Below are 107,210 nucleotides of genomic sequence, written 5' to 3' on the forward strand. Positions count from 1 at the left end.
CGCATTTGCCCTCCCCACCCTCCATCCTTATCTCCAAACACTAAGTTACTGCTGCATTTACCAAGATACCGCTTCATCCCAGGTTCCCAACTTTCATATCAATACCCCACCACCCTCCCAAGCTCAAAGTTACCAAACTGTCCTCAAAAACCACCGCCTTTAGCTTCATTACCTTCCTCGCCTCCATGAATCCCACAACTGAAACAGAGCACCTCCCACCCCTCCCCCACCACCACCACCACCAGGAGCTTGAAGAGAGCCCACCCCATGGCTTCAGCCCGAGGCTCCAAGACCTCCCCCTCTTCTCCCTCCTCCTCTTCTTCTCCCCCTTCCTACTACTCTCCCAGTATCACCCACCTGGACTATGACCGCCTCTTCTCCATCCTCCACCTCCTCCCCCCTGAGTCCATCCTCTCATTCTCCATGACCTGCAGGAGGCTCAGATCTTTAGCCTCCTCAGACTCTCTCTGGGAGTCCATATGCAGGAGGGATTGGGGCAGCAGCGTCGTGGACGCCCTCCTCGCCTCCTTCTCTGCCCGCGAGAGGAGGGAGTTGTCTTGGAAGAGGCTCTACCGGCAAGTTTCCCAGCTGGGCTCGCTCTCTTGCCGCAGGTTATCGTGCAACGATGGGATCTTTCCCAAGCCCCGGGCCTCCCACTCCCTCAATTTCGTCTCCGATTGGCTCGTTCTCTTCGGTGGGGGCTGCGAAGGAGGTCGGTCTTTTTATCCTTTCACTATCCCAACTTTTTTGCTCGATAAATCCAAGCTTTTTCGGTTGATTTTAAACTCGGTATCGGATTCACTGCTTGATGGATTCTTTTCAGCTCGGATTTAGGATCACCAATCTGCAATTAATACGAAAAAGAATTGATTTTGCTAGAATTGCTATTTATGCATGAGCAGTAGTTAGATGCTTGTGGTTCTTCTTGAACTGCTGGTTATTTGAGTGTAGGTTCAAAACCGTAGCATAGCTTGACGAGTCCTTTCTGGTGTCCAAGGTCAAAGCTTGGGATATAATTTACTTAGGAAAAAACTTGGAGCATAAACTATTTAGGGAGGTTTTAGGAAGTTAGCTGGTCATCATTAACCTTCTAACAGAGATATTTTCTTGCTTGTCTTGCTTGTTCCCTTCCTTCTAATCCCCATGGCAGATCTTAATGGCAATAAGCAAACCTGCAAGTGAGGAATGAGTGAACCCGAGAGCATTCAGGGTTGAAATTTACATCACATAAAGTGATGAAGCTTTTAACTTCTTTTTCTTCCCCCACTTTGCCTAATTTCTTCTTCTTCTCTTTTCCTTTTTTGCCCCCCCCCCCCCCCCCCCTCGACCACATAGTTTACTCTCATCATCCAAATATTGCTTCCACATATAACAAACAACCAAGGATCTTGGGCTATTGCACGTATGGGGCAGTGCATGGATTTAGCGCTTGGTACCTTGAATATTCTGCATAGGATGCTGTAAATGCACCTGGTTTTTTTTTTAAGACTCCAAGCCCATATTTCTTGATGCTTCCAACTCTGTTTCCATAGTTTGTCAGAACCAACTGACCAAAAAATTGCAAACCACAAAGATCGTGGAGAACTTCAAAGATGGTAATGATTTGCTCGTAGGGTTGCACTTTTGATAGCCGAGAGAACCAAAAGTCAGGGTTGGTTCCCAAGGAGGTTTTGGTAGTGGCAACACCATGCACCACTCTCCAACCTGACAACCGATGGCTTCACAAATACCATTTGAAGAAGATCATGGCCTTGGTACGGTGGTTGATATTCCTATGTTAATAGTGAACATGAACATGGTTGATTATTTTGACCAAGTAGGAAAGCGCAAGTAACTGTTTTCATTGCAGTAAATAAAGCACCATTGGCACTTTTTCTGCTCTACCAGGCGTGCCAGAAAAGACTTGTGGCACTTTTCCATCCTATCCGGACGAGCACAAGACAGCTTGGGCTCCTAGGGAACTCAATTGGTTGGTGGAAAAAGGCGCCCTTCACGGCAACAAGGTTGGTTTACACGGGCGTACTTTCAGGATCTGATCAATCAGAAAGATGATGATGGGGATCGAATGAAGGATAGAGAGTAGCTATCTTGATCTTCAAGGACTTTCGTCACCACCATGCCAACATTCGAAGGTGGATAAGAGAGTGCAGCACTGGGCTACAGTAAGGGCGTAGCGCTGGGCTATGGTAGGAAGGTGTAGCACTGGGCTATGGTAGGAAGGTGTAGCACTAGATTACAGTAGAAAACTAAGTTACGTCTACTCCTAGGTTAGAAGGTAGAGTAAAACTAAGATAAAGGATAATGATGCATTTGATTAATTGTTGAAGGATCCCTATATAAAGTATAATTTCAATACTTATACTAAAATAAAATAACTACCCACTATGACTGTTATCCATGTTTGCTTCCACTTCTGGCGGTTATGGTAACTAAAGCCAGTTGTCTCCCATTACTCCACGTCCTGACTTGGTATCACTGGTCAAGCCGATAGACCGTGTACCACTTGTTAGGCTGATGGTCATGCTCAATCAGCTGAACCCCCTGTCGTGTCTCTATTCAGCCTGCTTTAATCAGCATATTGTCATTCCATGTATTCCGCCTCCAGTGGGATGATCTCGATTTGATCTTTATTGGAATATCTTTAGTTAGCTCCTATACAGTTCCCATTTGGTCTTTAGCTCTTGGGATGCCCATTATATCTGTTCTCACTTTACCGTGTAGCCAATTTAAGCACGTCTCCTACGTGTCAACCCGATTAAGGATGTGGTGTAAACAATCACGCATGCATGCATGCGCACATGCACCTTATATAGAAGCAATGCTCTCATCCTGCCCCTTTGTTTTATTTCATTCTGCAGAAGCTAGTGAGTGTAAGTACGGAGAATTTTATTTTTTGTTGTGCAGAAATTCTTGAAAAGAACCAAAAAGATTAAACTAATAGATTTAAAAAATATGGGCATTTTTAGATGTTTACAAGATGTGCAGCACCTATACTTTAGCTCTCAAAACCAAAGAAATTTTGCAGGGTTTCCAATAGCCCATGCTATATCTTGAAATACCGAGGGCATCACATATTCCATCAAGGCCTAATCTTGAGTGGCAGTGATATTGACTATGGGTTTTTGGTCTAAAGACATGTTCTTCACAGTTTCAATCCCTTTAAGAAGGGTTTAGTTTTGCCTTGAAAGTGCATGACTAACCTGTCAAAAGAAAAAAATTGATGATAATTCAAAAGAGGTCTTCAAAAGGAATATCAGCATGAAAGAGAGAAGAAAGGTAATTGAGGATGAATTTTCCAATTGATTTGAGAAACCTTGATGTTGCTAGATGTGATAACAACAACTGTATGTGCATTCTGGTCACCATGAAGAATAATGACTGGTGGTGATAGCAGCAGAATTTCTTTCTTACTTGATCGTTAGTATTAATAATATAAGCCTCAAAAATCATATTGCATTCAAATGGTGGAAAAGAAGTAATGGCTTTTATTAACATTCTCTTCCATAACATGATGTAATGAAAATTCTGAAATGACAATTAAGGCTTATGCTTCCATTGGTGAAAAACCAAACAACATCCTATTATATTTTAGTGAAATAAAGGGGGAGGTTATCAAATTCATGTTCCTGCATTCTCTTGGTCATTCCAGATGGACAGTTCCTAATCAGTGCTATATATGTTATCAATAAGCATGCTAGTAGTGTCTAAAGTGGGAATCTACAACAGTAAAATTATAGGCTCGATATGAACAAGGTGGCAAGTAGTCTCTTTAATATCTTGAGTACCACATCTGAGTTAGCATTTAACTTTATTTTGGAAATATATAGCTAAATCACCTTTTTTTGAGACCCTTCTTGCGAAAAGAAAGTTTGTTAAGTAAAGTGCCAGGAATCTTACTTGGTTGAGATGCTATAGAGCACTTGCTCATATTGGTTACTTACAAGATAGCCAACACCAGCTTTTCCATTGATCAGCTAGACCTAAGGACTCATGATTATATTATCTGACTGATGTATCCGTGTATGAAGTGCTTCAGCTATTGGCATTTGCAAAACTTAGGTCTTTACTTCCATCCCCATCTGCCAGTTACTTCTGATTTGAAAACAGCTTGTCCACTTGTGTTTGGTGCTGTGCTTGTTCCATAAACTCAATTGCCTTTAATACTTTACAACTGCAGAGTTTTTTTTTGACCTGACCTTTGAAATCCTGGCATTCGGTTAAACAATATCTCCCATTAAGACAAGCCTGTAGCTACATTGTTCTAGTAGCTCAATGACATCTTGTCTTTGCCCTTTGAAGTAAACTAAAGCCATCTGGAGAGTATATGAAGGATACTCATCGCAAAAGTTGCTTTGATTAAGTATTGGACCTCTTTAGCACACTCAAAATTTACATTTATCAACAGTGATTTTCTGGTCATATCAAGGATTTAGTTATTGGCTAGTTCTGGTTTATGCCAACTCAGCACCAGTAGCATGTACAATACCAGACCAATACCAGTATCCAGCATTGCATCCGTACTGAGAACTGGGTGTACCAGCCTATATAAACCTGTTCTGTTTTGCATTGTCCCATATCAGTTTGACCACTGCTGATATGACGATACCGAGTAAAAGTTCTTTATTTAGCTTAAGCATGGCAAGACGTGTTGGCACAGGATGCTTCTGCTAGCCAGTGCCAGCATTCCTTGTACTAGCAGCACTTAAATCCTTAGTCACAAAACTAGGCCGTGAAACAAAGAGCTTGTAACGAGCTACCCAAGAGAAACCTTCTAAACAAATATATGAATTTTTTACTGGAAAATACTCCATTAACTGCTCCAGAAGAAGATCATCATTGTTAAGGTTCTGCTCAAACTGCATATACATCAGTTCTGAACAGTTTTTTGAGTACAACAACTCATGTCACTCATGTCAGATTGTTTTCACTCTCCATGTATGATTAAAAATCTATTTCTACGTCTTTGTGTATCAACTATGGAATATTTTCGCTCACTTGATCCAGCAGGCCTCATATGGAGTGATAAAACTTGAAAGTGCTAGTAAGCCAGGTATCTGTATAAACAATCAGAGAGTTCCAACTGCTCATGTATTTCCTATGTGATTCTGATGATTCGATCCCCCACGATGTCGCACCAGACTTGACTATATAATCTTGGTGAGCATTTACCATATATGTGTTTGATGAAATTTTAACCCGTGTCTGTTATATCAGGTCTTGTTTGATTGAAACTTCTTTCCCCAAGTCCTTCAATCATTCTGCAAATCAATGACTGATTCACAAAGTGAGGCCAATTGTCGTATGCTCCAACTCATGGGAAGTTTCCGTACTCTAATTTTAATAGTTTGCTGGCCTTTTTAATTTGACAGATAAGCCATTTATGATAGTCGCAAGAACCACATTGTGGATATGTCATTAATACAAGTGGAAGGACAAATTTCATCTTTCGATATGTGTTTGAAAGAAGATACTCTTGCATGATATGGCAGTTTCTCCTTTAGTTTTAAGAAACTGATCCTATCCTACCTTCATGACTTGTTTATAAATCCATCTATCTTTTTCAGAAATCATTTCTTGGGTATTGATGTTCCCAGGCTGGGTGATATTTACAGTAATTATTAAAGGTTTAATGCTCTAACTGCTAATGTCACAAAAACTCACCCTAAACACGTGGGATGAGAAAATTCTAATGCCATCCAAAAAAGCTAAGAAATCAGAGGCTGGTAAACGTTAATGCGAGTCACTGTGACCTGCTGTTCTTGCTTATTTATATGTTAGTAATGTGAACCTGAACTCTCTGACTTGACATTTCTGTGACTTTATTTGCTCATCTAAAGGTTAGGATCCGTGTTTTCACTTTTCTGTTCCTTATTCCTTTGACAAAAGCTGGTATATCTTGATATGATCAGTTTCCCATATTTCCTTTGGATAGCTTGCGTTTTGGATGACTCCTTGGTGCCTAATATCCTTGTCATTTCTTGTGTTTAAGAGTTATTGTCTCTTGACACTGGTGCAGTGGATATATACGAAGGATAAGGAAAGCATAAGGTTATCGAAAATGCATATAAAGTGGATGACTAATTGGAAATAACATAGACTTTCCGTGTTGCAAAGTAGTCTCTATCTATTTCTGATGATATCTCCTTATATACAAGAGTTAGCTTTGACCATTTCAATACGTGCTGTTGAAATTTAAAAGCATGCTGGTAGAATTATAGGGAAATGTACCTAATTGGAAAGATTATTCTTTTCATGTAGATGTTCACCGGATCAAAGAGTTTTTGCTATTTAATCAGCAAAATTTTGAAAATTAACGTTCCTGTATAATCCAATGTTTCAGCAGAATACTGTTGATAGATTCATTCATATTTTTATGTAACGTGATGGTTATGTTTTTGAAGAGCATGGCGGTTTTGGAGCATTAGTGTTTATATTATCAATTTTGCTATAAATTTTTACATACTTATGCAGATTATGATTCAGACAAAATCTGCATTGTTAATGAACTAAAGCCTTTTAACTTCTACTTTATATAGATTTATAGATAAGATTGACGTTACTAGCATGGCCATATGTTTCTTTTACTTTGTTCTAATCTGAAAGTCTTCTCCTCTTTAGGGCGCCATTTGGATGACACATGGGTGGCATACATTGGAAATGGATTCAACAGGGTACTAAGTTGGCAGCATGTCAATTCAGGCATCCCAAGCGGACGTTTTGGACAGACCTGCACCCTAGTCGGCGACTCCCTCGTTCTCTTTGGTGGCATCAATGACAATGGAGTCCGCCTAAATGATACGTGGGTTGGGCGAGTCAAGTGCGAAGGACCACTTGAGCTCAAGATCTCATGGAGACTACTTGATGTGGGCCCCCTTGCACCTCCTCCTCGTGGAGCCCATGCCGCATGCTGCACTGGAGACAGGAGAGTGGTGATCCATGGAGGGATTGGACTGTCCGGCCTACGACTGAGTGATACTTGGCTTCTGGATCTATCGGATGACCTTAGATCTGCTAGATGGCATCAGATCCCAAATGTCCAGCCATCACCTCTGCCTCGTTCAGGCCATTCACTGACATGGATTGGTGGGACCTGCATGGTTCTTTTTGGCGGAAGGGGCTCACGTTATGAGGTGCTCAATGATGTATGGCTCTTTGACATCGGTAGAGACCATCCTGAATGGAAGGAGCTCAAATATGATCTATCCAATGTACTGGGTGAGATGCCCCTTCCACGGGTCGGTCACTCGGCTACACTCATATTGGGAGGCAGGGTTCTGATATATGGTGGAGAAGATTCACAGAGGCACCGGAAAGATGACTTCTGGCTTTTAGATATCAGTTCTCTAATGAGGTTTCGGTCAGTTGGTCCTAAGAAAACATCAAGAATAATGTGGAAGAAGTTACAGGTTGAAGGGCAGTGCCCTGATTACAGGTCATTTCATGGGGCATGCACCGACCGGTCAGGGCGGTACGTTTACATGTTTGGTGGGATGGTCAATAGCGTTGTTCATCCTGCTGAAGCCTATGGGTTGAAGTTTGATGGGGAGCTGTATCAAGTGGAGCTTGTGCTGCAGTTGTGAAGCATAGAAACATAAGTCCAGTTACTGTAGTCATGTGCTGCAGTTTATTGTACTAAAGAGACTGTCATCAGAGTATCAGAGTGCTGAATCTAATGTATAGATACCAGTAATCTGATGAGATGCAGCTCGCTGTCAGCACCTATCAGCTAAAATCCTTATTCTTTTATGCAGGCTAAATTTTCCAACCGTATTTCTTCAAAAGGTGCAGGAAAGTTTGTTCTGCTTTAATCTGGGTATGGTATGGTTGCATGTCTCTGAAAGCTTTGAAGTTGTACCGTTCTGTTCCGAGTCTTATATTTGAATTCATGTGCCTACAGTCTAAGAGTTTGTGCGTGCGTGTGTGTGTGTGTGTGTGTGTGTGAGAGAGAGAGAGAGAGGGAAACCTTGTCGATATAAGTATCCTTGTCCAAGGACTTGGGGATGCACCACCGAAAACTTGAATGTGAAATCTCGGCTTCTCAGGTGGAGCATAACCAATAGGGCAATGCTGTAGAACTGCATTTAGAGCAATCATATTGGAGCCAGTCCTTTTTAGGAAGCTTTTCTGAAGGGGGAGCGAGTCCATAAATTACAGTACCAGTAAGATCTTGGCCTGTTCTTTTTAAGAAGGTTTTTTTTTTTTTTGAAGGGTGAACAAGTCCTACAAGTTCTACAAGATGGTGGCGGCAAGAGGCAGGAGAAGACAGTCTCCATTGCTATGAAGCTCTCTCCACTGAGAACCAGAAGTCTTCTACTAACACAATCACATCGATACTAACATGCTTCCACTGGTGAGGACCATCCTCCCTGGTCCCTTCAATGCTGACAACTAGTGAGAATTCAAAGATTTGGGGACCAATGATGATCAAATATCGTGGTCCCTATGAGCATGAACGTAATTATTTGTCCAATCCACCTCATCTATTGCTCGAGAATATTTAACAATTAAAAGCCTTCTCAGGTATGTACATTTGTATGCTCTGAAGAGGATGCTTAAAATTCTCCAGCGGAGATTTCGTTCTTATCTGAAAGCAAGATATAGACGCCAGAGATTACATTACATGATTGAAGAGCTAAATTACACACATTGAGCAGGGACTAAGGTAGAGTTGATGGATTTAGTGAGGAGCATTGATTGAATCGGTCCCATCCAGGTCCACACTTTGGACTGAACCCATGCCTGACAGAGCACGGGAAAATAATATGAACTCACCAATGAGCCTGTCTGCATGCATGTCCTCACGTGCATGCGAGCGCACAGAAAGCTACTGCCAGATCAACATTCTCAATGAGGTCGGAGACAAATCGCTGTCAGATCAATACACGATGGCATCACTCGGGAATCACTGTCAGAGAATAAATCACTGTCGCGATCAGCTTGGGTCCATGGAGACAACTCATGGTCCCAACAAATGATACTTTAGGAGGAGATATTGCCTATATCAAGTGAAGTGAGCAGACTTCCTCTAAAAAAGAAGGTGGACAAACACCAATCTTATGGTTTCGATCTGCAAAAACAAGCATCTTGGAGTTCGTCTCGTTGGCTGTCACTTCTTCATCTCTTTAAAAGTGAAAAATCAAAGTGTCCTGAAACAGAATGTTCAAATCATTCTTACTGGCCTCATCCAACTCTGCTTTCATCTTTTATCTCTTTATAACCGTTCAAACCTGTACAGGCGCTTTCCATATCAAACAATTTTCCTTTCATTTCATCTTATGTTCTCTAGTGTTTGTAGTTGCTAAGATCTTTGTATGCTCATGAGCATTCCCATCATCAAACCAATCAAATGTTCTAATCCCTGCAGTAAGCCACTAAGTTCTTAAAGAGATTAAGCGGACCAAGTCTTCAGGGCATTTGATGGCATGATACTTCGATACCATATATTAACCTTTCCAACTTTGTTTAATATTATGCGATCCTGATTCAGGAATGGTATGGTATACTCTCATTACCAGTTCAAATGGTAAAAGTTCATAGTTCCGGCAAGTAAAATGCCTAAGTCAATTCCATGAGATAAATGATAGACATTGGCATATAAGAATAAAAATAAACATATTCCAACAGAAGAATATCAAGACATTTATAATCATCCTTCTGAAAGGGATGTGAAGATGATAGCAGAACGGCTCCTTTGGCATACTTGAGCACCGTGTGAGAGCAGCTCTTGGAAGGAGCTCAATGTGTTCTTTGTACATGGAAAAATGGAAGCCAACACAGGAAGCCTTGGTGAAGGGAGTAGGAGAGAGCAACCGGTATCAATTAAATATCAACTTGAGGAGTTGCAGTTCAAATGGCAAGGATCAACAACCATTCACATGTATCCAATACAGCCAAGTGAAATTCAAGGACATACAATACTGCAGCAGAAGACCTAAAGCAGCAAGAATATAGTGAAATGCCACTGATCCCATTGCAAGAAACATTAATTTTTCAATACGCACTGTTGGGTTTTCCATTCATTCTGTCGTCCAGTCAACAAAAGCAGATTGATCAAGAAGAGCTGAAGGATGATACAATAATATAAGGCAAACTATACCGTGCTACTGGACTCACTTTACAAATGTTCCACCACGAAGAAAGAGGTTATCGATTGAATAATTCAGGAAGATGCCATTGTGACAGAACACCTGGCCATTTATTGGGGGCTGACACCTAGTTCAGTTGACATGCTATACACATGCAAGAAAGAGCAGAGAAGATTTCAAGATCCCCGTGTTGTATCAGAAAGTATATCACCAAAAGATAGCATAAAACTAAATGATCCACAGCCATCTAAGCATGAAAACTAATGAGCCAAAGCAATTTAAGCATCATTAGTAGGTTCATCTATGACGATTTAAGTTGAAGATGGTCCTCACAGAGTACTATGTTTTCTCCATTGATCATAAATGGATTGAGGACTAAATTCTAATTATCAACTTCTACAATTCAAGACTCGTAATCCATCTAATTACCTTCAAACTTTGTTTTTGTATTTCAGTTCTTCCGGTCACAAGACCTCGCAGTTAAACACTACCATGTTATGGAAATGAATAAAAGCACATGCAGACTAAGAGTAATGGTACATCCAAATTGTTTTGAGAAAAAGTAATGGTACATCCAAATAAATATTTAGATTCCTTAAAGAATGTTTTGCTGGGTGTTTGAAAAGATTGTGTCATTCAAAAGCTTTTGCTTTTGACAACACTCTTACTTTAATTTTCTTATGTACAACTCATTTCAGTGATGCAACTAGTAGTTAATCTGTGGACGCACCTAGTTTTCTACCATTCTTCAGTTTGAAAACGTTATATATACCATATCCTACTAACCGGACTACATATGCCCGAACATATATGACTGCTAGCTCCCTGTGCACAGATCAGGTTGTAACCAGGATAATTCTTGAACAATATATTGAAGCATTTATCTCCTTGTCATCTGTTATACTCCTATTCGTTGATATTCTTCTATTTGCATCCTTTAAAACAAACATCCAAGGTTAAAAACATTCTTGGTTCGCAAGCGTTTAATGTTTTGCTGCTGGATGTGTAATGTTGTGGCACAGTGATGTGTCAGGGTTGACAGGCCAATTCCAATTTCTCAAACTTGTGCACATTTATATATTTTTTCTTCTCTAAAATTTCTGTCATATCTGTAGCTTCTTATTTGTTTGACTCTTTCAATTGTCGATAAGTATAAGACTTGTCAGAATCTCATCTCAATATGCAATTTAATTTTACTTTCTAATCGTGCATTTCACTAACCTGTGCACTCATGCTAATTCAACTACCTATATGACCCACCGAGACAAAACTTTACATAGGAACCAGAACCCCTACATTAGTAATGTAACAAGTAGTTAAAGGTAGTTACAGAGAATAGAACACAAAAGTTGCCATGGAAAAGTCTGTTAGGAGCTCATAGCTAATTAGAGAACAAGTGCAGAAAGTGACCGTAATGCCAGGTGATATTCAGCAACAAAAAGAGGAAAATTCACTAAAGCCAAAATGGAGCCGAAACCTTGAACTCACCTGAAATTCAAGGATCCTATTGTAAAAGCAATTTAAGTTAGTACAAGAGTATTGGATGGTTTACACTCCCTCACTTCTTGAATTTTAAGAAGGGGGAAAAAAAGGAGAAGTTTAACTAGAAGGGTAACAATTTTAACATCTTGTCATTCTCGGCAAACCAGCTCACTACCAAAACAAATAAAAAGATAAAGATCGTAAAAGGAAGAACTTTTTGACAGCCACAATCATGCATGAACATAAGTTAAGAAATCCAGAATGGGGTTTAATATTGATAATGAACATTGAATTTCATAATGCTGCAACTGGAGTACTGAGCAAGGAGTAGACAATTTTATTAAATAAACCAAATTCAGTCGACAGAAATCATCATGAGATCATCATGCACTAGTACTGGGTGATGGCAGTAGCTACAAATAAACATTGACCCAACTTCTTATTCTCAGAAACTCACTCTAGAGCCAACAGAAAAGGTGTGGGAATTCAATAGGAGTGGATAGCCAACCCAATGCTCCCCAACTCTAGCAACCACCCCATATTTACCAAACCATCCACTCAAAAGAAAAAGAAATTATATAAAAAGATAGAAAAAAGTACCTCATCATGATTCACTCATCACAAACAGTAATAAGATGAACGAATAAGAGAAAGATGAGTCTAAAGTGCGAAATCGCCCAAACGTCCTATTTACATCACAACCATCCCAAGTTTATAAAAATCCTGAAATGATTGGCATATAAATCTTCCATTCATAAGTTTATAGCACAAGACAAAGCAAAGAGTGCAATCAAAAACAAATGGCACCACACAGACATTAGACTAGGAATAAAGACAAATAAGAAGCAAGCACCTTTGCCAGAGTAAATTCTTCAGACACATGACAAAATATATCCTCTTGATGGTTAGAACCAAACAGGGTTTGGAGACAATGGGAATAAAAATTCAGGCTTGCAATGATTTTGGCAGCATCCTTGAGATGTTCCCAGAAACCATCGCTTTTACTATTATGTTGGTGCTCAGGTCCAAAGCAGGCATCTTTTAGAGGGAAAGCTCGAGAAATAGCTTTGCCAAAGTAAATGTAGTAAATAGCGATATAAGCCCATGAGGTTGCATCCTCTGATATACTTGAGTATATATTAGCCACCAAGAAGACATCCTGACATGACACAAGGATTTATTGATCACCAGCTTTTCCATTTATAACAGATATTAAGATGCATTTGTGAACATGTGCAGAGAGGGCTGATCAAAAAATTATGCAAGTTCAACTCTCTTCCCACTTAGAATTGGAGATGTTTTGGGAGCATATGATCAGAATACTTGATTCAGAAAACTCGCCTCCCACTTAGAATTGGAGATGTTTGTTCCAAATCAAGGCAATGCTGAGATGATACCTCAATAACTACTGATGCAGTAAGGCTTTTGTCATCTAAGTTCTAATAAATCCACTTTATTCTTGTACAGTCAGATGTTTGCAAACAAAAAATCCACATGCCAGTGAGATATTATCACCCATAATTATATGCACAGAACAATCTATGGAGCAATTCCTGAACTCTTCTCAAAAAAACAAAATCAAGAAAAATCACCACCCCATGAAACGAGCATCTGTTGCTAAACTATTAAAACATTCAGAGCAGGTGAGGAAGGAAAAGGGTTAGAGAACCCACAAGACAACAAAGTTCTCTTCAAACATGATTTTACTCAGTAACTCCAAAACTAATAAACCAAATGCCACTTTATCCTTCCCTTTGAACACAAGGAAGACCCCTCTACTGCACTAAGCATACATCCTTGTTACAAAAGTACTCAAATCTTAATAAACAAAAAGGTGGATAACAACATAAAAGCTATACAATCAAAACCAAGTCAAGGAAAACAGCACCTCCATTTTAATCCATCATTGTCACCATCATCATTTCAGACATTGCCAATGCCAACAGCCAACAAACAAATTCTGGGGTTGACATAAATGATTACCCCACAAATGTGAACTCAACTGCTGTCCGCTATACCGGTATGACATCAATCTTTGAAGTGTCCTCACATCTCAACACTATTCCTTCAAGGCTTGCTGGGAGTATGCACCTTGCCCACTGGCATCCCATGGAAAAAGGTTCTGAGGGAGGAACTATCATCAGCACATTGTCATTCCTTTGGACAACCCCCATTACACTAACAGTGCTGCCCTCTTTGATGTACCTACAGGTGACAAGATAAAGAAATTATCTACAAAGTGCTAACAGAACATTTATGAACATGTTAATGCAGTGTTTTTTTCCAATTTTTTTGCTTTATGCCATATCACTCCTGATGCCAGCCCATGCAGTATGCAGCAAGAAATACATCAAAAATTCTCACCGAAAAAAGAGGCCTTGCACTATCATGCTTACTATATTTAGATATTTCTTGGCAAAAAGCTTGCACAAGTCCAACAAAGAAAGAAAAGCAACAGACATGCTTCTTCTAAACTTGATAGATGCTTATGACCAAACATAAGTTTCAGATTACCCTTCTTTCAGGCGCATTACACGATCATCACTTGAAAGGTTCCTCTGCCGCAACCACCTGAGGAATTCAGGAGACAAATCTTTGTTTTCTGGGTTGATATCAACAACAATGGACTCGTCCACATACGGGGTGACCCTGGCACCATAGCCTGTTTTGACTAAGGCTCTTAACCCAGATTGAAAATCAGAGATGTAAAAGTCGACCACATGCCTCTGCCAAAGTTCCAATTTTTGATGAAGTGAGTTCAATGTCACAAAATCATGATACAATAAAAGAGCATTTAGGATGGCTGCAGAAAAGGCAAATCCGATATATAACTTGAGTCATGACAGCAGGGTTCAAGTGGCTTAGGTGCTCTTTGAATCACAATTTATCAGTTTATCTTAAACAAAGTTCAATAAAATAAGAGAGTTGCTTACCTCCGACGACCTTAGTCCCCAGGTAAAACATCGGTGCTTGGAATTGGCAGCCTTTGAGTCCCAACCCCTGTACTCATATAAACTTGTAGATGTATACACACATCTAGGAACCTTCTGAAATGACGACTCCAGAGGGACATTTCCACATGTGACAACCTGCAAGAAGCACAAGTCTATATGAAAAATCAAAGAATACATGGCACTGACCATAAAAGTGAACAAGAGGAGGTGAGTACTTTAGGACTAAAAGAAATGTCTCTAACAAGACAAAGAGCTATTTGATCTATTAAACTGAAAAGTAAACACCATAAATAAATAGAGGAGTGGACTTGAGCTGAAAAATAGTAATCTGGAATAACTAGTGGAAGATTTCTATGCTCCAATGTCAAACAACAACAGTTCAACTCAATGGCAAATGAGGAAAGTAGACAGTAGAACTATACCAAAATTTCCATAGTAATATACAATGAAAATCCATAATTAAAAATGATGTAAGTCGCATATACTTTCCAAAATTATGAGTACATCAAATTTGATTTTCTGTCACTGGAGGAAATCAATTTATTTTTTCTGCAGTTCATTAAATTTGGATACCATGTAAACAAAGATACGCATAGAATTTCAAAAACAGTCTGAAGCAGAAGGTGTGAGATTAATTGGAATCCCCTGCATATCCGTTTCTGTTAAGTGCATAGCTCTCATAAAACAACTAAAAATAGAATGTCTCCATAATCTTAATTTCAAGTTTGCTTCCCTCTTTAAATACTGAAAAAATCCAGTAATGTTTTGCAAGAAGAAACATACCCCAGATACTTTGACATATTGACCATTTTTTGCAGTTCTAAGCTCAGCATCAGGATAGCGGGTAATGAACCCAACAATCGCTCTCCTTCCCCAATAAGTATTCCAAATGAAAAGAGCAGCAACCGCTCCAAATATAACCACAACAACAATGAGAAGAATGGCATTGTGAACAGCAGCAAGAATGAAACCACCTGCAATAAACCCCATCACAAACAGCAGGACAACAGACCACAATATCGGCTTGGGCAAACTCCCCTTGAATGAATTCTCATCCTCCTGGATGAGATTAGTGACAGCTTGGTTATGAGCAATGGAGATGCTATGCAACTTCATCGACCCAGTAGAATCCAGAGGACCAGAGACTTTGCGAGGAGCGCCAGATGAGTTAAGTGACCCTGAAGAAATTGGTCCAGATGTGATTAACCCTGTTGCAGGAAGCACTGGTGGAAGGGGGCCCGAATTTTGGCGAGCCATCGGGGTGACCCCTCCAGGCTGAGGACCAGATGACTTCTTAACTGGATCAACATGTCTGTTAAGTGGTCCAGAATTGGTTTTCTGTCTGTTTGAGCCTCCAGTGACCGGAACTGCAGATGAAAGAGAACCAGAGGAGTAGCCAGAGCGACCAGTTGCATTAGGCATGATAGGTCCTGAGTGTGAAGCTGCACCACCAAATGATGTGCTCCTTGAAGGAGCATTATTAAGTGGTCCAGATTTTCTTGATTTCTCCACATGAAGATCAAACATCTTTCCAAGTTCTCCGGATTTTTTGATATCTCCACCTGTGTATGGCATGGCTACAGAGCTCATTGTTGGAGGCTTCTCCTTTGGTTGCTCTGGCCGGCCTGAAACATACAGGCCATTGCTGAGCTGATGTGATGGAAATCTGGAACCCATCAAGCTTTCTCAAACTCACTCCACTAGATCTCAGCAAACCAAATGCCAAATATCTGCTATAGTTCCAAGGGATCAAAGTTAAGCTCTATTGTCCAATGGCATTATCATCATGAAGCCAAATTTGCAACCAAAGTTCTGGTTCACAGAATACTTCCTGAAAGCACTTTGTAGGCTGAACCTGTGAGCCATGTCAGAGATCAATGAATTCGTGTCCATACTGGCAGAAACCTATATGAAATAAAAGGGTTTCCAAAAAATTACTGTAAATGAATGAATCACGGTTGAATTAGTTTCGATTTATAATATATGCAATATATGCATGGAAGCAAATTGCATCCTAATTATGGTAATGCTAATATCAAACCTCATCCCAACAGATTAGAGTTAATCTTATTAATCATTCTTCACCAAAATTCTTAAGTGCTCCAACCATTTTACAGGCAACATTTCCAGGTCCTTTCTTAAAATTTCATCCATATCTTATCCACGCCTATCTTGATCTTCCAGCAGAAATCTCAGCCACTCTCCATACTGAGCCTCCTTAGATCTTTGCTCCCATGCTAAAATTAGCCCTGCACTACTTTATCCTCAATTGGTGCACATCCTACCTTCCATAGTGTATTCATTTCTAACCCTACCTTTGTTTCATGAGGCATCTATTTGGCACTCTTAAACATCGCAAAAGATGAAGAAGCGCAAGAAGGAGAGGTGCAAACTATGACATGGATCATGGCTCTAACTTTTGGTGTGAAAGGAAAATTAGAGGGCATTGAGAGGGGATATCAAGTCATAATCATGAAAGGAAATAGTCAGTATTTTTGAAACATGGTCTGACAGTAATCCCACTAAATTTAAAATTTAAACCACTTAAAACCTCGTTCCTCAAAAATGTCATGGCACCAAAAACAGAACTAAAACTAATTAAGAGAAATCATAATAATAGCTGCAGCAGAGTTAAAAAGAAAATATCATGTTAAAAATTGTTTGTCTAGCGCTGAAAATATGAAAACTTGGAACCAAAATTCAGCAAGAACCTTGGTGTTAGAAACTAACAACTGAAAAAAATAACATACTTAGCAACAAATTACGTATACATGCAAAATCTTCCATTGTTAGTGTCAGTTGTAGAAGCTAAACAGATTTATCACAATAACCAATGTAGGCACCAGATATATTCAGAAAGGAGAAATTAGAAAGGCATGCACCTCCAAGATGACACAAGTACCAGATTTTCGTTGTACCAATCTTCTTGCTAATTCCACTACATTGTTTACTGGAGCAGAATCTTTGCTGCCATTCAACCTATTGCCAGGTTTATATAAAAGAACTAATTGCCCTATTAAGTTCCGTATGAAACTAAAAGAAGGAACAAAAAGAAAGAATCCATGTTCTTACATCAAGAAGACAAGGTGGTGCTTAATCATATTCTGGTAAGATTTTATCTCTCTGGTTCAACAATACAGACTTACCCACCCGAGTCAGGTCATTGAAACAAAGGCATCTTGTTGATTAATTTTGGAAGAAGATTGAACTTAGGATTCTAAGTTGCACATTTGGTGAATTTTCTTCCCATTATCACGCATTTCTAAGGAAGGTGACTGATCTCACAATCAGGACTCATGAATTCTTATGTATGAGTGTAGTGATTCAAGCACAATAAATGCTCAAAATATTAAATGGAAAATATGATCTAGCGCCACTCAGTCACACCATAGCAGGATTGTAGCCAATCTCATACCCATAAGCAAAAACTGCAGATTACAGTAAAACACTTCAATGATATTCTTTTAGATGGCAAGCTGCACCTATGTCAACCTACTGCATAGAAAACCAAGCCCTGATCCCTGTCTCAACATCAAATTCACATCAGGAGACATTTCAATTCCACTGAAATCAGGTCAAACATGTAAGACCAATAAACCTAAAAACCATGTAAAATTTCAGAAATTATACTATCTTTAACACCCGGAGTCTACACCTAATCTCAAGAAAAGCACATTCTTGATAACCCTTTGAAGAATTGGGCATATCCAGATAAGTCTATATAATAGAAAAAAACAAATGACATAACTGAAACCCCACGTTCCAGATATATCAGACCAACATTTTCAACATCAAGAAGTCAAAAGGAAGAAACAGATTCCACACAGTAAGGCATGACATGCCCACATGTCTGTTTACACAAACTGTTTTCAACATCCAAACACTACAGAAACCTGAGAGTAGATCGATTAAAATCAATGAGAAAGTACCCAAAACCTCATCGCAAAAGGGAATATTAAAAAAAATACGTGCAAGGAATGAAGATCCTGACCAAAACTACCATTTTCCAGCACCTAGAAACAAGAAACTAGATCCCGTATCACATCCTGGGGGACCACAAAGACCCCAATCTCAAATCCATCAAGAGAGGCCAAGAATTGAACCCAAGTTTACGGAAAATCCTTACATATTACCAAGAACCATTGCTCCAAACTCAGAACCCAGATCTCTAATGGCGAGGCCAAAACTAATAAGCTGCCATCACTATAGAAATCAAGCATTCCTTCGGGCACTACAAAAAAAACCACTCAAACAAAGTGATTACTGCACCATTTGCAAACATAGTTCTAAATCAGATTACGGATCTCACTTAATAAGTCAAAATACACACAAATTCCTCCCTCTTATTCATCATATTTTGCAGTGCAAGAAACTGAAATAATAGAAAGAGCAAGAACTAAATTGGAAAAAAAAAAAAAACGAACTTTTCCCCGCAAATCGATCACCAAAACTAGAACCGTCGATCGCATACCCCAAGGAAGTAAATCGAGGGACAAAGTAACCCATCCCATCACGTTTCGACTGCCCTCTGAGAAAAGGAATAATTTTTAGCCATCTATTTGAATCCCCCATCCCTGTACCCCAGATCCCAAATCCGGAAAGAAAGCAACCCACATTCCCACTCGCATCGAAGGAACACCAAACGACAGAGACCAAAACCACCTAGAGCGACCCAAATCCCCCTAAAGGCCGGAGCGTTTCCCCCTCTCGGACCTCAAACCAGAAGGAGGAGACCAGCCCACATTCCATTCCCGCAAGAAACGGGCATAGTGGGATGGATCAGAGACCCAGATTCGAGATCCCAAAGCCGCATCACGAAGAGAAACACACACGCACAGAGAGAGAAAGACTGAGGAATGGGGAAGATCTCTCCATACCTGGGGAAGCCGAGGCAGGGAATGGGCTTAAGCTGCTAACAATCACCTCAACCCCAACACTCACGCAGAGAGAGAGAGAGAGAGAGAAAGAAATCAGCCGTTTCTACCAGTACTATGAGTTCTGCCTCCCACAAAACCTCCAAAGAAACAGAGGGAGAAAAAATAATAAGACGGGGAAAGAAAAGCGGAAACACACCATGCCCCGCTCTCACCTTCGTGTAAAAAGTTAACCATATGCCTTCCCAGATTTAATTTTATATCTAAATTTATCCGAATATAAATAAAAACCTCATGATTAATATTTATATCTATATTTGTAAAAAATATATAAATATAAATATATAATTATTCAATTCATATCTAAATCTCTTTTTCTATTTACAATCCTATTTAATTTTATATCACATTTATGAACCTCTACAAAAATATATATGGTTATAGTAATATTTTAACTTAATTTATTATTTATTTTTTAATATGTTTAATTCTGTGGTCATAAAGTTTAATTATCCAACTTATATTTGTATTTATATTCGTGCTTCTAATATTCAATTTGTATTTGTATCTATTTAAAATAAATATGAATATAAATTTTTGCATTCGATTAATATTCATATTTATATAAAAAATAAATTAAAAAAATTGTAAAGTGTGTGGATATCATTTGAAAATGAGCAGTTCAGATAGAATTGAACTTCCGATTGATCCGTGGACTTGCGATGAAAATATGGTCTCTATGACCTCATTGAATTTCATTCAGATGGAGAATCCTATAGAGATCGTATTGATTTTATCAAAGAAAGACAAATTTAACTGAAGCTGTTCAGACAAGCATAGGTTAACTAAATGGTATTCTCATAGCAATTGAAGTTAGGATTTTAAGTTTTTGGAAGGTAGTATGAGATCCATAGTAGGCATGAAAATCACCGATATTTATAGAATAAAATAAATATAACTATAGATATATTGGTATTCGATTCGTATTCTATCCGATTTCAGACCAACTCTTAACGATTGCCCTTTTCCAACTTCTCTCTACGATAACTAAAATATCCCTAAGGTTTTGCTGATATAGCTGCAACCTGCAATGACATGTGGATATATAGTGGACTTTAGGTATTTACTTTTATATTAGATTTTTATTATTGATTTGACCAATAAAATTCCTAAAACTGTTGATAATAATATCATTTTACATTATGATATGGGCAATGTCATATGAGCATATAGTTAGAAATGCCCTTGTTAGTATACACTCCTTTAAAAAAGAAATTGATTGTATGTTAATAAATATTCAGACATTTGACCTTCAATGTAATTTCATATTAGGGCTTTGCATACTATGACATTTCATAATATTATCCTTATACATATAATTCATGATAATTACCAAATTACCGTTTGAAAAATTTAAATGCGCATGCGTCCCAAGATTCGGCCGTGTGCATGTTTAAATTTCGCAAAATGGGTTCGCAAAATTACCGCCGGCGCGTCCGCGGAAGGTGCGGACACGTCCAAAAAAAAACCAAAAAATCCCTCTAAAACACCCATACATATACCCCTTGATTTCATCTCTTTTGGGACACGAAAAATTAGAGAAAAAGATCAAAAAAATCCTCAAGAAAAGTTTTTCCTCTTAGCCACTTCTGATTTTTATTTTTGCAATTATATTCAGTTTATTTTTATTCTTTTTATTTTATTCTTCGCTGGATCTGCAAGTCCGATCGGATTCGATTTGGCTTCTTCCGAGACGTACCGAAGAAAAAGTCTAGGATCATCGTATCTCTGAGAAGGATTGCCGGGTGATCCGTACATGGAGGCAAATACTTTTTTAGGACAGCGTCTACGCACTTCGACATGCCTTCAACTAGGCTATTTCCTCTAACTTTTCTTTTTAATTTAATATTAGTAGATATGTAGGATTTGCTATTTTATGATTTGAATTTATTAAATGAATAGATTTATTTTGTGCTAGAATAGATTTCTTTTGTGATAAAATAGATTTATTTTAATACCGAATAATATATATATATTGTTCCGTTTAAGAATTTTTATTAATTATAATTATAGATTTATTTGCTTAGTTAGGTGATATATTGCTAACAATCCAAAAAAGTGATTGGTTTATTTTTTTTGTTAGTAATATATAATTCAGTAAATCATTCTAAAAAGGTAATAATTTGTTTAACCTTGAAGAGATTTATCATACCCCCATTTGGACTCCTCAAGGAGTAATTTTGAAATCCCATTCAAACGAAAAATTCGAAAATTGACTAATACATAATAATTAATTCATTGAATTGACTTATTAGATCTCAATCAATTATTCTAATAAGATAGTAAATCATTATAATATATAATTTATTGAATTAATAAATTAGATCTCAATTACAATAATTGATTTGCTAGCACAAAATTAGTAATCGATTATTCTAATAAGATAATAAATTTTATAATTTATTGAATTGACATTTTAGATCTCAATTACAATAATTGATTTGCTACCATAAAATTAGTAATCAATTATTATAATAAGGTAATAAATCTTATAATTCATTAAATTGACATTTTAGATCTCAACTACAATAATTGATTTGTTGGCACAAAATTAATAATCTATTATTCTAATAAGACAATAAATCAATTTTAATATATAATTCATTGAATTCACATATTAGGTTTTAATTACAATAATTGTCTAGCTAGCACTAAATTAATAATTAATTATTACTAATTCAAAAAATTCAAACAGAAAATTTGAAAATTGATTAATCCAAAATAACAAATTTAAGTTTGCACTTAGACTTTTGTAAAAATTGAATTTGTATGATTTTTAGTGATTATATCCACTAACTAATAGTATCAAAAAAAAAGCTTGTCAAAAAGGCATACGTGCCTAAGAAAGATTGGTACTTAAGTGAGCCTAGTACTCCACCACCGATTTGGAGCTAATCCGGCTATTATTTTTTGGATATATCAAATAGACATTTAAAATTCAATACAAATTTTAGTGCAATCTTTTGATATTTGCCTTCATTCAGGTTTCTGTCTCTTTTCTATAACCTTGAACCTATGGTCTCTAAAACTAGTGACCACCTTAGTGCCAAACCTGAAAAATTTGATGGTCATAATTTTAGAAGGTGGCAGAACCAAATGCGGTTCCTTAGATGTTAAATCTACCACAGAATATGTCTTTCTCCTATGAGATGCTGTTGTGTCTTGGAAATCCACCAAACAAACCTTGATATCTAGGAGTATTATGGAGTCTAAACTGATAGCTTTAGACACCATAGCACAGAGGCTGAGTGGCTCAAAGATCTACTAATAGATCTTCCTGTAGATGAGTCATCTTTACCACTTGTCTCCTTACATTGTAATTGTAAATCTGCAATAGATAAGTGTAACCAAGAAAATGCCAATGTAAAAATGAACAGGCACTTAAAAGTGCATCAAAAATCATTAAGATATAAATAAAAAAATAACGTTATTGCTTTGAATTTTGTAAGATTAGAAAATAATTTGGCTGATCAGCTTACAAAAGGTTTATCTAGAACAGTAGTTCTAGAGTCGTCGAGGAAGATGGGGCTTAACCCATAAAGATAGATTACCACGGTGGGAACCCAACCTTAAAAGGTTCAATGGATAGAAACAAATCGGAGTGTGACTACGAGAAGCACTATTTTATGTTTTTCTCATCCCTATGGTGCTAGTGCTCATAAAAGCAAGCGGTAGGATGAGTTTGTTTGTATAACTCTTAATGAGTTCGAGACCCAAGAGGCATGAGCTTCCTTACTAACTTTCTTATTAGGACTCACCTATATGTGCAGTCGTGAGGCCGCGATTTGGAAAATGGGCGATTCTCTAAAAAGCACATGAAAGATACTTGCGCATGGCCACATTAGCGCAACCTGCTTAGAACTCAGATCGGGCTATATTATATGTGCTGTTGATTTAATCTGAGCCATAGACCGAGGTTTAAGGTTAAGACCACCTTAGTTCCACAGATGTAATCAATTGTCACTAAGTGGAGGTTCAAACTGAAAGTTACCCACACCTTTACATAATATAAGATATCCAGCATTTTATTTTGATTTTAAAATTATTTAAATTTTTGTGGAGGATTATTGAAAAAATTTAAATGCGCACGTGGCTCGAGACTCGGCCACGTGCGCGTTTGAATTTCGCGAAATGCATTCATAAAATGACTGCGAGCGTGTCCGCGAAAAGACCAAAGAGCCCCTCTAAAATACCTTTATAAATGCCCCTTGATTTCATCTCTTTCGGGACACGAAAAATTAAAGAAAAATATCAAAAAAATCATGGAGAAAAGTTTTTCCTCTTAGCCACTTCTGATTTTTATTTTTGCAATTATTTTCAGTTTATTTTATCTTTTTATTTTATTCTTCGCCGGATTTGCAAGTCTGGTCGAGTTCGATTTGGCTTCTTCCGAGACGTAGCAAAGAAGAACTCTAGGGTCGTCATATCTCTGAGGAGGATTGCCAAAAAATCCGTAAGTGGGGGCAAACGCTTCTTTGGAACAACGTTTACGCGCTTCGACTTGCCTTCATTCAAGTTATTTCCTCAAACTTTTATTTTTAATTTAACATTAGTAGGTCCGTAGGATTTGCTATTTTATGATTTGAATTTATTAAATGAATAGATTTATTTTGTGCTAGAATAGATTTCTTTTGTGATAAAATAGATTTATTTTGATACCGAATAATATATATATATATATATATATATATATATATTGTTTCGTTTAAGAATTTTTATTAATTATAATTATAGATTTATTTGCTTAGTTAGGTGATATATTGCTAACAATTCCTCCCTAAGGTTTGGGCTCAAAATTATTTGAATCCCCAACCTTTCAAAAGTTGCAATATCATCCCTGATATTACAAAAAAAGGTTCATTTAAACCATTACCACCACTTCAACGTTGCTAATTAAACAGAACTGCACGAGTGGCATGTTTTTTATAAGGGGGAAAGGAGATGCCACTTGTAGGGCCAAGACATGGTTGGGTGAGTAACTAGGATAAAAAATTACGATGTCAGCAGGTTGTTAGGAGGAAAATATCCTCCAAAATAAGAGGAAAAAGAGCTATGGTTTGCACACAAAAAAGAGAAAAAAAAAAAAGGAGATTGAGAGAGATAATTAATTAACCTAGTTTACAAAGATGGAAGCCCCTAATGGAGTCATCCCCATCTGTTTTTGCAGAGAAAGTGTATCATTGAAGACTTCATGGATGGAGGCCAATCCAAGGAGAAGATTTCTTGGGTGTAAGAGCTATGGAGTGGGTTGGCTGCCGTTCATTTTTTTTCTTTCTTCTTTCCAGCGAGGAGGCCTATCTATTTTTTTTCTTCTTTCTTTGTTTGATGCACCCTCTTTATTTTCTTCTTTATTTTTTTGGTTAAGAGAATGGAGATGGAGAGTGCATTCGAAAGAAGAAAGGATAGATGCTTCAACCTCAAGGACTATTTAGTAATGAAGCCCATTATTTTTTCTCCATAACTTTTAATATTGGTGGTTATATCATACCTTGATTTTAATATTGGTGACTTGAATATAACTTTCATACCATGAATTTGGTGTTGCGATTTATCTGCATTGAATGTTACAAAAATATCATTAGATAGCGATTTAGGTGAAGAAGAAAGGCATGTGTCTATCTTTTTTTTTTTTTTGTGGTGGTGAAAACGACATTCATAGAGCTCTTATATGGGTATAGCCTGCCAAGTTAGAAACAATAAAATGATACGAGGCACTAGTTCAAAAAAACTCTCTGCAACGTAAGAGGCGATCCAGTTTGCAACTCTATTCGCCTTCCAATACACGTGTGCAGTCTTAAAAAAAGCTAACCTCCTAACCAGTCTGCGAGTCTCAAGAATCAGTGGATGACCATTTCCATATCGATTAACCCTCCATATCCAATCGATCGCCATAAAGAAATCCCCCTCCAAGTATATTCTGTCTGCATCAAGTACCTTCTTCGCACAGGAGATGCCCTCTTTTTAAACTCTTATTTGTCTTTCCTTGGAGTCCAGCTATATGTCATGCATGATATTTTTCTTCTAATATTTACTTCATTTTTTGTTTCCTGCCATGGAGGCTCTTCTTCCAAACTTGACCGCCGGCTGCGAGCTTGGTGGAAGAAATCGCGGGAATCTCGCGTTGTTTGTTTGTTTGTTTTTCTTTCATGTGACCGAAATGCTCACCTGGTTGCGGCAATGATGGTGTGAGTACCGCACACTGCTTTCGGGTGTGATGTCTCTGTCACTTCGGCTCGACACCTGGGCACGAGATCCACCCACGGGCAGGGAGGTGGTTCCAAAATGTCCTTAGATCAGCGTCATGATCACATGGTTGGAAGCGGTGGGACAGCGGGCCGAATGGCTTTGTTGTTGGCACGTAAATTAGCCATCAGCAATGGCCCGCACTTGAGAAAGTCTAACTAATCTTCGTATTAAAGTAAAAACAAAACTTTATCCTGTCTTGATTTGGGCAACTTTGATCAAAAACCTAAATTGGACACAACTACTTGGGTAGATTGGTATTGTGCAAAGTCTGACTAGAAATTAAATTATTATTGTTTTTGAACGAGTTATATGATATTTCAACAAATTATACATTCCAATATTTTTTGAACTAAAAAATTTGCATAAATACCCTATAAATATTGGTCTTTATGCTTTAAAAATAGAGAATATGGATTAACCCTGTATTGTATTTTATTTTTTTTTTCTTTCAGTAGCTACTATATTTTCTGATTTATAGGAAGGAATTATTGGAGCTTCGGTGCAATGATAAGATTGCTTCATTTGCATGAAACGGATTTTTTTTGGCATATGGGGTGTAGATTGCCTGCATCTAACATTTTGGGCCCTGCAGTGGTTGGGGGATGCCCTTTTTGAGCAAATCATTGCAATAAATTATAACATAATCATTTTCTTTAAAAATTTTGCTGGCATTAAAAAAGAAAAAACAAGTTTGAGGTCATATAGGATTTTTAATTCATTGATGTAGCAATGGTGGAGGGAGCATTCATCGTGCACTTAGATTAATACATTAGTGAGCCTTATATCCAACCTCTACGACTGGTTTACTGAAAAACAAAATGATTACATAGAGTATTTTACGAGCCACTATGCCTCGGAGTACAAATGGATCAGGTGGTCTTAGATCTTTGAATAAAAAACTTTAGGAATCGAGCCATGCTCAAAAATGATTCACCTGGATCAAGCTCCAAGACAACATGTTAATCCTCTGATAAAACAAGGTATGAGTTGAGTTATGCTCGTCCATTGGTTATTCTTCACTCTATTTTCCCTTAAATTAAGGCTAAGATAGGAGATAACGACCTCTCAAAAAAATACTATATAATTTGCTAGGTTCAGTGCAGATACCTGCATGATAAGGTACATACATAAGCAGGAATACAATAGAAATCAGAGTTGTTTTGGTGTATAGGAACAAGATGAGAAAACAACCTTGGACAAAAACCAGCAAGAAAGGAGTCAAGAACTGGCCATTTTTATGAGAAAGGTTTCTTCGCAACTTGGATTCATAAGCTGCTCCAGAACCACTACTTTAGTGTCTTTGGGGTAGCTAGAGAGAAAGGCTAAGGCGCTTTTAGAGATTTTTTTTTTCTTTTTGGTTGATACAAGAAGTTGTCAAGAAGATTTTTAGGTGAGATTAATTCCATGGGTAGTTCCCAACTTGTTTTCAATCAAGTTTCTCAGGAGGGGTCATCAACAAAGACTTTATGTAATTAGTTCAAGTCTCTTCAAAAAGGCTAATGGCGACGGTGAAAACGATGGACGCAGCAACAAGTCTTAAGGGAGAAGGCAAAAATTAATGGTGTGGCATATTTATTTGTTCATTGAATAGTTAGAATATTCCTCTTTACTATTCTATTGGTTAAACAAATACCTTGAACATTAGTGTTTTTTGACATGAGAATAGCTTAAAAAAAAAAAATCAGGGAGATTTCTTGTTTCAGAAGAAAATCACAATGATTTTGTCATTGTAGTTAGTTATAAGCAATGGGTTTGGTGAGGCTATACGTAACAATTACTTCAGCCTCTTTAACAATGTGATTGATCCTACTAACAACCAAGCTGCTTGCCAGGGAACAAGAAGACTTGCTGCTTACAAGAAGCTCCAGAATCTTATTGGAAGTGGTCCCTGTAAACTCAAAAGTAGTCATGAAACATGAAGTTGTTAGCTTTAGAATATGTACACGAAATTACTTCCCTTTCAGAAGTCATATTTTCACTTTTCCACCATTACAGCAAGAGTGAAGAGTAATTTTGGAGGTTTTGATTGGTTGCCATAGCCTATGAAAGAGCATACTAATAGAGACACTAAAATGGAAGAAGCATAGATTTTTGAAAATCTCAAAGGAGACATATGCTTCTGGAAAATTATTTCATTGCATTATTTTTTGAAACTAATGGAGCATGAAGACAAAACTCAATCAATAATTCATGCATGAGCAGATGGTGTTCTACATCATATAGATTTCTCAGGAGAAACATCCAAGATATATAATGCAACAAGCCAACAGACGGCCCATTCAAAACTGAAATCAGATCGAAGCACTGTAGGGCTGGGTTTGCAGGGTACTCTTCTAATCTCCTCAAAAACAAGAGGAAAAAGAAGGGAAAGAAGCGAAGGAACCTTAACGTTATGATCTTAAAACAACTACAGATATGTCATAGTAAATTTTGCAAACCAACTTCTTCATGCCTGCTTTATAGTCCACAAAGCGACTAAGATGTCAGACACCCTCTCCCCCTGTTTGGCGAAACCGGGTGGAATCTTTACATAAACCTCCTCATCCATATCCTCATGGAGGAACGCATTATTGGGAGATGGAATTTAGCTGAACTAGTGGCCTTGCTGAATACTGCCAAGGAAGATTTATGCATCCGTTGTTCCTCTACTGAAAGGTTTCTGAGATTAGATGGTAATGATCCAATGGAAGCAAAGCCCATTAAGGGACTAAACTATAGGTGAATGGCTTAGACTATAACTATAGAAAAGAGTAATTTTGCAGCAATCAGTATCCTTTGTCAATCTTTCAGTTGTATGGATTTTGGATATTTATGAAATTTCTCTTAAAAATGCAAGCAATTAGCCCTTTAACTGGCAATCAGTTTACCTCCCTTAGTAAATTCACTGATTTATATCTTTGGAGGCTCCTTGACATAAGAATAGTCATCTATATTATTCACTTTATAGATCTCTCCAACACAAGCTAGGCTATCAAACAAATCTGTCTTCTTGGTGATATGAGCATGTCGTATGCTGAGTATACAGTTAATAATTTACATAGAACTTTCTCAGAAATCTTGGGTGAAGTACCCAGTAAACACCTGCCTTTCTGCTCTAGAATGTCATCCAAGTAACAGTTGCATAAGGTAGAGTAAATTAAGAATCAAATTTTAATTGCCATTACTTTTATTTTCCTTTACATAAGTAATTGTGTGAATTATAGATAGTTTAATTATTAATAGTCTTAAATGCAGTTAGATATGCGTAGTCTACTTGCATTTGTATATGCTGTATTTGATCAGGCTCAACAACTCTTCCTTCCACCTTCATCAGCTTAAATACAGTAAAAAGAGTAGGAATGCTCTCCTGATATGATATAGTCTCCTTCTGCTGCATTCTCAACCAAGAAATGAAGAAATCTTCCTTTACTGCTTTTTGCAGCACCATAGTAGAAATCAGCATGTTCTTGAGCTTTAAATATTTGGTCCAAGGTTAACTGTTCATATGGTTGTTGAGCGCGATGTTTCTAATTATATTAGTCAGAAGGACCACAGAGAATGCAATGATCCTTGACCTTTAGAGAAACAATCTGGCTAGGCTTTGTGGCACCTGACTTGGTCTTCATCTACAAGCTCACACTTATAGTAACAACCATCCAGGAAAAATGGAAATCAAACTTTAGCCTGATCAGTTGTTTTAGGCCTTCTTTTCTACAGAGCTTTTTCAAAGGTCAGCAACTGTCCCACAGGAGGAAAACCAAAGAAACAACTTTAGTTCATTCAGAAGCTGCTCAGAGCTGACCTGCCCATTCACTGGACTCTTCTTATCCAAAAGAATGGGAAAAGAAAAATGAAGATTTGAAACAGTTAAAATCATAATGTGCACAGTAATGAAGCTTTATTAGGAGCTGGCTAGAAAGCTGTAGCTTTGTTGAATATAGAATATAAGTATGCAGAAAGAATGTTAGAATATGAGGACCCACCAAGGTGAGCAAAGAGAATACCAGAGATTTAGATTACTGAAGCAGCAATTCCAAGATGGATAGATATGGTTTTTTTATTCTATGAGATGAACAGAATCTCCCAATTGTGAATGGGCAAATATTATCATGGAAGAAGTGGTTGCGTCCTTTTGAATGCTATATTATGTTTGATTGGTCTTTGGTTGTAGTAAATTAATATTGGATGATACTTTGTAACTATTTTATTTTATTAGAATAACACGTTTTTTATGAGGAGAATCAAATGCTTGCATTATTTTTTAATAAAGTTTCCAAGTTTTCTGAGGTTCATGTTAGCAGGATCCAAACTGTGATGATGCTAAATTGCTGCCAGCCATGATCAAATTGGAAAGTGTTACATTGTACACAATGAGAACTCAATTCAGTAACATGTTTATTCCCATCAACAACAATAACTGTTTATATCAAAAAGCTAATCGCAGGAAATTATTAGTCTGATCATACATTCTGTACCACTGCATATTGACAAAGATGGTTAGATAGCATTCTATTATATGGAGTGGTAATTACTGGAAGAGGGACAACCAGTTTGCATCAAAAATTTCATACTTATTAACAATGAAGCATGTATTTTTGATAATTGATGAAGCAACTTCAATTATGGTTATATTCACCCAGGGATCTAAACCAGTCTTCTGGATAATAATGTTGTCTATTATGATTCTTTTGTTTATTTCATTGTTTGGCCATTTTCATGGGAAAACATGGTTTCAACAAGAGCCAGCACTTTTATCAAGTAAATTGTAAGAGGAACAGATAACCTCTTTACATGGGTTCAGCTCTATTGCCTAAACCCTTAACCAATATACAGTGGCACCCTATCCTAGGCTAGTAAGAAGTCCCTGTAGTTAGAAATGGTGTCTTGTGAGTATAATCCATTCATCTTTCCAAGAGATAAGCAAGTCTCAAAATATTGTTCTTTAAATAGTTGATATTCTTGTTGCCAAGACACCAACAAAACATTAGCAGAGATATTCGAGTGTAGGATCAAGCTAGAAATTGGTGAGATAGTGGATTATAATCCAAGTCGAACATGCATCAATTTGCTTGCTGTTTTTGCTAATTTAGTTGCCTCTTTGATAGGAAACAAACTCAATTGTTGTTGGCTTGACACTATAAATTTTTGAAAAGTTTGTCAGAATTGATTGATCATATGGTACACTCATACACTAGCAAATCCATTTGATTTTCAAACTGGGAGAGATTCGCATAAGGTAATGTTAGTAGCCACCATGAATTTGTAGCATATGTAAGTTGTTGTATCCTATACCAATAAGTCTGTTAATTGTGAGCAGTGCCATCTATGTTCCACTGAATTCATAATCTAGTCTATTACTCAGCTTGAAGGGTGCCATTTCAATGTATCTTCATGATAGGCTGCATCTTGAATCTCAAATGCATAAAGTCCTTTGTAAAACTCAAAATTTATAAATATTTATTGCATCAAAAAGAAAGAAGAGAAATGATTATGGATATCTCATCAACATGGTCAATGTTTAAGGTAAATGCGAAGGTGCAAATTCTACCACAAGCAAATCTATTATGCACTTCCTCTTCTTTAGCCTTCGCCTTCCTTGGTTCAAGCAAGCATGATCATCACATCAAAGATCATCTTGATTGCCATGAATTCTGCTCCAAAGTCCATACCGAGCTAAGGGTCCAGATCAATGATCCATTTCAGTATCCTCTATGTTGCATGTTTTGGACGTAGAGAGTTGTGCATGATGAGATAGTTGCCGCAATGCTTATCTCAAAACCATTACACGTATTCTCTCGAAATCATCTTTTTCGCACCATATAAGGTGGCTCCATCCATACATATACATCTTTCTACGGTGCAAAACATATATGGCCCAAACTCAAAGGACACCACGGAGTGGTGGAACCCTGTAACTAAACTGTTCCTGCAGGTAACTTACAGAGAGTGTCAGTTTAAAACACCCAAACTTAGGGTGGCAAATGTGGAAAAAGGTACAGGGAATTTAAAAAGATATATCCACAACTATAAGAGTGCATTCGGAGAGTCACTTGGGCGAGTTTTGACGAGAGTTTGGGTTCTTCGCCAATGGGCGAAGCGGGTTCCGAGCATATCTTGGGTAAATCCGACTCACTAAAATTTCATCTGTATTTTGTCCTAGTTTTTGCTTTTAGTTGCTATTTTTTTTTTATTTAGTTACGTGAATCACTTGTCTGGAATATTTTGATGGTTAGGCTGCTGCTGCTGTGCTAATTTCGCCTTTTCCTCAAATCTTAATTAAGTTGTTACCAGTTGTTGTTTTTGTCTCTTTTTAATGTTTTTTTAGTCGAATTTTGGTGCTATGGATTGTATTATATGCATGTGTCTTGTTGGGTTATTTGGAATCGATGGTTTTCTTCACGTGGCTGGTTTCAATTAGGGTTTTCTTGTTTGATGGTCAAAAAACAGGTTGTTAGGAATCAAATTTCGTATTCTTCAACAAACAATATTTTCCTTGGCAAAGAAAAATGGGGCTTAAATAAGATGAAAAAAATGAATTGCTTTATTTTAAGGTCATCCACCTTATGAAATATGACTAATAGTTTGGCATATGTAATTGTTTAAGGCGAATTCCAGATATGGGAATTTGTATTTATGCATTCATCTAGTACTTTTCTGATTTAGGTTGTCATGGAGAGGTTTGGTATTTTCCATCAGCCTCGTTCTTGTTTTGGTTTTCTCCATTGTTTATGTTCTTTTGTGATGGTTCCAGAATGCCACCATATCTTTCTTCTTCTTCTTCTTCTTTAAAAAAAAAAGATCTTCTGAATGACAATTATCCATGCTTGTTGGGAGTGGAACATGGTATGCTAATCATTGTTTTTATATTCCTGTCTAGGAAACCTATTCACCCAGTATTCTGTGCTTTATCATTAAGATCTAGTTGTGCAATGTTTGATTCGACAATGTTTAGTTTACCATTTATATGTGTGATTATGGCTGTATGTGTAATCACGCAGTCTTGTCCTTGCTATATATGATTGTATTTATGAATCATGAATCGTTCCTATTACATCTTCCATCCATATTAGCTCAGAATTTCTCAAATTTTTTTAATGGTTGCACTATTACATGATGCGCTAACCACAGAAGATCAGCTGCTAACATACAAGAGAGGATAGCATGATAAACTTTTTTTATTCTCTTGATGAAATGGTTGATGGTTTTTCTATCTTTAACATCGGAAAAAGAGAGGATATATGAATGCCAGAATCAACACTGGAAGTACCCAGATCACTGTTTAGATCAATGAAGGGTTCAAATCTTGAGATTGACACATAATCAAGATCTTTTGAGCCCTTATCTAGTTGCTAGGAGTGTGATTAAAGTGTATTGGAGCATTAGTAGTATAAAATGGTTTATACTTGGTCCAGCAAAGAGCTCACTTCCTTTCCAAGTCCAAAGGAGAGATTATTGCAGAAGTCTCAGTGGTGTTAGATAGTTTTTAGGAGCCTTTTTTGGATGCCCAACTCATAATAACTTTACTTTCCTTTTATTTTGTTGTTATTTGGAAAGTTTTGGATGCAATGGAGTTTTAGGTTGGTGGGTAGTCTCTTTTGGAGTCAAATTGTGTTGAAAGAGTCCCAAGATTATAATTGGTAAGATGAGAATCCCTTTTGGACTAGGAGTTGTTGTTTCTTAGCTATTACGGTCATTACAGTACTTTAGAGTGATGAATTTTGAAGAATTTTTGAGTTATTCTGATTGAAGGAAAAGAAAGAAAGATGAGGTTTGGCTATTCTCCCTCTTTATTTTCTCTTCGCTTCTTCTTCCTGCTCATCATTCTTCTACTTTTTCTCCATTATTTCATAGGATACTAATTCTGATGATAATTGGAACAATTGTTGGTTTTAGTTTGCTTACTCATAATCTAGCAAATCATCATTAATTTAACCTATCAGTTCAGTAATCTACTTAAATCTATGCACCATTGTCTTCAATTCTTGCAGAAATTTATCGCGGTTAACGAATTTTGACTTTTGATCAACACCAAATCCAATTTGCTAGTTCTTAAGCTTCATAATTCCTTTTCAGAACCCTTCCCTGCCCTTTAATCCTAGGAGCGAGGATTCAAGTCCCATTGTATGGGATGGTATCCTTAGTACTGTACCATTTTGATTGGAAAATGCGATCGAGATAGATGTGGGACACCGTTCTCTCTTGACTGGGAAGTCTTGATCGTCTTGGCTATATGCCGATACTTGGGATGCACCAAGATAGTCAGAACAGCTGGGACACTTTTTTTTTTCCTTTTGTTCTTGTTACTGATTGTTTCACTCCTTCTCCATCTTATTGTCCCATCCCGATACTTGTACCATTGCACGACCAAGTGGAGATGGGGCTTGATATCAAGATTTAAACCCCTGCCTAGGATTAGATCTGAAACCCTCTTTTATTTCGTATAACTTTCAAAATACATCACTTATGCCCTATCACAGAATTAGGGATAGAAGGGTCGGGCTTTGGTCAAGCCACCTATTGCTTGAGTAGTTGAGTTTGACCTGAATTGTTATTTTTCGGCTTCAAGCCAGGCTTAAGCCTTAAACTTTAACAAAAGATCAAGGTTGAACTTTGCTTAAGATCAAGCCTGAGTCAGGCTTGAAGCCTAAATAAGTCTGATTGTGATGTGAAAGAGAGGCAAAAGGGACTTTTTTTGAGAGAGAGAGGGACCTAGGGGGAGAACTTCTAGGAGCTAAAGTGGAGGCAGAGTGATGTAGGCAATGGTGCCATAGTGGAAGCATCTGGACAAGGTAGATGTGGAGGATTATCGTGGCTATGGATGACGATGGTGGTGACAATCATGGAAGAGAGGATGGCAGGCATGGGCTATGGTGCGGCAATGGACAAGCATCTAGTTGAGGGAGATAGGGAGGGATGTGTTGTGGCCATGAATGACCATGGTGGTGGAGTTGCCTTTGAGGCAAATGTTGATGTCGATGAACTTGATGTAGATGGCAGAGGGATTCTTGATGGGTGCAATAGGGCATTAGGGGAGTGGGGCAGAGGAGGATAGGTAGGATATGAGAGGAGTATAGGAGGATAGATGGGAGACGAAGAGATGAGGGATCTGCTAGGAAATGGATTGGGAAATAGGAAAACGGGTTAAGGTTTCTAGTTAAACCCAATTGATCTTATCCATTCATTAGAAATGAATTGTTTGGATTTTAAACGTTTTAATGCATTATGTAAAAATATATTATTAAGTATGATTCAGGCTGAGCTCGAGTTGGACAAGAGCTGCCCAAACTTGGTCTGAAATCCTTTAGGGCCTTTAACTTTAGTCCCAGGCCAGGCTTAGAACCTAGTTAAAATTGGCTTGGCTTGATATGCCTTGGTTTAGACTAGGCCCATTTCTTACTGTAACAGAATCTGGACGATGATCTTATAGTTTTGCTTGAACCTTTTGATTTCCCCTTCCTAAAGGCCTAACATGCTCAAGCACCTTAACACATTGAGATTTATGTCTATATGCGTGCTTGTTAAGGATCTAAATCTATAATCAAAATTCATAGTATAAACTTTTTAGGAAGCTATGGACTGGATAAGGGCTTCAAGATTTTGGAGTATGATTAAATCAAGGTTTTAAAATCTGGTGTAGGCACTCGTGCCAGACATCGGCCGACATGCATCGTGGCATGGGCATTTTTGGTTGCGCATTGGGTTTTCATGCCATCATTATAATTTTTATTATTAGTTAACCTATTTCTAGTTAGGTGGGTCTTATATGATCCGTCAAAATATTTATATATTTTTTAAGGCGGCTATCTAGCCTTACATATCTATGCCTTTGCCTGTTGACATACATAAAAGATGGAAGTTGATGATACTTCAAGTCAAGCACTATTAAGGCACATTATCATTGATACATAATCATTTATTGTGATGTATGCTAACTACACATGCACCAAGCTCCCACAATAAATTACTAGGTAATTAGTGATTGTGTTATTTTATATGCCATACTCTTTTTGTGTCATTGGTTTTCATGTCCTTTGATACTGGTGTCTTTTCCCCCTTTGTAAATGTGTTCTACTGATTATCATGAATTTTGTCTTCCATTTTATCTCAGTCACTGATTTCATGTTCTCTCATTATGTTCTTGTCCATTTGTCATGTGGGTTGCATCTGGCACTTGACTTGGTCGTAGGATTTTTACTTTTGACCATCAAAAATGTGTTTTGTTTGGCTTGGATGGACAAAATCCATTTCCTACCGAGCTCCCAACTTCTCCTTTATCTCTCCCAGCTTCATTCTTTTTGGTTTGCCAGTTTGGCATGGGCTAATGCAGGCCGAGACAACTTTGATACTGAGTGATTCTGCTGGCTTGCAATACTGGCCAATTGCTTGGTGCTGACTGTGCGAGCATGTTCGAACTTTGGAGCATAGGTTGGTACTTAAATCCTTTGTTAGATAATATCCCTAGGCCTGTTATTGAGCCGAACTGAGCCCGATCCTGGGAGGCTCGGGCTCTGTATTGGGCTCGAGCTCGGGCTTGTTTGGCAAAGCAAAGGCTCGGACTTGAGCTCGTAAAGCTCGTTTCAATTACGAGCTTAAGCCCGAGCCTGAGATCAACCCAAAATCCAACACCCATATCTCAACCTGCCGCCGCTCCTCGAGCGGAAGGGGCGAAGGGAGATGGACGCGAAGCAAGACGCAAAGAGGAACATATACCAGATCGGCTTCGGCTCCCACACCTCCCTCTCGATCACCACCCCCATCGAAACAGAATCCCCCCTCCGGTCTCCCAAACCTTGGATCGCGTCTCGACATCCCGCTCGCGTTCTTCTCTCTCGACACCCAAAAACGATGACGAAATAATAATTTCCGACGAACGCGTGATGAGGTTCGACGGAGTCAAAAATGATATTCAAGAAACTGGATCCAGAAAACTGAGGCAAGGGAGTAGAGGAGCAGAAATTTCTCTGGAACTGCAGGAACGGTGCCGTAGGCCCGAGATCGAAGAGCGAGGAGGCGGCGGAGCCTCTAGTGGCGCTGCTGCTCCTCGAGCGGAAGGGGCGAAGGGAGATGGCGCGAAGCACGATGCAAAGAGGAACACATACCAGATCGGCTTCGGCTCCCATACCTCCCTCTCAATCATCGCCCCCATCGAAATAGAATCCCCCCTCCGATCTCCCAAACCTTGGATCGCGTCTCGACGTTCCGCTCGTATTCTTCTCTCTCGGCACCCAAAACCGAAGACGAAATAGTAATTTCTGATGAACGCGTGATGGGGTTTGACGGAGTCAAAAAGGGTCCAGGCAGTGTTAAGTCACGAGCCCAAACGGGCTCATGAGCTGCTCAGGCTTGAGCTCGAGTTTAAACAGGCCTCATTTTGAGCTCGGGCTCGGGCTCGAGCTCGTTTGACTAACGAGCCGAGCTTGAGCCGAGCTTTTACCGGGCCGAGCCCGAGCCCGAGCCCAAGCCGAGCCCGAGCCGAGCCCGAGCCCAAGCCGAGCCCGAGCAGCTCGGCTCGTTAACAGGCCTATTATCTCTGAGGAATATATTGATGGGTTGGATTTGAAGCCCCTCTAATTTGGTAAAGCGAGACCTAACTGAGCATCATTTGAGTCATGGGTGCCAAATGTCAATCTGAATTTTTTGTTCCTAGTTTATGACCTAAAGGAGCTGCTTTGATATGTATGTATGCACGCGTGGATATATGTAAAAGCCAATCTAACTAGTTGCAAAAGTACTTGTCTATTGTGATAATTTGACTCTTTATGCTTTTAGTTACAAATGATTGCTAATTTTTATTAGAAATGTTCTAGGGTCTTTTAATGTGGATAGAACATTGCTAATTTTAAGTAGTTTTTAACTTGAATATTACGATCCTCTCTCTATCTATTTCTCTATCTTTCTGTTTCTGTATGAGGGTTTAGCTGATCCACATATATATATGTATATTTTTTTTTATTAACCAAAAACTTGCAGAGTACAGGCAGAGTGGCTTGCGGTTACTCCAAAAAAATTCTAGCATTTTAGCCTAGAACATGAAAGATTAAATTCTAATCCAGCAGGGAGTGCTGCATTTCAGATTCTCTTGATATCAAATGTTGATTCAGAGCTCTCTTCCTAATTCTGTGAGGACAATTTTTTTTTTCTACTTCTGACCATGAAAAAATCAGGAGATGAACTTATTTTGTGATTGTCCACGTAGAGGTTAAGCTAGGCTGATGTCTCCAAATTATGATGAATTCCCTTGGGATAGCTGTAGAAAATCCATTTCTTCTGAGGAGGAAGAATGCAAATCATCTAATACTGATGTTGTAGATTTGTCGAGAAGCTGCTCAGATTTATCAACCGTCCACAACATGTGTCTAAGTTCTACATCTAAGAGGGATGGCTATGTGTACAAGAGAAGGAAGTTGCATAGGAACTCTATTGCTATTCTGACAGAAGAAAACAGAACCACAAAAACAAAAGAAAATGTTAGTAATCATTCTTGCATGAGTTCTGAAGATTTCCAGTTGACCTTGCATAAGGATGATCTTGGATGCACTCCGATCATCTCATTTTGTGGTTGTTCCAGAGACGTATCGCTTAATGGAGATCTATTGATTTGTGAACAGCACCATGTACAGAAGTCCATAAATGTACTTAGCTCCCAGATTGAGTCTGTTCCGAACTCTGGGACCCATGACATATGTTCTATTAGAGAATCTGAAATGCCTGCAAAAGCTTCTATTGGTAATCTTTGCAAACCTGTATTGGGGCACTACTACAGCATAAATGATAGGTCTTCATCATCAAAATCTAATACAGAACTTTGCTCGGCTTTCATGAAGACAGAAGTAGAGGATCCTGATGCTGGGGAGTGTTCGTCATCTGACATTGTCCTCGTAGAACCATGGGGAGAATTCACATCAGCAAGGGACCTCTGCATATCTCTGCTCAAAAGCCATGGACTCCTTGGAAGTGCATGGGCTGCCAGTGAATCTGCTTCTTTAGAAGTCCTATATGATAATGATGACAAGTTTTCTCAGACTTGTAAAATATGTGGGCTTTTGGAAAACCCAAAGAAGATGCTAATTTGTGACCTTTGTGAACAAGCATATCATTTGTCTTGTTGCAACACTAGAGTAAAGAAGCTGCCAGTTGATGAATGGTATTGTCAACCTTGTTTTAGAAAGAAACCAAAGCCGCTGACAGGAAAACCATTCAATGCTGAGGGTAAAATTTCTGGGTATAGGAAACGGATGTCTTATGGAGATCTGGGTCCTATATCATTCATGTTGACAGACACTAAGCCATATACATCTGGGGTTCGTATTGGTAAAGATTTTCAAGCAGAAGTTCCAGACTGGTGTGGTCCCATTGCCGAGTATGTTATTCCATTGCTTCTTATCTCATTCTTGCAACTCCTTTAACTTTCATGTCGTAAGCATGTAAAAATAATCAGAGCTGATCTAAAAGTGAATTAGCAAGCCATGATTCATCATATAGAAGCAAATTACTACATGCTCCTATGAAACTTGTGCGATGCTTTTGCATGGCAATTGTACTATATAATGTTATGCTCTTCCATTGCATCTCAATTCATTCTTGCAACTCCTCTAACTTGTATGGCTGTAAGCATGCGAAAAAATAACATTTAAGACAAAATGAATTAGCAAGCCGTGCTTCATAAGAAGTAAAAAAATATTCGTTCTTATGAAACTTTTGTAATACTTTTGTTCTTGTGAAACATAGCAAAGAAATTTACCTACTTTTGAGGGAAATTTTTCCAAACTCCCTTGTCTTTTCATATTGCGGTGACATGCCAGGATCTTTTTTAAATGATTACCCAAGGGAATTTGCGAGAAACCCACAGATTTCAGACCATATTTTGCAGCCCACACTTAAGGCCATCATTAGCTGAAATATGAAGAATGACTTCACATAGAAGACTGGTCTGACTTCCAGCATCAAACATCACTATAACTGAATATTGTCATTTACTTATTTATAGAACTAAGTAGTAAGTACTTCAAGTACTCAAAGTTTATTCTTAGGGAAGGCTACCATACCATAATATCCTCTCATTAATTTCTCGATTATATCACCTCTCTATAAGGAAAAAGTAAAGTTAAATGGGAAACTAGTTTCTAAAGAAGTTAATAGCTCACATAATATATCATATCAGCTCATGACCTATGAGATGTTAATTTTGTGGCCCATCTTGTACCAAGCATAGGGTAATGTTTCAAATCTTGTAGGATGGGGCTCTCTCATTTTTCTGCAGAATAGAATGCAGCCATCCCATCCCAGGCTGACACTTGGGATGGGGGATGTCTTGGGATGTGCTTAATGGGATTCTGAGATGATGGTGGGTCAGTCCCATCCTCACTTTAAGGAAAAAGTGAAGATAAACGGGAAACTGGTTTCTAATGAAGCTAAACCACACCAAATATATCTTATTGGCCCACTACCTATGGCTCATTATTAAACTTGCGGTCCATCTTATACATAGGACAATGGTTCGAGTCCCATAGGATGGTGCTGTCCTGTTTTTCCCATGGAATAGGATGAGCGGCCATCCTACCTCATGCCGACAGTTGGGACGATGATGTCCCAGGATGTGCCAAATAGGACATTGAGATGATGGTGGGTCAGGCCCATCTCAACACTTGGGACAACGCCTTGCCCCGACATCTTGCGAGACATCCCACCAAGACTGGTATTCTTGACATAGGTATAGTTGAAAGTCCTTGTACTAAATGGTTAATCTCACACCGATTCTCCACTTTAGATGTCTTATCCTTCGTGCTTGGAGGTTGCTGCATGCTAAGCATCTTTGGCTTTCTCTGATGTTACACATCAAATCGCTGAATTGTAGGGAACAACTTTGTGTAATTTGTCACTGAATTGAAAATTGCAATTAACTATGTGTATGGTGAAACTAAAATAAGCTGAATTATTTGGTAAATTAGATATGAAGAAAATAATTTGTATGTTGATTATTTTTCGTATATATGATCCATGTTTGATATGATCCGGAAGAAGAAAGATTTTCTTCAACCTGCTCAACTTAGATCTCTCAAAAAAAAATAGAAGAAGATGGAAGGAATAAAAAAAGTAGGGCTTAAGTTTTCTTTTCTTTCATTGATCATCCACAAATCCAAAATGGAGGTACATAGCCCTTATTTATAGTACTAGTGAGGTCTCCTCTTTCACAATTTGGGTTGGATTCCTCTCTTGATTTGAAAGGACTAGGTATCCTACAATAAATATAACTAATAGAAATATTCTAGAAAAGACTAAAATTTAGAAATATTCTAGAAAAAAATAAAATTTTTAAGGAGGTAGACTTCGACTTCTACATCAACTCTGCTTTCTGTTGTTTTGTCTGATTTTTTTGGATACAGAGCTATGCCCAGTCAAAGTCTTACCCGAAAAGAAAATTTTTGGTTTGACCCGCCTGTTTTGGGGCCTAAATGGTAAAATTTTGTCCCACTTCAACCTTCTAATTGTAGATCTCAAAAAAGTTATCCAATTCAAAAAAAATTCATTTCAATCAGGTATTGTATGACCAAGTTATAGCCTCCGAAAGTTTGGTCTGCTACTCAACTTTCGGATGTGGCGGATCTCGCTGCTGAACCCTGTCCAGCCCTGCTCGTAGTGGCTAAAGTATTCCACATCGAGTTTAGTAATCCTCTTGAATACTTGTAGCGGCCAAAGTGTTCTACATCAAGTTTGGTGATCCCTTTGGATATCCGTAGTGTCCAAAATGGTCCATATCGAGTATGATGATCCTCCTGAATATCCATAGTGGCCAAAGTGGTCCATATCGAGTTTGGTAATTCTTCTAAATTTTCGTAGTAGATAAAGTATTCCACGTTGAGTTTGGTGATCTTCTTGGATATCCATAGTAGCTAAAGTGATCAACATCGAGTTTGGTCATCCTCCTGAATACTCGTAGTGACCAAAATGATCCACATCGAGTTCGGCGATCCTTCTGGATCAGAGCTCTCCTTATATAGGAAAATTAGCTCCAGCTAAATCAGAACTAAAGATGGAAAAATGCTTGCTTTTCTATCTCACGGCTGAACCACATAGTTTTGCTCGAAGATAGAGTTGTTGATGTTCGTGTTGAAGGTGTGGCCAATTGAGACACGATCTCGGTGAGTTGGGCTATCTTCTCTAGTTGTGTGAGACGTTTCATCATCTTGTCATCCATCGAGGTAGAACTAACAACCTTACTCATCTTTATCCTTCAATGTACTTCAAGCATGGATAGCCCTTGTTCCGATTGTTTGTATCGCTCGCGTATCCGGACCATGCACTAAGGCTCCTATAGATGTAGAGGATCGAAGCTCTAATACCAAGCTAATCCGATCGAAAAGAAGGAAGACATTTTTCAACCCACTCAACTCAGATCTTTCAAAACAAAAATAGAAAAAGATGGAAGGAATCATGAAAGTAGGACTTAAGTTCTCTTTTCTTTCATTAATCATCCACATGTCTTAAACTGAGGTACATAGCTCTTATTTGTAGCATGATATGCCGTACCGTACTGAACCGAGCGTACTGTGCTGTACCGTACCGGTTCAGTACCGGTACCGTTGGCGTACCGACTCTCGATATACCAAAATACTATGTATTGTACCGTACCGACACTATGCTAGTGTGGACCGGTATGGGGTTCAGTATCAGTATGGCGAACCTTGATTTATACTACTAGTGAGGTCTCCCCTTTTACAATTTGGGTTAGATTTCTCTTCTAGTACAAATAGGACTAGGTATCCTAAAATAAGTATGGCTAATAGAAATATTCTAAAAAAGACTAAAATTTAAAAATATTCTAGAAAAAAATAAAATTCTTAAGGAGATAGATCTCGACTTCTACATCAATTCTGCCTCCTGTTGCTCCGTCTGATTCTTCTTGGATAGAGAGTTATGTCCGGTCAAAGTCTTACTAAAAGAAAAAAAATTGGTTTAACCAGCCTATTTTGGGGCCTAAATAATAGAATTTTGTCCCAATTCAATCTTCTAGTTGTAGATCTCAAAAAGTTATCCAATTTCAATTAAAAAAAATAATGTCAATGGGGCATTGTATAACCAAGTTATAGCCTCCGAAAATTTGGCATGCGACTTGGCTTCTCGATGTGGCGGATCTCGTTCTTGAACCTTATCCAACCCTACTCGTAGTGGCCAGTGTTCCACATCTAGTCTAGTGATCCTCATGAATATTCGTAATGGCCAAAATATTCCACATCGAGTTTGGTAATTTCTTTGGATACTTGTAATGAGCAAAGTGGTCTATATCAAGTCTAGCGATCCTTCTAGATATCCGTAGTGGCCAGAGTGGTCCACATCGAGTCTGGTGATCCTTTTAAATACTCGTAATGGCCAAAATATTCCACATCGACTTTGGTGATCCTCTTGAATACTCGTAGTCACCAAAGTGATCCACATCAACTCCAGTGATCCTCCTGGATCAATGTTAGAATTACAGATTAATCACTGTGATACAACTTCATGTGTATTTTATGTTCTTAGAAGGTCATTTCTCACCACTCTTTGTTGATGCTTTTCAAAGCAATTGCAAGCATGGCATGTACTGAATCATTCTTAACTTAGTTCTTTCTACTATAGCTTATCAAGTCATTGCAATGTTGTACTTCGTAGAAAGAAATCCATCTTCCATGTATTTATGTTATGTGTCATAGTAGAACTCCACATCCCTCAAGATCTTTAATGTTCTCGAAGTTTATAGTTAACTCTGTGGTCCACATTGTTTTATGATGCTTTTTTTGATCATTTTTCTTTTATATGCAGTGATCATGATTATTTTGATGCACCCTCTGAAATAGATCCTGGTGAATTTTCTAATCCAAATGTAAGAGTCCAGGCTTTAATGCTGATGATTTTTATTATGGTTTTTTATAATGTATATTTATTAAGAACGTTCCGTCCATACTTAGGAGTGGAATGGTAACAAGACATACAAAAGAAGTAGCATTGGTAATTGGATTCAATGTCGGGGGGTGGTTGATACTGGTGGAACCAAGGAAGAGATTATTTGTGGAAAGTGGCGCAGGTAAACTTCTTTGCATGAATTAAGGGAGTCCTTTGATTCTTTCTTTTCTTCAATAAGTATTTAGATGTTTTAATAGATAATTGGGTGAATCTGCATAGATAATGGTGTGCATTTTTTTGTTGTGCTAGCATCTAGATGTAATATGATGATTGTAGTAGCACTGAATTAACTATTAGAGAATTTCTATCATGAAATCTCGAAGACCTTATAGAACAAATTTAGTAAATACTGTCTTCTCTAAATAACTATAATAGTTGATCCTAGGTAAGGATTTAAATATTGGTGCATATCTATCCATGTTGGCCATGCTGTACCACATCAATAAGTTATTGGTATTAATACGCCGCTTGGTACCAGTTCACACCAATGTCATGGTATGTCACATCATTTTTTCGTTGTGTCAGCACCAAGATGCTTACAACGGCAGTATGATATGCACCATTACCAGTAAGGTATCTTATGGTCATTGATTCTGGTACTTCAACCCTCGATCCTAGGATTCATAAGTTCCTCTATCGTCATACTTAAGTATATTAATGCAGTATTTACTTGTTAACAAGTATTTTGTGAGCAACCAAACTGGTCCATTATTGGGTATATTGACTCGTATAGGCAGGGAACCAATACTTGGTATCCACCTGTACTGTCATCACCAAGAATAGTATCGTACCTACACTATACTAGTCCGGTATCTGTATGGGTACCGAAACCAAACTGAAAACCTTGGTCGTCTTGTACATACTAATGTAATTCCTGCAATGTAATTATCTTATAAATAATAGGAAGTTGTGAACTGGACAATGATTTACATTGATTAATAGTAGCACAAAAGTCACAATTAATCCAGAAATTCCAAAGAGTTTTAGCATGAACTCCTATCTTCATACAAAATATATTGAGTAAGTAATAGGTCTTTGAATCATCAGATATGTAGTCTTAGGATTCACTATTCCCCTGTATCTTGCCTAAGTGTATCGGTATGATTATGTGCACTTGTTCAAGTTTGGATTGATGACTAATGATCCAGGTGAGGAGGGTGCTCGCACGAGTTTTAGAGCAACATGATGGAAGTTGAAATATTAAAGAACATATTTAAAATATATATTCTGTAATTTTTTGTTGTTTCTTTCCTTGTTTGTACACCTGACTGCAATCTCCCTTCTATTCCAGCTTCAAGTAGCTCAGCCTGTGATTATTTTGTGCTTATATATAATCATATTCAAATATCGCTAGTTAACCCCTATGTGATATGCTTTTCCTTTGCTTGATTCAATCCCAGAGCACCTCTTTATGTAGTTCAAACTGATGATTGGGATTGTTCATGTTCTGTTCTTTGGGATCCAGTCCATGCTGATTGTGCTGTTCCTCAGGTAAGCTGCTTGCTTCATTCTTGCACTTCAGTTTCACTTAATTAGTTATTCCAGATGTGATCGCGATTGTTAGTTAGACTAACAGCTGCTATGGTTATGGCTGCTTATAATGCTTTTTTAAAGAAAGTTATTACACCATGATTGACCATTTTGATGGATTTCTTACAATTGGTACATCATCATAATATTTCATTTTGAAGAGTAGGTTTTTTTGGCAGGGGCATTCTGATATTTATTTGCATATCTGACACTTTGCTTTCTACAACATACTCATACTCCTAAAAAAAAATTGTCTATCGCATGAAGTTTCACATGCCGACTTGAACCATCTTGTTACAGCCTGTAAGCCTTGCTGGAGACACACTACTAAACATTCATGGTTTGCACTATTTCCATCCAATCTTTCTTGGCAAATTTATTTGCATGTGTAGTCCATTATTATATTGAATGGAGGACATCTAGATTCAATTATGTATGGTTACAGTTAAATTGTTCACCAAGAATATTATAAAATAGTTTAGTATTTAGGTGCACAGCAATACAGTAGCTGCTTTAGGTAATAATATTTTTCTATTAATGAATATGAAAGACGGTTAGGGAGCTGCTGAAGTTAGTCATATTTATAAGCATAAAATGAGGCTTGGGAGAAAATCTGCTAGTTGGTAAAATTTGGGAGATGTTCAGGAATGGTACTAAATTATATGGTAGCATCTAGTAGATAGAATTCCACTAATAAGAAAATTTCAGACTAAAACGTGAAAAATTCACAATGATTAATTAGATTTTTGTAAAATTTTCTTTTTTTTTTCATATCTTGTGATTAGATTAAGAAACAATATTGTGGCAAGGAACATATCAAGTATCAGACCAAGTGGTCAATTGTGATAGCTTTAACTCACCCTGGACTTAGCCTAAGTCCATCAAAACTAAGTCCCACTAGGTATGACATCAACCTCTATAGTCACTCATGATTCCATTAGGCCCTCTTTGGGTTCAAAGTTGGAGATAGCAATGCACTTTTAGTTTGGATCTTTTAGATCTCGACACAATTCAAGCAACTTATACCCTTACTGCCTCTTATCCAGCATTGTTGACCTAAGTTTTGCCTGAACATCCAGTTCTGTTCTCCTCATGAAGAGAAATGATAATATTGGGACGAGAAAGGTGCAAACAATGCTGGCAGTGAATGCGTGTGAAACACATTGTTTTCAAGACTTGTAGAATCTCTCTCTCTCTCTACATACATATGTACATGCATAAATGCTTACATATATAGAGACATAGCTGACACTCTAACAGGCTTTTGAATAAGATTTTGCTGCATGTTATATCGTCAGTTTTAAATAGTTCTTAGTCTCTGCCAGGGTTATTTTATCAATGCGGATGTTTAGATTGAACAACTGATTGATAAATTCAGGGGCTGCCATTTGGTAAATATATTGCAGATCCATCTCTGAAGTTTGAAAACTATGTTTGTCGTCGAGAATATTTCTGTGGTCAAGTTGTTTTTCAATGGAAGTCATTTGATGTAATATAAATGTAAGATGCAAAACCAAAGAGCACAAAGTTTCGTATACTTTAGAGACTCAGAATATCATGTAAGCTTTGAGCTCTTAGTATGAAGTAGATGCTGAAGGTTTGAAGACCTTGCATGTGCATGGTGTGTGTTTTATATGGTAGCTGCAATGGTGAATTGTTGGAAGCATCATACTCTGTTCCTTCACTCTTTAGGGGAAGTTTCTTTATTCCTAGTCTAGTTTTAGGACAAAATATGGATTTTTGAATGTTTAACATGGTTGCTGTTTATTAGCATTCTACTAAAACTGACATTAGGGCTTCTTGACAGACTAGCACTTGTTAGAAAATTAGTAAGTTTTCTGGTGTTCTAGAATACATGGAATATGGATGGAGCGTTATCATCGGTGCCCATTCCAACCAGTTTACGTAAAATGCTGTTTAAGTTGGGTGGATTCTTAGAATTGCAAGGCAAAATGATCAATGCACTTGCTATAGTGGGGTCAACAACCATCTCCAGGCCTTTCAAGTTTTTACCTGTTCAGTAACTCTGGCCACCTTGTTAGGTCAAATCTTATACTCTTGTTTCATAATACCCATGCTCATTAGCCTAAGAGAAAGCCAACCCAAAGTAAGATGTGTAAGTGGTTCAAAGGGATATAGCTCATCTTTAAAATATAAGAAAACTGCCAAACTGACACCTTCAGTTCTATAGGCCTGTTTTAGTTCTATTGCCTACTTCAACTGTTTTCTCTTTAATATGAGACCTACTTTTTCTTTATATATCTTAGTCTTAGTGATATGATGTTAATGTTTAAGTTTTGATCTTTTTAAAGATTATTTGATTGTATTTTGGTGGGTACATTGTTCTTTAAATCATTGTCTGCAATGGTTCTGTGTAAAATGTAGGAGCTGGAAACTGATGAAATTCTGAAGCATCTCAAATATATGAAAATGGTATGTTTGAAGAGCCCCTTATGAAGTGAATTTGTTGTAAAATGCATTCTTCTTATACATTTCAATCTGTAGATGAGACATGACTTGTTCACTTGGTATGAATCATTTTTGCTCTGGAGATTTTTTGCTCGTGTATAACTTATTGAAATATACGCAATAGAAAATTTTACATGTTTATGGGGAATTTCAAGGTTAGTTGCTTGTTCAAGTTATAACCTATATATTAGAATTAGGTTATTATGGGAGCTGTTGGGACTCCTTGTACCAATATACTGGACTTTCTATTATATAATATTCTGTAAATTAATAATCTTTGCTATTTATAAACTATTTTCCTGTTTGTGTGTGTGTAAGAGTAATATATACATATATATTGCATTAGACTAGGTATTGCATCACATTTGTTGATTCATTTTTATCATATCAAAGATCAAAGCATCAGATATCTTGCAGCTGTGATATAGTCTTGGTTTAGCTGATTTATTTATTTTCAATCTATTTTCCTTTTTTTAAGTATCAGGGTAATGGGTTAGATATTTTATGATTTACTGCAATTTTCATACTCAACTCCAGGGGTTCTAGAGTTAATTTTCTTGTAGGTTCTGGAATCATGTTATTCATATTGTGGGAAAGATCAATATCTGCAAGTTCTATTTTAGGTCTAGCTTAGGTTTAGTCAAGTTTGCATTGTTAGGATTGCATTTTGCATTAATTTTGATTCCTCTCTGTAGAGTTTCTTTGTGGATACTATTTTGCTGTTCTAACGAAGTTCCAAAGCATCTTCTTTGCTTCTTCTCTTATTCTTTTTTTTTGGGAGAATATCTAGAGGTGCTATTAGTCATCGCTTGCAAAAGAGGAGAAAGAAGAGGGTCTATTAGTTTTCTAAATGATTTAATAGAACATTTTTGTTTTCTTTATCCTCTTCATCTTTTTCTCTTCTCTATTTTGTCTCTTCTTCTTATCGAGACCTGATATAAATCTTTTAAGCAGATTTTCAGCATAGGTCTGATTTTCAGTAGATACTGCTGACTGAAATAAATTTCAGATCTTAATGGTTCATCTTCTAGAGTGAATCCGCACCAACCTGTCAGGGATCAGCACGACATGCATTCTATGTCTTGCTGACAATAGGCACACAGAAATAATGCACAGATTTTGTTGAAGGGTTTGCAACTGATACATTTAGCTCGTTTGTTTCAACTTTTATTCAATATACACCTTTTTTTATCTTTTTGGGGCATTACACAGTAATTTTGGTTGCTTTATGCTAGTGCATGGGCAAGTTCTAAATAAATAAACGTAACTATTCAGTAGAAACTAGAAAACTTTGATTACAATCATCTTAAATATTTATGATAATTGCAGTTTAACATGTCTATTTCACATCTTCAAGCAACTTGTCATACAAAATAATTACACAACTATATTGAACATTAACAAAAGAAACAAGCTAAAAGTTCATCATAGAAATTGCAGTGGGACATGAAATTATATTATGCATCAATGACATATTCAAAGTATTATACTGATGCTGCTAGTACATTGGATGCCATGATCTTTAATCTCTGGTATGATATAAAATCTTGATGTTCTATCACTATCACTTAATATGTAGATTACATTTTCAAATCCTTCAAAAGTAAAAATGGAAAATTCAACGAGAACATATTTCAGACCATCTATAGGGATGCTATTAACATGTGCAAGGCTGCAAGCACATGTTTAAAATGCAGAAGGACACAAACTTAAAGCACTATGTATTGACTTGATGGCCTTTTTTCTCATGTGTCCCAAGGTTATGACAGCAGCCAGTGACTTGTTAGGGGTCCATACCTTGATTTTTTTTTTTCAGTACTTGGTCAAAACACATGAATACGAGGATATGCATTGATATGGGCTGGCATACATGAATCATAGATAAATTGGTTAAGGTACAGAACAAATAGGCAATTGAATTCTTACTATTATAAATAAATGCATATATTTATGTCTACTATATTGTAATCCCTGCATATGTTGTAATAGTTTTGTTCTACATTTTCTGTATTAATTTATAATGCTGGAATGGGATATAGTTTAAATGCAACATGAGTTTTTTTTTTTTTAATGCTGGAATGGGATATATTTATAATATTTTTTTTTTCTTGGAACTAAACCCAAATTTCTCAATCCATGTTCATTCTTTTTTGTCTCATTCATGCTCTTTAAATGGAGAACCATAGGGTTAATGGGTCGATTCAGGTTAAGGCTTGACATGACCCAGTCAAATGTGGCCATAGACTCAATCCATTAACAAGTTGGGTCATGTTTGGCCTTACTTTGAAGTGCATCCATACTTTTAGTAATGTCTCGTCTGCTGGTCCCTAGTTCAGTTCAAGGGGAGGGTCAAGGCATATGATTCATGGATGAACTATCTATAAAAACTTTTAAGTTTGACTCAGGTTCAAGGTGATTTAACCCCCACCCGAGCGAACTAGTTTCTGATGCCATTGTCTGCATTATATGCCGAATTCAAAATAGTTGATTGTTATGCCATAGATCCAGCAAAGTCTCACATGGAATTGAAACTTGAGCTATAAACCCAGCACTATTTGCTCATACCTAGATGAGGTGTGTAGACAACATTCATGTGCCCAGACTGGCTTGCCTATACAGCACTATGGTCCTAATCCATGCCTGCTCAGATGAAAAGCTATTGTTCTCTTGATATGCTAAGATGGATCTAATATTTTGTTTATTTCTAATAACTGATGACCTCAAACTAACAATTTTTTCTTTGTACCATGGTTATTATTATAAATATGCAAAGGTGCTATTCTTTAATTCTTATATACAATGAAATGCCATGCAGCTGAGGCCTTGTCCGGCTGAAAAAAACGTAAACCATGTCAAGCCCAAGTAACTGCCCTGAATTCTAGATTGAGGATGGCCAGCGGATCTAAGCAAGTTTTCAGGCATCTTACTGTATCAAGCGTCTTGTATGTTGCATCTGAGATATGTTGATAATTGGAGGGTTTTGCACATCCTTCAAGTCATCTCTTGTACATTTCGACGGAGTAATTCAGAATGTGGTTAATACTGGCATTAAGATACTCAAATATCTTATTTTGATTATCAAGTAACCTGGCATGGACCTCATTTTTCCATGCCATGGTGTTAGATATGAAGCAATGGAAATATGAGATATACTTTTGAGAGCAAGTCATTATGGCTTTGTTTCTTGAGGCATTTTATTTTCTCGAACCCTATACCATAATTGGATTGGTCTGCAATGCGGTCTTCTGCAGTTTGAGATTTAAAGATATATCACATATGGAAGTTGGCACCTTTTGATGGCAGCAATTTCATCGGCATGGCATGGTCTTTCCAAGAACCCAATGTTGTCGTCATTTCCAGGTTGCATGATTTAAACTGTGCCATACTGGTTGATTCCATGTATAACAAATGCCTTGGCAGCATTATGGGTGTACTTCACTAAAGAATTGGCTTGAAATTGATCTTCAAACGGCAGTAGACCGATCAGTTATGATGTAGATGTTGTGTTGCGCTCAAAGACTGAAGAGATGTAGTTGTGTGCTTCTAAATAAATCATTTTCTGTAAGATAATTCAATAAAAGTTAGCATGTCATGAGTACGAAAAACCTACCTTTAGCAGAGAAGGATGCTCAACATGAAAGAGATTTTACTCTCCATAGGTGTTAAAAAAGATGCAGTTGTCTCGCTCATCTCACTCTAGTTTTCTCTATTGATTTGCAGCCCATCGAGTTGTTTTTTTAGCAGAGAATGCATGAACAGGAATACTGACTCTGTTATGGTGTTAGAAATTAATCAACCGAATAGCACGGATTCATATTTTATCAGCAGATGAGAAAAGATGGTGTCTTTGCAGCTAGTTGTTAAATGGTGTTTTTTTTTGGTGCGGAATTTATATTTTTGTCAAAATTAGAAGAATAAATTAAGTTATTTTCTTTTAGAGGATATTTAAAACTTGTTTACGGTTAATATTATCATGAGAATTCGCATTAATCAGCTACTTTTCTCATTATTTCCACTCCAAGTACATATGGAAGAAGCTATTATTTCCTGCGGTGAGGCGCATAGAAGAGTATGGGCACCACTAAGGTGGTAGCCCAGTGGGAGCATGGCCTTATTTCCAATCAAGTGGTTCCGAGTTCGAAATGCGCGGGCGTCGATTAAATTGTGGAAATCGGATGCTTCTTGCTCGGACATGGAGTCTGGAAGGGTGTATCGCTCTGCTAGTAGCCTCGGTGGTGCCAGGTGTAACGTACTCATATGTGATATTCGTGCCGGAGCCCAGAGGGATAATCGAGCCAAGCCCACAGATGGGGAGGATATGAGTAAAACCTATCGAGATGCCCAACATACGGCCATTTTTGCCCGTATTGAACATTCTCCTAGTAGGGTGGAGACTGCTACACGGGGGTGGGCTCCCACCCCCCGCCTCTCCTTTTAAGCGAAAAAAAAAAGAAGTATGGGCAGCAATCATGATGCCAAAACAAAGCTCCATGCCATAAGCCAAATGCAATGATCCAACGGCCACCATGAACGTAGCCACCGCCTGAGACGCAAAGATTATGCTGACCCGCGGAGCAGCGAAACGTCGCATCGCGAGCTTAATCCTTCGGAACACTGCAACGAGGTCGAGAATTTTGAGCACACTCGATTTTGTGACAAGAACCGGCCTTAAACCAAGTGCGGGATACCAAGTGACGCCGATGATCCAAGAGGCCCCAACCCTGCCATCTTTACACGCTTCCCCTTTCGAACCGACCGCATACTCCCGTGCCCGAGTTCGGATCCTCTACGGTGCGTCGCCAGGAAGAACTGTGCTTGCTCGATGTCTCCGCTCTCCCTGTCTCTCTCCTGCCTCGCGATGGCTCGAATCCTCTCCCAAACCCTTATCCGGCAGTCCCAAACACTAATCCACGATCCGGCCGGAGCGCGCCTTCTCGTGCCGCCGGCGGTCCACCTCGAGGGCCGCCGCGGCCGGGCGAGCCGGCCGGAGAAGGCCCAGCTCGTGGAGGTGGACCTGGAGACGGAGGCAGCCGGGCCGGACGCGGAGCTACTCGGGATGCGCCGCCTCGAGGACGCCATCCACGGGATTGTTGTTCGCAGATCCGCCCCCGACTGGCTCCCCTTCATCCCGGGTTCCTCCTACTGGGTGCCGCCGCGGAAGCGGCCCTACGGCGTCGTGGAGCTTATCGGCAGGCTTGCGAACCCCATGACGGAGGAGGAGACCCTCTCCCTCGCGAGCGTCCGTGGTTGGCCCTCGTCCACCTATTTCGTGGAAGGTGAAGTTCCAACATCTCAGATCCCTTTGTTATATGGTTTGGTAGGTTTTTCGATTTCTCCGCTGATGATTTCACTATAAAAGATGAAATTTTTAGCTAATTCTTTCGCTAATCAATTCGAAAGTTTGAATTTGCTTTAGTTTTCTTGGTGAATTTGTCCTCCATTTTGTGGACGGCGTGGGATGTTATCCTGCGATTCTATTTTAGAATTTGGCTGACTCGGTTGGGCTATTAATCGACGTATAATGGCTTTGTGTTGTTTCCCCGGAGCCCCGACCATATCGAGCTATAGAAACATGATAGAAACATGGCTCGTTGAACAGCACTATTTAGTGCATGTTATCAAAGTGGCACGTGTAGGATACAGATTATGGTATGCTATCTAACTGTGATGCCACTAACTTTTTTCATATATGTAACTAGTTTGGGCAATACGTGTTTGGGATTTTGATTGCTGTTTTTTTGAGTTCTGTAGCTTGGTTTTCTGTAAATTTTCTATGCTCCCCAAAATTCCTGCTAAAATGTAGAAGGGATTGTTATGTGCCTCTTGGGCATTAGTCTCTTGTGTTGAGGCGATATGGTAAGCTGATCTGTATTTCACAAATCTCAGTGACTGTTAGGAATAATTTGCCGGAGGATATATATATTTTTTCAATCTCCATCCATATTGATAACTTGCACATGCCATGAATCTTACGACGTCTTTCCCAAAGGTGGCCATGGATAATGATCTTATGTATCTGGATCACTTGTATGGCTCAGTGGAAATAGCACTATGTTTAATTCCATGACATTTGACTGTGCAGTCTGTAATTCTGTATTCTGTAAAGATGTATGACCTTATGGACAGAACTTTTTTTTTTGGTGGTTCCCATCCCTGAATTATTGGGGATGTGACTAGTAGATACTATTTTGATTGGTTCTCCACCTTTGACCTATGGCAACTTGCAATAAATTCTCTTCCTTATTTTCTCTTCTCTAACCTGGATGTGACAATGACCACAAAGATTTTCCTAGTAAGTTGAAGTTTATAAATTATGGACTTGTGATACCTGGACTATCCTTGTTTCTATCTCTTCAAATCACTGGGTATCAACTGGCCTGTTGTATTGTGACAAGAGACTGGCCAAAAACTGCACAGTTGCTTGGCAAGTGGGCATATCAAATTCTTTATAATTTTTTGTTTATTATCCTCATTCCATTGTCAGTAATTATTATGATGGTGTTCTTCATGAAAATAAAGTTGATTGCCAGGGAGTCTATCATCAATATTAATTTTAAAAGTTTGGTGAAAGGTTTCAATAGTGTGAAGAGAAATATTGCAACTACAAGATTCTTTGGTTGTAGTTAGAAGGGAAACGGGTAACTAAAACTAGTTGACATGTTCTATGTAAAGAAATTGTTTGATGCAACATTGGTGCATGAAGCATATTTGATAGTTAGAGATTGAGATTGTTTGTGGAGGTTGAATAATTTGAATCATCAAAACGATGATTCATTGGTTGTTCTTATGAAGACCTATGCAGGCATGTGTTTAATCCCACATCGGCTATGCACTGTGTAGATCCTGGATATTTATACAGAGTCAAAAAACTTAAATAATATCTTCTGGCTAGTCTAGTGGGTGAGATTTTGGATTGTTACAAATGGTATCAAAGCGGACCTAGCCCATAAGCATATAAACTAGGGGATATTGCTACACAGGTCCATTTGGACTAACCATGGGTTGATCAAGATGTTTGTAATTGGATTTGAATGGATTTGAACCCTTAGCCTAGCGAGTACATCAAAATTTAAACCGGAGGAGGATGTGAGGACCTGTGTAGGTGGATCTGTTTAGTCCGACACTGGCCATGCAATGTGTAGATCCTACGCACTTTTATAGGGCCGAGGAACTCAAATAATACCTTCTGGCCATTCTTTTTGGGTGAGATCCTGAGTTGTTGCAGTTTTTTAACCATGCACAAAGCATGTTTCAGTCTTGTTTTCTGTTCTGCTATGTTACATAATCGCTGAAGCTTTTATCTTGATTCCATTTTAAGGGTTCTGTTGAATTTCAAGTATTAAGTTTCACCAGTAAGATACGTAGACTTACTATTGTTTGTGAAAATTGAAGAACAAATCAGGAGGTGAGATGTGCATCCTATCTATTGACTAGCAGTTATTGTTTTGTTGTAGGTACTTGACTCATTGCTTTATGGATTATAGGTGTATCTCCACATCCTGTGAAGAATAGCCCAGAGAAGGCTGCTGCACAGTCTGATGATGAAGAAAGCTGACTGGTATCTGATTGACAGAAGCAGGGTGAGCAATCTTTGTTGGTACATAGCAGGATTAGTCATCATCTTGTTTATATAATTCCATGGATCTGATGGGAAAATAACTTCCTTGATTTCTCCATTGTTGTATTTATGGTATTAGAGCTGTGTATTAACTCTGGAAGTATCAATGACAGTTGGTTAGGTATTCACAAATTAGTTGTTTCGTTGTGTATTGCTGTCTATGTCGCTGGTTTTCAATCAACATAAAGTGATATAATCTTATGCTTCTGTTCAAGTTGAAATTGGGGCATATCAGAATTTGATATCTGGCATCGGCCCTCTTACTTTTAGTTACTTGTTTACCAGGTTGAACCATCTATCTCTAACGTGCAGGCTATGCAAGAATGTGGGTATTGGATGGTGCCAAGCCATCCAGAACCTCAATGCAAGTTGTACATGTAGGGAGGGGAAGCTGGCGCTGCATGGAATGCCCATGAATTCCACAGCTCCCCTTCACTTCGTTGCTTCATAAAGATCAATGATGTAATTTAACTATTTTAATGTTCTCCGAGTGTAATGTAATAAATTATCAGATTTTTCTGTATTTGTCTTTGTGATATAAATTGTGGTTTGCATGTGAGAAGCATGCAGGTGTTGGATTCATTAGGTGATAAGGGAAGTATGCTGTTGGGAATGATAAGAATTAGGAAGCAACCATGACTGCAATTTAGTAGGATGACCTGTGCTGTTGATTCTGTGTCAGTGATTTAGACTCCTAAAACATGATCTGGTTCTGAGTTTAATGAAGGTGAGAATTAGACCAGGTTTAATGTTAAGAGGAGTAAGAAATAGATGTTTGCTGTTATTGTTGGTGGAGAAGAGAGAGAGAGAGAGAGAGAGAGAGAGTTTGAAACGGTAAAAATTTCAGACTGTAGGAATGTACGATACTTGAACTGATATTATATTTCTTCAGTATAAGTTGAGTTGCTTGCTCTCATCGGATAAGTTTTATTGCGATCAAAATTGTAAACTATTTTGATGCGGTCGCTGTGACTATTTTAATACAGGTTCCGTGTAAGTAGTTTGGTTTGCTGAGTCCTGCAAACCGGCTACCCAATGTGCAAGGTTTGTGCTGATCAAGCAATGTGATATCTTTTTCCTCTCCAGTTTCTCAAAAGGATTGGATCCATCTTATGGAATTGTTGTATTTTAAGGAATTGCCAACCAACAGTGAAGACTATGGATGGGGGTCGAATCCTTAGAGATGGATGCAGGTAGAATAATGATATCCGGAGATATATCCGTGGAGAGTGGAGAGCAATTTGGTTGGCAGCTTAGCGGGGTAGTTTAGTATTCTTGAAAAATCTAACTTCTCATTTCTTTGCATTAACATAGAAATGATAGTTTAAGAAGTCAATTGCTAGATGTCTAGAATTCTTTTTTTTTTTTTTTATATAAAGATGTCTTTTTGTCTTTTTTCATGAATTTCTTTACAGTCGAGCGAAGATCGTGTATGAATGTATCTTCGAAGCTGTCATTAAAGATGTTTCAGTTTTCTCATATGTATGGCTTGCTTGTTGAAGCAAAAGGTGGAAGAATTGGTACAGCATATGACAATATGCTTATGGTGGTTAGTCATGGCAATCTTTGATTGTTTTAACTTCTAGCAGGTATCACAGAAAATGCTCCATGGCTTGGAACCATGTTAATATGTTGAATATAACTTCAAATAGAGTGTCATGGCTTGAGGTGGTCTGTGCATGCTTGCAGGTGGACGATCTCTGAAAGATTATTTTGTTGCAAAATTGGCATCGGACCTGTGAGGGTTATTTGTGGGGTGGGCATTGCTTTTTGCTGTATAACTCACCAACCTACAAGATTTTGTTGTTCTTATATTAAGGAGATGCATTGCAACCTATGAAAAATTAAATCGGCTGATACTTGCTGCCTTTTAGTTATTAAAAAAATGTTTACACATAAAATTTCAAATTGGCTGATAATTGTATAACTTATTGGTTATAGGCCACTTCCAGAACCCTCGTCAAAAAAAAGGGAAAAAAATCTAATCCAATAAATCAATCTGATCGATATAGAACTAATCAAATTTGAGTTCTAGAATTAAATTGTATGTATTTATTGGATTGGCTTTCGATATACCATCAAACCAATGTCCTAGTAACGCATGCATACGTGTACTCGCACAATATATATATATATATATATATATATATATATATATATATATATATATATATATATATATATATATATATATATATATATATATGACAAGAGTTATTTTGCCTACTTTTAGTTTCAAGAGAAACTAAAGCTGCAAATGGGCCGAGGTTGACCTATGATCCAACCTGACCTATTTAGACCCGACATGACCCGTTTTGAAGGATCCGTGGGGCCGGGTTGGATCTTAAAATTGGACTTATTTTATTTTTTGGGTTGGATTTAAGTTTCCATGACTCGATCCATTTGAAATTTGAATAATTTTGGGTTTTTAATCCTACAACTCGATCCGATCCAATCCGAATATGTAAAATTATTTGAGCCCGCGGGGATGCAAATAAGTTATGAAGCAATAGATGAGTTGACCCGAACCGATCCGGATTTTTTAGGTTGGGTCCAGGTTATACATAAACCTGACCTGACCCGAATGACTTGTTGGATCAAAAATTGTAGCAGTCGACTCGATATGACTCTGACCCGATTTTTTATTGGATTGGATTTGAGTCTAAAATTAGAACTCGAACAAGGAACATGGTTGGGTCGGGGTCATTCATGGCCGGACTCGTTTGACCCATTTGCACCCCTAAGAGAAACCATGTGTAATGAATCTGTATATTGAGAGTAATAGATATTATCAAAAATTTCATCTAAATAACTCTACTTGAAATTATGAAAACTTATTGTTCTTGTATGTTTTCAAAATGTCTAATTATAATTCCGTTTAAAACAATAGGCAATAGCAAGGAAGCTAAAATATCAAAGCAAAAAAATTAAATTATTCTATTTGAAAATATCTCATTTGTTTGTGGTTTTTATTTAATTTTAGAAGGCCTTAAATATATCAGAAGTCAACTAAATAGCAGATATTTGTCAAAAAAAAAAAAATAAATCGCTGACATTTAGTAGCAAATATGAAAATTATAATTTACAATTACATGGAGACCGTAGACGGCATTTTCAAACAGATGCAGCCAAACTACTGGACTCTATTTTTTTGAATTTGTTAAACGAATTTATTTGAATTTAACCTGTGGACTCCGTTTAGAGTGCGAGAAAATAGAGTCGTGGGCGTGGCCGCGAACCGGCTCCGGCCGAGACCTGAGACCCGGCGCTGCCGTTACCGAGTCGTGTGCCCGTTTCTTTCAAGATGTTCCGTCGGAACATCATACCCCAGTCTCCCTCTAATTTTATTCCCTTGATCTCTCTTCCAGCGGTAGCAGCGGCCATGGAAGCGACCGGCGGAGCAGTCCCGCCCCAAGGGCAGCAACCGCCGCCGCCTGCGGCGGGGGACGCGGCGGCGCAGCCACCACCCAAGGCGGAGCGCCTCAACGCGGCTTTGCAGCAGCAGCTGAACCTGGAGTCGGTGAAGACCCGCGCCATCGGCCTCTTCAAAGCCATCTCCCGCATCCTCGAGGACTTCGACGCATACGCCCGCTCCAACACCTCTCCCAAATGGTCTCGTCCCTCTCCCCCAAACCCCATTCCCTTTGTCCATATCTTCTCCCACCACCGAGACCTTCGACCTCTCTTCTTTCCCCTACTACTACCCTAGAATTCCTTTCTAGGGTTCTTTATGGGTTCTTTTCTCTTTCATATTATCTACTAAATTGAACCATTTTTTCGGTTTTTTTGGTTCCATGATGTCGATTTACTGGTGTCGTATTTGTTTGCTTTCATGGTTCATGAAATCTGATTTATTTTTGGAGGTTCTTATTTATTTGGATTCTCCAGCAAATTGGTTTTTTATTTTTGTGGCTATAGGAATAAAATTTACTAGTTCTTGCCTTTATTTGTTTGCATGGTTCTTGAAAGCCGATCTTTCTTTGGTTCTTCATTTATAATCTCTATCAAATTGAAATCGTTCTTTTTTAAATCTTTTTGCTATATGATTTGTATTTAGTTGTTCTTGCATTTGCTTGCTTGCGTGGTTCTTGAAAGCTGTATGGTATTCAAGTTTTCTTTGTTGCTAGCTTTTGATCTCATTATGTCTGTTCAAGAAAGCTTATTGAGTAAAATTGCCATCATTTTCAAGTTTTGGATTGAAAGTATCCATGGATGGGAACTAGCGTTAATAAAGTAGAACTAGAACATACCTCTTAGGGTAGTGCAAGTGGCGCATGATTTTATCTAACTGTGCATGCATGAATATATGCATGTTTCTTTTATTCTTGATATTTCTTATTTGCGAAGTTTGGTTGGAATTGGTGGGTGAAGTTTAAGGGAGAATTATGTGTCTGGTATAGTACAACTAACTAATACTGATAATTTTCTTTTGAAGACACAAGGAGCATATGAATTGATATGCGGCGGCGTTGCATGTATCTTTAGTGGCAACATTACCATTCAAATTTCCTGTTTGAGTTTTGCAGCTAAATTAGTGGGTTTTGGCAAAATTTTAGTGTACAAGATATGGTCTTGTCTTATTAACTATTGAACTTCTTATTAACTATTGAACTGGTACTCAAGTTTCTCCTGAGCATGTAATAAATTTGTGAACTGATGTATCTTGCTTTGCTTGGCAGGCAAGATATACTAGGGCAGTTCTCCATGGTTAATATGGAGCTCTTCAACATTGTGGAGGACATCAAGAAAGTTTCAAAGGCATTCGTGGTGTACCCAAGGAATGTCAATGCTGAGAATGCTGCCAGTATGTTTAACACAACAACCCTTTGCTAATTCGCAATTCCATGTATTGTTGCATTTACATCTGGGACCCAAATCTCTCCAATTTGAAAGCATTGGTAATGAACATTCTGTAAACAATAAATTTGTTTGTATTTCCACAACTTTATATAATAACCACAACTCTTTCTATGTTACTAAGATTTACTTATGAGAAGGTTATCTTTTTTGAAGTTGGTATCACATTTTACTTGTACAAGATCAAAAAAGGAAAAAAAAACTCAGCTCAAGTGATATTCAAGTGACTTTAGATGAAAAATCAAGTGATATTCATTAAGTTGAGCCCTTGTAGATGGAGAAGGCTTATTGTTCATGTTAGCAATCATGTCCCATCTTTAAATAGTTGACCGCATGAATCACTGATTTCATGTGTTGCCATTCATTTCTGTTAGTCTCTAAATCTAAATCTTTAATTATGCACCTTGTACCTGTGGTACCAAGTTTGCCCCTCTTTACATACTTTAATCCTGGAACAAATAAGGGAGTGGGTGTAGAAATAAGAGCGAACAAAAAAAGGAAAAAAAATCATGTAATGACTTCTGGTAAATTTGTGCCTCATAAATGAGTTCAACTTGACAGGAGACTCAAACCTGCTTCTATGGTCATAAAGTTGCTCTATTAGCTCCTTAAACATTAGTTTCCTGAAAAGATCTGTGTCACATGTTCCTGTTGAGTTAATTCTATATCGTGACATTTTTCCCCAAAATTATGTACCTGTAGTAGATGCTTCAGACACTTTCAAATTCTGTCCCTGCATTATATCTGATTTTCTGAGTTGGTTACAGTATTACCTGTGATGCTGTCATCGAAGTTATTGCCAGAGATGGAAGCAGAGGATAATGCAAAGAGAGAGCAGTTATTATATGGATTATCAAATCTTCCTGTGCACATGCAAATTGAAAAGTTAAAGGTGATCTAGAGTTCAATACAGAATAAATTTCATTTACCAATATTATTATCTACCTTTTGGTCTAAATAAGTACCATCTGAAATTTCACAGGCTAGAATTGATATGATTGAAACAGCATGTGAAGCTGCAGAAAAAGTTATAGCTGATGCTCGTAAAGCCTATGGATTGGGATCGCGTCAAGGGCCAACCCTTGTTCCAACCTCAGACAAGGTGCAAGCTGCAAAAATTCAAGAACAAGAAAGTCTTCTTAGAGCTGCAGTGAATTTTGGTGAAGGTGTTATTTTCAAGTATTATGTTTGCTTTGCATTACGATGAAGATTTTAAACTAGACCAAAGTTCTATATCATGACTTTTTTGTAAACTAAGCATATTTTTTTTTGGTCAATCTGTTCTTTAATTATTTTTAAGACAACTCGTTCATTTTTTGTCCAACTAAGGAATAATTCGGTGCCTCAGGATTAAGAATACCTGCAGATCAAAGGCATCTCCCATCATCTCTTCCTAGTCATTTAGTAGATGTGCTCACTTGTGGTGATGGCGCACAGAATTTTGGGGACAACTCTGGTAAATTACTTATTATCCTTCTATGCCATTGAGAAACTTCTTTTGTTAGTTATATTACTTCATCATTGGTCCTTAATTTGGCTTCATAGCTAGAACCTTTGATATTCATTAAAGATCTAGGTTCTAGGGCTGGTGCTGAAGCTTATTAAAATTAAATGATAATGGCTTCAAGATTCTTTTATTTTTTTTCCAATATATTTAACGAATCAATGTTTTTGAATCCAATTGTTCTGATACTAAGTTGTAATTCTTGTAGGTGTCTACACAAAAAATACTCCATCATTCTCATCTAACACTGTCAGCACTCAGGGAGCTGTCATGCAGGTCTTGCCTAATTACCATGGCATTAGAGTTTAGTTGGTGAATTGTTAGAAAAGTAATCTTATTTCTTAAAAATGTATGAACAAATAGTGTTTCAAAAAAATTATTTATGACAATATGGTGATACTCCATTTTCTTCTTAATTAACCATTTTTCTTCACTTGGATATGCATCTCCTTTTTAACTTCTGCTGCAACTTCATGTTGTTTCCTTCACTATTTAGTGCTCTTCATATCATTGATTATTTCATGTTGCATATTGGACTTCATTCAATTTTCAAGAACCCCTTCTCCCTTCCAAATGAATATGCACTTTTTATATGCAAAGAAAGGAGAAAAATGAAAAATGGAAGGATGCAATGAATAGAACAACTCAAAGAAAGAACCAAACTAAACAATTCAAAATAAATAAAATATAGCAATTCAAGCATATGTGTATTTGTGCTGAGTGAGCCCTCTCACCAGAAAAGGAAAATTCAAGTGATGATTTGACGTTCTGTCCATTTGAAAGTGGGGATTGGAAAAAAGTATTTTAAAATGAGAAGGTGTATTTCACACTGAATGGTAATTAGACTATTATAACATTTTAGGTAATAACCTAACCAAATTATTCCAGACACTTCAAGTAAAAAATGAGTGAATTTCACAAGCCAACATTATAGATCTTCTCCATCCAACTGGTAGAGCATAAAGTTGAGCACCTAAATGCTAGTAATACATAACATGAATTACAACTTGATTTTTTCATGCACAATTCCCTTGTAAGTTTACTTGGCATTATCCTTTTTACTCCAGATTCATTCTGGTTATTATTGTTGCCAAATTTTTTAAACAATCATCTTGTCTTCTTCATTCTATCTGATTCACCTCCCTATTTTCGTAGTTCATATCTGATCAACTGCAACACATCTTTGATGCTTTGTTATTGCTTAATTGGATCTTTAATTGTTCATGTAGCCTTCAACATGGCTTCTGATGTAATACAACATATCATCCCATGTGAGTCCATTTCTTGACAGCAAATAACTAGGTCTCTGACTAGGTTTCTATTTGGTGCTTCTTGTGTTTAAACATATGTAGCTCATGCTGAAACAATATTAAATAATTTCAGCATATGCAGAAACTATGGAAAGCTTGGCAGTGGTTATTTGACATAAATTGTAGTAACAGACTGAAAAGGTGGTTCGATCACTTATGCAGAGTTAGTAGCTAAGGCTATCCATAAAGGTTTCCTATGTCTAATATATTCTAGTAATATCATCTGGAAATAGTATCGATGGGATGGGTGAAGTGTTATGGGATGGAACCAATTACATGTGCAAGTTTCAGTATTATAAATAAACTATGTTGCAGAACTTACCATGAAGTCATTTTCAATAATTGAGCAGGTAAGTTTTTATTCCCCTAAGTGATTGATGAACTATTTGCCATTCCTCAATTTCTACCGATCGTTAGTAACAGAAGTTGAAAAACTTTTAAGGCTGACCATGTATAAAGCTACCATCTTTTCTGTTTTATCAGATTCTTCCAGAATATAATCGAAAACTATTTACAGTGTTTCATCTAATATTTTCTTGGTATATGCTATTGGTTTTAATTGCAGACTCCTGGAACACAATTGATTGGAAGACCAGCTCCGTCGCCCTCTGGTGTCACAGGAACTGCTTCCTTTGACAATGCATCGACACCTCCTTTGCCATATGCAAATTCTCCTAGATCTAGTACAAATATGATGAATACACCATCACCTCAGCAGCAGACACAACAGCAGCAGCAGAGACAGAAAATGATGCAACTTCCTCAACAACATCAACAGCAACTTCATGCTCAGCAGCAGTTGAGGCAGTCGCCGTCTCAGGGAGTACTAGGACAGGTAAAGCAACATGTTCTCCTCAGTTTTCACTTTCGAAATTAATTATCCACTTAAGGGCCCTACTGTTTTATTTTAAAGATTGTAATTTCTCTTTTTTTTATGGACCTTGCATGTCAGGAAAATATTAACTTTGTGTAGAAACTTTTGAAGTGGTGAGATTTTTCATGAGCAACATCTCTTCTGAGTGCTGATAGCCGAGGTGCTTAGAAGTTGATTGTGTTAATAAACTGCATCTGTCAGTGATTATAGGATACAGAGAGTGCAAGCTGTTAGCTCTATGGAAACTTCTCAAGTGTTTAGCAAATTCAAATGCTTTCACATTGACCATATAAGCGGCATACTTGTACTTAAATAGTTGATGTTGCGAAACTTTATTAGAGCTTATACTAGACTTTTTAGTGAGAGCCTGTATCGCAAATTATCAATCTTAGAAAGTGATATTGTTAAAGTAAAATTGCAGCGATTATTTAGAACAGATTGACCTGTACATACTTGTTGCGCTGGTCTGCTAGGTGAAAGTGAGTTTACCCTCATGTATTTTTATTGCATGAGCAGGGTTTAACCTTTATTAGTTTCACTAAGTTTTTCTAGTATTCTTGTTTCGAAACTCTTTATTCAACTTTTATTTCTATTCTGATTTTAACTAGCTTAAAATCACTGTCATTTTTTCTTTTGACTTATGTTGTGCGCTGCCAACTACAATTTTTCGCGCTGCTGGATGCAAGAGACTGATTTTCTGAAGTAGACTTATTCTCTGAAGTAGTTTTATGCATGAACCTTAACAAGCCTTAATTTTAGTTGTATTATTGACTTATCTCGGTTGCAGAACACAATGTCTCAACTAAATGATATACAGGGGCACACTCAGCAGAAGTTTCAACAGGTATTTAGTAGGCAATACAAATCCTTTTATGTGTGTGTTTGTTAGCCTAATGATCTGCTTTAATATTGTCATAACACAAACAAGTCTTTATCCTAGGTACCTGGACAGCACCAAATGCAGTATTCTCAGCAACTGCCACAACAGCAGTTTCAGAATCGACAATTGCAGTCTCCACATATGCAGCATAACATGACACAAAATCAAATAAATCATGCAAGTCAACTAAGGAACCAGTTGAGTCAATTCAGTGCTGTGAATAGTGCCTTGTTCAATGCTGCCCAGTCCTCACCAAACTCTCAAATGGTCAGCTCATTGTCTATCATAATCATGCAAATTAGCAAAATAGCATGCTTATCATCATCAGTACTAAGAACACTTTGTTTCCAATATTGGGGGCAAGAATATTGGTTGTTTATATATCAACATGTTTGTGGCTAGTGTTAGTTGGACACATTATACTGGTGTGAATAATCTAGCCTGACAACCTTAACATAACCCAAATTGCTGACATGCTTGCACTTTTATGTATGCGCTTTTGGAAGCATGTATGTGCTGCAAAATTACTAGGATCAACTTTTTCACAACCGTATATAATCAACAAAACCATTTCATCTAGGATTCGCTGAACCGGTCTTGAGAATTGTACCAACCAGCGATCGGTACCGAACTGCAGTGTACTGGAACTAGGGAGAAGGAGAGGGAGAGGAAGAATGTGAGGGAGGACGAGACAGAGGGGGAGAGAGAGGCCGAGGTCTCCGAATTCACTTGAGAGAGAGAGAGAGGGATCGGATATGGAGAGAGGCATCCAACAACAACTTCGTGAGGGGATAGAGGCTGGAGGAGGCAAGAGAGGGAGAGAGGGGGGAAGTGAGGGCTTCAAGAGCTTCGAGCTCGTTCGACGACTTCGGATCCAGTGATAGAGATCGAGACAGTGAGGACTCACCTGGCTAGGTCATTATTGTCATTGGACATCGTCATCGTCGATAGGGATTGAGGGCTTTGAACAAGGCATTGGTAGAGCTCCAGCGGCTTTGAAGCTTTCGTTGAGGGCTATTTATAAATCTTGTTTAGACTGGCTGAACCGTGCTAGTAATTGATCTGTCCGGTTTCGTACGCTCCCGAACCAGCTGGTTCAACATGACTTGGCTTACCTTGATTTCATCGTTTGCCAATAGTTACTGGTATTAACATGGAAAGATGGACCTCTTTCTGAGCATCAAGGAGTTTCCAAGTGCCCCAAGCATTGAACCCCTTGAGAAATCCTAAGTCAAGTGTGCAAGTAATTATATGATTTATGGAATAGATGCCCCTTTTTTGTTTTAGATCTTGGCATGTCTTTGACAATGGATGTCTATCTGATAGTTATCACCAGCGATCAGATTCTTTTGGTTACAAATGCTTGGTGGTTTTATAGTATTATGTTTTGTTTTGCAACCTTGTATCCATTAATGTTCTCACGGGTATCACTAGATGTGTTTCTGTTGCTATATTGATTCTATGACGTATGCTAAAAGTGTGAAGGGAATATTCACTTCCTGATTCCTCATCCTAGCAGTCTATCTGCCAGGCTCGGTGGGGTGATTATTTATTTTCTGATTTAAGTGGCAAATTTGGGAGATATCATTTCTTATATATTAATAAGAAAGGTATCTAGACCACCACTAGCTGCTTTCTACTTTTCTTTTTTTGGGAGGGGTAGGGGAGAGGTTGTACTTTAATAAACAAATATTTTTCAGATGCTACAAACTTTTTTGGAAAGGTTTAAAAATAAATTTCAAAAAATATTATTTTATTAAGAATCATATAAAACCCAAATAGCAGCTGTTATTTGTCATAATGGGCTATTATAATGCTAAATAACTTATTATAATGGATGTTATCTTTTTGCCTTTATATATATATATGTATGTATGTTTGTATATGTATATATATGTAATGTAGTGGAGCGGGTGTGAAACTGTTCTAATGGCTGTTATTTTAAACCATGCTCGAGTTATTTCTATTGCACCTATATTTTTTAATGATTTTTTTTTATTAGTTTTCTTTTCTCATACCTCTTTATTTATTTATTTTTTTTGTATTGATGCTTGATTCATCTCATAGTTTTGGTTTATGGAGATTTTGGAAGAATTATAGGGTAAATGTTTCCAACCCCACTAAATAGAAGGTGAGCCTTGGCGTAGTGGTAAGCTATATGCATCCAACCATTCCTAAACCTTGCAATGACATCAGCTTTGTGCACGGGCCGCCCCGAGTTTCCAAACCCTCCAAATAATGGAAATTTTAGATTTTTTTTGCTGATATATATATTTTTTTGTAATGAAATTATATTGTAGGGGAAGAATATTGTTCAAGATTGAATATTTGATGGACTATCATTGTCATATTCTTCCCATGGTAAATAAAGAAAAAAGCATAGTTAATAAATGTCTCTAATATCATTGATAGATGCTCTTTTTACAAGGTTTTTAATTCTAGCGATCTTGGCCATCTCGATGAATGACCAAGATTGAGATATTAGATTTTCTCGACCTAGATGGAAACTAGAGCCAAAAAGGAAAGGGTTGAAGTATTCAGGAATCTCAGCTGGTATTTCTGGGATTGAGATAGCAAAAATCTAAGTAAACAGAGTATATATGAATTGACTTAGGATTTAAAGGTATTAATTTGAATGTTATTTATTGAAATGTAATTGAATGGAAAATGATGGATTAGGGAATCTTGATCGGTGTTTTGCTAACATGACCGCCGACATTTTGAGATATATTGATTTATATAGAACAAGATAACATGGGCCAAGATATCGATCCATCATACCAAGAGTCTCCTATATTGATGCAAACCGATATCTCAACAGAGATGAAAATCTTATCTTTTCAAATTAGAACTTTGTGGTCATCAATTTGTTTTGACTTATTTGAATTGTTTGTCACATGTTAAGTTAACAACTGTTGTAGTGGTTTTAAAGGTCTCCTCTTAAGTTATATAGTAATAATGAAATATTTAAACAGCAGGTGTTCCTTTTTTTTATTATTACAACCATTATATATGGGATTAATGGTTGTTATTTGACATTTATATTATTTATCTGAGTATAATAAAACATGTGCATTTTGCATAAAAGTTTTACTTAGTTAATAATTTTGCCAAGAAAAAATCTTTTTTTTTTTTTTTGCAGAACAATACACATTAAGTGGTCTTTGTCCTTGGATCTAAGTATAAAACCTGTAATGCACAAATTTAAAATGCTCGATGCACATATTTTGAATGCTTGATGAATATATTCAAATATCTGAGACACATTTGTGTAGATAACTCCCTGCCTTGTACTTCAATCAAAGGGCAAAATCATCGAGGATCCTGTAAATGCGCATCATTCTGCAGATAGAATAAATCCAACTGTTTTATGCAAATCAATAACCAAATGGATTTTTTATGCAAAATTTATGCAAAATCAATAATAAAATATTATTATACTTTATAATTAATATAAAATTGCTCAAAATAATAATATTATATTTTCTGTTATCTGCACGTGCAACACATGCCAAAAAACTACTACAACAAAGCTTGTCTAGTGGGAGATTAAAGAAAGTGACATTAATGACTGTTGAAGGCATGCATGCTGAAGCTTTTAAAAGCATATATAGTACTTATGAAGGGACTATGTAGTTTCTGGTGATACTAGGATATCGTCAAGGATTTGTTTTAAGATCTACCGCTTTTCACTTGTTAAGAAAGCACTAGATTTGCTCTTTCCAACAATCAAGAGGAGCCTTTTGGGTAATTTTTTTATCGAGGTTATACTCTTGGTTCATGAAAGTGGAAGTTGGGTGAATGTTAATTCAGTAATTTGGCACTATACACCGTAAATTACACCAAGTTAGATGTTGATAAATCTAAGTTTTAGTTATCATGAGACAATAGATGCCTAAATCTAAGTACCTTTACCATTTTTGGTCTAATCTATAAAAGATTGAAGATGAAAAATAGATGAGGATTAATAGGAATAAAGTAGGGCAGGTAGACTAAAGGTGCTTATCTAGAGGATTGTGCTATTATTAACTGTCATTGAGACTTAGAGGAAAATTAATGAACTACTCAGCAAGACCAGGTTTGCTTTTAAGATCATAGGCTTCAATTCAGCCAGTTGCAGATCGTACTCCATTCTTTGCTTTATTTACACACGAAGCTCAATAGCCATGCTTGTGGCATAGAATAGAGACTGTATGAAGTGCAATGTGCTGCATGGATTTTGGGCTCGGATGTGCCCACTGTTTTCAGTCCATTTGTGGCTGCATATGTAGCCCCAGTCTATGTGACACAACAGGAAAAGGAAGAAAGGGCGATTTGATCGACAAGCTTATGTTTCGAAGATCAACATGCAAATAAAAGAAAACTAAATTGAAGAATTCTTCACTTGGTGAAAGAAATTCTCTTGAAAAGAGTTTTATTAATATCTCGAAGGCTGTTTTATAATGTATTATATGCGTATTTATATGACATGATACCTTGACCCTAATTTAGGCATTAAATCTTGATACAAAATCATACTCGAAATATGACTCAACAATAAAAAAGCACACTAGAATTGTTGTATTACAAATATAGAGACGTGGCTAAAATTTGATATTGCCTCTAATGAAAAATTTATAAGAAAATCTGCTGAAAATCTTTGAATCCTGTTCGCTATATCCTTAGACACTTGGCATGGTCTAGTTGGTCATAGTACCTGTTGGATGCACTTTGTGCTGCATCACTATGGGCACCTTGGCAACAAGAAAAAGAAAAAAGAAGGGAAAGAAGTTAGGAAGAAAGAAAAAAAAGAAAGAACCTCTTAATCACATTAGGTGTCCAAGAAAGTCAAAAAATTATTTTATTGACTATCTATTTATTGCATAACCTGGATTCTAGAAGAGTGTGTTGATGAGGATTTGTGGCTTGTGTTTCCGGGTTTCCACCATCTCATGTGCCACATGTGCCATGCTCAAGTTTTCAATAACGAATGTGCATGCAAGTCACAGGTTATTTCTTGAAAACTTAGTTAAGAGCTTGCTTCCTAGAGCATCTGTTATTTGCTAGAATGAAAAAAAACAATTTAGTATGTTACTTGCTTAGACTTACTGCAAGTAAGTTGTGGATTGGGTTTCCATAGTTCTGCTAGTTGACATTTACATGGATTTCTGCAACCTTGAGGCCTTGGGATGTATCCAGTTGATCCCAAAAAGGATAGTTTTAAAACTTGAACTATTATTAGCAATATCTGTGACCAACATAACCGGTAACAAATAGCTTAATTGAGGTTATACTGCAGGCAGTCTTATGCTTGTCTTCTCTTTTGCAGTTAACGAACATGTCAGCTACAATGCAATCACAATCGCTTTTGCCACGAATGCAGGTTAGTATCTTGCATATTCGTTCTTTCTCAGACTCAGTCAACCTTGAAATTTGTGACTAGAAAAGATTTTGTTTCTGCAAATAGATGTTGGTTGACTTAATAAATTTATGAAAAATGGCTATTTTTTATGTCCTTGAATTATGTTATTCAGGGCTGGATCTTATATATTTTTTGTGAATCAAGTAGCTTACTCTGCAGTACTTAGGTGGAGATCAATTTGGCAGGTTCCGGTTCTAGAGATGAGTTCTGGTAGAAAATCAGTAGGAAAAATCTAGCTGAAAACATGAACTCATATGAATCATATGATAAAAAGAAAATAATCATGTGGTTCACTTGATCCGTCATTAGGGTGTTCACCACATTTTCTTGACTGAAGATATATATGGATTCTCTATTTCAACTATCATTTCGAAACATTATTCCCCTTCGTGTGTCTTAATTTTACAACTTTCCTCGAGTATTTTCTGTACTGTTGGATTTACGTTATAAATTTGGTATAAATTAGTTTGTAAAGATACTGGAGTTCTTTTGTATATAGACTTCAATGCCATCAAGTATCCAATAATATGACTTTCTATCGACTTCCTCCAACATGTGGCATACTACTCCAGAAGCTCATCTACATTTTAACCAGCCATTACTACCTCTATAATGACTTTTAGCTTGAATAATTAATCTGAGATAACGTAAAAATCATTCCGGTTCATGTTTGGTCGACATTAGATATTCATTCTCGCAAAGATTTCATCTACATTCTCACTTGTTCCTACTGGCATTCAAAAACCTTCCTACATTCCCTCAATCAAAATTTGTTTTCCTGGTTTATTTATTAATTTCATATATATGGTTTCACAGGCAAAATGCTTTTGCTAATTTCTCTAATCCCAACATCTTTCTATAATGCAATTTAAGGCCAAATTCCCTAAAATTCTAAAAGTATTTACTAATAAGATATGCAAATAGTCATAATTTTGCCTTGATGGTCATTGTACTTAAGAAAAGTTAATATTCTAGATGAGGGTATTTACTGATTTAAACTGTGTTCATGTATTCGCTTCAAATAGGGGATACACCTTCAAAGCTTAGAATTACTATCTGACATCACTGAAAATCTCTTTCCATAGTTGACATATGTTTTATATAACTTTTTTTTTAATTCACATACGAATCCATAAGCTTTGGTTTTTCAGTTAAGGGATTCTGATATGTAAGGGACTTCGGAAAAATTCTCTATTGCATGTTAGTTTCGTATGACAGCAATCACCCAGTAACAAGTTCAAGGACACCAAGGATCCTCCTATTGGACCTTAAATGACTGCCTGCTTTACCAAATGAGATTCAGTAGATTGTGGAGAGCATGGACGATATAATGTTTACAAGATTTCACTCTTCAATATTAAACAATGATGCTATCATGGCTTATTCCATTGTACTTGAGGCTCTCACTTTTCACTGAGGGGTTATTAGTACTATTACAACTTGAAGGGGTTTAGTTGTTGCTTTCAAATTCATGGTTTTGGACTGTGTGTTGTTGGCTATGATGAATGGGTTTTTCTATTTAGCTTTACTTCCTTGTGATTTTGACAAGTTTTTGGTTAGAAGAGGGAGGCATTGAAGAGGCTTCTAGGCTATTCCGTTGTCTCTCCTCCACATAGCTTGTACAATGTCCATGTTTTATTAATATTACTAAGTTAAGTGATAATGAGATTGTTAGGAAAAAAAAAAATACTTGAGAGGAGCTCTGTACTTGGAGAAAAAAATTCTGAATATGCTTTGTTTTGCATGTTGTTTTACCTTTAATCTTTGTTCCTTGGTTGATGAGTGAATATTGACTAACAAATCCTTCAGACCTAGGTTTCAAATCTTCCTTGTACCCTATCATATTAGACCTGTATTGCGCTATATCAACCTGTTTCAACATGAGCTATTTATTTTGATGAACCATGAATAGATACAAGGGGTGTGCTGCATCCTGTGCTGTACTAGCATGTGAACAATATGGGCCATATTGCAAGATTTGGCACCTTGGATTAGACTCTACCTAGTTCACATGGAAAAAATATATATTTTGGTTCATTCTGCTGATTTTGATTGAAGATACTCAAAATTTGGACCTAATTTCACCTGATATAAAGTTAAGCCCTTATTCCTGGTTCACTTGAGTCTGGGTCAAGCAGATCTCCAAAAATTTTGCAGCCTAATGCAATTCTTTTATGATCACTGATCTATATTTCATTGTTGTGGAATGGAACAACAAAAATCAGAAGATCTTCCTCTTGAGGATTCTTTATTGTTGATCCCTGTGTTGTTTTCATCCATGTCAGCCTTCTGGATCTCCCATCTGTAAGCTCTCTCTTTACATTATAATAAGTTATATTTCCATTCAAAATGTATCAACTTGAAACTTAATTCGAGTCCAAGGAGCCCCTAGATGAAATTGGTGAATGGCATCGCGGAGAATGGAGAAGCAAGAAATGCAAAACTACTAAAATAAGTGGGACAAAATTGCTGATTTCGTTTGTCATTAGTTTAACATTAGGATCTACTCAAGAGGTGGCTGAAATTAACTGATATTTCACCAAGTGCATGCTACACTAAGTGTATGTAATTATTCTGATTTTCTTTCCAATTAATTAGCCTGATAACAGTTCTCCATGACTAAACATAAAGATACATTTCCTTTCATTTTTTCCCTTATATAGCTTGCTGGTATGATTTTAGCATTGATATCCATTTGATTTATAATTTCTTTCTTTTGGTGGTATCATATCAGTTTTATGGCATGGCTGGTGGGCATCCTCAGAGGAATCATCCATCGCAAATTATAAATGATCAAAGTATGTGATAAATCCTTTGTCTTCCTAAATTAACTTCTTTTGTGGGTAATACTGGAAGCAACATGCCATTTTCTAGCAATATAGAGTTTCTCTCTGTAATATTTTAATGCAAAGAAAAAGTGTAACATTGCCACAAACACTTCTTGCTTTTACTCTGTAGAAATGTGGAGGTGGTGTAACAAACTATCCATATAGTATGTATGTTACAACTTATGCATGTCAAGTATGTTATATATTCATGTACTCTTTTTTTCATGATAAAAATGTGAATGGCTTGTATGTATCGAGTGAACTGATACATGCACCTTGCAATGGTGCCTTGCTTGTTTGTTTAACTGGGAGCCCCTGCTTTTGACTGCATATTGCAATGAGAAATTTCTGCCATTATTTTGTTCATCAGAAACTTCCATCTATAGTTCATCTCTCCTTATGCTGTGATTTATTCTAATTGAATGCTAAACAAATGCTAATCTTTTTTGTTGATGGGTTGCCTTAAATCCTGCTACCATTTTGTGTGCATGTTATTATTTAATGAAGATGTAAACACAAGTAGCGAGCTAATATTGAAGACTGTCGATAGGTTTATTTTGAAGTTATATTGACGTTTAGATCATAAAGTCACACTTTTGGTAGCAGCTGGTTTTGAAGGACAAAGTAATGTCAGAGTAGATCTTTAAGGAACCTCTTGGAGAAGGGAGAACAACATTTTCAATAGCTTGTGTTGAATTGAAGTCAGTTGCCTGTTGTTTGATATTAACCAATACTATCTACTACAATCTATCAAATAACTCCATTATTCTGATAAGTATGATGATGATGCTTGCAGTTGATAGCGAGAATGTTTTTGCCCCATAATGCTTGTTGCAACAGCTGACTTCCAGCTCAAAATGCTAATTACTTCCCCTACTTTTAACTGGAGCATTACCATCTGAAAGTGGGAAATTTGTATCATTATTCTTTTCATCGGAGAGAACTTTATCCTGCAATTTAAGTCTCACTTTTATAATCAGTAGTGGTTTGTTATGATTTATTGCTAAGATGTTTTGTATATTTTTACTGCAGTGTTCGGCATGAATAGCTCAAACCCTGCTAATATGGTAGCGATGCAACAGCAGCAACATGGAACGCAGGGTGGCTTTGGAAACATCCCGGCAAACAATCAAAATATGCAACCTGGAATGGTCAACTTTCCACAGCAGAGGCAGCAGAATCAACAGTAGAGTGCAAACCTGAAGGCAATCAGCGATTACAGTTGCAGCAACTGAGATGGAAATTTGCAAACGAGAGGCCAAGACAACCATCACCAACCTAAATCAAGTTTTAATCCCGACAGAATGGTTCGGCTGTGGATTAGATGCCATAATGTTTCACCCCTGGTCGTCTACACTCATCTCTATAGGAGAATGACTGGCTTGAGAGCAGATGCTCTCTTCCACTTCACAAAAGTGGTGGTGTGAGTTTGGTTACTGTAAGTGGATGTGGTTGGTCTGTTTATGGTTCAATTAGTCAGCAATCCCAAGCACCTGTTTGAAGTATGTTGACATATGGCATCGAGCCAGTTAAAACAATGAATAGTCGAAGTATCTGCCGGACAAATTCTATGAGTCGGGGTGAACGCAATAAATAACAAAATTAATATGATTGTCCGAAGTACAGATAATACATAACATGAAACAGTGAATACCGAATGATAGTGTAATGTAAGACACCTTGTACAGCATGTTTCATGACGCCTATTAGAGCACATTTGGTTTGTGACCGAAATGGTTATATCATTAGAAATATTTGGTTTGGTTTGTGGTTGAAATTGGAGTAGCATTTCCATTTTCCCAAGAATCAAGGTGGAAAAGGAATATTTTCTGACTAAACCACTGAAATGGAAGTTATAAATTTCTACTCTCATGGTCTCATCATAGTTCAATTTTCTCCGCATGCTATTGCCTGTTAGTGGCTAACTTTAAACCAGGGCAATAAATCATAGAACTGAGTAGGAGCAGACACTGTGAACCCCGAGGAGATTAGCTTTCCGCACTGGAATCTTACCACATGCCTTGAAAAAATAGCAGACTCGTGGAGGTATGGTTTCGGGTGCCTCCGGATTTTCTTATTCCTCGTTAATCTCTCAAAATATTTTTAAGGCTTTGTAAAATAATTAAAACGAGTGAAAATGGGCGTTACCATGTCATGCCTTGTTTGGTTCAAATGGTAATTTATTCAAAGGAGGCAAAATAATTGCATGGAGCAAAAGTGAGCAATAAAACTAATAACATCCAAAAAAAATGGATCCGAATTGAAATATTAAGTGAGGTATAAAGGTTTCCAGTCGTTCTCCTCCTGCCCCACCGTTATAATGGTTTATGCCACCGCCACGTCGGATTATTGACCTCGGTATCATAATTTTTCCCTACATAAAATACGGAAAACATCAACATTCGCGCCGATTTCTTCTGACTTGATAGATTGTACTTATATTGGAGCTATATATATTACCGTTTTTATCAAAAAAATAAAAAAAAAAGTGAACGCCGACGGACGTGTTCCAAGCTTTCGGTTCTTCCATCGTCTCGGTTTCTCTCCGGTGGCTCCCCGTTGAGACCTGAGAGACCGATAGGGGAGGGAAGAGATGTCGGCGTACGACGAGGTGGAGATCGAGGACATGGAGTGGAACGAGGACCTGCAGGCGTTCACGTACCCGTGCCCCTGCGGCGACCTCTTCCAGATCACGAGGGACGACCTCCGCGCCGGCGAGGAGATCGCCCGCTGCCCTAGCTGCTCCCTCTTCATCACCGTCATCTACAACCCCGAGGATTTCGCCGATCCTCCCGACCCCAAGAAGAGCCAGCCCCAGCCTGTACTCGTCGCTTGAGGCGAACCGATTCGAGTCGGCCCGCAATTTTTCAGGTTAGGGTTTCGATGCTTTCTTTCTTGAGATAACTCAGCAATTATTTTTTCCTTTCTTATATTTTAAAAGTTGAAGATAATAATATTCTGATCCATCTCTTATCATTACGTACCAGATTTCATGTTTTCTTGGGGTAATTAGTAGATTCCGTGCTTTCTTTCGACGGTTTTTTGAAAAAAAGAATCCTTTTCTCTTATACCTGGCTAGGTAACCACAATTAGATTTTGAAATTTGCAAGAAAGTAGAAATATCGGAGGAATTGACTGATTACAAGAAGAGTGGATGCGAGAATTTGAATTGGGTTGGAAATCAATTTATTTGAATTAGATTTGATTTTTTTAATTCAATCTTAATGAAGATGTGTCTATTCTTTGGTTTGGAGTCTGGATTACGGTTTATAGCCAGGTAGAGAATAGTGGAAGCGATGAGCGTGGGTTTCAAATCAAAGTCTTATCATTACTTACCTGGTTCTATTCTTTCTTGCTAAGCATTAAGAGTCATTAAGGAATGTTGTTTATCCTACAAACACGAAATTAGTTTACAATAAAGGATATAGACTAGAGAAATTAGCTAATTAGAAGAGAGTTGGATAGAGGGATTTAAATTAGATTTGATTGGAGTGTATAAGATTAGATTTGATTATAATTTAGTTTGAACTTGAATGTAACTATCTTTTCAAAGTAAAAAAGAGGTGTAGTCTAGTCTCCATCTTTCCTATGTTTCAGATGGCATGGGGTTTGTATACAAGTATTCTTGTTTCAAATGAGAATTTGCATTAGAAATATTGGACCTGCTAGGTAAATTGAAAATTTGAGATCCAGATCAGTCACAATTTGCATTATAAATGTTTTTTTTTTTGTTGAGTTTTTGAAACTCAATATGACTCAACTTCAATGCATTTGTTTATTATGACTAGGAATTATGGTCAAGCTAAAAGGAACAAAATATTTGAAAGAACAGAAAACCTTTTTCCAGAAGTTCAGGTCTCAATCAATTGTGAACCAGGCATTTGAATCGTGGCCCAGAGGAGCCCATCGCAACCATGCCTTGACCAACAAAAACCTTGTTCCTTCTCTATGGTCATGGTTCAAGATATATCCACCAGGCCTGAAAATTTTTATGGTTGACATGTCGACATGTTTCTTGCTAACGTAGCTTTGGGCAAGAGAAGGGCTTTCCTTTAGATAGTAGAGCCAGTACAGAGGTAGGCAATATGCTTGATCAGTTATGAAGTTTTAGTTTTTGCAAGTTGTGCAATAATAAATATACCTATAGACTTGAAAAGAGCCAAGATAATTGGAGGAATGAACAAATAACAAGTTATAGGTCAGAAGCTTAATCTAAATGCTATCTCCAATTTACTTATGTCCCTAGCCTTTGAGCTGCTGTCCTCACCTGGTAGGAGAAAAGATATTAATGAGTGCTGCTGTCTGTTTTTGCTCCAAGCCACATAACTAGTTTGATATCTGATATCCATGCGACTTGTTGCAAAAATGTAAAAGTTGAAAGTTTATGTAATGTTGTTCGTTATGCTAGGAGCTCTGTACTATTTAGACAATTGTGCAGTGATGATTTAGTTACCATTGAAACAATTCGGTGCATTTTTCGTGGCAGTTAATCATGAATTATGTAGAGATGCGGAAAATACACAAACTAGGTTTCAATCATAGAAAATTCTTTCTTACTTTAAAATAACAAGGAACAAAAGCATTCATTCTTCATTCAGGCTTGCAAGTCAGCTAGTTATTTGTTTCTGCTGTTGTTGTAGGTATTAGTTATCTGTTGGTGCACAGCCTTCGGAGCCTGTCCAATGCATACTCTTCAGAGCAGGTCTTCTACCACCTCCACCGGTGCTTGCAATGACCCGCAAATATGGGCCTCGTGGCCCCCATCCTATTGATCCCCCGAGCGGCCATTACTGGACTTGCAAGAGCCCTGAAGCTGCTGATCAATCTGAATGCAGAGAAGCTGAGGAAGATCAAGATGGTGATAAGCCAGATCCTTGAAAGGAAATTGCACCTCCGAGAAATTGCAGCACCTTGTTTTGAGTTGGGTGGCAGTTGAATATGTCATTTGGTGGTTGTGAATCTTTGGATTTGGTTGCTTTGAGACACTAGTAGCACTTCGAATATTTTTGAAACACAATTTATTTTACTCCTGGATGCAGTAGATGCGGTTAAATTCTGAAATAAATGGTAATATCTGCTATGGTCTCTGATGTCGTTAAATTTTGAAATAAATGGTAATATCTGCTAGTCTCTGAATTGGTTCTGAATAAATACGTAGGTTAATAGGCCTGCAGGCTGGGCAGATGGCTTATTGCTTGGGGGTTATTCATATTGCACTCATGTTCTGTCTCATTTTTATAATTTTACTTTATTCATATGCCTGTGGATGTGCTGCACCTAATTTGGTATTGAAGTAAGTTCTGCTTTTGCTGCTGCTATTGCTGCCCTGACATCAAGCATGTCAAATAAAGCCAAGGCAAAAACATGGTTGTGATTTGAAATTCATCATGGCAATCTAAGAAAGCCTAGATGTCCCTTTGGAGCATATGCGCCAGCATTCTTAAGTCCGGGGAAAATGACCTCTATCAATCAAAGGAGAGAGAATGATGCGTATAGGTGAATTAAGCTCGTATGGAGGTTTTAATAGAAGGCGCTATCATATCGTAACGAACTTTCACTGGAATGGCTAATTATTATTGATCATTGTAATGGTTATGATGTTGTTATTTGTGATCTAATAATATTTCTAATTATTGTAATATCAAAATATTTTATAGAAATATAAATTATATAGTAGTTATTTCTATAATCTTTAATATTTATATAATTTTTTTACTATAGTTACAAAAATAATATGAAAATTTATTATATTACGGTAGAAAAGAAATACTGTTATCAAATAATCTTACGAAAATAGTCTTTAACATTACACAAATACTGGTCAATGATAATCTTACGAAAATGTATCTCTTTCAACATTACACAATCAAATAGAAATGAATTTTTGCCGCTACAATTCTAGTTATAGTATTTTTAGTTGCAGTTTTGTTGTTTCGATCATAATATTTTTAATTACAGTATGTAAACAGATCGTCCTTTAGTAGGGATGGCAGTCGGACGGATTTTTTTGCCATCCAACTCGTCTCGAACTCCAATAAGGCCCATTTAGCAAAATTCTATAAAATTTAAAAAGGGTCTGGAGTTTAAAATTAAATTCACTAGAATTTGGAACATATTTGAGATTTGACCATTAATATCTCCTAACCAAATCCAATTATAAATTATATATATATCATAAAATTATATATATATAAATATAAATATAATAGAGAAGTGAGGGATGCGAACGTCCAACCTCAAGGAGGTCCAAAATGCACTCCGAAAAAAAAAAAAAAAACTCTTTCAACATACACATATTTTTGATATCAAGACATCGACCTTTTCTATTTGAACCATGCTATTAAACTACCTCGAAAGAGATTCAAATCCAATATCCAATCCAATCCGAATAATTCGATCCGAATAAAAATTAATTAGATATATTCAGATATCCAAAGGTTTACCATTTACTAGAACAGGTTTAGAATTTTTGAATAATTTTTTAATCAAATTTAGGACGGATTATATAGAATTTAAATGGATTCAGATATATAATAAATTTTACGTTTAGCCAATCCGTTGCCATTTCTATCCTTTAGCCTAATGGGTCGGAGGGGTGGCAGCTTTCTTTAAGGTTGCATCGACCACCTTGTGCCCCCAACTCACTGGCGTACCTTCAACGCTAGGGGTAATGTTGTCATTTCACATATGCAAGAGCGAGTAAATAATCCGTTCACCCACGTTCGGCCGCCAACGGACCCTGTCGGCGGGCGAGCGAGCGAGCGGCTGGAGAGCGAGAGTAGGAGACTCCTCCTCCTCCTCTCCACTGCTTCCTTCCGCTCTGTTCTATCTATCTGTCTCTTTGATCTCTTCCTGTGGCCTTCTGAAAGGAAGGATTCAGTTTGTTTCAGGTAATTATAATTCTTGATTACTGTCTTCCTACTGGTTTTCTTGTCCTGAATAAGTGTTTGTTTTTTTAAATATTTCTTAAAGATTATTTTATCTTATTTTCTAGTATAATTAACGGTTCATTGAATTGCCTGAATGGAAGTTGCTTGAAACACGCTGTAATCTTTTTTAGTGATTCCGATTCGTGTTCTTGATTGAGCGTTGCGTGACTAGGGTTTGTGAAGATTCAGTTTTTTTTTTTTTTTCTCTTTTTGTTGTAGAAGCTGCTGATTTGAAACGTCAAGATGATAATTTGTTGGATTGTCTTGTAGGATTTGATTTTTGCTAGTTCAAAGATTGGGATCTGGACTTGAATTTCTGGAAATCGAATCATAAGAACGTTAATTCATGCTATCACATTATGTCTCGCTAAACTTCAAAATGTAATCATGGAAAATTATTTCTCTTTGTACAGTTTCTGATGCTTCCAAGTGATGCTTTTTTTATGCAGGGTATTTCTCTAGTGAAGTATTTTGGGTCCTGCTGTTCTTTAGAAATGGAGTACTTAATGAGCATGATGGCACATTCTTCAGGTCTTATAACTCTCCGACCAGAAATTCTTGAACGTTTGGTTTTTAATAGTTTGGTAACAAACTGTCCTTATTTCCATAATCTTGAAATGTATGTAGTTTGATGTGGCTTTAGTTTGATTTTATTTTATTTTTTCTTATTGTTTCCCTCCATGTAGTTACATATGTTTCCCAAGCAAGGCCGAAATGTAATGGAAAGAATTTGGAGGATGAAATGAAGGAGCTGGGAAAGTTGAGAACAGCCATCATGATGGAAAAATGCCAGAGTGGGGATGAAGTTGTCATCTGTCCTATACCAAGGAAAAGAAACACCGGGACCATATTTTTGTAAGTTTATGTCGCATACTTAACAAGACAGTTAAATTAACTGTTGAAGGAGCTTTTCTAGAATGTCTTGTGATTGATGGTTAGTTAACCTTAGCTTAGATACACAAGCCCCAACCATCTACACGGAGTTGGCACTAAAAGTAAAGGTACATACTCTATCAAGAGGAAGAAAAACTCGGTCTTGACTCTCTGTTATTTTTTGCCACATAATTACATAATTATGAAAGTTCATTATTAAAAAGATTATGATATGCTATATGATTGATAAATAGTTACCCGCGATGGTAAGTAACAAGCCTTGTCCCATATATGTGGGTTGGCGTGAAGGAGAGCAATGATCTTACCGTAGTTTGAGAGGATTTTATAGCTGACCATTAACCTAATGTCCATGCTATGAATCGGTGCCAAATTGTTGGCCTAGTCATCTTTAGATAAAGGGGGGTTTGACATGAAACCCCAAAGGATATTTGATTAGTAAGGGCCAGGGGTAGCCATATTTGCAGTTTGAGACTGTTTAACTATGGAGCGATTGTCCATAGCTCTTCAAGACTTTGAAGGAGTCTAGATGAAGAAGGAAGAAGTATGGTTCGCAGAGCTATTGCGTTTATCTTTAAAGTATAATCTACAAGCCAAACCACCAAACCGACCATCCTTATCAGCCTTATCTCAGCTGGTTGGCACCCTTTTCTAAGGGCTTGTTCTGAAGGAGGTCCAGGGCTCAAACCTCGTGGTTCACATTACACCACATTGCTCAAAAAACGGCCAAATGAATCTGCATGACTGTAGTCTAGATGACTTTTTTAAATATTTATTCTCTATAAGGTATAACCTAGAATAATACATTGTGATTAGTTGTAAGGAGCATGCCAATGCGTATATGATAAAGTTGAAGAATGCCATTAACTACTTCAATTGACGTGGTAAACCTTCCAAAAAATGTTTTAAATGTATGGAGATGAGTACTGATATGGGGGAGAGTAGGCCATTCTATAGGGTGATTCCGAAATTGTGGAGGCTTGGTCCGATCAAGCTGAGATCCAGAGTTGATGTTCACTTGTCTTTAGGAATTGATATAACTTGTGATGACTCTAGACAATCCAACATGCTGTTGCTTAAAATTCTATTTTATAGGTTTCTTTAGGACAGATAAGCTTTTGGTGAAATTTCATGCTAGAATATATTTTCTATCATCAGTTCATTGGTCTTTTTTGAATCAATTAGCATATTCTAATCTTGCAGATGTTGAATTGCTTTGGAATGTGAGTCTTGATGTTAAAGTATTTAGGATGTGAAAATCCATATTGCATCAGTTAACCAGTTCATTTTTACACCTTGAGACCAAGTATGGGAAGATGCAACAAGGTCTCTAATTGCTCCGTGAATGGTCAATGATTTTGATGTGATCTATAAGAAGACCACATCAGGAAATGCAGATGACCACTTGCATCAAATTGATCCCTACTTCCCTTTTTTTGAGAATAAGTTATGCAAGTCAATATTCTTTGCTGGGAGTGGGTCTGTACGAGTAGCCAAATAGGTGTTCCTTTATGATAGCAGAATAAGGATACATTTAGTATTGAAGGATTAGTATAGGATTAGTATTGAAGGATACATTTAACAGAATAAGGATGGTAGTCAAATTAGGCAATTAAATTGGTTTTTATGGAGATAAGTGATTGGAGAAGAGTTTTCTTTGTGACAGTAAAGCATGGATAGTATTAGTATGTAGGTGCTGTGGGGAGCTTTACTTCAACAAGAAAAGCTTGATGAGGCAGCTCTTCTTGACATATTTTTTAGCTATACCAGGAAAAATTATAACAATAAACATATATTTCTTTTTTTTTAATCATTCACTTGTTCTCTCTCATTGCTCTGAGCAATATCTCATCATGAGTTAGAGAATTGAGGTTTGTCATGCTATGTTTTTCTTAGTCTAATAATTATTTTGGACTGCTGAGAAGGATGAGAAAGGAGCTGAAAATTATATACCTAGTCCAGATTGAGAGCACCCATCAATATATATTGGTTCTTGAGGAACAAACCAAAAGCCAAGAAAGTCGCTGGCTGTCTGTAGCCTCAGCAGGATCGTCAGCTCCAGCCACAAATTGGTGTACCTGCTAGGCACAATTAACAGGTGCTAGCTCCATTTTCTTGATCATGTGTTTGTGCAGATTGTTTGAAATCTGTGAATACCTCATGGTGCAAGACCTCATTAACCACTAAGTAAAGGTGCCCATCATGCCTTTTTCTTTCTTATTGGTGCTTGCCAGCAGCTTATCCAGCATGCCCATAATCACATGAATATTTGAACCTTGCATGGTACTCAGGTTGATCCTATGAAGGTTACACGTTGTTACTTCCCTAGAAATATTTGGAGCAGGTTCCTTGTGCTATTATGCTAGCATTTTAGGTGATGCTATATTCATAATTTTAGTATCAAAGGCCAGATGTTTTACTGTGACCTCAAAAGTCAATTTTGGCCATTGGGATTTGAATAAGAGTCTTACTGAGAGCATCTAACATTTTTCCACTGATTTTCAATCAGACAAGGCTATGACTTGGCTTATGCAATATCCTTATTATTAGTTTTTTGATAGCTAAGGTCAAGACTGAATGAAGACAAGGTAGACTTTTATGGGTGCTTTTATAAAACTTGCAGTAAAGCAGGCTTTTGATGTTCTGCCCCCCTTTTTTTCTGAATATCAATGCTCTGAAAATGGTGTGGTCTCAGGCCATTTGCAAAGTTATGCATTATTCTTGAACTACGGAGAGGAGGACCGTAACATATTCCTTGGAAAAAAGGGATTTGCCAGGAATGTCTGGATTTTCTCCATTGATTTACAATTAGATGAGGCTATGACTTAGCATGTGCAATATCCTTATTATTATTATTTCTTTAATAGCTTGGATCAAGAGTACATCAAGTTTATGTAAACTTTCATTGACAATTTGGCAGAGATTCCAGTGAAGCATGCCATTGGCATTCTATCTTCGTCTCTCTCTCTTTTTTTAAAATTTTAAATACCAATGCTCTCAAAGTGGTCTCGTCTCCATCCAGTTATAAAGTTATGGACTCTTGTGGTTATTTGGATTGCTGAGACATGCAGGGACTTATAAACCATATAGATAATTTTACTGATATTACATGTACACTTTTCTCATAATCAGTGTTTTTTTTTTCTTTCATGATAGGTGAGGTCAAATATTAAATACTGTTTGTAATCATTTGATATTCCTTTTTTTGTGTATCCAGGGATATTGGTTGTTTTAAGTTTGAAAAACAGCTGATTAAAATTAATGCATACATTTTGGTATCGTCATTCTTGTTATCTATTATTAGTCAAGAAATTACCAGATTAAGGGTCAGATGAGGGGATCCGATAATGAATGTCAAAGTAATTATCATCCTAGTTGTTCCATGCCACCCACTCTTTCCATAGTAGTCATATCGCAGTTGAAGATATGCTTAGCTGGAGAAATTCAAGAGATTTGACTGAACTTTCTACATCGCAGATGGGAAATTTGAAACTCTAAGAAAATGGTAGAAGAATTAATGACTAGAAAATCATGGTTCAAGATTGATTTGATGACATGTTGGTTCAGTCCCAAGTGCTATATCTGACTAGCTCCCTTTCCCAGAAAAGTTAGAGAAACTGGGAGAATGTGAATAGGTTAACTTTCTGTTTGCAAGGAATCATATTATATTTCTCTCATTTATGAACATTGGTCATTGAAGGTGACAGAAACATAATCATGTTGAGAGAGCAGTTACATTGTTAACCCTTTTGGAGGTATTCTGCTCTCCAAGTAACAGCAAGGAAGGCATGCTGTTAACTTTGCTGTTTTTGCCAGCTCGTGAGGCTTAATGTTTTCAATTTTCATGTTTTGTTGTGTGCCAAACTACTGAGGTATATTGCTTTTCAGTCCTATTTGTTGCACGTGCCTGTGGGCATGCAGGCATATGCATGCATTAAGAATGTGCTATATTCTATAGCCAGCATTCAACTAGCCTAAGCAAACCTAGCCTTTTACCTTGGTCGCATTAAATAATTGTGCTCTGCAAGAGTTGGATTTTGATTGTATTTGAAGCACAATAAAGGATTTATATATTCTTTCAAGTTGTTAGAAAGTTAATATTGCTAGCTTAATCACGGAATATGAAGTTTTCACTGACCGGGCTTGATGTATTTGACAAGATTTTGAGCATTTAATTTTGATTCTAAAAAAATGCTTGTCAAGCTAGAATCTTTAGTTCGCCTAGTGTGTTAGTTGTTTTACATCGTCTCAACACTTGAGAATCTATACTCAGCATCATACTTATAGGTGCCTAAAATGTGAAGGCTGTCGTTTTGTTATTTTTGGCATATTTTTTCACAGCTGCAGGCATTTACTCTGTCATCGTATGGTACATCTGATTGCATTTCTTTTTATTGCACTAATACTTGTAAAGAATGCAGGTCAAGCAGAGACCATAATGAGCTGAAAGTTGTAGCAGATCCTGACATTATTATGAGCAAGGTCTGTGCTTATGCTTCTTACTACTTGCTGCATCTCCGCTGGATTCCTCTAGAATTCTCTTAGTTTTCTAGATTTTGTTTGCATTGGCTGATCAGAAAGTGTATGACCACAAGAAAAACTAGATAACAAGCTGAAGATGTTTTCTGCTATATTCTGCAGGCTTCACCACCCTGCTTTTCTTGTTCTCCACCAATCAGAGCAAGCAATCCTCTCATTCGAGATGCTCATTTCCGTGAGCCAAGGGTGCAAAGGGCCTCCCAAGTGCCAGTTATTGACAAACTTGCCGAGGATTTTGATTGTGCCAATTGTGACTCCACCATGCAAAATATCGTGACAATGGCCTGAAAGTTCTACCTCCATTTCCAATAATTCAAGGGGGATACCCTTTCTTACCCTGAAACTTTGTCAAGGTTTTTTCTTTTATCTGCAAATTGGATGGTGTATATATTGGAGTTTCGTTCTGAGGCTTCTTAAGTTATATTGTCCTCATCATGTTGGCCATCATGTATATATTTTGATGGCCACAATCTATGATCATGAGCCAATTTTGGTGAATAACTACCTCAATAATTTTGCATAGCTGGAAATGTTGCAGGGTGACCTATTCTACTTTGTGGTATAAATAATTTTAAGATCCTGGCTAATAAATTCCCGTTCCATCCGAGTATGATAGATATTTTTGAATCTTGGCATTTTTCATTGGATCAACACTACTATTGGCACTGAATTTTATACAAGCATATAATGATCCAGGTTTTATGATTTGTCATTTTGGTAAATCGGGTTTAAAGAAAAGCAACCAAATATTATTCTCAATGATTTGTCATTTTGGTAAATCGGGTTTAAAGAAAAGCCACCAAATATTATTCTCATGATGCTAATGATCCAGGTTTTATGATTTGTCATTTTGGTAAATCGGGTTTAAAGAAAAGCAACCCAATATTATTCTCAATGATTTGTCATTTTGGCCTTGTTTCCTAGAAGCTGGCAATTAAAAAGTCGGGCTGTTTCTTGTACCAGAAACATGAGCTGCTTCACTTGTTAAATTTAAGAAGTTCCAAGTGTTCAATCTCTAATTTGAAAATGGTGGCTTCTAGCAAGTTTGAGATGCGAGGATAGGAGAAAAAAGAATACAAAATTCAATGGACACATTTAGTTCCTACAAAGCAGAGATTTTTAGTTGGAAATTTGATGGTCGGCTTGTATGCAACTTGAATTCCTGAACTTCTAGTTAGGATGTATTTCCTTCCGAATAACTTGACCCAACTCCAGTAAATGTTTACTTCCACATAACTCTTGACTGGCATCCAAATAATAGTGTTGCTCACTTTGGTGTGGTCACAGAAGGAATAATCTGATCTTTGGTCTCTCTCTCTCTCTCTCTCTGGAGAAATGTTTGCATATAATATAATTTGAGCGGATGTTTTTCTTTTCAAGTTCCAGAGATCTTACAAGCAACCAGATTATGGTTCAACAATTATCTGGATCCAAATTAGATTGGTTGCTATTTGCTGACAATCTGCAGTGGAGTTAATGCACTATTACAAGTAATGAAGTCAGTTCTATATTTATGTAACTTATTCCAAGTTCAAGCAAAAAGAAATCATCAGAGACATCTGATGTTCTGGCATGATGTTATTTCATTCTGAATTCTGGTAATGAATCATCATAAACTACTGATCTTTTAGTTTCTATTCAATGAAACACTAGTTGAATTCTGGTTATAAAAAAAAAAATCTTCATATGCTGTCATTTTATTGCATTATCAGTATATGGGGCCTCTCATCCTAGGTGCATATTGTTCCGTCTCCCATTACCTCTTTTGGCATGATCATTCCTCTGATTTGTATTCTCAAACTTTAAAGGTACAACTTGCTTAATATATGATTGTCCTGGGAAGTTCCTTCTCTCCTTTGGAAGCGCTCGTAGCTCTGGCAACCAGTAAGCAACATACTCACCTTCAGGATCATAGGTTTTTGCCTGCACAAAATTGTCAATATTAAATCTTGATTCTCTGAAGTCCGGGACGTGAACTTGATTTATATCACAATAAAAACTAAATTTAAAACAACCTCTTCACTAGGAAATAATATGGGAAGAATTCCTTCTTAAATTCAAAGGTGCTAAAGTATGGGAAAGAAAACAGTAATCTGAACATCATAATAATGTCAGCTGCACTTACTTGTTTTGGGACACTAAAATACCGATCTTCTCTTGGGTCATTACCAACTCCTGTTACAAACAAATGAAGACACTTATATTGTTCTTTTTTCTTATACAAAAAGCAAAAACCTATGTGTATTAATTTTTGGTGAACACCAACCTGCTCCATAAGTCCAGTTACCATAATTTGATGCTGGATCATAATCCAAGAGACATGTCTCAAACCACTCAGCTCCCATGCGCCAGTCTATGCCCATATCTCGAACCAGAAATGAGCAGACGATCTACAAATAAAATAAAAAGGCAACTTATGAATTGATTTTTCACTCCAATCATACAGTTATAGTGAATTTTTATTTGTACTGAAGAATGAAATCGATTGTTCAATAACATGTTAAAGCAAGAGGTATCTGAAGTAACAGAAATTTTTTGCTAGTAACAGATGAGTCAGCAAAAGATGCAGAAATCCAGCAAAAATTTGAAATACATGGCTGATTCTGGTAGAACAAGAGAGATCCACTTTGTTAGATTCGCTTAAAAAAACCAAGAAGCTCCCATCCCTTTAAGCAGAGGAACCTGAATGCATGTGCCTGTTCTCTCTCGTTCATCTTTCTTTTGATTGGACAAGCTTTTGTTTTTCTTCTCGGGTATCAAAAATAAAAAAATCTGATATACCCAAAAATACTATTAAAGCAATGAAGCAGCTAAATTACAGTTCTGGGCATGCAGGCCCCATGTTTGTGCACACCAGACTGTAATAATTAGCAGGATTTTAGGGCAAATGAGCATTTTAGCAGCCTTTCAGACAAGAAAACAAACTAGATGCCAGAAAAATTATGAACAAGTTATAAATCAAGAACTTGGTGGAAGAGGAAACGACTATAAAATCAAAATCACACCATAAGAATACTTATTCTGCCGATCATTATCTAAAAGTATCTGATAACCAATATGAAGTTCATGCTACAGCAAGAACAACAATGCCATCAAAGCTTCTGAAATATGCGGGCATGGTGGTTATTGCTAAGAAAAACAAGTTTTTGATGAATAATCGGTCTTCTCATTTCATAGGACTTTGCCTTTGATAGGAATCAATGAAGTAAGATGCATGAAACCAAGGCCAAATGGATTCAGTTTGATCAATTGTCTACATTTGAGGACAAATAACTAATATCTTTGACTGGATGTAAAAAATTCTAAATGCTTTGATCTCTACATTTGATGAAATGGTAACTGCTAGAATGATCTAATGCCTTTGCATGATGTATACTCTTTTCTGCTGTTAAACTTCAATCCAATATATATATATATATATATATATATATATATATATATATATATATATATATATATATATATATATATATATATATATATATATATATATATATATATATATATCAACCTGAACAAAACTGCAAATCAGAATTTTCCTCTCATCCTTTACAAAAGATATATAAATAGGTCCTTCAGTGTAAACTTTTCTTTATAAAACTTCCATTGTCAGAGTTGACAATATTAGGAATGGATCCCTCAAAAAACAGAGAAGTACCTGACGCCCCCGGTTTGACATGAAGCCAGTGGTACATAGCTCTTTCATGTTCGCATCAATGAGAGGATAACTATGAATCATAAAAATAGGCGGAAAATATCAAAAGACAACTTACTGCATAATTCCAAGTTGTTCAAAACACAAAACCAAATATGAAATGAAACAGAAGAAATAAAATATTAAAGATACCCTGTTCGGCCATCTCTCCAAGACTCAAATAGTGACTGATCTTGGCTCCATTTGATCATCACTTTTCTTGGACCCCCTGAAAAAAAAGAGTAGATAACCAACTCTGAGACAAAAAGATAATATGAACATGATTCAAAATCTATTTCTGCCTAAAACTAGGATGGATGTTTACTTTGGATCTACAAGTAGAGCACTCAAGCAGTGTATCAATTTCAGGGAATTATGCTTGGATCATCATAGAAGGAATTCAAGGAAAAGTTAACTGAAACCAACAAGTCAACAGAACATGCATCCTACTAGGAATTCTATCGAAATCGTCAATGCTGCACAATCAGAGTTAACAATAGACTGGTAAACGTACCAAAGGTCCAAACTTGTATATAAGTTATTAGGGAGAGCACTGAAAGGGGCAGTAAAACTGGCAATGTCAATACACGAGAAATGACTGTCTTGAACATAGAGATCTATCACAAACAGTTATTAAAATGCCAAGAGCAAAATTCTCTTAGCTACAGAAAGAAAAGTTCTATATTGCTATTAATCATTTAAAGGCTGCCTTTAATTCCCGGAAGATGAAAGTTTTCAAGTATCATCAAGGATACGATACTGTAAACGGATGGCAGCACTCCAATCATTACTCAAAAAGGATGCTGAAACTGGTAAAAATTGGCACGAGTTTGCAAATTATTTTATTTTATCTATAAATAAATACTAAATAATGTATTACTAAGTGAATATCAAATATGCTTCCTATCATCCTTCAGGCACTATGTTCACTGCACACCAGCATCCAGCTCAAATATTCCATGTCAGATATGTATCTGTGAATCAGATATGCATTAAATAGTTATATACTCATAAAATTCTCCAAATCTGACCTGTACATATTGGTAGAAAGTTGGAATTTTCAAACTACGAGTTCAACCAACCATAATGTCACTGGAAGTGGATTTCTGCCTTTAAGAGGTTGGTAAAGTACATGGGTATAAAAATAGCTTTGCAGTATTGTGTTTCATATATCCTTAAGTTCAATTTGGAGTTTGGATGAGAAAGATGTTCATGGAAAGACCTTAACAAATTATATTTCTTAGTGTATTATTTTGCTTATAATGAAAAGGGAAAATATATAATTTACTTTACATAATTTTATTTTTTCGTTTATTTCACCATTTCTCCTTTTCTTGCTCTTGCCTAATTAGATGCTTGGATACATGTCAAAATTTGACTATCACATCTGTATCCATGCAGCAATATTCAGGTAGTACATACAACTGGATCATAAAACCTCATATTAAAGAAAAAAAAATACTCAGGTACACCACATATCCTAATGACATTATGAACGAAAATGTTCACAGCCTTTTCCTTCTAGCATGTATCTTAAGTCCTAAATAAAAGAATAATGTGATTATCTACAAGAAAAGAAGGGCATAATATGATCAAGAACACCTAAAGGTGAAAAGTTTACTGATAGATCAGAATTAAAAAGTTACTTTTGCCCTTGCATTTGGAACTACTTTTAGTACTTGATGGTAATTAGAAAAATTGACTTTTCTTAAATGTTTTTGTAGCACTTCATGCAAATTTCAAGACATTGTTAGAATATACATGAATAGATTTGTCTAATTCTATGTGATTAAGTACTAGAACCCTAGATTGTTGTATGAATTGTATATAAGAGAATGAATCCTTCTACAATACACTAATCAATCTACAACCTGTATGTTTTGATGCTAGGTCCTCTCCTAGTGCAATGTAGCAGATGAATTACAATAGGATAGCCATAAGCTAAAGTGATTTTATATTTCTATTATCTTGTGGGGCAACTTCCACAAATAATAACGGCAATTATGATTGTAAAAAAAAATGTACCTAGATGAAAAATTGAATTTCCATATTTTATTGAAAGAAACCTGAAGTAGTCCCTCCATATCAGCTCAAATAGAACCCTGGAATCACAACCTTAATATCAACAAAAATTTGCTGTTGCAATTGTAGTATCATTGCTAAGTCAAGAACTAAACCCCATGTTTCAGTTTGCAATTGGGAGCAACTTATTTACAAAAGTTGAAGATACATTACCAGTATGTTGAATCATTTGCCAAGCGCTTCTTCTCGTATCTCTTTACCTAACAAATGTAATGAAAACAAACATGAGAAGGAGACTCAAACTGTACACTATTTGGGCCAATCAATCAGTAGGAGATTTCAAACCTCTTCATAGATATAACGTGGAGAAAGACTACCAAAAGCAAGCCATGGAGAGAATTTTGTGGAATAATCTGGCCCTAACATACCATTCCTTGTCTCCTTGTAAACCCTTAACATGTCCTGCACGAAAACATATCACAGGAATAGAAATAACTTAATTATTAAGACTCATTGACAATATAACAACAACAACAATAAAAGGCAAGCACACTTTAAATTGCCGAAATTCAAATTTAGCAGATTATATAATGGCAAATATAGAAGTTATATGTCAATATTTTATTTACAGAGGAAACCATGATTAACCTCTAAATGATTTCAGATATGAATATATCTGGATAACCATTTTCAAGATAATTGCATTCTTTCATGCATATGTAGTGGCATGTTCCAATATATGTTGTATATGACAAACTACAGTGATCAGAAAGATGATAACTCAAAGTACCAGAACCTTCAGTATATAAGACAAAAATGACAATAACAACAGAGGCAGCTAGTTTTATGTATATCAAACATTTTTTCCAACCTGCCACCCCAAATAAATGGGATCAGACCTTTTTTTTTTCTTTTTGTCATGATCATACATATTCCCTCACTATTGCACTGATGCAGACATTTTTATTTTTTCCAAAAAATAGAGTTGGCAAGACAGAAATTCACATATCACCTTCTAAATCACTCTTTCTCAGAATACTTACAGTCTTCCAGAAATATTCATGAACCCTACACAAAGCTGCATTCTCACCTCCGACAAAGTGTATTCCTCGTTCAAACTGCATATAGAAAGGCAATCATCTTTAGTTTATAATGAATTTATATTTATCCATGTTATACATAGAAGACTAAATTCACAACCCAGAAACTAATCTAGAATATATAACTCTAAGAATTTGCAAGAATCATATTTCAAGCTTACTGCATAAGACTTAACATGTCCATTGAGAAGAAACAAATAACTATAGAAGAATATATAATATGTATCTAAATATCATGGAGAAGAGAAGAAGAACCATAATGATAAACATAATTTGCAGATGTATAGATACTGAAGGGCACAATATATGCCATTGCATTACCAATGAAGATAAAAACAAGGGTAAGTGGGGAGGGAGGCCAACAAATCATTCCAGCAACAACTCTTAGATCATTAGATAAATGCATCAGTGCCGTCAGATAAAGAAGGTAAAAGAAACACTAAAACTTCTATGCTCTTAGATTAAGAGATATAAATGGTAGAACATCATGGACCTGCCTTTTTCTCGTAGTGTCCTAGTTGTTCAAGTGTAGGAATGGTTCCCTGTCCACCAATTTCATCCAAACTACTGCCGGGTAGTGGCCCAAGTGATGCTGGCAACTTGAAGCAACTCCTAATTGAACACTTCGATTCAACAGCCTGTGAAATGGACCAAAAACAAAGACCTATGTTTGTAGGCTATCGGGCTAATGCAAAATATGAAGATGATGCTCATCCAAGAAAAAAATAAATCTAAATTTACCTTACGAAACTGTGTATATACATCTGGTAAATTCTTTGCTTCAAATGGAAGATCGTCTATATGGTACATTGTGCTTCCCCATATAAGTTGTAGCTTAGGATATACAGGTTTATGTTTCAAAGATTCTCCCTCACATACCGCTAATTGATGCAAGCCTTTGCAAACAAGTCGTTCAACAAGAAGCTCCTCGCTGCAAGTTTCTTTGTGAGCATAAACCTGATACCATCAAAGTGAAACTCATCTAAGAAATACTAACACTAAGCAGAGTGTCAATTTAAAGGAAAAAAAAACTTATTTAAGTAGGTCCTTAGTATTCTTAAGTATGATTGAAGTGTGCAATTATTGCCTTGTTAGTTATGCATTTATGCAGATCAATAATCATGTTCTTCATGAAGAATTCCAGAAATTATGGCCACCTGATCGTTTACAATTCTCCATATTGCCAGTCACCATTGTGCATCAGGAAAGATGACAACTGATGCACATTCAGATCATGAGAACATATAAAATGCTTAAAAGACCTGTCTCATACTGTTCAAGCTCAAGTATTCTGAATGAGAAAATAAGAAAAAAGAACTTGAAACATGACATTATGAACAAACAAATGAAAGGACTGTTTTGGACGTGGTTGGGGAGAATGGTGACTTGAGATGTCTCTGGAAAGTAGAGAGGCTTGAATATGCATCAACGAGTCTATCTACATGGTGATCTGGATGAAATTCATGAACAAAGATGATAAAAGTTTAGGTTGACAAAGATTTGGCAGTTATACAAGCATATGGCAAGGCACCTCCAAATATATCAGATGACTGTATTATGGTTGTAGTTGTTCATATTCTATATCTAACCACAAGATGTCTCTGCATTTCACGCCCCTGCTTTTCTTAGTAGAGTGTAGTTAGCAAACAAGGTGTAATGTTCTGGTCAATGTATAAATTTTTGAACATCAAACTTTTTTACCTTATTATCAACATTTTTCATTTTATTTTTTATAAACCAAAGACATGACTATGTTTCCTAAAGTCATCTTCTATATACTGACACTGACATATGTCAATTTAAAGTGTTAGAACTTTCACCACTGCTATTCAACATGTAAAACAGCAGTTACTCTAAACAATCCATTCCTGCACATTCATGGATAGTAAAGCATTGCTTTAAATCAAATAACATACAAAGTTAATTTTGACACTTTTCTTGAGTTATATATTTTTCTAGGTCAGGAACAGGAAATTTTGATACTCTGAGTACTTTTTACTTAGTAAATGCATGAAGGAGCCTCTATGTACGGTATTCAGGATTGAAAAATGAAGGAAACATGACACCCCATTATACCAAACTTCTATATCATTCATAATTATTTTTATGTCAAAGAAAACAGATTCTATGGCTAATCTGGTGAGGGATTCCAAACTCAGAGTGGATCAAGAAAAATTAAAAAAAAATCAGCCAAGGTACTGCTATACAAATTCTTGGAGCTTTCAAAAGAAATCCCAACAAAACATCTTTGAGCTTAGGCCATAACTGTATCTGACATCAGTGCAATTTCGATACATAGCATTTTACTGAAGAGTATTATGCAAGCTTTCACTTCACATGTGGTGAGTCTAATTCCATGCCTGTCTAGCAGCATAATGAAGGATCCCAGATGAAAACAAAAGAAGAAATCATGGAGACAGAGGAGCATTCAAAGATAAATATATTGAAAGAATGCACACACACAGAGGCATAAAAGGGTATTTTATAGATTAATAACTGTATGGGCTCCAAGAGCTTTTGCAACTGAAGGAAGGATGTCCTCAGGCTTTCCATGTCGTACTAGCAAGTCTAATCCACGCTTCATCAAATTCTTTTTCAAGTCAGCAAGACTTTCTATCAGAAACTGTGCTCTGAATGCTGTTGACAATTATAAAAGAGTATGTCAAGTACGTAAAAAAAGCAATAATGAGTAATTGATAATATAAAACAGCTATGCGATGCAATAGATGAGAGCAAGATTCTAGACATCAATGTGCTTAGATTAAAAAATACAGTAAATGATAATCATGCTTGTTAAACTTTGAATTTTCAAAAGTCACTAACTACGTTTGTAAAATTGCAAGATGTTTATTGAGAACCAAGTCTAAGCACACTCTATCAGCAATTTTCATTACATATGAACACATTCTAATGTGTTTCCCAGCTAAGGTCGTTTCCTGAGCTTGGTTACAGCTGTGACCCCAGGACTCCTACTTATTAAAAAAAAAAAAAGAAAAAAAAAAGATCATTGTGATATATGGTGCAACAGAAGATAAGTTTCAGATGGTCTTTCATGCAGTTTTTTATAGCAGACTTAATGCATTCATCTGAAAAATACTGACAAATCCAATGTTTAAATACATAAAAATGGCAAGTGAAACATTTTTAGTGATTAATATGGCAGTTATCCGAAAAATGATTTTTCAGATCGTTCGCATCTGAATTGCTAAATTCACTGATTTCCACTTGCGATCCCAAAACGTAATACCTAAAGAAGCAAAAAGAGAAATAGTAAAGCCCATCACAACAATAAAATGTCTACAGTTTGAGCTATGTTTTCAAAATTTTTGTGCAAAACCCCAAGAATTGATCAAATAACCATGTGTCACATTGCTCAATAGTCAATACAGCGCATTAAAAACACTAAGATCATTCCAGCAGAAAACAGAACCAATATAAGTGACTCAATGAACCTCCTTACCTCCAGTTTTTGGAAATCCGAAGTAATGGGTAGTCCCAAAATGGCGAGGGTCCACACAGTACACCGGTAAGACGGCATCAGATGCCGCCAACGCCCGGATCAGCGCCTCGTTGTCCAGAACCCGGAGGTCGTTTCTAAACCACATGATGGCGATCCCGGTGCCGTTCCGCTTCAAATCGGGAGAGGAATGCCTCCCGAATGCCTCCTCGGAAGCCGCGGCGACCTCCTCGGCGCTCAGTCCCGGGACTGTATGGCACCGCGCCTGCCGGCGATCGTCAGGCCGGGAAATGAGATTCGAAGCCAAGCTCATGATGAGATGGGAATTGAAGGGGAGTGGATTTGGAGTGCAAGCGAAGGCTCTGGAAGGGAGTAAGGAAGGAGAGAAGGGAAGGAGGAGGAAGGGCATGGTGTTCGCCTTCCGACCGGGGAAAAAAAAAAGAGGCAGGGAGGGCAAGGAAGAGGGAAGCGCGGGAGGAGTTGCCACGTGTATATGGCGGAAATGATTACGTGGCGCCATTATTAGCCTAGAGAAAGAACTTTGGTGAGCTGATGAGTTGTGGATTCTTCGATTTGCTGCGAACCGTAACGCAGCTTATGACCACACGTTCTGGCGGGGCCCACGAGACATTTGCTGTGATCGGTGCAGAGTACCATGCAGCAAATCCGAATAATGAACGACTGCCACGTCGGACATTGTAAGAAATGTTCGCAGCACTTTTTAACGGGCACGGCCTCACGGATGCTTACGGGAAGAGTTTGCTCTTGCGTGCATTACTGTTTGCACGAATCTCGGCATTCTCTCAGATACCCGCACCCCTTCTGAAATTAGTTTCACTTACAGTTTGCCCTGATGACGATATTTTTGAAATTCAATTGAATAAAAAAATCATAAATTTGTTCAAAAGCTATACTGTTGTAAAAATATCTATCGGGAGCTAGCTTTTACATTCAAATTTTTTTATTTCGACTATTTTAACCGGAGCTTCCGGGAAAATTATGGACAAGAAAGAAAAAAAAAACTTCAATTAGGGTAAAGTAAATTGGTTGGTGTATGAAAGATAGAAAGAAAGGAAAATAATTTTACAAGAGTTTTAGTTCCGTTCGCTCCATAACGGAAGAAAGAAAAAAAAATTATATTTTTATAAATAAACCAAACACGAAGAAAAGAAGAGTATAGAAATTATCACTATTCGGCAAAGTAGCCGCTGTGTTCTTCTTCATCAAGAAAAACAGATGGGCATAGCATTAATTTATGATGAAGCAAATTTTCTATCGGTGATGGGTTGTACAAACTTTTTAGCTCAAATATAATGTGCAAAGAGCTACGCAACCAATCATCAAAAAAAAGCAAAAAAAACATAAAATAACCTTGCCAACTTTTAATCATTTGAAACTTTCATTAATTAATTTCTAAATAAAATTTTTATTTGTGAAAAAAAACAAAAACTTGTTTCTGCAAGGGTAATTTTTATTCAATATGTTTTTATAAAATATATAGTACATCCCCCACAGTATTGCTCTCCTTAGTTATCTTACCATCACAATGCAAACTTAGAGCTCCATAAATGGCCCAACTCATAAATTTTATGAAATCCCAAATGCTATGTTGGATGCATAATTCGGTGGATAATGAAATGGCATAGTATAGAATTACTTGTGTTATTGCTAATTCCTTAAGATGAGTAATCATCTCCAATGAGTCATTTAAATTTTACTAGGAGCCTGACTTTCCTTTTGTTCTCGAGCAAGCTTCTTTCCTGTTTGTTGAGTAATTTTGTTTTTTGAAAACTATATTACTTTTAAAAGATATTGAAAGAACATATTTGCCCTGGCTCTGAAAAAATTTCCAGCACCTTCATGAATGGACGATCGAATATCTCCATAATTCTCATTTCCTTATGATCTTTGAAATACTTCATGTGTTGTTGGAGGGTAAAGAAACTACATAATGTTCATGTAACCAAAAGTTTCCAAGCAATGCATTATAAGAAGTACTTGCTTTGACAGCAAATAACTTTGCTTCAAAAGATAAGCTCCTAAAATTAATAAATCAAAATATTGACCTAGCGACCTTCTTGCATGCTAACTTAAATTCTAAATCACAACTTTTTCAGAAATAAGGTGGTGAATGGACAAGTTTATACGATTCCTCAAAAGTCATAAATTTGACTAAGGAACAAAAAATATAAAATATATAAAAAAAAGGAATCAATCTCATTAAATCAGTTTATGCTTACCGCAACAATCTGAAACATTTAAAATGTCATGATTATCTTAACCATATATCATGCTTCAACAAAAGTTAGAGTTGATATATGTTCTTGATGATCCTTGGGAATTCAAGACTGACTTTGATTAATTGAATGCAAAGGAAGTCTTATATGGTCATGTGGCAAATGGTCTTAAGTTGTTTCAGTTATAAAGACCTGCAGTCAATGTAAACCACGGATTCCATTAGTAATACATGAAAAATCATGATCAATGATTTGATCTATAAAGAAAAATATAGTGGAGAAAAAGAAACAAATTGACATGTTTTGACATAAAAATGTCCAATGTATAATCACAATACACGCTTTGAAAGTAAATAAGCATAGTTACATAGACAAATTACATACAAATCACTTTGGCATATCTTTCAATCAAATTCACCATACGGAGGAGAGATTTATTGGTAATTTCACTTGAGATTGGCATAACCTATGATTCAACAAGATGGCAATTTTGAACAGGTGCCAGCTCTCATGGTAATTTTGTCCAAGTTTAATCAAATTCACCATATGATCCAACAACATGGTAATTTGCACTTTATTTATCTCTATAAAATGAATTAAACAACCAAAAGGAAAATCTCAAATGATTATAAGAGACTTACAGACCAAAAGTAGGCAGGCAGCTTTAGCAAGGGTGTCACCAATTCCAAAAGGTGTCACAAGCTTGTCTTCAGATTCTTTTTTTATACAACATGAAAATGTTCGACTTCAATATAGATAAACTAAAACAAAAGCAATTGCACCATGGAATTAGGTTCAACCATCTGAATCACACATTATCATTCTCAAATGCCGCCTCATTATTCCTCACAATCACGAAAGGTTATACTACATGATATAAGCCATAGGACCACATATCTAAAAAAGTCAGCTGTTTTAGAATATCCATGGCATCACGGAGGACATTTGAATCACTTCCCTGGGAAAGGAAATGGCAAAATTACAAGTTAACAATAAAGAATGGAAAATATATAATAGGGAACATGTTCTTTCACTGAAAAGGATATGCAAATATGGCTTTCATTATCCTCGTCTTAGAAAGACAAAAAGAGAACCTCTAGAACCCTTCCCTAGCCTGATCTTCTCGTCGATGTAGGTTATTTGCAACTTTACCTCACTCTCACCACCATACTGAAACCCCAGTGAGCCAATCTTTAGTTTAGGGGGTTCGAATATGACTTGAATCAATTTATCATCCAATACTTTCAGTGTACCTAAAAAACCATCAAGAAGACCGAAAATCAACCAATAACGCCATCATATGAATCATTGTCCCTAGCAAAGTCAGGGCATTTTCTATTATGGACATTAAAAAGGAAGAAGTGACATGGAAATTACAGCAAATAGAGATTGGTTAATTTACATGCATACAGGGCATTTGAGGTCCTATCAACTTTACCTTGTGGGGCTTATGTTGAGTAGAGTATATCTAAAGTATGATCAATCCTATGCATGTCTGAACATGCGCATGGAAATCATGATATATATCTCAATTTTTTATCGACAGTACGGAGGCAGAGTAAACAATCAAATGACACTTATACAATGCACAAAGAACAAATGTGCATCAACTATGTCTAAACGATTGTTACCTTTTAAGGATACTTCTCCATCAAGGAAACCGAAGGCAGAGAATAACACCATGTTTCTCACAGCATCTGGGGCTTCCACAACTTGCACCATTTCATTTGTTTTGAAGACAAGGCGTCCAAAAGCACTCCGGTAACCTCCACCAGGAGATGTTGGCCTTGAACAGTACACAACATCCCACTCTGAGCAACATGTATAACATAATAACGACTCAGGCAACGACTGAGGAGATAAGTGAAAAATAATGTCATTGTCTTCTTTATATTCGATAATTGGGTAAACTACAGCAGTATTTCACATGCAGTCCTCTAAAGGCTGGCTTAATTAGTTCAGTAATTTGATGAACACATTCAAAAAGGTGAGAAAATTGGAGTATTTAGTATTAGCATTTTCAGAAGCCATCAGAACATCCAAAATTCACCTAATTATTATGGGAAAAAAAAGTAGGGTGAGGATTTCAAAAATTTAAGGACCACATAGAGCATAAATTAGGGATAGCTCATGAGTCATCTAAATTATTTTATCTGAAATGTCATGCATTGAAAGCATTTATTCAACCTTTTACCTCCAAATATAAGGGGGCATTTAACAGGCTCATCTACGCAATATTTTTCCAGCTGTAGTGCCGCACCAGCTACCTCTTTGTGCCCATCCTTGGTGAGCAAAACTCCTCCATCAGTCCCCTTCACCTAGAGACAGTAAAGTTATGTCATCACATTCAGATTGAAAATATCAACAAGATAAAATTGATAGCAAAAGAGAAAATGGGTAAATAATTTAGGAGCAATTTGAGGACAATTTCCAATTCAGATGGTCTGGTCTTAGATATGAAATAACTGGAAAGAAATGGACAGGTGGTGAAATAGAAAAACAAGTCTTAAGAATACAAGCAAAGACCAAATCCCTTTTTCCAAGTCGTAGTCATAAACAATGCAATCCATTTGAATATCTTCTCAAAACTTCTCTTTTACAATGTGAGAATAAAGTTGCTAAAATAATTTTCTTTGCCCAAAACCCATTTTTAGGGGCAAAAAAGGAGGGACTACAAAATCAAGCTTTCTCTTTAAGAAATTCGGATGAGCATATAATTGCTAGAATTTTCTTAAAAAGATAGCATTTTCCCCTTCATATCCAATTAATAAAGAAAATAAAAGATCGCTGTCTTTATACATTCATAAGAAAGCATCCATGACGACTGATCTCAACCTACACGAGTTCGGCATCCAGAAAACGAACTCCAACGCTGAGATTTTAGGACCAACTACCACAATTTCTTTCTCTTTTTTTATCTTTGACTTCATTAACACAAGAGAGAGAGAGCTCGAGAATCCGAACCTTGGAGAGAATAGAAGCCACGAGATCGTCGGGTGCCCCAACGACCGGCCGCGCTGCGATCGAGGCGTGGACGGTCGAGATCTTGTATCATCGGGGCCGGAGAGAGATCGACGGCGGATACGATGGGTTGGGGTGGGAGAGGAGGACTTGGGGTTTGGCGGGGAAGAAAAGAGCAAGGATTGAAGCCATCGAGTAGTGTGGCAGGGGCTACTGCTCGACTGAGCCCCTTTTGTTGTCCTTTTTTTTTTAAAAAAAAAAATCTTTTCCTTAAACTTCTCGTTTTTCGATTCGTCAAATATTTGATTTTAGATTTTGATGGGGCCCGTCAAGCTGAGCTGGAGAGGATAAGGGATAAGGTTTCCATTCGTCGGCTCCGACCCGATTGTAAAATAAGATCTTGCCTATGTTTTAGACCCCATGTAGAGCCTTTAAACTCATGGATTAGAAATCGTTCTTGGTTGGACCAGGCCTACTCGCATGAAAATTAAAAATTGTTCCATGGTTTGGATGCTTTCTAAGATTTTCAGATTGATTGGCCCGGCACAGTTCAATTTCTTGCATAAATATTTTTCTAAATATCAAATTTTGCATGAATACCTTTCTAAAATTAATATTTACATATATACTCATATAAAATATTTGTTTTGCTATTCTATTCTTTTTAATTCTTAGTTTTTGCATATATACCCACACCATCTAATGTCGTTAAAAAATTAATAATTTTAAATTAAAATAACTAAAATATCCTTCATGAATATATGTGTAAAAAAATATTTATAAAATAATCGCAATAGAAGACAAAAATAATAATTTAAATATTTTATTTTATTTTTAATTACTATAAATATGGTTTTTATTAACAGTGTTAAAAGAACCATTATATTAGGAGTATTTGTGAAAACAGTATTTTATGAAGGTACAAAAATAAATATAAATTTTATAAAGGTATCCATGTAAATTTTAATTTTTAAGAGAGTGTTCATGCAAAAAAAAATTTAAAAAAATTATGCATAAATTATCCTTTCTATTACATATGCATGCATACAAGTCACATATTTGTCTCGTCTAAAATTGAAGCCACTTTCCAAGAGTCGTGTGCGGACACCTTAGCAAGACATAGAGGTAATGAAGATGATTATGAACCGTGGTTTGCTCACGGCATCGAAGATTCTATTATTACTTGATAGATATTTATTACTTGGTAGAAGAAAGTCAAACATTGGAGAAATTAGGAAGGAAGCTTCTGGCTTTTCTCTACTGGTTCAAAAGCTTCAAGTTATATGACCTACCCACGTAGCACGTATCCTATAGATATAGTAGCAAGGCATGTATCGTTTCTTATGACCACAGGAAAGAAAAACTGATATATTACGTTTCTCCCTCATATTAATATATATGTTTGTTGCTCTACTTTTCTCTCTCATTTTGAATCTAAAATTTGATATTACATTATCTTTTCTTCTTTGATTCATCTCCCTAGATGATAAGATACTGTATCCATCTTCCCTTTCTTATTATCTTATCCAAAGAAATTCCTCGAAAAAAATGACCCATTTTATTTTTATTTTGCAAAATCGGAATATTTTATTTTTTATTTTTTACACCCTGTTGGGGGGAATAAGATTTTTTCCCAAATGACATAAATACCCCTAAGAAGCCGTACAAATTCCGACCCCGGACGGCCGAAGTCGGCGTCCGACTTCGGAACGCCCGACCTCGAGACCTCCGGCCTAAGAAAAACCCCGATGTTCGAGGTCTACTCTTGTCAGCCACCTACTACGGCCGCGCGCCTCAGAGGTCTGGCCGAGGACCATACCCTGACGCCCCTCTGGCATCTATTACGCATGGTCGCTGTAACTCTCCGGCTTACTCCACAATAAATGCGGATCTCCGGCTTACTCCACAATAAATGCGGGTCTCCGGCTTACTCCACAATAAATGCGGGTCTCCGGCTTACTCCACAATAAATGCGGATCTCCGGCTTACTCCACAATAAATGCGGATCTCCAGCTTACTCCACCATAAATGCGGATCTCCAGCTTACTCCACCATAAATGCGCATGGCTCCTGTCATCTACGGACTCTCAGCTCTCCACGGCAAATCAGCCCAGCAGAGTCTAGTCAACTATGATAAGTCTCCGATCTCGGCCATACCTCCGACACCAATGCAATAATTCGTCTGACAGCGTGCTAGTTCGGGTTATACGACGCCCCCACCGCCGACATCAGGGCAATGATTCGCCTGACCATGCGCCGACCTGAACAACATGCCGAGCCGTACTACGGCCTCGCCCTGTTACATCGCAGGTAAACCAACCCCCGCCTATAAAAGGGAGCCTTGGCCTCTCAGGAGGGGGTTGGAAGATTGATATACTCTACAGACATTATTTATCTCCTTTTCGACACTATTTGCCCCCTCCCTGACTTGAGCGTCGGAGGGCCGGCGCCGGAAAATCCGGCCACCGGTTCGTGTGCAGGCACCCGGACGGAGGGCACCGCCAACTGACGGACCGCCGCTTCGCCACGAGGACCTGCCGCCCCTTCTCTCCGACCGCCCCAGACGGAGGACGCCGCTCGCCGACGGACCGCCGCCCCGCCGTGAGAACTCACCGCCGCTCCCTCTCCTCGACCGAAAACTGCCCCCGGGTCCAATTTCCAGCAACAGTTGGCGCTAGAGGAAGGGCCCGAGTAGCAGTCATGAAGTTGAGAAGTAAGGGAGCCTCTAACATCTCCCGGCGTCCCCCGCAAAGCCCTGGACACTCTGTCCAGAACTCTCCAATTCCTGCTGACCCAGTTCCTCTGGTCCAGCCGGAACAGTTCGACGCCCTGGTACAGCAAGTCCAGGCCTTGGCCGCCGCCGTTCAGAGTTTGCGGCGCGAGGAAGCCTTACCTACGCTCCCCCCACGGGCTCAGGCCCCGCCGGAGTGTCTCCCCAACGGCCCGGTTTTCCCAAGCCAAAACTTGCATGGCTCTTCTAGAGCCAACAACGGCCCAAATTGGGAGGTGCCGTATCAGATCGCCCGGGTACAACGACCAGGGGCGTATAAATTAAAGTCCCTAGAGGGGACCCTGATCCCGCGAAGCTGGAACTCCGAGAATCTACGAATGTACTACCAGTAAAACCCCTAGGGGTTCAAGACAATCAGGACAATGGACTCAGCTTCCTTTTCGCAAATAATTCTTTTATCTTGATGGCTGTAATTCTCTTCTAATATTGGGTCGTCTGTGATCCTCAAATTCCCCGGCCAAAATCGGGATGCCTCGAGGCTCGACCGTAGAGTCCCAAACTCCCTCGACCTCGGAAAGAATCGCAGGACGACGAAATATCGACTTGGCGCGAAATTCCCTCGACTAAGGTCAGAATGCCCCGGTTCGTCGGGATGCCCCGGCTATAGGGATGCTCGAGACGTCAAGATATGAGTACGGTCCTCTCTGACCAGACGAGCTCGGCTCGTTCTCCATCAACATCCATCTATGAGCACGGTCCTCTCTGACCAGACGAGCTCGGCTCGTTCTCCATCAACTTCCCCTTATGAGCACGGTCCTCTCTGACCAGACGAGCTCGGCTCGTTCTCCTACCTCGACTAAGGTCGGGATGCCCCGAGGGTCGACCGTGGAGAACCAGACTCCCTCGACCTCGGGAAGGCGCCGTGAGGGGTGGAAAGGGTGGCTCCACCCGGGGCGCCACGAAGTGGACCCCCGGGAGCGGTCGACGATCCCCGATCCCCGAAACGAGCGATCCCTCGACTAAGGTCGGGATGCCCCGAGGGTCGACCGTAGAGAACCAGACTCCCTCGACCTCGGGAAGCGTCGCAGGTCGGTAGAGCGTGCCCAGACCCGCCGACTTGACGAACGATCCCTCGACTAAGGTCGGGATGCCCCGAGGGTCGACCGTAGAGAACCAGACTCCCTCGACCTCGGGAAGGCGCCGTGAGGGGTGGAAAGGGTGGCTCCACCCGGGGCGCCACGAAGTGGACCCCCGGGAGCGGTCGACGATCCCCGATCCCCGAAACGAGCGATCCCTCGACTAAGGTCGGGATGCCCCGAGGGTCGACCGTAGAGAACCAGACTCCCTCGACCTCGGGAAGCGTCGCAGGTCGGTAGAGCGTGCCCAGACCCGCCGACCCGATGAACTATAAGGCCGGGATGCCCCGAGGGTCGACCGTAGAGAACCAGACTCCCTCGACCTCGGGAAGGCGCCGTGAGGGGTGGAAAGGGTGGCTCCACCCGGGGCGCCACGAAGTGGACCCCCGGGAGTGGTCGACGATCCCCGATCCCCGAAACGAGCGATCCCTCGACTAAGGTCGGGATGCCCCGAGGGTCGACCGTAGAGAACCAGACTCCCTCGACCTCGGGAAGCGTCGCAGGTCGGTAGAGCGTGCCCAGACCCGCCGACCCGATGAACTATCCTTCGACTAAGGCCGGGATGCCCCGAGGGTCGACCGTAGAGAACCAGACTCCCTCGACCTCGGGAAGGCGCCGTGAGGGGTGGAAAGGGTGGCTCCACCCGGGGCGCCACGAAGTGGACCCCCGGGAGCGGTCGACGATCCCCGATCCCCGAAACGAGCGATCCCTCGACTAAGGTCGGGATGCCCCGAGGGTCGACCGTAGAGAACCAGACTCCCTCGACCTCGGGAAGCGTCGCAGGTCGGTAGAGCGTGCCCAGACCCGCCGACTTGACGAACGATCCCTCGACTAAGGTCGGGATGCCCCGAGGGTCGACCGTAGAGAACCAGACTCCCTCGACCTCGGGAAGGCGCCGTGAGGGGTGGAAAGGGTGGCTCCACCCGGGGCGCCACGAAGTGGACCCCCGGGAGCGGTCGACGATCCCCGATCCCCGAAACGAGCGATCCCTCGACTAAGGTCGGGATGCCCCGAGGGTCGACCGTAGAGAACCAGACTCCCTCGACCTCGGGGAGCGTCGCAGGTCGGTAGAGCGTGCCCAGACCCGCCGACCCGACGAACTATCCTTCGACTAAGGCCGGGATGCCCCGAGGGCCGACCGTAGAGTCCCAAACTCCCTCGACCTCGGGAGGCACCACAGGTCAGCGAAGCGTCCACGGACTCGCCGACCTGACGCAAGATCCCTCGACCAAGGTTGAGGCGCCCGAGGTCCTACCATGGGGTCGGATACTCCCTCGACCTCGCAGAGAGCTACGATTCAATAAAGCCTCGCCAAATCCTCTCAACCTCGGTGGGAGCTGTTGGGTCCGTGAGAAACCCGAGCCCCCCTTTAAGCCAAAATGGCTCCGGAGGTCGACGAGGAAAGGAGGCAACCTACTCCACCATGCGAAGCATAACTCCGAGAATGCAAGAGGTACGTCTAACTAGACGCCCTCCTTGTCAAATTTTATCTACATACTGCTGAGCGGAATCCCAACGTTGGAGTCTCGTCTCGCCCCAAAGTCGGGCCTCTCCAATGGGTCGGCTTAAGATCGACCCCCTAACTACATTATGCAGGCTCCGTTCGTCAAGTCTCCGCAATCTGTACAAAGGCTTCATAAATTAGGGCCCAACTCGGCTCTTCTACGTAAACTCCGACATCTAGCTGAGAAAGTGGTCCCGACCACGAGTGTCAGCCGAACATGGATACCAAGGCAATTTTTGGAAATCCCAGCCTTGCTCACCGAGATCTCGGCAGAGTCCGAGAACGATAACTACGAAAGCCTTCGACGATGACTTACTTATTAGCCCGCGCTCCCTACGAGGGGTTCGGAGTTAAGTTCGGAAACCCGACTAAAATCTCCGAATAGCAGCAGGCATAGACCTAGTCCGGTCTTACTTGAAGGGCTAAGGCCCGACCTAGAGGCCTTGGGATTTCTCTAAAGGCTAAACGTGATGACTTCCACGATTCTTAGATCCGAGCTATGGGACTTAGAGAAATTTTCTAAAAAACCTAAGACTCGGAGCTCCTTTTGGTCGGAATGACTGGAACCCGAGAAGGCTAAGACATAGCCCGGATAAAGGGGACAACTTCGTTAAGCAACCCAAAAACTAAGATATGAAGTTAGAGGTCGTCGAGGCAGTTAGCTAAGGCTCTAGCCTCGTTCGCAACAAAAAAGAAAGACAAACACATAATGATGAAAGTGTTTTTCATTAACAGAAGACCGAAGGCCGATTACAAAATTGGAGGTCGACCATTTAAGAGCCGACCTCGGATACAATGAAAAAGAAAGGAAAAATACGCTAAGCGGTGGGAGCAACGTCCGGGGGGTCGTCCGGCACGTTGATGATCTCGAGGTTTTCAGCCGGCACAGGCTCGGGGTCGGGGGCAGGGGCCTCGGGTACCGCCTCCGGGACGGCGTCCGTCTCGGCCACCGGAGCCGCCTCTATGGTGCCAACCGCCTCGGCCACCCCCGTCGAAGGCTCGGTGGGGTCTTCTTCGTATATCCCCGCCTCGGATGTCAAAATGGCTGGGAGGGCTCCCACGTCGGACCCCAGGCCCAGGTCCTCCCTCGGACGGATCGTCGAGAGGTCGTATTGAGGGCA

General features: G+C 37.9%; 9 protein-coding genes across 41 annotated transcripts in view; 6 read left to right on the forward strand and 3 right to left on the reverse strand.

The window, feature by feature from the left end:
- Nucleotides 1–7,765, forward strand: part of LOC103707064 (Kelch repeat-containing F-box family protein) — a 7,973-nt gene extending 208 nt beyond the window's left edge. The window contains exons 1-2 of the mRNA XM_039128066.3: nt 1–712; nt 6,619–7,765. The exon at nt 1–712 is cut by the window's left edge and continues 208 nt beyond it. Of these exons, the coding sequence (XP_038983994.2) occupies nt 268–712; nt 6,619–7,580 (1,407 nt within the window). The 5' untranslated portion in view covers nt 1–267 and the 3' untranslated portion in view covers nt 7,581–7,765. The remainder of the gene's footprint in view (nt 713–6,618) is intronic.
- A 5,487-nt stretch (nt 7,766–13,252) lies between these two features.
- LOC103707063 (protein SHOU4-like) lies at nt 13,253–19,621 on the reverse strand. 4 transcript variants are annotated; one of them, XM_008791413.4, is made up of 5 exons: nt 19,399–19,621; nt 15,305–16,376; nt 14,501–14,656; nt 14,082–14,293; nt 13,253–13,772 (listed from the first exon to the last, which is right to left on the reverse strand). In XM_008791413.4, the coding sequence occupies exons 2-5, from the start codon at nt 16,196–16,198 to the stop codon at nt 13,580–13,582; spliced, it is 1,455 nt and encodes a 484-aa protein (XP_008789635.1). In that variant the 5' UTR covers nt 16,199–16,376; nt 19,399–19,621; the 3' UTR covers nt 13,253–13,579. The 4 variants fall into 4 exon arrangements, with proteins under 4 accessions (XP_008789635.1, XP_008789636.1, XP_088563525.1 ...); XM_008791414.6 differs by having other exon boundaries at nt 15,305–16,426; nt 19,399–19,611; XM_088707399.2 differs by having other exon boundaries at nt 18,946–19,611.
- Nucleotides 19,622–31,663: 12,042 nt separating this feature from the next.
- On the forward strand, nt 31,664–50,781 carry LOC103707060 (uncharacterized). 20 transcript variants are annotated; one of them, XM_088707407.1, is made up of 10 exons: nt 31,664–31,798; nt 37,651–37,799; nt 37,877–38,147; nt 38,289–38,406; nt 38,509–39,040; nt 43,477–43,537; nt 43,623–43,738; nt 45,018–45,108; nt 47,533–47,580; nt 50,432–50,781. In XM_088707407.1, exons 3-10 carry the CDS (start codon nt 37,893–37,895, stop codon nt 50,480–50,482), a joined length of 1,272 nt encoding a protein of 423 aa, XP_088563533.1. In that variant the 5' UTR covers nt 31,664–31,798; nt 37,651–37,799; nt 37,877–37,892; the 3' UTR covers nt 50,483–50,781. The 20 variants fall into 20 exon arrangements, with proteins under 20 accessions (XP_088563533.1, XP_026660439.3, XP_017698287.3 ...); XM_088707408.1 differs by having other exon boundaries at nt 31,666–31,798; nt 37,990–38,147; nt 38,289–39,040; XM_088707411.1 differs by lacking the exon at nt 37,651–37,799 and having other exon boundaries at nt 31,666–31,798; nt 37,990–38,147; nt 38,505–39,040.
- A 1,476-nt stretch (nt 50,782–52,257) lies between these two features.
- Nucleotides 52,258–55,816, forward strand: LOC103707059 (uncharacterized). Of its 8 annotated transcripts, none has more exons than XR_015971410.1 (3): nt 52,258–52,933; nt 55,071–55,196; nt 55,520–55,816. XR_015971410.1 is itself a non-coding variant. In XM_008791410.5 (3 exons), the coding sequence occupies exons 1-2, from the start codon at nt 52,439–52,441 to the stop codon at nt 55,169–55,171; spliced, it is 525 nt and encodes a 174-aa protein (XP_008789632.3). In that variant the 5' UTR covers nt 52,270–52,438; the 3' UTR covers nt 55,172–55,196; nt 55,520–55,816. The 8 variants fall into 8 exon arrangements, 4 of the variants coding, with proteins under 4 accessions (XP_088563539.1, XP_017698265.3, XP_008789632.3 ...); XR_005512487.3 differs by having other exon boundaries at nt 55,547–55,816; XR_003385706.3 differs by having other exon boundaries at nt 52,259–52,933; nt 55,101–55,196.
- Nucleotides 55,817–58,568: 2,752 nt separating this feature from the next.
- MED8 (mediator subunit 8) lies at nt 58,569–74,508 on the forward strand. The gene is made up of 12 exons (XM_008791408.4): nt 58,569–58,846; nt 59,914–60,038; nt 60,859–60,983; nt 61,074–61,257; nt 61,440–61,547; nt 61,804–61,871; nt 63,471–63,740; nt 64,567–64,623; nt 64,720–64,926; nt 69,968–70,021; nt 72,795–72,858; nt 73,921–74,508. Exons 1-12 carry the CDS (start codon nt 58,617–58,619, stop codon nt 74,076–74,078), a joined length of 1,650 nt encoding a protein of 549 aa, XP_008789630.1. The 5' UTR covers nt 58,569–58,616; the 3' UTR covers nt 74,079–74,508.
- An 852-nt stretch (nt 74,509–75,360) lies between these two features.
- LOC103707057 (diphthamide biosynthesis protein 3-like) lies at nt 75,361–78,024 on the forward strand. The gene is made up of 2 exons (XM_008791407.5): nt 75,361–75,759; nt 77,529–78,024. The coding sequence occupies exon 1, from the start codon at nt 75,482–75,484 to the stop codon at nt 75,722–75,724; it is 243 nt and encodes an 80-aa protein (XP_008789629.2). The 5' UTR covers nt 75,361–75,481; the 3' UTR covers nt 75,725–75,759; nt 77,529–78,024.
- Nucleotides 78,025–79,596: 1,572 nt separating this feature from the next.
- On the forward strand, nt 79,597–85,769 carry LOC103707056 (uncharacterized). Its single transcript, XM_008791404.6, has 5 exons — nt 79,597–79,778; nt 80,267–80,348; nt 80,504–80,672; nt 85,130–85,190; nt 85,350–85,769. The coding sequence occupies exons 2-5, from the start codon at nt 80,312–80,314 to the stop codon at nt 85,533–85,535; spliced, it is 453 nt and encodes a 150-aa protein (XP_008789626.1). The 5' UTR covers nt 79,597–79,778; nt 80,267–80,311; the 3' UTR covers nt 85,536–85,769.
- Nucleotides 85,130–99,524, reverse strand: CRY3 (cryptochrome 3). 4 transcript variants are annotated; one of them, XM_088707416.1, is made up of 15 exons: nt 98,399–98,533; nt 97,761–97,949; nt 95,524–96,370; nt 94,561–94,700; nt 92,805–93,020; nt 92,561–92,701; nt 92,007–92,081; nt 91,309–91,425; nt 91,177–91,223; nt 90,967–91,043; nt 89,095–89,170; nt 88,906–88,975; nt 87,514–87,637; nt 87,373–87,422; nt 85,130–87,170 (listed from the first exon to the last, which is right to left on the reverse strand). In XM_088707416.1, exons 3-15 carry the CDS (start codon nt 96,038–96,040, stop codon nt 86,973–86,975), a joined length of 1,848 nt encoding a protein of 615 aa, XP_088563542.1. In that variant the 5' UTR covers nt 96,041–96,370; nt 97,761–97,949; nt 98,399–98,533; the 3' UTR covers nt 85,130–86,972. The 4 variants fall into 4 exon arrangements, with proteins under 4 accessions (XP_088563542.1, XP_088563543.1, XP_088563541.1 ...); XM_088707417.1 differs by lacking the exon at nt 98,399–98,533 and adding an exon at nt 99,389–99,524 and having other exon boundaries at nt 95,524–97,949; XM_088707415.1 differs by having other exon boundaries at nt 95,524–97,949.
- Nucleotides 98,441–99,521, reverse strand: LOC103707055 (putative plastid-lipid-associated protein 8, chloroplastic). The gene is made up of 2 exons (XM_088707419.1): nt 99,389–99,521; nt 98,441–99,010 (listed from the first exon to the last, which is right to left on the reverse strand). The coding sequence occupies exons 1-2, from the start codon at nt 99,477–99,479 to the stop codon at nt 98,820–98,822; spliced, it is 282 nt and encodes a 93-aa protein (XP_088563545.1). The 5' UTR covers nt 99,480–99,521; the 3' UTR covers nt 98,441–98,819.
- Nucleotides 99,525–107,210: the final 7,686 nt, after the last annotated feature.

The sequence above is a fragment of the Phoenix dactylifera genome, chromosome 11 (assembly GCF_051530095.1).
Source record: "Phoenix dactylifera cultivar Ajwa chromosome 11, Ajwa_hap1_PhDact_Kaust_v1.1, whole genome shotgun sequence".
Lineage (NCBI taxonomy): Eukaryota > Viridiplantae > Streptophyta > Magnoliopsida > Arecales > Arecaceae > Phoenix > Phoenix dactylifera.

Coding starts and splice junctions, on each gene's coding strand:
- LOC103707063 (XM_008791413.4), bottom strand. CDS start 16,198: ATGGGTTCCAGATTTCCATCACATCAGCTCAGCAATGGCCTGTATGTT. Junction 14,657..15,304: donor AATATGTCAAAGTATCTGGG/GTATGTTTCTTC, acceptor TGCTTCTTGCAG/GTTGTCACATGTGGAAATGT. Junction 13,773..14,081: donor GTAATGCGCCTGAAAGAAGG/GTAATCTGAAAC, acceptor TGTCACCTGTAG/GTACATCAAAGAGGGCAGCA.
- LOC103707060 (XM_008791411.5), top strand. CDS start 37,893: ATGTCTCCAAATTATGATGAATTCCCTTGGGATAGCTGTAGAAAATCC. Junction 39,041..43,476: donor TGGTGTGGTCCCATTGCCGA/GTATGTTATTCC, acceptor TTTTATATGCAG/TGATCATGATTATTTTGATG. Junction 45,109..47,532: donor CTGATTGTGCTGTTCCTCAG/GTAAGCTGCTTG, acceptor TGTAAAATGTAG/GAGCTGGAAACTGATGAAAT.
- LOC103707059 (XM_008791410.5), top strand. CDS start 52,439: ATGTCTCCGCTCTCCCTGTCTCTCTCCTGCCTCGCGATGGCTCGAATC. Junction 52,893..55,100: donor GTCCACCTATTTCGTGGAAG/GTGAAGTTCCAA, acceptor TATGGATTATAG/GTGTATCTCCACATCCTGTG.
- MED8 (XM_008791408.4), top strand. CDS start 58,617: ATGGAAGCGACCGGCGGAGCAGTCCCGCCCCAAGGGCAGCAACCGCCG. Junction 61,872..63,470: donor CTCAGGGAGCTGTCATGCAG/GTCTTGCCTAAT, acceptor TTTTAATTGCAG/ACTCCTGGAACACAATTGAT. Junction 64,624..64,719: donor CTCAGCAGAAGTTTCAACAG/GTATTTAGTAGG, acceptor TCTTTATCCTAG/GTACCTGGACAGCACCAAAT.
- LOC103707057 (XM_008791407.5), top strand. CDS start 75,482: ATGTCGGCGTACGACGAGGTGGAGATCGAGGACATGGAGTGGAACGAG.
- LOC103707056 (XM_008791404.6), top strand. CDS start 80,312: ATGGAGTACTTAATGAGCATGATGGCACATTCTTCAG. Junction 80,673..85,129: donor AACACCGGGACCATATTTTT/GTAAGTTTATGT, acceptor TAAAGAATGCAG/GTCAAGCAGAGACCATAATG. Junction 85,191..85,349: donor CTGACATTATTATGAGCAAG/GTCTGTGCTTAT, acceptor TATATTCTGCAG/GCTTCACCACCCTGCTTTTC.
- CRY3 (XM_088707417.1), bottom strand. CDS start 96,040: ATGGCGCCACGTAATCATTTCCGCCATATACACGTGGCAACTCCTCCC. Junction 91,426..92,006: donor ATGAATATTTCTGGAAGACT/GTAAGTATTCTG, acceptor GTTTTCGTGCAG/GACATGTTAAGGGTTTACAA. Junction 87,171..87,372: donor ATTTTAGTGTCCCAAAACAA/GTAAGTGCAGCT, acceptor AATTTTGTGCAG/GCAAAAACCTATGATCCTGA.
- LOC103707055 (XM_088707419.1), bottom strand. CDS start 99,479: ATGGTGCAAGTTGTGGAAGCCCCAGATGCTGTGAGAAACATGGTGTTA. Junction 99,011..99,388: donor TGGAGAAGTATCCTTAAAAG/GTAACAATCGTT, acceptor ATGGTTTTTTAG/GTACACTGAAAGTATTGGAT.